The sequence below is a fragment of the Cyprinodon tularosa genome, unplaced genomic scaffold (genome assembly GCF_016077235.1).
Source record: "Cyprinodon tularosa strain WSP-4 unplaced genomic scaffold, ASM1607723v1 ctg1341, whole genome shotgun sequence".
Taxonomy (NCBI): Eukaryota; Metazoa; Chordata; class Actinopteri; order Cyprinodontiformes; family Cyprinodontidae; genus Cyprinodon; species Cyprinodon tularosa.
Genome location: NW_024038160.1, coordinates 1 through 108,909, shown reverse-complemented (window position 1 = coordinate 108,909; position 108,909 = coordinate 1). Strand labels below are relative to the sequence as shown.

At 49.6% G+C, this 108,909-nt stretch overlaps 3 protein-coding genes across 4 annotated transcripts; 1 reads left to right on the top strand and 2 right to left on the bottom strand.

The window, feature by feature from the left end:
• Positions 1-6,576, bottom strand: arsj (arylsulfatase family, member J). Its single transcript, XM_038277776.1, has 3 exons — positions 6,033-6,576; positions 166-1,611; positions 1-76 (listed from the first exon to the last, which is right to left on the bottom strand). The coding sequence occupies exons 1-2, from the start codon at positions 6,335-6,337 to the stop codon at positions 207-209; spliced, it is 1,710 nt and encodes a 569-aa protein (XP_038133704.1). The 5' UTR covers positions 6,338-6,576; the 3' UTR covers positions 1-76; positions 166-206.
• Positions 6,577-15,399: 8,823 nt separating this feature from the next.
• Positions 15,400-33,785, top strand: mad2l1 (MAD2 mitotic arrest deficient-like 1 (yeast)). Its single transcript, XM_038277775.1, has 5 exons — positions 15,400-15,559; positions 16,544-16,690; positions 16,759-16,879; positions 33,295-33,398; positions 33,473-33,785. Exons 1-5 carry the CDS (start codon positions 15,496-15,498, stop codon positions 33,643-33,645), a joined length of 609 nt encoding a protein of 202 aa, XP_038133703.1. The 5' UTR covers positions 15,400-15,495; the 3' UTR covers positions 33,646-33,785.
• A 1,534-nt stretch (positions 33,786-35,319) lies between these two features.
• On the bottom strand, positions 35,320-100,740 carry pde5ab (phosphodiesterase 5A, cGMP-specific, b). Of its 2 annotated transcripts, none has more exons than XM_038277773.1 (22): positions 100,522-100,740; positions 94,291-94,789; positions 92,496-92,669; positions 83,168-83,257; positions 78,952-79,023; positions 75,402-75,491; positions 75,186-75,323; positions 61,814-61,881; positions 52,835-52,943; positions 52,678-52,762; positions 52,208-52,383; positions 49,492-49,551; positions 42,514-42,660; positions 42,310-42,435; positions 40,169-40,263; positions 40,013-40,100; positions 39,821-39,921; positions 38,813-38,890; positions 37,995-38,058; positions 35,802-35,876; positions 35,635-35,718; positions 35,320-35,560 (listed from the first exon to the last, which is right to left on the bottom strand). In XM_038277773.1, the coding sequence occupies exons 1-22, from the start codon at positions 100,602-100,604 to the stop codon at positions 35,441-35,443; spliced, it is 2,622 nt and encodes an 873-aa protein (XP_038133701.1). In that variant the 5' UTR covers positions 100,605-100,740; the 3' UTR covers positions 35,320-35,440. The 2 variants fall into 2 exon arrangements, with proteins under 2 accessions (XP_038133701.1, XP_038133702.1); XM_038277774.1 differs by having other exon boundaries at positions 35,417-35,560; positions 49,501-49,551.
• Between the last annotated feature and the right edge of the window lie 8,169 nt (positions 100,741-108,909).

The window sequence follows — 108,909 nt, the reverse complement described above, 5'->3', positions numbered from 1 at the left end:
AGGTCCAGTTAAGGTCTCCTAGAGTTAGAACATCTTAGAACGTGTCTGGGTAGACCTGAGGTCCAGTTGAGGTCTCCTAGAGTTAGAACATCTTAGAACGTGTCTGGGTAGACCTGAGGTCCAGTTAAGGTCTCCTAGAGTTGGACCGTTTCTGAGGAAAGTCCCGAACCACATTTTTTCCCTGAACAAAGACAGTTTTAGGTGTTTTATCCATGTTCTGCTCTGCGTTTTATCTTCCTCTTCTTGGATTTGTTCTTCCACCATCTTTTAGTCAGATGGTTGGTAAACATGTTATTGTATCCATCCTCCTCCTCCTCCCAGTTCTGCTTCTGGTCCTTGAACCAGGGGCCCCACACTCCTCCATTGTACTGGGGGTTGGAGCGCAGGTCTTTGGCTGGGTAGCGAACCGGCACAGCGGTCTTGTTGAACTGAACGAGTCGCATCAGCATCTTCTTCACAATGTGCGGGAAGCGCTGAGACAGGTCTACTCGCTCGTAAGGATCGGCCGTGATGTTGAACAGCCAGATGGACTTGCCCCTGTCCCAGCGCACCCGCTCATTGTGATGGCGAGTGGTCAACCGCTGGTTGGAGAAGGTCTGTGGAGGCACCCAGTCGCTGTACCCCGGCACCCCCGTCAGCAGCTTCCAGTGACCGACACGGAGCGCAGCCTGGATGGCGGTGTTCCATAACCCGTATCCCGCCTTCCAGGAGCCGTTTTTGGCTTTCGTGTAAATTGGGTCGATGTTGTGTAATATGTCGAGGCGAGGTGAAGGGCGACCTTCGCTAATAGCCTCCCAAACATCGTATCCGTCCAGGTTGAGGTCTTCATCTAAGGTGCCCCCACCGAGGGTAACCAGGGTAGGAAACCAGTCAGTTATGTGGATCAAACCTCGACATTTGGAGCCTTTCTTTACTAGTAGGGGGCTGTGAACAAAACCCACCCCCCTGATGCCTCCCTCCCAGTAAGTGGCTTTACTGCCCCTTAAGGGCCAGTTGCTCCCACCAGCCAATGGCTGGCCCCCGTTGTCTGTGGAGTAAACTATAACTGTGTTGTCATAGTAACCGTAATGTTTCAGGGCTTGAGTGAGGTTGTGAATAGCTTCATCCAGGCAGGAAACCATGGCGGCGTATTTACGCCGATGGGGGTTGGGGATTCCCTTGTAGCGCTCCACGTAGCGAGCAGGAACCTGCAGCGGGGAGTGGACCGCCTGGTAGGCTAAATAAAGAAACAGCGGCTGGCTGTGAGGGTTGTGATTGGCCAAGAGGTTGATGGCCTTTCGAGTGAACATCACAGTGGAGTATAATCCACGGTCCTGTTCCCAGGCAGCCTCCTCTCCCTCGTACAGATCATAGCCACACATGCCGGCGCCTTCACACTTGTAGTGGCTGTAGTAATCCCCGCTTCCAAGCAGGGACCCGAAGAAAGTGTCGAAGCCCCGCTGGGTGGGGAGGCAGCTGCGTTTGTAAAAACCCAAGTGCCACTTCCCCACCATGTGGGTGGAGTAACCCGCCTCTCTGAGTTTCTGGGGCAGGGTGACGTCTTCAACGGGCAGACAGTTGGGCTGGGTGGCTCGAATTATCGAGTGCTGGAGGCCCGTGTGGATCTGATACCTTTAAGAGAAGAAAATAAATCTCATTAGAAAATAAAGATTAATACTGTAAACGTTAAATGTTTCCATGCTTTAAGCAACAGCAGCAATTATTTACACCGTCATTTCTTAGGATCTGTGAACTGATAAAAAGTTCAAATCTCTTTGGTTTTCATTTGACAAACAAGCAATCCACTAAACATGGTGTACTTGAATGCACCACAGAAGCCCCGCCCCTGACGGTCAGAGGCTCTGTGAAGGTGAACTACTCCTCCAGGATTTAGCTCCATCCATTCCCGAACAGGTTACCTGAGGAACAGCATCCCTTCAGCATCATGCTGCCACCTCCATGCTTTAACAAGGGTAGAGTTCTTCTTTTGCTATATTGGCAACATCCTGACATCCTCCCACCAACCGGAAGAACATTTTCTCAGGAGAAACTTCTTGTAGAAACATCTGAAGGTCAGATCTTTGAAAGGCTTGTCTGCTAATCTCAGCAGCTCCTCCAGAGTCACCATGGTTCTCCTTGCTGCCATCTTGCTCGATTTTCTCCTCCTGTCGAGGAGGACTGGACCAGAACCTCCTCCCTGTTGGGTTCCTTGGTCTCCGTGACATTAGGTGGTCTCTGAGGAACCTCTAGAACAGGGGTGTCAAACTGGTTCCAGAAAGGGCCATGTGGCTGCAGGTTTTCTTTCCTACCAAGCAGTAGCACACCAGACTAAACCACAGGACGCTAAACCTCAGGACGCTAAACCACAGGACGCTACACCTCAGGACGCTAAACCTCAGGACGCTAAATCTCAGGACGCTAAACCTCAGGACGCTAAACCTTGGGACCCTAAACAGAAAGCTCCTAACTGTAACGCGAGGCGACTGTCACTAACAGAACATGAGCTGGAACCGTAGCAGCAGCTGTTAGCATACATGCTCTAACAGAGACACAATAGATGCAGCGGTTTCTATAGCAACCATCACAGGGCCGGCTGAACATGTCAGGACAGGCCGCTGTAGGAGGCCATGCAGAGGGAGGAGCGCTGGAGGCTGGTCCATGAGGACGCAGGGTGTTCAGACATGTTTCACATTCCTGGGGGGGGGGGGGTCCAGCAGAAACATTCTGATGCCTATCCTACAGATGGCTTCCTTTGGTCCTCACAGTCTTCACATGATCCTCTAGATGGAGACCAGAGGATCAGAGGTCCAGTTCAAAGCCAGGTCTGGTTCTAGAAGAACCTCTGCTCTGATTGATCCCATATCTGATCATGGAGAGAAGATGGAGCCTTCAGACTGAGCTGGACGGTCCCCTCCAGCTGAACATCTGCAGATGTCTTCTGGGTCCGTCCCTCCAGGAATGTGGCTTTGGTTTCCTTCAGAGATCTGGTTCTGGTGTTACTGCACAGCAGACAGCAGCTGATCTACATCCATAACTCTATGGCTCTGCTGCTGGAAGCGTCTCATCATCATCATCATCACCACCATCATCATCACCATCATCTTCACCAATCATCACCACCATCATCATCACCATCATAATCATCATCATCACCAATCATCATCACCATCACCATCATCACCATCATAATCATCATCATCACCACCAATCATCATCACCATCACCATCATCACCATCATAATCATCATCATCACCAATCATCATCACCATCACCATCATCACCATCATAATCATCATCATCACCAATCATCATCACCATCACCATCATCACCATCATAATCATCATCATCACCAATCATCATCACCATCACCATCATCACCATCATAATCATCATCACCAATCACCATCATAATCGTCATCATCATAACCATCATCATCATCATCACCAATCATCACCATCATCATCATAATCATCATCATAATCGTCATCATCATAACCATCATCATCACCATCACCATCATCACCATCATAATCATCATCATCACCATCATAATCATCATCATCACCAATCATCATCACCATCACCATCATCACCATCATAATCATCATCATCACCAATCATCATCACCATCATCATCATAATCATCATCATAATCGTCATCATCATCACCAATCATCATCACCATCACCATCATCACCATCATAATCATCATCATCACCATCACCATCATAATCATCATCATCACCAATCATCATCACCATCACCATCATCACCATCATAATCATCATCATCACCAATCATCATCACCATCACCATCATCACCATCATAATCATCATCATCACCAATCATCATCACCATCACCATCATCACCATCATAATCGTCATCATCACCAATCACCATCACCATCACCATCATCACCATCATAATCATCATCATCACCAATCATCATCACCATCACCGTCATCACCATCATAATCATCATCATCACCAATCATCATCACCATCATAATCGTCATCATCACCAATCACCATCACCATCATCACCATCATAATCATCATCATCACCAATCATCATCACCATCACCATCATCACCATCATAATCATCATCATCACCAATCATCATCACCATCACCGTCATCACCATCATAATCATCATCATCACCAATCATCATCACCATCACCAATCACCATCATAATCATCATCATCACCAATCATCATCACCATCACCAATCACCATCATAATCGTCATCATCACCAATCATCATCACCATCACCATCATCACCATCATAATCATCATCATCACCAATCATCATCACCAATCACCATCATAATCATCATCATCACCAATCACCATCACCATCACCATCATCACCATCATAATCATCATCATCACCAATCATCATCACCATCACCATCATCACCATCATAATCGTCATCATCACCAATCATCATCACCATCACCATCATCACCATCATAATCGTCATCATCACCAATCACCATCACCATCACCATCATCACCATCATAATCGTCATCATCACCAATCATCATCACCATCACCATCATCACCATCATAATCGTCATCATCACCAATCATCATCACCATCACCATCATCACCATCATAATCGTCATCATCACCAATCATCATCACCATCACCATCATCACCATCATAATCATCATCATCACCATCACCATCATCACCATCATAATCATCATCATCACCATCACCATCATCACCATCATAATCATCATCATCACCAATCATCATCACCATCACCAATCACCATCATAATCATCATCACCAATCATCATCACCATCATAATCGTCATCATCACCAATCACCATCACCATCACCATCATCACCATCATAATCGTCATCATCACCAATCATCATCACCATCACCATCATCATCATCACCAATCATCATCACCATCACCATCATCACCATCATAATCATCATCATCACCAATCATCATCACCAATCACCATCATAATCGTCATCATCACCAATCATCATCACCATCACCATCATCACCATCATAATCATCATCATCACCAATCATCATCACCAATCACCATCATAATCATCATCATCACCAATCACCATCACCATCACCATCATCACCAATCATCATCACCATCACCATCATCACCATCATAATCGTCATCATCACCAATCACCATCACCATCATCACCATCATAATCGTCATCATCACCAATCATCATCACCATCACCATCATCACCATCATAATCGTCATCATCACCAATCATCATCACCATCACCATCATCACCATCATAATCGTCATCATCACCAATCATCATCACCATCATCACCATCATAATCATCATCATCACCAATCATCATCACCATCATCACCATCATAATCATCATCATCACCAATCATCATCACCATCACCATCATCACCATCATAATCATCATCATCACCAATCATCATCACCATCACCATCATCACCATCATAATCATCATCATCACCAATCATCATCACCATCACCATCATCACCATCATAATCATCATCATCACCAATCATCATCACCAATCATCATCACCATCACCAATCATCATCATCATCACCGATCATCATCACCATCACCATCATCACCATCATAATCATCATCATCACCAATCACCATCACCATCATCACCATCATAATCATCATCATCACCAATCATCATCATCATCATCACCATGATCATCATCATCATCATCATCATCATCATCATCATCATCCTCCTCCAGACTCAGAGAGGATCAGCTGGATGCCATCAGCTTCTTTTCCTCAGATAGAGACTTTGAACCTTTCTGAGTGGATAATCTGGTTGATCTAGATCTATAAACTCACCTGAGATGTCATGATGTGGGGCTATAGAAATAACTTGAATAGAATTGAAATCAAACTGTCCTGATCTAATCTGAGACCTGATCTAATCTGAGACCTGATCTTAGACCTGAGCTTAGACCTGATCTTAGACCTGAGACCTGCTCAGGAAGCCGCTGGCCTCCAGGTGTGTCCTACCTGCCGGTCATCAGCTGGCTCCTGGACGGGCTGCACAGCGGCTGAACGTAGTAGTTCTCCAGCTTGACTCCCTGCGCCGCCAGTCGGTCCAGATTCGGGGTTTTGATCTCGGACCCGTGGTAGCCCACATCCCGGAAGCCCTGATCGTCCACCAGGATGAAGACGATGTGCGGCTTGGAGGCAGGCGGCTCGAACTCAGCCCCGCTGTTCAGCTGCGCAGACCTCCAGTTTTCCCAGGACACGTGAACGCCCCACGCCGTAGGACCGGAGAGGAGGAAGAGGAGGAAGAGCCCCGGCAGGAACATGCTTCAGTCCGACCCGAGGCGCATGATCCGCGGCGCTGAGGAGTTGGGTAGCGGTCCTCCTCCAGCCTGGGAGCGGCTGCTCCTCTCAGCTGTTCTCCTGCTCCTCGGTCCAAACTGGGCGTGAAAGACTGAAGGAAGCTGATCCAGAATTCCCAGAACTCCCAGAACTCCCACTCTGCTGCACAGCTAGAGCCTGTATGCGCTCATTGTATGGCAAGCGGTTTGGCTATTTATTTAATACCTGTCAACATGACTGCAGCCTTTTTTCACCACTTTGACTTTAGTCATTGGGCGGAGTTTGACTCCAGGATCTTTTTCCAGGATCCTTTTCCAGGATCCAGGACTATGGAGGGAAATCTGTTCTAATATCATTAAAAGCCATAAACATGTTTCATAAAAGGAAATAAAAAAATGCATATTAAAAAGTGAACTTTTTCAAAATATTTTAGAGTAATTTGTATTTAAGGAGAAAATTATATTTTCACTGATTGTTTTTGTTTGAGGTTATATTGTTCTCTGTTTTAAAGGAATAGTACACCCAAAACATGATTAGCCTTCATTTTCTACTCACCCCCATGCTGAACAACACTCTGGAGTAATTTTTTGATATCTCAAATGCATCTGGAGATCTGGGAGGCTTCTTGCTGTCTGCTGACATTCAAATAATGGAGGTCTATGGTGCCCGAGACAGAAAGGTCCATAAAAGTCCACAAAAAACGTGTCAATATTCCTCCACACTGCTCGTCCAATGTATTCCAAGTGTCCTGAGTGGGTAGCGTCCAGAATTTACTCGAAACGAAGTAATTTAGAATGTTTTTAGAGCATAAACAGTAGTGTATAGGATTTCCTGAAAGCGCGCACACGACGCTACGGAAGCCGGCAGACCAAACCGGATGAAAGTGCGCATTCAGCGTCTGCTCTGCCGATAATGCAAGCGTAGAAGAAGAAACGTGCTGTTTACCTGTGCAAAGAAAGAAACAACGAAAGAAAAATGTCTGAGGACTTCAGTGTTGAGGAAGAGCATGAGTTCTTTGCCGAGCTGAATGCGCACTTTCATCTGGTTTGGTCTGCCGCGGTTTCCGTAGACTCGTGAACGCGCTTTCAGGAAATCCTATACACTACTGTTTATGCTCTAAAAACATTCTAAATGACTTCGTTTCGAGTAAATTCTGGATGCTACCCACTCAGGACACTTGGAATACATTGGACGAGCAGTATGGAGGAATATTGACACGTTTTTTGTGGACTTTTATGGACCTATCTGCCTCGGGCGCCATAGACCTCCATTATTTGAATGTCAGCAGACAGCAAGAAGCCTCCCAGATCTCCAGATGCATTTGAGATATCAAAAAAGTACTCCAGAGTGTTGTTCAGCATGGGGGGGAGTAGAAAATGAAGGCTAATCATGTTTTGGGTGTACTATTCCTTTAATGTATTTGTTGGAGGGGAAGGTTTCCTGCGTTCTCATTGGGCCTCATGCAGCAACAGGTTCATAATGTCCTGAATTAGATTCAACAAACCTTCCTAACTTCACTAGATGATCCTCACAGATCCTCATAAACCAGATGCAGTCCGCCTGTCAGTGCGCTACATAATGACCACCCCCATATAAGGCTGCCACTTCCATCTCACAGTCACTGACTGGTCTTTCTTTGGACCGACCAATGAACCAGAGGCCCCTGGATCCCCGCATGCCAGCTGTAGGGGGAGGGACCCAGAGTTCTGGCATCTAGAATTGTAGAGCTGCAGAATATAGAATGGTGCAGCCTGATAGAATGGATGATTGCTTCTAGGGAACAACAGATGAGGTCCTGGGCAGAGGGTAGCTTTTGATTGGAGAAGAATTCTTTACAAAAAATGAAATTGAAAAGATAGAATGTAAAAAAAAAAACATTTGAAAGAATATAAACTGAAAAATAAAATCGGAAGTAAAATGTACATTTACCCTAAAATATTAGAAATAATAAACTTAAAGTTCCATTTTGAAATAAATGTTATTTTAAAGGCGCCATCTTTGGTTCTCCCAGCATAGATCTAGTAGCATAGATCCTCCCTCCTTTTAACAGTGAGTCTGAGTCCAGATCCTTCAGTCTGTCTTTGCATGCATTATAACAGACCCCCCCCCCTGCTGCTGGGTTTTATGGGCCTGACTGGACACAGACCAGCTGTTTAATGAACATTTCATGCCTAGCAGGCATTTCATTCTGGTTCCAGACCAACAACAACAAAGTTCATCAGAAACAGCTTTTCCAGCATTTCCCTGAACGACTCTCCTTAAATGGAGTCAAAGTCATGATGGTGATCAGGGCTGAAACCCGATCCTGAGATGTTTTATCTGCGTGTTCTTGCTGCTCCTGGCGCCTCCAGACTGGGACAAACATCCCAGCAGGTTCTGCAGAATCTGCTGCTCACTCAGAGACTGAATGCTTTGGATCTGAAGAAGATGAAGTTCTGATCATGTTTGGAGGAACAGACCTGCAGCTGATCCCGGTTCCATCCTCTGACATCATGGCTGGACTTTATTACACCAATCACAAGGTGGGTTTCTGTTGGCTCCGCCCCCTCAGCACCCATCCAGCCATGAAGTCATCTCCATGTGTTCGTTCTGCCCGGTTACTGAATCTGCATAATTTGATCACTGATCAGAACAAACAGAGATGACTTGATGCTCCACATCTTCCACCTCTGTTCACCAAAACAGGTCTGACTAAAGGCCGGCCATGTGGCCCCGACTCCTGCTGCGCCCCTAGTGAAGGGCCCCCCTTAGGGCCTCACGAGGGACACGGTCAGATTCCTTCTCCTGGTCCACAACGCACATATAGACCCGTTGGACAAACTGCCGTCAGCCTTGGAGCTCCCTGCAGAGCCGACCCAGACAGGCCAGAGGGAGAACTGGGATTATCCCGGAGTGCCGGCCTGGGATTGGCCTGCTGGCTGCGTCTCGCTCTCTTTTTTTTATCTTTTTTAAGTCTGCCAGTGGAGCCACTCTGGTCACCCAGCCCACCCTTGCCACCAGGCCACCCAGGCCATCCAGGCTACCAGGCCACCAGGCCACCCAGGCCATCCAGGCTACCAGGCCACCCAGGCCCCCCAGGCCACCCAGGCCCCCCAGGCCACCCTGGCTACCAGGCCACCCTGGCTACCAGGCCACCCTGGCTACCAGGCCACCCTGGCTACCAGGCCACCCTGGCTACCAGGCCATCCTGGCTACCAGGCCATCTAGGCCACCCTGGCTACCAGGCCACCCTGGCTACCAGGCCATCCTGGCTACCAGGCCATCCTGGTTACCAGGCCATCTAGGCCACCCTGGCTACCAGGCCACCCTGGCTACCAGGCCACCCTGGCTACCAGGCCACCCTGGCTACCAGGCCACCCTGGCTACCAGGCCACCCTGGCTACCAGGCCACCCTGGCTACCAGGCCATCCTGGTTACCAGGCCATCCTGGCTACCAGGCCACCCTGGCTACCAGGCCACCCTGGCTACCAGGCCACCCTGGCTACCAGGCCACCCTGGCTACCAGGCCACCCTGGCTACCAGGCCATCCTGGCTACCAGGCCACCCTGGCTACCAGGCCATCCTGGCTACCAGGCCACCCTGGCTACCAGGCCATCCTGGTTACCAGGCCATCTAGGCCATCCTGGCTACCAGGCCACCCTGGCTACCAGGCCACCCTGGCTACCAGGCCACCCTGGCTACCAGGCCACCCTGGCTACCAGGCCATCCTGGCTACCAGGCCATCCTGGTTACCAGGCCATCTAGGCCATCCTGGCTACCAGGCCACCCTGGCTACCAGGCCACCCTGGCTACCAGGCCATCCTGGCTACCAGGCCATCTAGGCCACCCTGGCTACCAGGCCACCCTGGCTACCAGGCCACCCTGGCTACCAGGCCATCCTGGCTACCAGGCCATCCTGGTTACCAGGCCATCTAGGCCACCCTGGCTACCAGGCCACCCTGGCTACCAGGCCATCTAGGCCACCCTGGCTACCAGGCCACCCTGGCTACCAGGCCACCCTGGCTACCAGGCCACCCTGGCTACCAGGCCACCCTGGCTACCAGGCCACCCTGGCTACAAGGCCATCTAGGCCACCCTGGCTACCAGGCCACCCTGGCTACCAGGCCACCCTGGCTACCAGGCCATCCTGGCTACCAGGCCATCCTGGCTACCAGGCCATCTAGGCCATCCTGGTTACCAGGCCATCTAGGCCACCCTGGCTACCAGGCCACCCTGGCTACCAGGCCATCCAGGCTACCAGGCCACCCTGGCTACCAGGCCATCTAGGCCACCCTGGCTACCAGGCCACCCTGGCTACCAGGCCACCCTGGCTACCAGGCCACCCTGGCTACCAGGCCACCCTGGCTACCAGGCCACCCTGGCTACCAGGCCACCCTGGCTACCAGGCCACCCTGGCTACCAGGCCACCCTGGCTACCAGGCCACCCTGGCTACCAGGCCACCCTGGCTACCAGGCCATCCTGGCTACCAGGCCATCCTGGCTACCAGGCCATCTAGGCCATCCTGGTTACCAGGCCACCCTGGCTACCAGGCCATCCAGGCTACCAGGCCCACCAGGCCAATCAAGAACTTCTGCTAAATACCAATGGCTCCGTCATGGCTGCCTCCTGGAGCCCAAACTGTCATGGTGCTCTCTGTGATCTCTTCCTGCTTCAGAAACATTCAGACTGATCAGTTTCTTTGGCATCCATTAGTTGGTCTTGTGGATAAAAGCTCAGCGCTGCGTTCATCTCCCACCACCTGCAGCTGAGATTAAGTTAGGAGGGAAAAGTTAGGAGTTGTCATGATCAGATGGATAAAAACCTCATTGATTATCTTTAACAATAACTGTAGGGTTAATAAGAACTGGTCACCAACTGTCCATTTGACTGTGGACCAATCAGAACGCGGCGGCGGCGGCGGCCAACGGTGGCCTGACTGAGAGCTGACGGATGGCCTACAGGTGAAGGAGCAGAAGGAGCAAACAGAGGAGGTCCACACAGGGCCGCTGGGATATATTTAGCCTCTGCAGGCCTGGAGATGTTTGCAGGGCAGCGCTGGGGACAGATCTGCATGTGTGAACATGTCTGTCAGCCGGGCGGCTCTGAAACAGATCAGCAGTGTTTCTGCTCTGCACACTGAGCCTCTTTCTCCATGCATGAAGGAAGCTGTTCTCTGCTGCAGCTCTGTGCTCAGGATGGGCCCCAGATGGGCCCCAGAGCCAGTCTGACATGATACTGAGCCCCCAACCCCCCTTATGTCTTTATTTAGCGCAGCAGGACTTTGCTTCTAACAATAATAATATTAATACATTTTATTAACCTGTGCTTTTCTGGACACTTAAGGTCACTTTATAGAGAATAAAAATTTAAATACAAAAATAGAAATACAGGAACATAAAAACAGTTATGGGGAGGGACACGGACAGTTTATTTACAAATAAGCAAGCTGGAACAGAAGGGTTTGAGTCCGGTTTGGAATACTGCGGAGGTCAGGGGGGAGTGGGTTCCAGAGCTGGGGAGGCTCTGCTCCCCATGGTGACCAGCAGCTTCGCTCCTCAGAGCTTCCTGCTCATCCTGGAAGTCAGGCTGATATTCGAACAGACGGATGATAACGATGTAGAGGATTCATTTTCCATCTGGCTGAACAGAGACGGCGGATTCAGTCCAGTCATGTTGTTCTGTAAGACGTTAAACTACAGAGACGTAGTAAAATATTGACTTTAGAGTCACAGCAAACCAGGAAGAAGATGTTTTTCTCAATGAGAAGCAGCCAATCAGAAGCCAGGGTCTCCATGAACTGGCCCCGCCCACTGAGTTTGATGAGTGGAAGTTGACAACTTCATAACAATGAGTCTGCTGATCAGAGGCCAATAGAGAGAAATGCATTTTTATATTTAATAGAATTATATCTTCAATAATTGAATTATTTAATGTTACATTTATTTATTTCATCATAGATTTAATGGTGATTTACTTAATTAGTTAATTAATTATCATGGGTATGAGTGTGGTTAGTGTGCACAGTTGAGTTGCTCTGCCACGTATTGCTGAGCTGTCCAGGGTCCACTCTGTCCACAGACTGCTGGAGACAGGAACCACCTGCAGAACGTCTCCATGGGTCCATGTCCTACAGTCTAATGTGGGACTTGGAGCCCCTGACAGACAATGATGTCACAGTTCAGGGTGGATTCCTCTGAAGGTGAACCTCATGATGTTTAGTGTCATGCTGTTGGTGAAGGAAGAAATGGCTGTGGAAAAAAAAGTTATTTGATAAAGAAAATTAGATAAAAATAAACAAAAAAATTAATTAATTGGAATAGGAGAAAGGACAGAGAACGAGGCAGAGACACTGAGACACAAGGATCGAAACACCAAAGAGCAGGAGAGGAACAACAACCACACACCACCTGGGAGAGGGTGCCAGTCAGAGGGTACCAGTCAGGGTAACATGGCCTCCTTGGAGAAGGTACCAGTCAGAGGGTACCAGTCAGGGTAACATGGCCTCCTTGGAGAAGGTACCAGTCAGAGGGTACCAGTCTATGTATTTGTTTTCATCTATGAGCTTGAAATGTCCCCAGATTGGATTTCAGGAATCTGGTCTCCTTAATCCAGAAGCTCCAGAGAAATGATTCCAGAGGCCTGATTTTTAGCTGAGTATTTTATCCAGGAGAGGACTTCCTTGAATATTACTGGGTTTAATGGGAAAGCTGAGGAACCAGTAGGAAAAGGTTTGGAGGAACTGGGCGTGGCTTCCTAAGAGATCAGATCTAGAACAGGTTCCACCCACTTCACTTCACTCACTGTTTTTATACAGGCTCTTCATGGATGAAGGAAAATAATATCTGAAACCTCATTTAGTGAAGGAATCTAAAATGAACTGATGACACGGTGATATATTTCATTAATCTTTATTTACAGCATTGTGAAGGCGACAAATGCTTATCGATGCAGTTCTGGTTCTGACCACCACACCATGTAGAAAGGTTAAAGTTAGGATCATCTCAGCTGTTCATGCTCAGTTTTTCATTATGATGCCACATGAAGGCAGCATGAGACTGAAAGGAATCAGCTGGATTACAGGTGCTGGTCATAAAATTAGAATATCATGAAAAAGTAGATTGATTTCAGTAATTCCATTTAAAAAGTGAAACTTGTATATTATATTCATACATTACATACAAACTCATATATTTCAGATGTTTATTTTGTTTAATTTTGATGATTACAAATGACAACAAATGAAAATCTCAAATTCATCATATCAGAAAATTAGAATATTACTGAAGACCAATAAAAACAAAGGATTTATAGAAATGTTGGCCAACTGAAAAGTATGAACATGAAAAGTATGAGCATGTACAGCACTCAGTATTTAGTTGGGCCTCCTTTGGCCTGTATTACTGCAGCAATGCGGCGTGGCATGGAGTCGATCAGTCTGTGGCACTGCTCAGGTGTTATGATAGCCCAGGTTGCTCTAATAGTGGCTTTTAGCTCTTCTGAATTGTTGGGTCTGGTGTATTGCATCTTCTTCTTCACAATACCCCATAGATTTTCTATGGGGTTAAGGTCAGGAGAGTTTGCTGGCCAATTAAGAACAGGGATACCATGGTCCTTCAACCAGGTACTGGTAGCTTTGGCACTGTGTGCAGGTGCCAAGTCCTGTTGGAAAATGAAATCTGCATCTCCAAAAAGTTGGTCAGCTGCAGGAAGCATGAAGTGCTCTAAAACTTCCTGGTATGTGGCTGCGTTGACCCTGGACCTCAGAAAACACAATGGACCAACACCAGCAGATGACATGGCACCCCAAACCATCACTGACTGTGGAAACTTTACACTGGACTTCAAGCAACGTGGATGAAGTGCCTCTCTTCTTTTCCTCCAGACTCTGGGACCTTGATTTCCAAAGGAAATGCAAAATTTACTTTCATCAGAGAACATGACTTTGGACCACTCACCAGCAGTCCAGTCCTGTTTCTCTTTAGCCCAGGCAAGACGCTTCTGACGCTGTCTGTGGTTCAAGAGTGGCTTGACACAAGGAATGCGACAGCAGAAACCCATGTCTTTCATACGTCTGTGTGTGGTGGTTCTTGAAGCACTCACTCCAGCTGCAGTCCACTCTTTGTGAATCTCCCCCACATTTTTGAAGGGGTTTTGTTTCACAATCCTCTCCAGGGTGCGGTTATCTCTCTTGCTTGTACACTTTTTTCGACCACATCTTTTCCTTCCCTTCGCCTCTCTATTAATGTGCTTGGACACTGAGCTCTGTGAACAGCCAGCCTCTTTAGCGATGACCTTTTGTGTCTTGCCCTCCTTGTGCAAGGTGTCGATGGTCGTCTTTTGGACAACTGTCAAGTCAGCAGTCTTCCCCATGATTGTGTAGCCTATAGAACTAGACTGAAAGACCATTTAAAGGCTTTTGCAGGTGGTTTGAGTTAATTAGCTGATTAGAGTGTGGCACCAGGGGCCATCAATTTTGAACCTTTTCACAATATTCTAATTTTCTGATATGATGAATTTGAGATTTTCATTTGTTGTCATTTGTAATCATCAAAATTAAACAAAATAAACATCTGAAATATATGAGTTTGTATGTAATGTATGAATATAATATACAAGTTTCACTTTTTAAATGGAATTACTGAAATCAATCTACTTTTTCATGATATTCTAATTTTATGACCAGCACCTGTAGATTAAAAACATTCATTACCTCCTGCTGAGAAACAGGCGGAGCAATAAACCCTCATCAGGAGGATCCTCTGCTGGGAGGAAGGAGTCTGCTGAGGCTTCCTGTAGAAATCAATGAGTTATTTATTCTCTGATATCATTAATATTTATTCTCTGATAATTTCATTAATATTGAGTTTATTAAGGACAGATGTGTATTAATAATTATTAGCTCATTGTTTAGGAACCGACTTGTCCAGGGTGGAACCATTGACTGCTGGAGATGGATGTTTAGGAACCAGCGGCTTTCCTTCTCTCAGCCGGTGAAACGCCGCCCTCTAGCGTCAGGGACTAGCAAACACAAGCTGGGCTGAGCGGGGCTTTGCGCATGCGCATGAGCGCAGCTGACATTTTCAAACTGTTCGGCGGGTAGCGGAGCTTCCAGCGCAGAGAGAAGCGGCGGTTCGGTCCAGTAGAGCAGAACCGATCGGAACCATGACCAGCACCCTGAAGGGAATCACTCTGAAAGGCAGCGCGGAGCTGGTGGCCGAGTTTTTCTGTAAGGTTCGGCTTTAGTTCGGCGCTAGCAGCTCGGTTAGCTTCCACAGACCCGCTATGCTAACGGTGCTAAAGCTGCTAACGGTGCTAATGCTGCTAAAGCAGCTGGGCCTGTTCGCTGGGGAGCAGCGGAACCAGGCTGCTCGCTCTCAGAGCTTCGATGGTTTTAAATGTTTGGCAGAAATTTAAATGTTTCAGCGCCCATGTGGAGCACCGCCCGCCCGGGCTACGCTGGTGAGAAAGGCGAGCGCTACTGGAGCAGCTGAACGTTTTCTAAGTCCATGTGGATCAGCCGCTCCTGGGCTGGAGGTTGGACCAGAACCAGTAGAACCAGTCTGGACGTCCTGCTGGGACCAGTGTGCTGTTGGACCGACTGGTTCTGTTCAGAGAACCGGGCCCACAGCATGATGCTGCCATGCGGCTGTGATGATGATGCTGATTAGTGATGGTTTATTAGCGGCTGATGAAGATTTTTCTAAAAATCAATGTTGAGATTATTTCTATTTTGTGTTGCTCTAAGTCTGAGCTTCTAGATGTTTCTCCTCAGCTTCTCATGAGTCCGTCACTTTAATGATTGTCTTTTCTTCTTCTTTAATGTGAGGATCTGCTGCTAGCTGCACAGCGCCCCCTGCTGCAGGAACAGAAAACATCAATTCTTTAATGTTTTTAATGGGAGTGCTGGCCTAGTGGTTCGATCCCCACAGACTGCCACTCTGGGTCCCTGAGCAAGACCCTTAACCCCTCACTGCTCCCAGGGCGCCGCACCATGGCAGCCCACTGCCCCCCAGGGGGAGGGGTTAGATGCAGAGATATTTCTGAAGTTTCAGATCAATAAAGTTCCGTTTCTATTTCTTCTAATGTCTAATTATCACCTTAAAGTACAGAGGAGAAATTTAATGCCGATAAAAACCAGCGCCTCTGGGATCCCGTTACCATGGTGACGTGTGAAGCTGCTCTGACTGATCCAGGTCTGGTTTCTCCGCAGCGTTCGGCATCAACAGCATCCTCTACCAGCGCGGCATCTACCCTCCAGAGACCTTCTCCAGAGCCACGCACTACGACATGATCCTCCAGGTCACCACCGACCCCAAGCTGCAGAACTACCTGGCCGACGTGGTTTCTCAGCTCAAAGGTAGCGCTGTCCTCCAGCCGCCGCGGGGGGCGGGGCTTAGTGGCTGACGCTGTGGTTGTCTGTTCCAGAGTGGCTGTTCCAGTGCACCGTGCAGAAGCTGGTTCTGGTCATCACCTGTCTGGAGACCAACGAGGTTCTGGAGAGATGGCAGTTCGACATCGAGTGCGACAAGTCGGCGGCAGATGGCAGGTCAGCGGCTCTGTTAGCAGCTCTGTTAGCTTCTGTTAGCTGCACGGTTAGCTTCTGTTAGCAGCTCTGTTAGCTGCACGGTTAGCAGCGGCTCTGTTAGCAGCTCTGTTAGCTGCACGGTTAGCGGCTGCTCTGTTAGCTGCACGGTTAGCGGCGGTCAGTAGCTCTGTTAGCTGCACAGTTAGCTGGACGGTTAGCAGCGGAGGTCAGCGGCTCTGTTAGCAGCTATGTTAGCTGGACGGTTAGCAGCTCTGTTAGCTGTGGTCAGCAGCTCTGTTAGCTGCACGGTTAGCAGCGGTCAGCGGTTCTGTTAGCTGCACGGTTAGGAGCGGTCAGCGGCTCTGTTAGCTGCACGGTTAGCAGAGGCTGTTAGCTGCGCGGTTAGCAGCTCTGTTAGCGGCGGTAAGCAGCCCTTTTAGCTGCATGGTTAGCAGCGGTCAGCGGCTCTGTTAGCTGCACGATTAGCGGCTCTGTTAGCGGAACGGTTAGCAGCGGTCAGCGGCTCTGTTAGCGGAACGGTTAGCTGGACGGTTAGCAGCGGAGGTCAGCGGCTCTGTTAGCTGCGTGGTTAGCTGCATGGTTAGCAGCTCTGTTAGCTGCATGGTTAGCAGCGGCTCTGTTAGCAGCTCTGTTGGCTGCACGGTTAGCGGCTGCTCTGTTAGCTGCACAGTTAGCGGCGGTCAGTAGCTCTGTTAGCTGCACAGTTAGCTGGATGGTTAGCAGCGGAGGTCAGCGGCTCTGTTAGCAGCTATGTTAGCTGTACGGTTAGCAGCTCTGTTAGCTGTGGTCAGCAGCTCTGTTTGCTGCACGGTTAGCAGCGGTCAGCGGCTCTGTTAGCTGCACGGTTAGCAGCGGTCAGTGGGTCTGTTAGCTGCACGGTTAGCAGCGGTCAGCGGCTCTGTTAGCTGCGCGGTTAGTGGCGGTCAGCGACTCTGTTAGCTGCACGATTAGCGGCTCTGTTAGCGGAACGGTTAGCAGCGGTCAGCGGCTCTGTTAGCGGAACGGTTAGCAGGGGCTCTGTTAGCAGCTCTGTTAGCTGCACGGTTAGCGGCTGCTCTGTTAGCTGCGCGGTTAGTGGCGGTCAGCGGCTCTGTTAGCTGCACGGTTAGCGGCTGCTCTGTTAGCTGCACGGTTAGCGGCGATCAGCGGCTCTGTTAGCAGCTCTGTTAGCTGTACGGTTAGCAGCTGTGTTAGCTGCACGGTTAGCAGCGGTCAGTGGCTCTGTTAGCTGCGCGGTTAGCGGCGGTCAGCGGCTCTGTTAGCTGCACGATTAGCGGCTCTGTTAGCGGAACGGTTAGCAGCGGTCAGTGGCTCTGTTAGCAGCTCTGTTAGCTGTACGGTTAGCAGCTGTGTTAGCTGCACGGTTAGCAGCGGTCAGTGGCTCTGTTAGCTGCGCGGTTAGCGGCGGTCAGCGGCTCTGTTAGCTGCACGATTAGCGGCTCTGTTAGCGGAACGGTTAGCAGCGGTCAGCGGCTCTGTTAGCGGAACGGTTAGCAGGGGCTCTGTTAGCAGCTCTGTTAGCTGCACGGTTAGCGGCTGCTCTGTTAGCTGCACGGTTAGTAGCGGTCAGCAGCTCTGTTAGCTGCACGGTTAGCGGCGGTCAGTAGCTCTGTTAGCTGCACAGTTAGCTGGACGGTTAGCAGCGGAGGTCAGCGGCTCTGTTAGCAGCTCTGTTAGCTGTACGGTTAGCAGCTCTGTTAGCTGCGCGGTTAGCAGCGGTCAGTGGCTCTGTTAGCTGCGCGGTTAGCAGCGGTCAGTGGCTCTGTTAGCTGCGCGGTTAGCAGCGGTCAGGGCTCTGTTAGCTGCACGGTTAGCAGCGGTCAGGGCTCTGTTAGCTGCGCGGTTAGCAGCGGTCAGTGGCTCTGTTAGCGGAACGGTTAGCAGCGGTCACGGCTCTGTTAGCTGCACGGTTAGCGGCTGCTCTGTTAGCTGCGCGGTTAGCGGCGGTCAGCGGCTCTGTTAGCTGCACGATTAGCGGCTCTGTTAGCGGAACGGTTAGCAGCGGTCAGCGGCTCTGTTAGCGGAACGGTTAGCAGGGGCTCTGTTAGCAGCTCTGTTAGCTGCACGGTTAGCGGCTGCTCTGTTAGCTGCACGGTTAGTAGCGGTCAGCAGCTCTGTTAGCTGCACGGTTAGCGGCGGTCAGTAGCTCTGTTAGCTGCACAGTTAGCTGGACGGTTAGCAGCGGAGGTCAGCGGCTCTGTTAGCAGCTCTGTTAGCTGTACGGTTAGCAGCTCTGTTAGCTGCACGGTTAGCAGCGGTCAGCGGCTCTGATAGCTGCGCGGTTAGTGGCGGTCAGCGGCTCTGTTAGCGGAACGGTTAGCAGGGGCTCTGTTAGCAGCTCTGTTAGCTGCACGGTTAGCAGCGGTCAGTTGCTCTGATAGCTGCGCGGTTAGCAGCGGTCAGCGGCTCTGTTAGCTGCGCGGTTAGTGGAGGTCAGCGGCTCTGTTAGCTGCACGATTAGCGGCTCTGTTAGCGGAACGGTTAGCAGCGGTCAGCGGCTCTGTTAGCGGAACGGTTAGCAGCGGTCAGCGGCTCTGTTAGCTGAACGGTTAGCAGGGGCTCTGTTAGCAGCTCTGTTAGCAGCTCTGTTAGCTGCACAGTTAGTGGCTGCTCTGTTAGCTGCACGGTTAGTAGCGGTCAGCGGCTCTGTTAGCTGCGCGGTTAGCGGCGGTCAGCGGCTCTGTTAGCTGCGCGGTTAGCGGCTCTGTTAGCTGCGCGGTTAGTGGAGGTCAGCGGCTCTGTTAGCTGCACGATTAGCGGCTCTGTTAGCTGCACGATTAGCGGCTCTGTTAGCGGAACGGTTAGCAGCGGTCAGCGGCTCTGTTAGCGGAACGGTTAGCAGGGGCTCTGTTAGCAGCACGGTTAGCGGCTCTGTTAGCGGAACGGTTAGCAGGGGCTCTGTTAGCTGCACGATTAGCGGAACGGTTAGCAGCGGTCAGCGGCTCTGTTAGCGGAACGGTTAGCAGGGGCTCTGTTAGCTGCACGGTTAGCTGGACGGTTAGCAGCGGTCAGCAGCTCTGTTAGCTGCACAGTTAGCTGGACGGTTAGCAGCGGAGGTCAGCAGCTCTGTTAGCAGCTCTGTTAGCTGTACGGTTAGCAGCTCTGTTAGCTGCACGGTTGGCGGCGGTCAGCGGCTCTGTTAGCAGAACGGTTAGCAGCGGTCAGCGGCTCTGTTAGCGGAACGGTTAGCAGGGGCTCTGTTAGCAGCTCTGTTAGCTGCACGGTTAGCGGCGGTCAGGGCTCTGTTAGCTGCGCGGTTAGCAGCGGTCAGGGCTCTGTTAGCTGTGCGGTTAGCAGCGGTCAGTGGCTCTGTTAGCTGCGCGGTTAGCAGCGGTCAGTGGCTCTGTCAGCGGAACGGTTAGCAGCGGTCAGTAGCTCTGTTAGCTGTACAGTTAGCTGGACGGTTAGCAGCGGAGGTCAGCAGCTCTGTTAGCAGCTCTGTTAGCTGTACGGTTAGCAGCTCTGTTAGCTGTACGGTTAGCAGCTCTGTTAGCTGTACGGTTAGCAGCTCTGTTAGCTGCACGGTTAGCGACTGCTCTGTTAGCTGCACGGTTAGTAGCGGTCAGCAGCTCTGTTAGCTGCACGGTTAGCGGCTGCTCTGTTAGCTGCACGGTTAGCGGCGGTCAGTAGCTCTGTTAGCTGCACAGTTAGCTGGACGGTTAGCAGCGGAGGTCAGCGGCTCTGTTAGCAGCTCTGTTAGCTGTACGGTTAGCAGCTCTGTTAGCTGCACGGTTAGCAGCGGTCAGTTGCTCTGATAGCTGCGCGGTTAGCAGCGGTCAGCGGCTCTGTTAGCTGCGCGGTTAGTGGAGGTCAGCGGCTCTGTTAGCTGCACGATTAGCGGCTCTGTTAGCGGAACGGTTAGCAGCGGTCAGCGGCTCTGTTAGCTGCACGATTAGCGGCTCTGTTAGTGGAACGGTTAGCAGCGGTCAGCGGCTCTGTTAGCGGAACGGTTAGCAGGGGCTCTGTTAGCAGCTCTGTTAGCTGCACGGTTAGTGGCTGCTCTGTTAGCTGCACGGTTAGTAGCGGTCAGCAGCTCTGTTAGCTGCGCGGTTAGCGGCGGTCAGCGGCTCTGTTAGCTGCGCGGTTAGCGGCTCTGTTAGCTGCGCGGTTAGTGGAGGTCAGCGGCTCTGTTAGCTGCACGATTAGCGGCTCTGTTAGCTGCACGATTAGCGGCTCTGTTAGCGGAACGGTTAGCAGCGGTCAGCGGCTCTGTTAGCGGAACGGTTAGCAGGGGCTCTGTTAGCTGCACGATTAGCGGCTCTGTTAGCGGAACGGTTAGCAGCGGTCAGCGGCTCTGTTAGCGGAACGGTTAGCAGCGGTCAGCGGCTCTGTTAGCTGAACGGTTAGCAGGGGCTCTGTTAGCAGCTCTGTTAGCAGCTCTGTTAGCTGCACAGTTAGTGGCTGCTCTGTTAGCTGCACGGTTAGTAGCGGTCAGCGGCTCTGTTAGCTGCGCGGTTAGCGGCGGTCAGCGGCTCTGTTAGCTGCGCGGTTAGCGGCTCTGTTAGCTGCGCGGTTAGTGGAGGTCAGCGGCTCTGTTAGCTGCACGATTAGCGGCTCTGTTAGCTGCACGATTAGCGGCTCTGTTAGCGGAACGGTTAGCAGCGGTCAGCGGCTCTGTTAGCGGAACGGTTAGCAGGGGCTCTGTTAGCTGCACGGTTAGCTGGACGGTTAGCAGCGGTCAGCAGCTCTGTTAGCTGCACAGTTAGCTGGACGGTTAGCAGCGGAGGTCAGCAGCTCTGTTAGCAGCTCTGTTAGCTGTACGGTTAGCAGCTCTGTTAGCTGCACGGTTAGCGGCGGTCAGCGGCTCTGTTAGCGGAACGGTTAGCAGCGGTCAGCGGCTCTGTTAGCGGAACGGTTAGCAGGGGCTCTGTTAGCAGCTCTGTTAGCTGCACGGTTAGCGGCGGTCAGGGCTCTGTTAGCTGCGCGGTTAGCAGCGGTCAGGGCTCTGTTAGCTGTGCGGTTAGCAGCGGTCAGTGGCTCTGTTAGCTGCGCGGTTAGCAGCGGTCAGTGGCTCTGTCAGCGGAACGGTTAGCAGCGGTCAGTAGCTCTGTTAGCTGTACAGTTAGCTGGACGGTTAGCAGCGGAGGTCAGCAGCTCTGTTAGCAGCTCTGTTAGCTGTACGGTTAGCAGCTCTGTTAGCTGTACGGTTAGCAGCTCTGTTAGCTGCACGGTTAGCGACTGCTCTGTTAGCTGCACGGTTAGTAGCGGTCAGCAGCTCTGTTAGCTGCACGGTTAGCGGCTGCTCTGTTAGCTGCACGGTTAGCGGCGGTCAGTAGCTCTGTTAGCTGCACAGTTAGCTGGACGGTTAGCAGCGGAGGTCAGCGGCTCTGTTAGCAGCTCTGTTAGCTGTACGGTTAGCAGCTCTGTTAGCTGCACGGTTAGCAGCGGTCAGTTGCTCTGATAGCTGCGCGGTTAGCAGCGGTCAGCGGCTCTGTTAGCTGCGCGGTTAGTGGAGGTCAGCGGCTCTGTTAGCTGCACGATTAGCGGCTCTGTTAGCGGAACGGTTAGCAGCGGTCAGCGGCTCTGTTAGCTGCACGATTAGCGGCTCTGTTAGTGGAACGGTTAGCAGCGGTCAGCGGCTCTGTTAGCGGAACGGTTAGCAGGGGCTCTGTTAGCAGCTCTGTTAGCTGCACGGTTAGTGGCTGCTCTGTTAGCTGCACGGTTAGTAGCGGTCAGCAGCTCTGTTAGCTGCGCGGTTAGCGGCGGTCAGCGGCTCTGTTAGCTGCGCGGTTAGCGGCTCTGTTAGCTGCGCGGTTAGTGGAGGTCAGCGGCTCTGTTAGCTGCACGATTAGCGGCTCTGTTAGCTGCACGATTAGCGGCTCTGTTAGCGGAACGGTTAGCAGGGGCTCTGTTAGCTGCACGATTAGCGGCTCTGTTAGCGGAACGGTTAGCAGCGGTCAGCGGCTCTGTTAGCGGAACGGTTAGCAGGGGCTCTGTTAGCAGCACGGTTAGCGGCTCTGTTAGCGGAACGGTTAGCAGGGGCTCTGTTAGCTGCACGATTAGCGGCTCTGTTAGCGGAACGGTTAGCAGCGGTCAGCGGCTCTGTTAGCGGAACGGTTAGCAGGGGCTCTGTTAGCTGCACGGTTAGCTGGACGGTTAGCAGCGGTCAGCAGCTCTGTTAGCTGCACAGTTAGCTGGACGGTTAGCAGCGGAGGTCAGCAGCTCTGTTAGCAGCTCTGTTAGCTGTACGGTTAGCAGCTCTGTTAGCTGCACGGTTAGCGGCGGTCAGCGGCTCTGTTAGCGGAACGGTTAGCAGCGGTCAGCGGCTCTGTTAGCGGAACGGTTAGCAGGGGCTCTGTTAGCAGCTCTGTTAGCTGCACGGTTAGCGGCGGTCAGGGCTCTGTTAGCTGCGCGGTTAGCAGCGGTCAGGGCTCTGTTAGCTGTGCGGTTAGCAGCGGTCAGTGGCTCTGTTAGCTGCGCGGTTAGCAGCGGTCAGTGGCTCTGTCAGCGGAACGGTTAGCAGCGGTCAGTAGCTCTGTTAGCTGTACAGTTAGCTGGACGGTTAGCAGCGGAGGTCAGCAGCTCTGTTAGCAGCTCTGTTAGCTGTACGGTTAGCAGCTCTGTTAGCTGTACGGTTAGCAGCTCTGTTAGCTGTACGGTTAGCAGCTCTGTTAGCTGTACGGTTAGCAGCTCTGTTAGCTGCACGGTTAGCGGCTGCTCTGTTAGCTGCACGGTTAGTAGCGGTCAGCAGCTCTGTTAGCTGCACGGTTAGCGGCTGCTCTGTTAGCTGCACGGTTAGCGGCGGTCAGTAGCTCTGTTAGCTGCACAGTTAGCTGGACGGTTAGCAGCGGAGGTCAGCGGCTCTGTTAGCAGCTCTGTTAGCTGTACGGTTAGCAGCTCTGTTAGCTGCACGGTTAGCAGCGGTCAGTTGCTCTGATAGCTGCGCGGTTAGCAGCGGTCAGCGGCTCTGTTAGCTGCGCGGTTAGTGGAGGTCAGCGGCTCTGTTAGCTGCACGATTAGCGGCTCTGTTAGCGGAACGGTTAGCAGCGGTCAGCGGCTCTGTTAGCTGCACGATTAGCGGCTCTGTTAGCGGAACGGTTAGTAGCGGTCAGCAGCTCTGTTAGCTGCACGGTTAGCGGCTGCTCTGTTAGCTGCACGGTTAGCGGCGGTCAGTAGCTCTGTTAGCTGCACAGTTAGCTGGACGGTTAGCAGCGGAGGTCAGCGGCTCTGTTAGCAGCTCTGTTAGCTGTACGGTTAGCAGCTCTGTTAGCTGCACGGTTAGCAGCGGTCAGCGGCTCTGTTAGCTGCGCGGTTAGTGGAGGTCAGCGGCTCTGTTAGCTGCACGATTAGCGGCTCTGTTAGCGGAACGGTTAGCAGCGGTCAGCGGCTCTGTTAGCTGCACGATTAGCGGCTCTGTTAGTGGAACGGTTAGCAGCGGTCAGCGGCTCTGTTAGCGGAACGGTTAGCAGGGGCTCTGTTAGCAGCTCTGTTAGCTGCACGGTTAGTGGCTGCTCTGTTAGCTGCACGGTTAGTAGCGGTCAGCAGCTCTGTTAGCTGCGCGGTTAGCGGCGGTCAGCGGCTCTGTTAGCTGCGCGGTTAGCGGCTCTGTTAGCTGCGCGGTTAGTGGAGGGTCAGCGGCTCTGTTAGCTGCACGATTAGCGGCTCTGTTAGCTGCACGATTAGCGGCTCTGTTAGCGGAACGGTTAGCAGGGGCTCTGTTAGCGGAACGGTTAGCAGCGGTCAGCGGCTCTGTTAGCGGAACGGTTAGCAGGGGCTCTGTTAGCAGCACGGTTAGCGGCTCTGTTAGCGGAACGGTTAGCAGGGGCTCTGTTAGCTGCACGATTAGCGGCTCTGTTAGCGGAACGGTTAGCAGCGGTCAGCGGCTCTGTTAGCGGAACGGTTAGCAGGGGCTCTGTTAGCTGCACGGTTAGCTGGACGGTTAGCAGCGGTCAGCAGCTCTGTTAGCTGCACAGTTAGCTGGACGGTTAGCAGCGGAGGTCAGCAGCTCTGTTAGCAGCTCTGTTAGCTGTACGGTTAGCAGCTCTGTTAGCTGCACGGTTAGCGGCGGTCAGCGGCTCTGTTAGCGGAACGGTTAGCAGCGGTCAGCGGCTCTGTTAGCGGAACGGTTAGCAGGGGCTCTGTTAGCAGCTCTGTTAGCTGCACGGTTAGCGGCGGTCAGGGCTCTGTTAGCTGCGCGGTTAGCAGCGGTCAGGGCTCTGTTAGCTGTGCGGTTAGCAGCGGTCAGTGGCTCTGTTAGCTGCGCGGTTAGCAGCGGTCAGTGGCTCTGTCAGCGGAACGGTTAGCAGCGGTCAGTAGCTCTGTTAGCTGTACAGTTAGCTGGACGGTTAGCAGCGGAGGTCAGCAGCTCTGTTAGCAGCTCTGTTAGCTGTACGGTTAGCAGCTCTGTTAGCTGTACGGTTAGCAGCTCTGTTAGCTGTACGGTTAGCAGCTCTGTTAGCTGCACAGTTAGCGGCTGCTCTGTTAGCTGCACGGTTAGTAGCGGTCAGCAGCTCTGTTAGCTGCACGGTTAGCGGCTGCTCTGTTAGCTGCACGGTTAGCGGCGGTCAGTAGCTCTGTTAGCTGCACAGTTAGCTGGACGGTTAGCAGCGGAGGTCAGCGGCTCTGTTAGCAGCTCTGTTAGCTGTACGGTTAGCAGCTCTGTTAGCTGCACGGTTAGCAGCGGTCAGTTGCTCTGATAGCTGCGCGGTTAGCAGCGGTCAGCGGCTCTGTTAGCTGCGCGGTTAGTGGAGGTCAGCGGCTCTGTTAGCTGCACGATTAGCGGCTCTGTTAGCGGAACGGTTAGCAGCGGTCAGCGGCTCTGTTAGCTGCACGATTAGCGGCTCTGTTAGCGGAACGGTTAGCAGCGGTCAGCGGCTCTGTTAGCGGAACGGTTAGCAGGGGCTCTGTTAGCAGCTCTGTTAGCTGCACGGTTAGTGGCTGCTCTGTTAGCTGCACGGTTAGTAGCGGTCAGCAGCTCTGTTAGCTGCGCGGTTAGCGGCGGTCAGCGGCTCTGTTAGCTGCGCGGTTAGCGGCTCTGTTAGCTGCACGGTTAGTGGCTGCTCTGTTAGCTGCACGGTTAGTAGCGGTCAGCAGCTCTGTTAGCTGCGCGGTTAGCGGCGGTCAGCGGCTCTGTTAGCTGCGCGGTCAGCGGCTCTGTTAGCTGCACGATTAGCGGCTCTGTTAGCTGCACGATTAGCGGCTCTGTTAGCGGAACGGTTAGCAGCGGTCAGCGGCTCTGTTAGCGGAACGGTTAGCAGGGGCTCTGTTAGCTGCACGATTAGCGGCTCTGTTAGCGGAACGGTTAGCAGCGGTCAGCGGCTCTGTTAGCGGAACGGTTAGCAGCGGTCAGCGGCTCTGTTAGCTGAACGGTTAGCAGGGGCTCTGTTAGCAGCTCTGTTAGCAGCTCTGTTAGCTGCACAGTTAGTGGCTGCTCTGTTAGCTGCACGGTTAGTAGCGGTCAGCGGCTCTGTTAGCTGCGCGGTTAGCGGCGGTCAGCGGCTCTGTTAGCTGCGCGGTTAGCGGCTCTGTTAGCTGCGCGGTTAGTGGAGGTCAGCGGCTCTGTTAGCTGCACGATTAGCGGCTCTGTTAGCTGCACGATTAGCGGCTCTGTTAGCGGAACGGTTAGCAGCGGTCAGCGGCTCTGTTAGCGGAACGGTTAGCAGGGGCTCTGTTAGCAGCACGGTTAGCGGCTCTGTTAGCGGAACGGTTAGCAGGGGCTCTGTTAGCTGCACGATTAGCGGAACGGTTAGCAGCGGTCAGCGGCTCTGTTAGCGGAACGGTTAGCAGGGGCTCTGTTAGCTGCACGGTTAGCTGGACGGTTAGCAGCGGTCAGCAGCTCTGTTAGCTGCACAGTTAGCTGGACGGTTAGCAGCGGAGGTCAGCAGCTCTGTTAGCAGCTCTGTTAGCTGTACGGTTAGCAGCTCTGTTAGCTGCACGGTTAGCGGCGGTCAGCGGCTCTGTTAGCGGAACGGTTAGCAGCGGTCAGCGGCTCTGTTAGCGGAACGGTTAGCAGGGGCTCTGTTAGCAGCTCTGTTAGCTGCACGGTTAGCGGCGGTCAGGGCTCTGTTAGCTGCGCGGTTAGCAGCGGTCAGGGCTCTGTTAGCTGTGCGGTTAGCAGCGGTCAGTGGCTCTGTTAGCTGCGCGGTTAGCAGCGGTCAGTGGCTCTGTCAGCGGAACGGTTAGCAGCGGTCAGTAGCTCTGTTAGCTGTACAGTTAGCTGGACGGTTAGCAGCGGAGGTCAGCAGCTCTGTTAGCAGCTCTGTTAGCTGTACGGTTAGCAGCTCTGTTAGCTGTACGGTTAGCAGCTCTGTTAGCTGTACGGTTAGCAGCTCTGTTAGCTGCACGGTTAGCGACTGCTCTGTTAGCTGCACGGTTAGTAGCGGTCAGCAGCTCTGTTAGCTGCACGGTTAGCGGCTGCTCTGTTAGCTGCACGGTTAGCGGCGGTCAGTAGCTCTGTTAGCTGCACAGTTAGCTGGACGGTTAGCAGCGGAGGTCAGCGGCTCTGTTAGCAGCTCTGTTAGCTGTACGGTTAGCAGCTCTGTTAGCTGCACGGTTAGCAGCGGTCAGTTGCTCTGATAGCTGCGCGGTTAGCAGCGGTCAGCGGCTCTGTTAGCTGCGCGGTTAGTGGAGGTCAGCGGCTCTGTTAGCTGCACGATTAGCGGCTCTGTTAGCGGAACGGTTAGCAGCGGTCAGCGGCTCTGTTAGCTGCACGATTAGCGGCTCTGTTAGTGGAACGGTTAGCAGCGGTCAGCGGCTCTGTTAGCGGAACGGTTAGCAGGGGCTCTGTTAGCAGCTCTGTTAGCTGCACGGTTAGTGGCTGCTCTGTTAGCTGCACGGTTAGTAGCGGTCAGCAGCTCTGTTAGCTGCGCGGTTAGCGGCGGTCAGCGGCTCTGTTAGCTGCGCGGTTAGCGGCTCTGTTAGCTGCGCGGTTAGTGGAGGTCAGCGGCTCTGTTAGCTGCACGATTAGCGGCTCTGTTAGCTGCACGATTAGCGGCTCTGTTAGCGGAACGGTTAGCAGGGGCTCTGTTAGCTGCACGATTAGCGGCTCTGTTAGCGGAACGGTTAGCAGCGGTCAGCGGCTCTGTTAGCGGAACGGTTAGCAGGGGCTCTGTTAGCAGCACGGTTAGCGGCTCTGTTAGCGGAACGGTTAGCAGGGGCTCTGTTAGCTGCACGATTAGCGGCTCTGTTAGCGGAACGGTTAGCAGCGGTCAGCGGCTCTGTTAGCGGAACGGTTAGCAGGGGCTCTGTTAGCTGCACGGTTAGCTGGACGGTTAGCAGCGGTCAGCAGCTCTGTTAGCTGCACAGTTAGCTGGACGGTTAGCAGCGGAGGTCAGCAGCTCTGTTAGCAGCTCTGTTAGCTGTACGGTTAGCAGCTCTGTTAGCTGCACGGTTTAGCGGCGGTCAGCGGCTCTGTTAGCGGAACGGTTAGCAGCGGTCAGCGGCTCTGTTAGCGGAACGGTTAGCAGGGGCTCTGTTAGCAGCTCTGTTAGCTGCACGGTTAGCGGCGGTCAGGGCTCTGTTAGCTGCGCGGTTAGCAGCGGTCAGGGCTCTGTTAGCTGTGCGGTTAGCAGCGGTCAGTGGCTCTGTTAGCTGCGCGGTTAGCAGCGGTCAGTGGCTCTGTCAGCGGAACGGTTAGCAGCGGTCAGTAGCTCTGTTAGCTGTACAGTTAGCTGGACGGTTAGCAGCGGAGGTCAGCAGCTCTGTTAGCAGCTCTGTTAGCTGTACGGTTAGCAGCTCTGTTAGCTGTACGGTTAGCAGCTCTGTTAGCTGCACGGTTAGCGGCTGCTCTGTTAGCTGCACGGCTAGTAGCGGTCAGCAGCTCTGTTAGCTGCACGGTTAGCGGCTGCTCTGTTAGCTGCACGGTTAGCGGCGGTCAGTAGCTCTGTTAGCTGCACAGTTAGCTGGACGGTTAGCAGCGGAGGTCAGCGGCTCTGTTAGCAGCTCTGTTAGCTGTACGGTTAGCAGCTCTGTTAGCTGCACGGTTAGCAGCGGTCAGTTGCTCTGATAGCTGCGCGGTTAGCAGCGGTCAGCGGCTCTGTTAGCTGCGCGGTTAGTGGAGGTCAGCGGCTCTGTTAGCTGCACGATTAGCGGCTCTGTTAGCGGAACGGTTAGCAGCGGTCAGCGGCTCTGTTAGCTGCACGATTAGCGGCTCTGTTAGCGGAACGGTTAGCAGCGGTCAGCGGCTCTGTTAGCGGAACGGTTAGCAGGGGCTCTGTTAGCAGCTCTGTTAGCTGCACGGTTAGTGGCTGCTCTGTTAGCTGCACGGTTAGTAGCGGTCAGCAGCTCTGTTAGCTGCGCGGTTAGCGGCGGTCAGCGGCTCTGTTAGCTGCGCGGTTAGCGGCTCTGTTAGCTGCGCGGTTAGTGGAGGTCAGCGGCTCTGTTAGCTGCACGATTAGCGGCTCTGTTAGCTGCACGATTAGCGGCTCTGTTAGCGGAACGGTTAGCAGCGGTCAGCGGCTCTGTTAGCGGAACGGTTAGCAGGGGCTCTGTTAGCTGCACGATTAGCGGCTCTGTTAGCGGAACGGTTAGCAGCGGTCAGCGGCTCTGTTAGCGGAACGGTTAGCAGGGGCTCTGTTAGCTGCACGGTTAGCGGCTGCTCTGTTAGCTGCACGGTTAGTAGCGGTCAGCAGCTCTGTTAGCTGCACGGTTAGCGGCTGCTCTGTTAGCTGCACGGTTAGCGGCGGTCAGTAGCTCTGTTAGCTGCACAGTTAGCTGGACGGTTAGCAGCGGAGGTCAGCAGCTCTGTTAGCAGCTCTGTTAGCTGTACAGTTAGCAGCTCTGTTAGCTGCACGGTTAGCGGTGGTCAGCGGCTCTGTTAGCGGAACGGTTAGCAGCGGTCAGCGGCTCTGTTAGCGGAACGGTTAGCAGGGGCTCTGTTAGCAGCTCTGTTAGCTGCACGGTTAGCGGCTGCTCTGTTAGCTGCACGGTTAGTAGCGGTCAGCAGCTCTGTTAGCTGCACGGTTAGCGGCGGTCAGTAGCTCTGTTAGCTGCACAGTTAGCTGGACGGTTAGCAGCGGTCAGCGGCTCTGTTAGCTGCACGATTAGCGGCTCTGTTAGCTGCACGGTTAGCGGCTGCTCTGTTAGCTGCACGGTTAGTAGCGGTCAGCAGCTCTGTTAGCTGCACGGTTAGCGGCGGTCAGTAGCTCTGTTAGCTGCACAGTTAGCTGGACGGTTAGCAGCGGTCAGCGGCTCTGTTAGCTGCACGATTAGCGGCTCTGTTAGCGGAACGGTTAGCAGCGGTCAGCGGCTCTGTTAGCGGAACGGTTAGCAGCGGTCAGCGGCTCTGTTAGCTGCACGATTAGCGGCTCTGTTAGCGGAACGGTTAGCAGCGGTCAGCGGCTCTGTTAGCGGAACGGTTAGCAGGGGCTCTGTTAGCAGCTCTGTTAGCTGCACGGTTAGCGGCTGCTCTGTTAGCTGCACGGTTAGTAGCGGTCAGCTGCTCTGTTAGCTGCACGGTTAGCGGCGGTCAGTAGCTCTGTTAGCTGCACAGTTAGCTGGACGGTTAGCAGCGGAGGTCAGCGGCTCTGTTAGCAGCTCTTTTAGCTGTACGGTTAGCAGCTCTGTTAGCTGCATGGTTAGCAGCGGTCAGTTGCTCTGATAGCTGCGCGGTTAGCGGAGGTCAGCGGCTCTGTTAGCTGCACGATTAGCGGCTCTGTTAGCTGCGCGGTTAGCAGCGGTCAGTGGCTCTGTTAGCTGCGCGGTTAGCAGCGGTCAGTGGCTCTGTTAGCTGCGCGGTTAGCAGCGGTCAGTGGCTCTGTTAGCTGGACGGTTAGCAGCGGAGGTCAGCAGCTCTGTTAGCAGCTCTGTTAGCTGCACGGTTAGCGGCTGCTCTGTTAGCTGCACGGTTAGTAGCGGTCAGCAGCTCTGTTAGCTGCATGGTTAGCAGCGGTCAGTTGCTCTGATAGCTGCGCGGTTAGCGGAGGTCAGCGGCTCTGTTAGCTGCACGATTAGCGGCTCTGTTAGCTGCGCGGTTAGCAGCGGTCAGTGGCTCTGTTAGCTGCGCGGTTAGCAGCGGTCAGTGGCTCTGTTAGCTGCACGGTTAGCGGCTGCTCTGTTAGCTGCGCGGTTAGTAGCGGTCAGCAGCTCTGTTAGCTGCACGGTTAGCGGCTGCTCTGTTAGCTGCACGGTTAGCGGCGGTCAGTAGCTCTGTTAGCTGCACAGTTAGCTGGACGGTTAGCAGCGGAGGTCAGCGGCTCTGTTAGCAGCTCTGTTAGCTGTACGGTTAGCAGCTCTGTTAGCTGCACGATTAGCAGCTCTGTTAGCGGAACGGTTAGCAGCGGTCAGCGGTTCTGTTAGCGGAACGGTTAGCAGGGGCTCTGTTAGCAGCTCTGTTAGCTGCACGGTTAGCGGCTGCTCTGTTAGCTGCACGGTTAGTAGCGGTCAGCAGCTCTGTTAGCTGCACAGTTAGCTGGACGGTTAGCAGCGGAGGTCAGCAGCTCTGTTAGCTGTACGGTTAGCAGCTCTGTTAGCGGCGGTCAGCGGCTCTGTTAGCGGAACGGTTAGCAGCGGTCAGCGGCTCTGTTAGCGGAACGGTTAGCAGGGGCTCTGTTAGCAGCTCTGTTAGCTGCACGGTTAGCGGCTGCTCTGTTAGCTGCACGGTTAGTAGCGGTCAGCAGCTCTGTTAGCTGCACGGTTAGCAGCTGCTCTGTTAGCTGCACGGTTAGCGGCGGTCAGTAGCTCTGTTAGCTGCACAGTTAGCTGGACGGTTAGCAGCGGAGGTCAGCGGCTCTGTTAGCAGCTCTGTTAGCTGTACGGTTAGCAGCTCTGTTAGTTGCACGGTTAGCAGCGGTCAGTTGCTCTGATTGCTGCGCGGTTAGCAGCGGTCAGCGGCTCTGTTAGCTGCGCGGTTAGCGGCGGTCAGCGGCTCTGTTAGCTGCGCGGTTAGCGGCGGTCAGCGGCTCTGTTAGCGGAACGGTTAGCGGCGGTCAGCGGCTCTGTTAGCGGAACGGTTAGCGGCTCTGTTAGCGGAACGGTTAGCAGAGGTCAGTGGCTCTGTCAGCTGCGCGGTTAGCAGCGGTCAGTGGCTCTGTTAGCTGCGCGGTTAGCAGCGGTCAGGGCTCTTTTAGCTGCACGGTTAGCAGCGGTCAGGGCTCTGTTAGCTGCGCGGTTAGCAGCGGTCAGTGGCTCTGTTAGCTGCGCGGTTAGCAGCGGTCAGTGGCTCTGTTAGCTGCGCGGTTAGCAGCGGTCAGGGCTCTGTTAGCGGAACGGTTAGCAGCGGTCAGGGCTCTGTTAGCTGCGCGGTTAGCAGCGGTCAGTGGCTCTGTTAGCGGAACGGTTAGCAGCGGTCACGGCTCTGTTAGCGGAACGGTTAGCAGCGGTCACGGCTCTGTTAGCGGAACGGTTAGCAGCGGTCAGGGCTCTGTTAGCTGCGCGGTTAGCAGCGGTCAGGGCTCTGTTAGCGGAACGGTTAGCAGCGGTCAGTGGCTCTGTTAGCGGAACGGTTAGCAGCGGTCACGGCTCTGTTAGCGGAACGGTTAGCAGCGGTCACGGCTCTGTTAGCGGAACGGTTAGCAGCGGTCAGGGCTCTGTTAGCTGCGCGGTTAGCAGCGGTCAGGGCTCTGTTAGCGGAACGGTTAGCAGCGGTCAGTGGCTCTGTTAGCGGAACGGTTAGCAGCGGTCACGGCTCTGTTAGCGGAACGGTTAGCAGCGGTCACGGCTCTGTTAGCGGAACGGTTAGCGAGCTAAAACCTAAACCTAAAGTTTAATTCCCCGTTAGCTTTAGCAGGGTAATTGTCTCACTCGGCGTTAATTTGCAGCGATCCGCATGCAGGCTGCGTTCAATGAGTCTGACCGGTAACTCGCTCTTAAACGCACTCAGCAATCCTTTGACCATATATGGTGTCTCTTTCCTGCTGAGGTTCAATGTAGACCTTATTCCTAGATGAGTTGTTCCTCCTCAGTACAAACCCTGCGCTCTGCCTCCTGATTGATCTGCTAGCTTGAACCCGCCCCTTTATAGATGCGTGTTCATAGATGAGTTATAGAGCTGATAACCAGCTGGGAGGAATCCAGTAGGAAGCGGTTGGTTCATCATGGCGTCCTTCCTGCAGCGCCTTTCTTTTCATTTTTTATGTTTTTATTCAGCAACAACCTTCAGTTGTAGGAAATAATCGCTTCTTTCCCTGAAGCAGCGGTGAAACCGCGATTTAATCGATTTACATGGAAGTGAACGAGCCGATAACTGAGCGAGGAAAGGAGCCCTGAAAGAGGTGCCCCGCCTGGTGACCTTTGACCTCATGTCCTCCCTCCTCTCAGCCCATTTCCTGTTAAAGCCAATGAAACCAGCCGGCCTTTTAGCCGAGCTAACGCCTGGTGGCTAACGCTAACGAAGCGCCGAGCATCCAGTCCGTCTGCTGGCGGCTGCTCCTCCGTCGGCTCAGAGTGAAAATGTGAATATTTAGATGAAAGGATGAACTGAGTTCAGAACCAGAGGCGGCGTGTGGGCGGGGCTTAATGCTGTGTTTGATGTCTCCCAGTGCTCCCAGGGAGGCGTCCATCAAGATGATTCAGAACGAGATCCGCTCCGTCATCAGACAGATCACGGCCACCATCACCTTCCTGCCGCTGCTGGAGACGCCATGTCAGTTCCTCTTCCTCTGCCCTTCCTCTCAGGAGGAACCGCCTCCTTTCTGACCTCTGACCCCTCCCCTGCAGGTGCATTTGATCTCCTGGTCTACACAGACAAGGACCTGGTGGTTCCAGAGAAGTGGGAGGAGTCCGGTCCTCAGATCATCGACCAATCAGAGGAGGTGCGTCTGCGCTCCTTCACCACCTCCATCCACAAGGTCAACAGCATGGTGGCGTATAAAAGAACCGACTCCGTCTGAGGCCCCGGGGCCCCGGTCCGGAGGCTGAGGCCCCGGGCTTTCCTGTCCTGAAGTTGTTCTCGTGTAAATATTTTTCTGTTTTCATTTCATGTGTAAAACTTTTAAAACCTGTTTTCCAATAAAAGTTGTTTTTATTTGCATCATGTTTTACTGCTTTTTAACACCAGGGGGCAGAAGCGGGTCCAACCAGGACCGGCTGCATGTCCCTAAAGGAAGAAATCAGATCCACAAACAGGAAGTAGAATAAAGTGTTTTTATTCCGTGGTCGTGTTCCTGGGCTCGGTGGTCGCTCGCTAACCGCTAACCCTCAGCTGTGGAGACGCCTGGAAGCAGGCGTTGCTACGGCAACACAGTGATGCCCCGTGCATGGCTGTAGCTCAGGTTAACATAAGATCAAACATTTAGGCTCAGATCAAACTATTTCAAAGAGTTCCTTCCATTTAGGAATTAATTTAACCTTTTTTTATAAACTGGTTTCCTGTCGGTCAGAAGAAGATTTTACATTTGGAGGAACGTCAGGCCGCCATTATTAGGCCGCCGTTACGCCTGCGGTGATGCAGACTATGTAAGTGCTGAGCGCTCCACTGACCCTCCCTAGGTGGTTTAGGACGGTCTTTAAAGGGGCGGAGCCTCCAGAGGGTTAGCGGTCAGGGGCCTCTTTGTCTTTCTGAGGAAATGATCGGCAGGTGGAGAAGAACCCGGACCGGACTCTTTAGAACTGCTGGTTCTGTTCAGGGCAGAACCGTCACACGCATCTTTTTACTAAAACACACAGATTAAAAGTACATTTCCTATCAGAGTGACTTTACAGCATAGAAACTCTAATAAATACATAAAAATAATAAATATTTTAGACGCAGGTGAGAAAGTATCAAAGCCTTGTGCTACAAACAAAGCGTCTAACAAGCAGCGGCGCTAATTAATTAGCTGCTCTGCTTCCTGGGAGGGAGGAACCAACATCTCAGTGCTCTGCTAACAAGCTAAGGCTAACGTGTCCTCCACTTCCTGTGCATGTTTGCTAGCTGCTGGTGGGGACAGGAACCAGAAATGATTTAGTCCTTCACAGCAGAGGAAACCCAGATCCTCCCGGTAGAAGGGACCTGAACCAGAACCATAGAACCAGAACTGTAGCCAAGTCCTGTATGGCTTTAGCTCCAGTTTCAGGGCCACAGGGAGGATCGGGGGCTGCAGGGAGGATAGGGGGCTGCAGGGAGGATCGGGGGCTATAGGGGCCACAGGGAGGATCGGGGGCTGCAGGGAGGATCGGGGGCTATAGGGGCCACAGGGAGGATCAGGGGCCACAGGGAGGATCGGGGGCTATAGGGAGGATCAGGGGCCGCAGGGAGGATAGGGGCCACAGGGAGGATCGGGGGCCACAGGGAGGATCGGGGGCTATAGGGAGGATCAGGGGCCGCAGGGAGGATAGGGGCCACAGGGAGGATCGGGGGCCGCAGGGAGGATCGAGGGCCGCAGGGAGGATAGGGGCCACAGGGAGGATCGGGGCCACAGGGAGGATCCGGGGCCACAGGGAGGATCCGGGGCCACAGGGAGGATCAGGGGCCACAGGGAGGATAGGGGCCACAGGTAGGATAGGGGCCACAGGGAGGATCGGGGGCAGCAGGGAGGATCGGGGGCAGCAGGGAGGATCCGGGGCCACAGGGAGAATCCGGGGCCACAGGGAGGATCCGGGGCCACAGGGAGGATCAGGGGCCACAGGGAGGATAGGGGCCACAGGGAGGATAGGGGCCACAGGGAGGATCGGGGGCAGCAGGGAGGATCGGGGGCCGGCTGGTCTTCAGTCCAGGCCGTTGAGCGGGTCTTTCTCGCGGCCCTCAGCCAGACGCTTCCAGTGCTGCCGGTTGTTCTGGCAGCCCTCCAGCAGAGGGCAGCAGTGCTCCGACAGGCCAGCCAGGGTCTGTGGGACGACAGAGACAGGAAGTGATCGGGTCTGATGGGTCCAGAACTCAGGTAGAACCCGGTCCCAATTACCTCGTATAGCTGGACACAGATGGCATCGATGAAGGAAACCTGCATGCTTGGAATTTTGTCTCTTTTCTCCCGATTCATCAGATCCTGCAGAGAAAACAGACCAACAGCTGATGAGGTTCTGTCCAGAACCAGAACCGGTCCGACCCAGAGCTGTCCGGGGTACCTACGATGGGTTCGATGTTCAGCTCCCGGCGCTCCTTGTCCCCCTGCTCAAAGAACTCCTCGGCCACCAGCTCAGCGATCTGCTGACACAACAGAACCAATCGGGTCAGAACCAAGACACAACTGGACCTAAAGGCTGGAAACCACTGAGGCTTTGGTTCCGATGGTCCGTCACTAACTGAGAAAGGCTGAGCACTAAGTCCTGGTCGGTCTTCTTAGAACTTCAGGTTCTAGTCGGTACCGCTGCCACCTGCTGGGCTCATCCGGACTCAGAGCAGCAGAACCCTGATGCAGAAAGCTCCGATCCTAGCAGTCTGAACCGGACCTCTGGTTCTGAATCGGACCGTTTGGATCAGAGTTCTGATCCTAGCAGTCTGAACCGGATCTCTGGTTCTGAATCGGACCGTTTGGATCAGAGCCACGATCCTAGCAGTCTGAACCGGCTCTCTTTAGGCAAAGCTCCGCCCCTTCGTCCGGCTCTCTTTAGGCAAAGCTCCGCCCCTTCGTCAGGCTCTCTTTAGGCAAAGCTCCGCCCCTTCGTCAGGCTCTCTCAGGCAAAGCTCCACCCCTTCGTCCGGCTCTCTTTAGGCAAAGCTCCGCCCCTTCGTCCGGCTCTCTTTAAGCAAAGCTCCGCCCCTTCGTCAGGCTCTCAGGCAAAGCTCCGCCCCTTCGTCAGGCTCTCTCAGGCAAAGCTCCGCCCCTTCGTCCGGCTCTCTTTAGGCAAAGCTCCGCCCCTTCGTCCGGCTCTCTTTAGGCAAAGCTCCGCCCCTTCGTCCGGCTCTCTTTAGGCAAAGCTCCGCCCCTTCGTCCGGCTCTCTTTAGGCAAAGCTCCGCCCCTTCGTCCGGCTCTCTTTAGGCAAAGCTCCGCCCCTTCGTCAGGCTCTCTCAGGCAAAGCTCCGCCCCTTCGTCCGGCTCTCTTTAGGCAAAGCTCCGCCCCTTCGTCCGGCTCTCTTTAGGCTAAGCTCCGCCCCTTCGTCCGGCTCTCTTTAGGCAAAGCTCCGCCCCTTCGTCCGGCTCTCTTTAGGCAAAGCTCCGCCCCTTCGTCAGGCTCTCTCAGGCAAAGCTCCGCCCCTTCGTCCGGCTCTCTTTAGGCAAAGCTCCGCCCCTTCGTCCGGCTCTCTTTAGGCTAAGCTCCGCCCCTTCGTCCGGCTCTCTTTAGGCTAAGCTCCGCCCCTTCGTCCGGCTCTCTTTAGGCAAAGCTCCGCCCCTTCGTCAGGCTCTCTCAGGCAAAGCTCCGCCCCTTCGTCCGGCTCTCTTTAGGCAAAGCTCCGCCCCTTCGTCCGGCTCTCTTTAGGCTAAGCTCCGCCCCTTCGTCAGGCTCTCTCAGGCAAAGCTCCGCCCCTTCGTCCGGCTCTCTCAGGCAAAGCTCCGCCCCTTCGTCCGGCTCTCTTTAGGCAAAGCTCCGCCCCTTCGTCCGGCTCTCTTTAGGCAAAGCTCCGCCCCTTCGTCCGGCTCTCTTAAGGCAAAGCCCCGCCCCTTCGTCCGGCTCTCTTTAGGCAAAGCTCCGCCCCTTCGTCCGGCTCTCTTTAGGCAAAGCTCCGCCCCTTCGTCCGGCTCTCTTTAGGCTAAGCTCCGCCCCTTCGTCCGGCTCTCTTTAGGCTAAGCTCCGCCCCTTCGTCCGGCTCTCTTAAGGCAAAGCCCCGCCCCTTCGTCTGGCTCTCTTTAGGCTAAGCTCCGCCCCTTCGTCCGGCTCTCTTTAGGCAAAGCTCCGCCCCTTCGTCCGGCTCTCTTAAGGCAAAGCTCCGCCCCTTTAGCAGCCAGGCTGCTCATCTTGTGGATGTTCAGCCCCGTGAATGAAGGCTGCTGTCTGTGTGCAGACGGCGGCTCCTGATCCTGATCCTTGGTGTGTTTAGATCTGTTTTCCTTGGAGACAGAACCTGAGAACGGGCCGCAGCTGTTCTGATTAATGAGCACTCAATTATGGACACACAAAGAACCCGAGCTCCCTCTGAGCCTGCGGCTCCTAATGAGGAGCAGGCTAACGAGGAGCGCTGGGAGATGAAATGGCAGGAGTGCATGAGGAGGCGTCGCCACGGAGACACTATGGAAGCAGCTCAGGTTCTGATGCTGCAGCTGGCGGCCGATTCTACGCAGCTGTCAGAGCCATGATGAGGAGGACAGGTGGGTCCATGGCGGTTCTGAGCGGTCCGACAGAACCCGGCCGACATTATAGCACAGCTACCTAGGGGGGGCTTACCCGTTTTTGCACCGGCCACGGTTTGGTGATGGCAGAGATGTCGCATGCAGTCATCAGCATCGCCCTGGAAGACGAGACAGAAAATAAGTCAATAGAAGTCTAGAATCTAGTCTGAACTTTCTACGCTGAAATCAACAGTTTCACTCCATGCAAGTATTCACACCCCGTTACCTAAACTCTGGTTCTGCTTTCAGCTCCCATCGGTAGAATTATTAGACAGCATGGGATTAATTTCCACTGTTATGCTGATGATACCCAGCTATATCTGTCTATAAATCCAGATGAAGCTAACCCATTACATAGATTACAGGCATGTCTGAAGACATAAAAACCTGGATGACTCTTAACTTTCTGCTTCTGAATGCAGATAAAACAGAAGTTATAGTCTTTGGACCAGAGTCTCTGAAAAAGAAACTGATTAGCCAGTCACTTCATTTGGATGGGATTAAACTGATTTCAGATAATAAAGTAAAAAATCTTGGTGTTGTTTTTGATCAGGACCTGTCATTTAAATCCCAGATCAAAGAGGTTTCTAGAATTTCCTTCTTTCATCTGAGGAACATTGCAAAAATTAGAAATCTCCTGTCCAGGGGTGATGCTGAGAAACTAGTCCATGCATTTGTTACTTCAAGGCTGGACTATTGTAATTCTTTACTATCAGGAAGTCCACAAACTGTAGTTAAAAGCCTTCAGCTGATCCAAGATGCTGCAGCCAGAGTTCTGATGAAAATGAAAAAGAGAGATCATATCTCTCCTATCCTGGCTTCTCTTCATTGGCTTCCTGTTAAATCCAGAATAGAGTTCCTGATGCAGCTCACCTCAGAAGCTCCCTGTGATCTTCATCCTCCCAAACAAACTGGTTGTTCTTGGTGAGCTCAAAGAACTCCTCCCGCCTCCTGACAGCAAACAGGAAAGAAAGAAGAAGTTAGATCCGCTCTGAAACCAACATCAGACAGCTGGTGTCCCTAAGCGGATCTCCTGAGTGGATCATCCATCACAGGATGACGGCCAGAATTCATCTGAGCAGCTTCTCCAGGTTTTATGCTCCATATTTGATCCTCAGTCTTTATTTTCATGTTTTTTATCTTGTTTTTGTCAAACTTTGAAGAACTTCTAGATCATTTCATCATTATTCTACGTCCATTTTCTCTGTCTGGATCACTCGTCTTATTTAGAGAGACGTGTTCAGCTGTGGAGAAACCTGAGTGACCTGTTCCACCTCTTCCTGTTTGTTCAAGTGATTAAAAACGCCGCGCCATCATCATCATCATCATCATCCTGCCTTCATCGTTTGGCGGGAGCATCTTCTGGTTGTTGATCATGTGACTCATTTGAAGAGAACATTTATTTATTATAGTTTTATGAAATACACCAATTTAAATGCAGCTTAAGAACATTTGGCATAAAAAGTTTATTTTTTAACGGGAGATAAGCAGCCAGCAGGGGGCGGTGTGACACGCATGGGGACGCTGTCAGGCGGCCAGCAGGGGGCGGTGTGACACGCATGGGGGCGCTGTCAGGCGGCCAGCAGGGGGCGCTGTCAGGCGGCCAGCAGGGGGCGGTGTGACACGCATGGGGGCGCTGTCAGGCGGCCAGCAGGGGGCGGTGTGACACGCATGGGGGCGCTGTCAGGCGGCCAGCAGGGGGCGGTGTGACACGCATGGGGGCGCTGTCAGGCGGCCAGCAGGGGGCGGTGTGACACGCATGGGGGCGCTGTCAGGCGGCCAGCAGGGGGCGGTGTGACACGCATGGGGGCGCTGTCAGGCGGCCAGCAGGGGGCGGTGTGACACGCATGGGGGCGCTGTCAGGTGCGGGGCGGTACCTACTTCATGTAGAGGGCGAGGTCCGTGGCCAGGATGGCCTTCTCGATCATCTTCAGGGTGCTCCTGTACTCGGCCAGAGAGAGAGCGCTGAGGATCTGGTTCCCCTGGAGAGAAGAAGCCGGGTCAGTGTCCCACCCCGCAGCGTTGCCGTGACAACATCATCTTCTGAGTCTGGATGAGGAGACACGGACTTACCGGACTGGTGAGGATCATGAGGCACTGGTCAAAGTGGTGATGCTCCATGGTGGAGTGGCAGTAGAGCTGAGCCAGAGGGTGCTCGCTCCTAGACATCACATATAGACGTTAGCCTCACTGTAGATCTACCAATCTCAGATAACCCCCCTCCCGTACCTCTGGATGTAGGAGTTGTTGACCCCTCGGTGGTCCAGGTCATGGCAGAGCGTCGCAATCATTAGTGCCAGGATCTCCAGGTCGGTCAGGAAGTCCTGTCCAAAGAGAAGCAGAGATCAGCAGCCATGTTGGACCCGATAACTCATGGGTTCTGGTCTCTGTGAGCTTGCTGAGCTGGACCAAGATCCAAACTTTCTGGTTTTATGACCCAAATCCTCCTGACTGTGGGTTCTGTCTCAGGCCAGCAGTCTGGGATGGAGAAAGCCACCAAAACCTGGAGGATTAGCTGAGCTGTTTGAGGGACACTAAAGCAACCAGCCGGGAACCAGAATGGAACCAAGGCTGGAACCAGCCTAGAACCGAGCCTGGACCAGCATGGAAACAGCCTGGAACCAAGGCTGGAACCAGCCTAGAACACAGCCTGGAACCAGCATGAAACCAGCCTGGAACCAAGCCTGGAACCAGCTTATAACCAGAATGGAACCAAATATGGAACCAGCCTGGAACCGAGCCTGGAACCAGCCTGGAACCGAGCCTGAACCAGCCTGGAACCAAGGCTGTAACCAGCTTGGAACCAAGGCTGTAACCAGCCTGGAACCAGAATGGAACCTAGGCTGGAACCAGAATGGAACCAAGGCTGGAACCAGCCTGAAACCCGAAGGGAACAAGCCTGGAACCATAATGGAACCAGCCTGGAACCCGAAGGGAACCAGCCTGAAACCTGAATGGAACTGAGCCTGGAACCAGCATAGTACCAGAATGGAACCCAAATGGAACCAAGCGTGGAACAAGAATAGAACTGAGACTGGAACCCAAAGGGAACCAGCCTGGAACCATAATGGAACCAAGGCTGTAACCAGCCTGGAACCAGAATGGAACCTAGGCTGGAACCAGAATGGAACCAAGGCTGGAACCAGCCTGAAACCCGAAGGGAACAAGCCTGGAACCATAATGGAACCAGCCGAGACTCAGAATGGAACCCAAATGGAGCCAAGCATGGAACCAGAATTTAACCCAAATGGAACCTGAATGGAACCAGCCTGAACCAGAATGGAAACAGCCTGGAACCAGAATGCAACAGAAATAGAACCAGCCTGGAACCAGAATGGAACCGGCCTGGAACCAACCCTGGAACGAGAATGAAACAAAAATAGAAACAGCCTGGAACCAATATGGAACCAGTCTGGAACCCCAAGAGAACCAGAATGGAACCAAGCCTGGAACCAGAACGGAACCAGCCTGGAACCCGAATGGAACATAAATAGAACCAGTCTGGAACCAGAATGGAACCAAGCCTGGAACCCGAATGGAACAAAAATAGAACCAGTCTGGAACCAGAATGGAACCAAGCCTGGAACCCAAAGAGAACCAGAATGGAACCAAGCCTGGAACCAGAACGGAACCAGCCTGGAACCCGAATGGAACATAAATAGAACCAGTCTGGAACCAGAATGGAACCAAGCCTGGAACCCAAAGAGAACCAGAATGGAACCAAGCCTGGAACCAGAACGGAACCAGCCTGGAACCCGAATGGAACAAAAATAGAACCAGTCTGGAACCAAAATGGAACCAGCCTGGAACCCGAAGGGAACCAGTCTTGCTACCAGCCTTGAACGAGTCTCAGAGCGGAAGGACCATCCCTGACATGACATCAGTGGTGGACCATGGAGCGAGAAGCTGAGGAACGCCATCACAGATCCTTACTGTCATCCCTGCTGCTGCGTCCTCATTTCTGCAGCGGCCGTTAAACAAGAAGCAGAAACTTTTCACAGATGTTAGTCAGCTTACTCCTAAATGATTCCCTGTTCCAGGATCATCTCTTGTTTTGGGTTTAGCTCTGGTTCTGTCACAGAACTGCAGACTTTAGTAAATATTTAAAATTTACCTCCAGATCAGCCTAAAATATTGATTTCTAGCTTCTCAAACGTGAATCTTTAGATCAGATCTTCCACCAGGAAGTTTTAGATGATTTGATGATGAGCTCCTGGGAGGCCTCTTTACCATCACCCGAACCTTCAGACCCGGACTGAACCAGAAGCTCCATTAGCTGTATGGAAACTTTAGAACCTGATAAAGATATTCTATGGTACACCCAAACCCATTATTGGGTTCTGCCGAACAGAACCTGGATCAGATCCTACCTGGAAGCGTCCAGACTTCAGCAAGGCGAACATGCACTGGGCCGTGTTCAGCGCGTGCCTCCAGTTGTGGTAGGCCACATTCTTCCTGTAGTTCTTCCGAACACTCAGAACCCACTGGCACAAGTTCTGCAAAGGGAACCCGGAGGCAGCAGTGGTTCAGAACCCGGTTTGAGACGTGATGGGAGAAGGTCGGGCAGGTCTTACCGTGTACTTCATTTGGAAGTTCTGGATCAGGTTGAGATCGATGAACATGCGGATCGTAGCCAGTGTGGTTTCAGCGTCCGACAGCTCGAAGTCGCTGAAGCTGAAGTCCAGGAGACGCAGTGACTGAGCCGAAGGAACTGTGGCCACCTGGAAACACCAGAGGTTAGATCCCTTCAGGGGGAAATTCAGATCAGCCGGTTCTGCTGCTCTTGCCTCATGGGGACCAACCAGAGTGTCACCTGCAGGGAAGGCCCGTTACCACAGCAACCACAGCAGGAGGGGAAGAAACTTTGGTCTCAGATCTGACAAAAACTCCTGAAACTTCTAAACGTCTCATATAATGAAAATAAGGTGATCCCAATAACCGATGTTCCCACTGATCCCAATAACAGATGTTTCCACTGATCCCAACCACCGATGTTCCCACTGATCCCAGTAACAGATGTTCCCACTGATCCGGACCACCGATGTTCCCACTGATCCCAACAACCGATGTTCCCACTGATCCCAGTAACTGATGTTCCCACTGATCCCAACCACCGATGTTCCCACTGATCCCAATAACCGATGTTCCCACTGATCCCAGTAACCGATGTTCCCACTGATCCTAGTAACCGATGTTCCCACTGATCCCAACCACCGATGTTCCCACTGATCCCAACCCCCGATGTTCCCACTGATCCCAGTAACCGATGTTCCCACTGATCCGGCCCACCGATGTTCCCACTGATCCCAACAACCGATGTTCCCACTGATCCCAGTAACTGATGTTCCCACTGATCCCAGAAACTGATGTTCCCACTGATCCCAACCACCGATGTTCCCACTGATCCCAGAAACTGATGTTCCCACTGATCCCAGTAACCGATGTTCCCACTGATCCCAATAACAGATGTTTCCACTGATCCCAACCACCGATGTTCCCACTGATCCCAGTAACAGATGTTCCCACTGATCCGGACCACCGATGTTCCCACTGATCCCAACAACCGATGTTCCCACTGATCCCAACAACCGATGTTCCCACTGATCCCAGTAACAGATGTTCCCACTGATCCGGACCACCGATGTTCCCACTGATCCCAACAACCGATGTTCCCACTGATCCCAACAACCGATGTTCCCACTGATCCCAACAACCGATGTTCCCACTGATCCCAACAACCGATGTTCCCACTGATCCCAGTAACCGATGTTCCCACTGATCCCAATAACCGATGTTCCCACTGATCCCAACCACCGATGTTCCCACTGATCCCAACCACCGATGTTCCCACTGATCCCAGTAACCGATGTTCCCACTGATCCGGACCACCGATGTTCCCACTGATCCCAACAACCGATGTTCCCACTGATCCCAGTAACTGATGTTCCCACTGATCCCAACCACCGATGTTCCCACTGATCCCAGTAACCGATGTTCCCACTGATCCCAATAACCGATGTTCCCACTGATCCCAACCACCGATGTTCCCACTGATCCCAACCACCGATGTTCCCACTGATCCCAGTAACCGATGTTCCCACTGATCCGGACCACCGATGTTCCCACTGATCCCAACAACCGATGTTCCCACTGATCCCAGTAACTGATGTTCCCACTGATCCCAACCACCGATGTTCCCACTGATCCCAGTAACTGATGTTCCCACTGATCCCAGTAACCGATGTTCCCACTGATCCCAGTAACCGATGTTCCCACTGATCCCAGTAACCAATGTTCCCACTGATCCTAGTAACCGATGTTCCCACTGATCCCAATAACCCATGTTCCCACTGATCCCAGTAACCGATGTTCCCACTGATCCCAATAACCGATGTTCCCACTGATCCCAGTAACCGATGTTCCCACTGATCCCAACCAACGATGTTCACACTGATCCCAGTAACCGATGTTCCCACTGATCCCAATAACCGATGTTCCCACTGATCCCAGTAACCGATGTTCCCACAACCCCTATAACCGATGTTCCCACTGATCCCAGTAACCGATGTTCCAACTGATCCCAACAACCGATGTTCCCACTGATCCCAATAACCGATGTTCCCACTGATCCCAACAACCGATGTTCCCACTGATCCCAGTAACCGATGTTCCCACTGATCCCAATAACCGATGTTCCCACTGATCCCAGTAACCGATGTTCCCACTGATCCCAGTAACCGATGTTCCCACTGATCCCAGTAACCGATGTTCCCACTGATCCCAACAACCGATGTTCCCACTGATCCCAGTAACCGATGTTCCCACTGATCCCAACAACCGATGTTCCCACTGATCCCAGTAACCGATGTTCCCACTGATCCCAACAACCGATGTTCCCACTGATCCCAGTAACCGATGTTCCCACTGATCCCAACAATCGATGTTCCCACTGATCCCAGTAACGATGTTCCCACTGATCCCAGTAACCGATGTTCCCACTGATCCCAATAACCGATGTTCCCACTGATCCCAGTAACCGATGTTCCCACTGATCCCAGTAACCGATGTTCCCACTGATCCCAATAACTGATGTTCCCACTGATCCCAGTAACTGATGTTCCCACTGATCCCAGTAACCGATGTTCCCATTGATCCCAACAACCGATGTTCCCACTGATCCCAACAACCGATGTTCCCACTGATCCCAACAACCGATGTTCCCACTGATCCCAATAACAGATGTTCCCACTGATCCCAATAACAGATGTTCCCACTGATCCCAGTAACTGATGTTCCCACTGATCCCAGTAACCGATGTTCCCACTGATCCCAATAACCGATGTTCCCACTGATCCCAGTAACCGATGTTCCCACTGATCCCAGTAACTGATGTTCCCACTGATCCCAATAACCGATGTTCCCACTGATCCCAGTAACCGATGTTCCCACTGATCCCAATAACGGATGTTCCCACTGATCCCAGTAACCGGTGTTCCCCCTGATCCCAGTAACCGATGTTCCCACTGATCCCAACAACCGATGTTCCCACTGATCCCAGTAACCGATGTTCCCACTGATCCCAGTAACCGATGTTCCCACTGATCCCAGTAACTGATTGTTCCCACTGATCCCAGTAACCGATGTTCCAACTGATCCCAACAACCGATGTTCCCACTGATCCCAATAACCGATGTTCCCACTGATCCCAACAACCGATGTTCCCACTGATCCCAGTAACCGATGTTCCCACTGATCCCAATAACCGATGTTCCCACTGATCCCAGTAACCGATGTTCCCACTGATCCCAGTAACCGATGTTCCCATTGATCCCAACAACCGATGTTCCCACTGATCCCAACAACCGATGTTCCCACTGATCCCAACAACCGATGTTCCCACTGATCCCAACAACCGATGTTCCCACTGATCCCAATAACTGATGTTCCCACTGATCCCAGTAACTGACGTTCCCACTGATCCCAGTAACCGATGTTCCCACTGATCCCAATAACCGATGTTCCCACTGATCCCAGTAACCGATGTTCCCACTGATCCCAGTAACCGATGTTCCCACTGATCCCAATAACCGATGTTCCCACTGATCCCAGTAACCGATGTTCCCACTGATCCCAATAACGGATGTTCCCACTGATCCCAGTAACCGGTGTTCCCACTGATCCCAGTAACCGATGTTCCCACTGATCCCAACAACCGATGTTCCCACTGATCCCAGTAACCGATGTTCCCACTGATCCCAGTAACTGATGTTCCCACTGATCCCAATAACCCATGTTCCCACTGATCCCAGTAACCGATGTTCCCACTGATCCCAGTAACCGATGTTCCCACTGATCCCAGTAACTGATTGTTCCCACTGATCCCAGTAACTGATTGTTCCCACTGATCCCAGTAACCGATGTTCCCACTGATCCCAACAACCGATGTTCCCACTGATCCCAATAACCGATGTTCCCACTGATCCCAGTAACCGATGTTCCCACTGATCCCAGTAACCGATGTTCCCACTGATCCCAATAACCGATGTTCCCACTGATCCCAGTAACCGATGTTCCCACTGATCCCAATAACGGATGTTCCCACTGATCCCAGTAACCGGTGTTCCCACTGATCCCAGTAACCGATGTTCCCACTGATCCCAACAACCAATGTTCCCACTGATCCCAGTAACCGATGTTCCCACTGATCCCAGTAACTGATGTTCCCACTGATCCCAATAACCCATGTTCCCACTGATCCCAGTAACCGATGTTCCCACTGATCCCAATAACCGATGTTCCCACTGATCCCAACCACCGATGTTCCCACTGATCCCAACCACCGATGTTCCCACTGATCCCAGTAACCGATGTTCCCACTGATCCGGACCACCGATGTTCCCACTGATCCCAACAACCGATGTTCCCACTGATCCCAGTAACTGATGTTCCCACTGATCCCAACCACCGATGTTCCCACTGATCCCAGTAACTGATGTTCCCACTGATCCCAGTAACCGATGTTCCCACTGATCCCAGTAACCGATGTTCCCACTGATCCCAGTAACCAATGTTCCCACTGATCCCAGTAACCGATGTTCCCACTGATCCCAGTAACCGATGTTCCCACTGATCCTAGTAACCGATGTTCCCACTGATCCCAATAACCCATGTTCCCACTGATCCCAGTAACCGATGTTCCCACTGATCCCAATAACCGATGTTCCCACTGATCATAATAACCGATGTTCTCACTGATCCCAGTAACCGATGTTCCCACTGATCCCAATAACCGATGTTCCCACTGATCCCAGTAACCGATGTTCCCACTGATCCCAATAACGGATGTTCCCACTGATCCCAGTAACCGGTGTTCCCACTGATCCCAGTAACCGATGTTCCCACTGATCCCAACAACCGATGTTCCCACTGATCCCAGTAACCGATGTTCCCACTGATCCCAGTAACCGATGTTCCCACTGATCCCAGTAACTGATTGTTCCCACTGATCCCAGTAACCGATGTTCCAACTGATCCCAACAACCGATGTTCCCACTGATCCCAATAACCGATGTTCCCACTGATCCCAACAACCGATGTTCCCACTGATCCCAGTAACCGATGTTCCCACTGATCCCAATAACCGATGTTCCCACTGATCCCAGTAACCGATGTTCCCACTGATCCCAGTAACCGATGTTCCCATTGATCCCAACAACCGATGTTCCCACTGATCCCAACAACCGATGTTCCCACTGATCCCAACAACCGATGTTCCCACTGATCCCAACAACCGATGTTCCCACTGATCCCAACAACCGATGTTCCCACTGATCGCAGTAACCGATGTTCCCACTGATCGCAGTAACCGATGTTCCCACTGATCCCAGTAACCGATGTTCCCACTGATCCCAGTAACTGATGTTCCCACTGATCCCAACAACCAATGTTCCCACTGATGCCAGTAACCAATGTTCCCACTGATCCCAGTAACCAATGTTCCCACTGATGCCAGTAACTGATGTTCCCACTGATCCCAGTAACCGATGTTCCCACTGATCCCAATAACCGATGTTCCCACTGATTCCAGTAACCGATGTTCCCACTGATCCCAATAACCGATGTTCCCACTGATCCCAGTAACTGATGTTCCCACTGATCCCAACAACCAATGTTCCCACTGATCCCAGTAACTGATGTTCCCACTGATTCCAGTAACTGATGTTCCCACTGATCCCAGTAACCGATGTTCCCACTGATCCCAGTAACCGATGTTCCCACTGATTTGAGTAACCGATGTTCCCACTGATCCCAGTAACCGATGTTCCCACTGATCCCAATAACCGATGTTCCCACTGATCCCAGTAACTGATGTTCCCACTGATCCCAACAACCAATGTTCCCACTGATGCCAGTAACCAATGTTCCCACTGATCCCAGTAACCAATGTTCCCACTGATCCCAGTAACCAATGTTCCCACTGATGCCAGTAACTGATGTTCCCACTGATCCCAGTAACCGATGTTCCCACTGATCCCAGTAACCGATGTTCCCACTGATCCCAGTAACCGATGTTCCCACTGATCCCAATAACCGATGTTCCCACTGATTCCAGTAACCGATGTTCCCACTGATCCCAGTAACCGATGTTCCCACTGATCCCAGTAACCGATGTTCCCACTGATCCCAGTAACCGATGTTCCCACTGATCCCAGTAACCGATGTTCCCACTGATCCCAATAACCGATGTTCCCACTGATCCCAGTAACTGATGTTCCCACTGATCCCAACAACCAATGTTCCCACTGATCCCAGTAACTGATGTTCCCACTGATTCCAGTAACTGATGTTCCCACTGATCCCAGTAACCGATGTTCCCACTGATCCCAGTAACCGATGTTCCCACTGATCCGAGTAACCGATGTTCCCACTGATCCCAGTAACCGATGTTCCCACTGATCCCAGTAACCGATGTTCCCACTGATCCCAGTAACTGATGTTCCCACTGATCCCAGTAACCGATGTTCCCACTGATCCCAGTAACCGATGTTCCCACTGATCTGAGTAACCGATGTTCCCACTGATCCCAGTAACCGATGTTCCCACTGATCCCAATAACCGATGTTCCCACTGATCCCAGTAACTGATTGTTCCCACTGATCCCAGTAACCGATGTTCCCACTGATCCCAGTAACCGATGTTCCCACTGATCCCAATAACCGATGTTCCCACTGATCCCAGTAACTGATGTTCCAGCAGATCCCAGCAGAGCATAGGAGCAGCTGGGGCAACTCACAGGAAAAAGCATGGAATCAGGATGCTAAGCTAACAGCTAACTAGGTCCTCAGGAGGTGGCAGGTCTGGATGCTCTCATGTGGGCGGAGCCTAGCCACTGAGGAACTGTGTCCTATACTGAGACCAGCGTTAGCAAGGCGTTTAGCTGTGTTTCACTGCGCTGTCCTCAGATTATCAGAGGAAAACTAAGAAAGAAAACTTCCTCAGTGTTTTTCCAGCATGCACAGTTGATTTCATGAGAAGAAGAAAGTGTAATTTACCGCGGTTACCTGGAGTTCCCTGGTTTCCTCCTCAGTGGCGGAGGCGTGGTAGGACAGAACCTGGAACACAGGCAGATAGACGGCAGCTTTACAAGTCTGACTGTAGCTTCCTGATCCACTGCTAAGGATGATGTCGTATCTAACAGCGCATGGAAACAGGCCTTTCAAAGGGATCCATGAAGCTCGTGGGTCAAAGGTCAGGAGGCCCATCTGAGGCCCAGTCAGACAGAGGCTGTGTCTGAACGCCCGCCCTAAGCACTATATATTGGTTACACCATTTTAGACAAGTGTCCGAACATCCAGTGAATGAAAAAGGAGTGGACTTTCCCACAATGCACCTTGAAAAGTAGTGATCATCCATGGTCACTAGACGGGAAGATATCTCCCAGAATGGATCATGGGATTTGCTGTTACAGCGGCCTGCTGTTTTTGCCTACGCTTGTTGCTACCCGACACCGGCGAGAAAAAACAAAGATGGCGCAGGCACCGTGGGGGTAGGCGGAGTCTGGTGACCAACAGGTAGCGGAAAGTAGTGATCATAAGTCAGAACGGTCACTAGAGGGGAACTGGAAGTGAATTAGAAGTGAAACTGAATTAGAGTTTAACCAGAACTAAATTAGAGGTGAACCGAATTAGAGGGGAAATTAATTAGAAGTGAATTAGATTCAAACTTAACTAGAAGTGAAACTGGAACTGAATTAGAGGGGAACTGGATTGGAGGAGAACTGGAACGTAATTATTATTATTATTATTATTTTTTTTTTTTTTTTACAGCATCCTGTCTGGCAATGTGGCAATAAGAATAATTGTCTTGATGCCAAAAGGAGCCCAACAGATTTTACTTTCACAAGTGTAGCAGTATCGCAATTGCCATACTGCTCCACTTGTTTCATGTATATAAATTGCTTTATTATAATTATGCAGGGAGTTTTACAGTTTATATGGACACTGCAATGTAAGTAGAGCAGAAAAACAGAAGAAGAAGAAGGAAAAAGAAAAAAACAGGACAACGTAATTAAATGTGAATTGAAACCAAATTAGAGGGGAACAGGAAGTGAAGTAGAGGGGAACAGGAAGTGAAGTAGAGGGTAACAGGAAGTGAAGTAGAGGGGAACTGGAAGTGAAGTAGAGGTGAACAGGAAGTGAAGTAGAGGGGAACAGGAAGTGAAGTAGAGGGGGAGAGGAAGTGAAGTAGAGGGGGACAGGAAGTGAAGTAGAGGTGAACTGGAAGTGAAGTAGAGGTGAACAGGAAGTGAAGTAGAGGGGGACAGGAAGTGAAGTAGAGGTGAACTGGAAGTGAAGTAGAGGTGAACAGGAAGTGAAGTAGAGGTGAACAGGAAGTGAAGTAGAGGGGAACTGGAAGTGAAATAGAGGGGAACTGAAAGTGAAGTAGAGGTGAACAGGAAGTGAAGTAGAGGTGAACTGGAAGTGAAGTAGAGGGGAACAGGAAGTGAAGTAGAGGGGGACAGGAAGTGAAGTAGAGGGGAACTGGAAGTGAAGTAGAGGGGGACAGGAAGTGAAGTAGAGGTGAACTGGAAGTGAAGTAGAGGTGAACAGGAAGTGAAGTAGAGGTGAACTGGAAGTGAAGTAGAGGGGAACAGGAAGTGAAGTAGAGGGGAACAGGAAGTGAAGTAGAGGGGGAGAGGAAGTGAAGTAGAGGGGGACAGGAAGTGAAGTAGAGGTGAACTGGAAGTGAAGTAGAGGTGAACAGGAAGTGAAGTAGAGGGGGACAGGAAGTGAAGTAGAGGTGAACTGGAAGTGAAGTAGAGGTGAACAGGAAGTGAAGTAGAGGTGAACAGGAAGTGAAGTAGAGGGGAACTGGAAGTGAAATAGAGGGGAACTGGAAGTGAAGTAGAGGTGAACAGGAAGTGAAGTAGAGGTGAACTGGAAGTGAAGTAGAGGGGAACAGGAAGTGAAGTAGAGGGGGACAGGAAGTGAAGTAGAGGGGAACTGGAAGTGAAGTAGAGGGGGACAGGAAGTGAAGTAGAGGTGAACTGGAAGTGAAGTAGAGGTGAACAGGAAGTGAAGTAGAGGTGAACTGGAAGTGAAGTAGAGGGGAACAGGAAGTGAAGTAGAGGGGGACAGGAAGTGAAGTAGAGGGGAACTGGAAGTGAAGTAGAGGGGGACAGGAAGTGAAGTAGAGGTGAACAGGAAGTGAAGTAGAGGTGAACAGGAAGTGAAGTAGAGGTGAACAGGAAGTGAAGTAGAGGGGAACTGGAAGTGAAATAGAGGGGAACTGAAAGTGAAGTAGAGGTGAACAGGAAGTGAAGTAGAGGTGAACTGGAAGTGAAGTAGAGGGGAACAGGAAGTGAAGTAGAGGGGAACAGGAAGTGAAGTAGAGGGGGACAGGAAGTGAAATAGAGGGGAACTGGAAGTGAAGTAGAGGGGAACAGGAAGTGAAGTAGAGGTGAACTGGAGGTGAAGTAGAGGGGAACTGAAAGTGAAGTAGAGGTGAACAGGAAGTGAAGTAGAGGGGGACAGGAAGTGAAGTAGAGGTGAACAGGAAGTGAAGTAGAGGGGGACAGGAAGTGAAGTACAGGTGAACAGGAAGTGAAGTAGAGGTGAACTGGAAGTGAAGTAGAGGGGAACAGGAAGTGAAGTAGAGGTGAACTGGAAGTGAAGTAGAGGGGAACAGGAAGTAACCAGGAAGTGAACTGAACCAGTGACCCATCCTCTGTAACCTGAGCCTTTTCTCCATTTTGTCCTCAAGCCTGACCTCCAGGGTGACGTCCTGCTTAGCCATGGCCCTCTCCACCGTCTCGTACATCTGCGTGTTCTGAATGCCGAGACCACAGAAGATGGCGAAGGCCTCCAAGAACTGCTTGTCGTTTCTGTTGAACGCCTTAATGCTGCTGGAAGTTTCATCTGTTTTGTTCACCAGCTGACACACACCTACAGGACAAAACACACACAAAACCTGAACTGGTTATTTTGGGAGCAGGTGTTCCCCACAGCATGATACTGCCGCTGCTTTGATTCACCATGGACACATGCCAGTTCTGGTCTAAGAGCAGAGCATGTCCTTCCATGTTTGCTGTCCCTGCATGCCTGGTTACAAACCAAGAGGTGAAGCTGGAACGAATTTCTTCAACAAAGCCCAGATTAGTGGAGCTTCCTCTCTACAAACCTCTAAGAACTTCCCAGAACAGCAGCTTTTAAAGTGTGAAACAGCGGCAGGGCTCCTACCTATGACTTTGTCTTTTTTGCCATTCCTGATAGGAGTGCAGAGCAGGCTTCTGATCCGGCCGCTGGGCTGATCGGAGCTTTCACACTGTCAGACATCAGCAGGGATGATTACTCAGGGAGGAGGAAGAGGAAACATGAGGAAGAGAGGAGTACCGACCGTCCATGGGAAGCGCTGGTCCTTGGTGACGTCAGCGATGTTGAGAGTCTGCATGGTGTTTTTGACGTACTGAGCGTACATGTAGTTTATCTGACTGACATCACAGTCTCTGGGGAGGAAACCACAAACAGACTGAGAGTTATAGACCTGATAGGGACAGCTTCAGAAATGTTCAGCTGATCTAAAATACTGCAGCCAGAGATTTAATAAAGCGAATGCTGAGTTCACGCCTAAAGCAGCAGAGGCAGCAGGAGCAGTGAGGCTACATGCAAAGTCAATGGTTGACGCGCGTCAAGGCGCAGCAAAATGTGCCGCAGCGCGTTTTGAGCAGCTGAAGCAGCGCATCAGGAGCGTATGAGCATCTGACGCGCCGCAAACGCAGCTGAGATTAACCACGAGATTAATCCTGACATTTACCCCGAGATTTACCCCGAGATTAACCCTGAGATTAACCCTGAGAATAACCCTGAGATTTACCCTGAGATTTACCCTGAGATTTACCCTGAGATTAACCCTGAGATTTACCCTGAGATTTACCCTGAGATTTACCCTGAGATTTACCCTGAGATTAACCCTGAGATTTACCCCGAGATTAACCCCGAGATTTACCCTGAGATTTACCCTGAGATTTACCCTGAGATTAACCCTGTGATTAACCCTGAGATTTACCCTGAGATTTACCCCGAGATTTACCCCGAGATTTACCCCGAGATTAACCCTGAGATTTACCCTGAGATTAACCCTGTGATTTACCCTGAGATTTACCCTGAGATTTACCCCGAGATTTACCCCGAGATTTACCCCGAGATTAACCCTGAGATTAACCCTGACATTTACCCTGAGATTAACCCTGAGATTAACCCTGAGATTTACCCTGAGATTTACCCTGAGATTAACCCTGAGATTAACCCTGAGATTAACCCTGAGATTTACCCTGAGATTAACCCTGAGATTAACCCTGAAATTAACCCTGAGATTTACCCTGAGATTTACCCTGAGATTAACCCTGAGATTAACCCTGAGATTTACCCTGAGATTAACCCTGAGACTAACCCTGAGTTTAACCCTGAGATTTACCCTGATCTTTACCCTGAGATGTATCCTGAGTTTAACGCTGAGATTAACCCTGAGATTTACCCTGAGATTTACCCTGATCTTTACCCTGAGATGTATCCTGAGTTTAACGCTGAGATTAACCCTGAGATTAACCCTGAGATTTACCCTGAGATTTACCCTGAGATTAACCCTGAGATTAACCCTGAGATTTACCCTGAGATTAACCCTGAGATTTACCGAGATTAACGCTGAGATTAACCCTGAGATTAACCCTGAGATTAACCCTGAGATTAACCCTGAGATTAACCCTGAGATTTACCCTGAGATTAACCCTGAGATTTACCCTGAGATTAACCCTGAGATTAACCCTGAGATTAACCCTGAGATTAACCCTGAGATTTACCCTGAGATTTACCCTGAGATTAACCCTGAGATTAACCCTGAGATGTATCCTGAGTTTAACGCTGAGATTAACCCTGAGTTTAACCCTGAGATTTACCCTGATCTTTACCCTGAGATGTATCCTGAGTTTAACGCTGAGATTAACCCTGAGATTAACCCTGAGATTTACCCTGAGATTTACCCTGAGATTAACCCTGAGATTAACCCTGAGATTTACCCTGAGATTAACCCTGAGATTTACCGAGATTAACGCTGAGATTAACCCTGAGATTAACCCTGAGATTAACCCTGAGATTAACCCTGAGATTAACCCTGACATTTACCCTGAGATTAACCCTGAGATTTACCCTGAGATTAACCCTGAGATTAACCCTGAGATTTACCCTGAGATTAACCCTGAGATTAACCCTGAGATTAACCCTGAGATTAACCCTGAGATTTACCTTGAGATTTACCCTGAGATTAACCCTGAGATGTATCCTGAGTTTAACGCTGAGATTAACCTTAACCCTGACATTTACCCTGAGATTAACCCTGAGATTTACCCTGAGATTAACCCTGAGATTAACCCTGAGATTTACCCTGAGATTAACCCTGAGATTAACCCTGAGATTAACCCTGAGATTAACCCTGAGATTTACCCTGAGATTTACCCTGAGATTAACCCTGAGATGTATCCTGAGTTTAACGCTGAGATTAACCCTGAGTTTAACCCTGAGATTTACCCTGATCTTTACCCTGAGATGTATCCTGAGTTTAACGCTGAGATTAACCTTAACCCTGACCATAGCCTAGAGTTTATTCACATAATACCTTTAAACCCATCCCCTAACATCAAAAATGGGGAAATGCCACATCAGACTTTGGGCAGGGCTGATGATACATTTCATTATTGCCCAGAATCTGAATTCTGAAGCGGGACTGTAGTCAGATGTAAATGTTCAATGTCAGTTTTGGTTAGATATTAGTCTACTAGACACCACAGAAAGTAAAAACCTTCCCCATCACATACATCGTCTAAATTAGTTTCCCTCTTTCTATTCCATGTTAAAAAGTTAAACACTCATTTTACTGGATGTTAATATTGTTCCAGACAGCTGTTAGTCTGCTAATTTAAGCTACAGTAATTTAAAGACCAGGTTGGCAGAGATTTTCAGTTCTAGATGCATAGAAACACATCATCAGCATATTACCTATTTTAATGGTATTTGTTCCTATTTGCATTTTGTGAGTTTTTTAAATTGTAGCCAATAAAGGTTGAATTAAGAAAACAAACTGAGGGGTGGGGGTTGGCGTCCCCATCTAGGGCCTCTTAATAGAGCTGAAGGTAGGTCAACATTCATTTCCTCTAAAGGCAGCAGGCGAGCCGTAAAATATCTGGAGGATTTCCTTTATGCAGAGGAGATGATGGAGTTTATGAACTAAAATCTCCTCAGCTGACTCCTCTGGATGTGGAGGAGCCGTGGCTCTACTCCTGATGATCTTTGGTCCCTGATGACCGAGCTTCTTCAGAGGAGGCTCAGTCCAGCTGCTTGTATCCAGGTGGACTGGGTCCAGATTCCCCGCCCACAGGTGCAGGTAGAACCAGAGTTGACATTCATGTTGTCCTAAAGGTCCATAAGTTCCCTGCGTTTGGTTTGAGCATTCAAAGGTTCAGTGTTAGCTGCTCAGCTAACTGAGCATTTCCTCAGCTGTGCAGAGCTGAAGCCTTTCTGGACGTCCTCCATCATCAGCCTTGGTTAACCCGTCCAGGTGGGACCCATCCATCTTCTCACAGAGAGGATATTCATTATTATTCCTCTTTATTACCTTTTCTATCACTTTAATCTCAGACTGTTGCACTGAACTTCAGGCATTATTTTTGATAACCGGTTCTGTGGAGTTTTTCCTCTCCACTGTCGCTACAAGCATGCTTAGTGTGAGGGATTGCTGAAGAGTCAATGAGTCGATGCAATCAGCTGGTTTTCCTTAGATAGAAACTTTAAATCGATCTGGTTGATCTGGATCTATAGAGTGACCTGAGATGACATGATGTGAATCGGAGCTATAGAAATAAACTGAATAGAAAATCAACTTTGTCTGAAATGATTAAACTGTTTTTTTGATGAATCAGGCATAGTGTGATTACTGTTGCAGGAGGGGGAGTTAATAAGTTTCCCTCTAACATATATTTGCTAATATTTCTCTACCTTCTGCTGCTCTAAATGCTTTTAAATCCGACGTAAAGTGAGAAAAACGAGTCATTAGTTGGTCTCCTCAGGCTCAATCAAAGCCAAGTCTAATTTCCTCACCAGATGTGTTCAGATGGATGTTGTGTACAACAAGTTTATTTAGTTTCTTTGCTCAGCTCTCACTCATTTCCTGTTTCCTCTCCCTCTGTCTCTTATTGAGTTAAATGAGAAAACACACTAACTGCTGCCGTCACTAAAAAGTCCAACTATACATTCAGCTCAGCTCAGTATCCATGGAAACGTCATTGTTGTTCTCCTTTAAATGCTCCCTCTGTGATTCTTGCGAGCTGGATCAACATTGGTTCTGCTTGACTGAGCTTCCTGCTCTGGGGAAACAGATGCTGGGTCACTGGGAAGCTGAGGCCCGCGGTTAAGGCCACTATAAAAAGCGTCCTGTGGTCCAGCTAAAGCTAACATCCTGCAGGACCCCTCCCCTCCAAAGCTGGCCCAGTTGGAGACGTCCAGTTACTCTGGGTTTGCTCCCGCCGAGGCGACAGTCAGCACCAACACTCAGAGGCGTTCAGAGAAGTGATTAGACGAGGAGAAGCTGCTCTAGAAGCCGGCCTCAGGCCGACAGGCTAACAGGAGCTCTGGATTCGGTTCAATTCAGACCCTCCTAAGCTTTTCCCTCTCCTGCTGTTGGAGTAAAACCTGAGAGGATCATCACTGGAGCGGGTTTAAATAGCTGCTGCTTTTAAAGTGATAATTATTGTCAATCCAAATATTTTCATAAACCAAAGTTTTACACAATAAGTCCCAAAAAGAAGATGGCTGCATCTTGAGGAAGATCACTGAGGCCTCAGGAATCCAGGATGTTCAGCCATATTTCATCGATTCATGACGCTCTACATGAGTTCCTTTCTGATTTGGTATTAAATACTGACAGGGTCATCATAGTGGGAGATTTTAACATCCATGCTGACATTGAAGGCGATAGCTTAAGAGCAGCCTTTAATGCTATCTTAGACACTATTGGCTTTGTTCAAAATGTGAATAGTCCCACACATTCTCATCTTCATACTTTGATCTTGTGCTGACATACGGCATAGAATGTGAAGAAATAACAGTATTTCCTCACAACCCTGTCCTCTCTGACCACTTTCTAATAACCTTCAGGATTACTTTAACAGAGTTCTCCTCCCCCAAAAGAAGGTTACATTTTAGTAGATCTTTATCAGATAGTGCAGTTATAAATTTTAAAGAATCTGCTTCACTTTCTCTCTCCTCTGTGTCACTGAGCAGTGCTGCAGAGTGCAAAAGCTTAGCTTATTCCCCTTCACAGGTTGATGATTTTGTTGATGGGGTTGCTAGTTCTCTGCGTATTGCCTTAGACAACGCAGCTCCTTTGAAAATGAAAACCGTTGAAAATAGAAAGCTTGCTCCCTGGTTTAATGCAGAGCTGCGTACTTTGAAGCAAAATGCTAGGAAACTGGAGAGAAAATATCGCGGATTACTGTCATTATTTACTATCAGGAAAACCACAAAACGCAGTTTAATATATATTTATATATATTATAAATATTTACTATAATTTGTTGTCTGTGGTGAAGCGCCTTGTGATTTTATCTCTGAAAGGTTTTCAATTAATAAAAGTTATTATTATTATGATGAGATGAAAAGTGTCTCAGATCACAGAGCTGCCTGTGGAGCCAGTTTTCTGTAAGGAGAGAATCTTGTAAAATCAGTGACTTGATGATCTGGTTGATCTGGATCTACAACCTGAGCTAAGTTTTTATTTGTTGTTATAAATAAACTGAATTGAATTAAAGTGGATGGATCAGAGTGCGCTCGTTTATCAGCGCTGTTTTTCTCTTTGCTTTAGTGACGCCGTCGATGAGATCAGAGCTATAATATTGATCGGAAACAGAATCCATTCAGCCTCTTATTTCTCACTTTACTAATTAAATGTAGAGCTTCAAAAACGTTTCCCTGCTTGCTAACATCACAGCCTTCAGGTAGATCCTTAGAAAGCGTCATTTTTCTCCTCTAAGCTCCAGAACGCAATTTAATTTCTTTCAAATTCTCAGATTTGGTGCAGTTATGTGTCGGCCGGCGGTCACCATCAGGCTTCATCAGATCAAACACCATCAGAGAGCTTCGCTCCTCCGTCTCCTTCACCTTTACATAACAATAACAATTCTAGTCATTTTTTTCTATGCTTCAATTCCTAACATGTCATCTGAGGTCACTCTATAGATCCAGATCAATCAGATCATGTAGTCGGCTCAAAGTTTCTATCTGATGGAAACCAGCTGATTGAGGAGATTAATTACAGAATGATCAGGTAGAGATGTTGGGTCTCATACTAGAACCACTTCTATGAACTAAATTCATCCTGAATTGGTTCCTCAGAGTGATTCCGGATCAAACTCCTCATCCTCCATCTTCCTCCCGTCTCTGATCGTCTCTCAGGTCGGAACTCGTTCTCCTCCAGGAGTCTAGATCCATCAGTCAGCTGCTAGTTTCTCCCTAAATGACCTTAGAAGCACTCATCCATTTTATCGGGCTGCATCATTCTATATTCTGCAGCTCTACAATTCTGGATTCATTCTGCTGCTCAGCTCTCAGTTAGCAGATCCTCCACCTCTAGAGTTCTTCTTCTTTGTCTTCTTTCTGAACAAACAGGAAGTGGCAGCCTTATATGGGGGTGGTCATTATGTGGCGCGCTGTCAGGCGGACTGCATCTGGTTTATGAGGATCTGTGAGGATCATCTAGTGAAGTTAGGAAGGTTTGTTGAATCTGATTCAGGACATGATGAACCTGTTGCTGCATGAGGCCCGTTGACTCTTCAGCAGGTTGTTAGGGAAGCTAGCGCCCCCTGATGGCGTCTAAGCCTCCCAGCTTTTCCTGCAGCAGTTTAATAATTTTTAACTTTAGGCTTAAAATAATCTGTGAAAAAAGACAAAAATCAGGAATAAAAGGTTTGGTAGAATTTTTCAGATTAGATCAGCTCAGAACAGGGAAAAGTCGGCACAGCTGTGGGCTTTCAGTCATCAGCACGCCATGGCTCCAAAAACCGCCCTTAACGAGGTCATTTCCTGCATCCTATCATCAGGTGGATGCTTACCTGTCCAAACCCTGACCTCCTTCCTGCTGCCTCTACGCCTCAGGACCACACACACATTCTGCTTTATCAATCTGGGAAGCACCTGTGCTCATCTCGGGCGCCGCACAGTGGCAGCCCACTGCTCTCCAAGGGGATGGGTTCAATATAGATGTGAGATCAATAAACTTCAATCAATTAACAGATAAGAAGTAATAAGCACACATGACTAGTAATGAATAATCCTAAATAATCCCTGACACTGAGCATGCATGTAGCGACAGTGGAGGAGAAAACCTCCACCAGAACCAGAACCAATCCGTGTTAAAGATGAAACCTGACGAGGGGAGGCAGCCTCAGGTTCATCTCTCTAACACCTGAAGCACACCTGGTGACATCATCAGCTAGCAGAGACCCAAACACTGGGATTGTTCTATGTTTTACAAGCCTGGTAGGACTGACCCCGCACCAGAACAGAATCATCTTTAATAAACCAAATAAATAAAGTCCTTCTGCTCTGATCTATCAGCTCATGATCAGTCTGACATTGAAGGAGTAGCTTACGCCCTCTGTTAGCATCCCCTCTCTTTAGCATCTCTGCTCTGTTAGCATCTCCTCTCTTTTAGCATTTCCTCTCTTAAGCATCTCCTCTCTTTAGCATCTCTGCTCTGTTAGCATCTTCTCTCTGTTAGCATCTCCTCTCTGTAGCATCTCCTCTCTTTAGCATCTCTGCTCTGTTAGCATCCCCTCTCTTTAGCATCTCTGCTCTGTTAGCATCTCCTCTCTTTTAGCATTTCCTCTCTTAAGCATCTCCTCTCTTTAGCATCTCTGCTCTGTTAGCATCTTCTCTCTGTTAGCATCTCCTCTCTGTAGCATCTCCTCTCTTTAGCATCTCTGCTCTGTTAGCATCTTCTCTCTTTTAGCATTTCCTCTCTTTAGCATCTCTGCTCTGTTAGCATCTTCTCTCTTTTAGCATCCCCTCTCTTTAGCATCTCTGCTCTGTTAGCATCTTCTCTCTTTAGCATCTCTGCTCTGTTAGCATCTTCTCTCTTTTAGCATTTCCTCTCTTTAGCATCTCTGCTCTGTTAGCATTTCCTCTCTTTAGCATCTCTGCTCTGTTAGCATCTTCTCTCTTTAGCATCTCTGCTCTGTTAGCATCTTCTCTCTTTTAGCATTTCCTCTCTTTAGCATCTCTGCTCTGTTAGCATTTTCTCTCTTTAGCATCTCTGCTCTGTTAGCATCTTCTCTCTTTAGCATCTCTGCTCTGTTAGCATCTCCTCTCTTTAGCATCTCTGCTCTGTTAGCATCTTCTCTCTTTAGCATCTCTGCTCTGTTAGCAACCCCTCTCTTTAGCATCTCTGCTCTGTTAGCATCTCCTCTCTTTAGCATCTCTGCTCTGTTAGCATCTCCTCTCTTTAGCATCTCCACTCTGTTAGCATCTCCACTCTGTTAGCATCTTCTCTCTTTTAGCATTTCCTCTCTTTAGCATCTCCGCTCTGTTAGCATCTCCTCTCTGTTAGCATCTCCTCTCTGTTAGCATCTACGCTCTGTTAGCATCTCCTCTCTTTAGCATCTCCACTCTGTTAGCATCTCCACTCTGTTAGCATCTTCTCTCTTTTAGCATTTCCTCTCTTTAGCATCTCCGCTCTGTTAGCATTTCCTCTCTGTAGCATCTCCTCTCTTTAGCGTCTCCTCTCCATTAGCATCTCCGGTCTGTTAGCATCTCCTCTCTTTAGCATCTCCACCCTGTTAGCATCTCCACTCTGTTAGCATCTTCTCTCTTTTAGCATTTCCTCTCTTTAGCATCTCCGCTCTGTTAGCATCCACGCTCTGTTAGCATCTCCTCTCTTTAGCATCTCCTCTCTTTAGCATCTCCGCTCTGTTAGCATCTCAACTCTGTTAGCATCTCCTCTCTGTTAGCATCTCCTCTTTTTAGCATCTCCTCTCTGTTAGCATCTCCTCTCTGTTAGCATCTCCTCTCTGTTAGCATCTCAACTCTGTTAGCATCTCCTCTCTGTTAGCATCTCCTCTTTTTAGCATCTCCTCTCTGTTAGCATCTCCTCTCTGTTAGCATCTCCTCTTTTTAGCATCTCCTCTCTGTTAGCATCTCCTCTCTGTTAGCATCTCCTCTCTGTTAGCATCTCCTCTCTTTAGCATCAGCCGTATTCTTCAGAGGTTAAAACATTGTGTTCTTCAGTTTCTGTCTAATTGTCTGGTTCGGTTTTAGGGGTGGGGGGTTCTCTCACCTCTGGGGGGCGTCCAGGACTTTAGCCAGCTCCTCCCGTTCCATGTGAAACACGCTGGAGAAGGAATTCTAGAGGAAAAACAAGAACAGCTTGATTTGGAAAGAATCAGGAGGCATCCTGGGATAACGTGCCTTGCTCAGGGGCACATCAGCATGGACCCTATGGGGACAGTGGCAGAGACAAGGACACTTAACAAACTGCTGGACATTATGGACAATGCCAGCCACCCTGTCTTCACCACTCAGAGGAGCCTGATCAGTGGGAGATTGCTGCGACCTAAATGCAGGAGCAACAGACTGCTGAACCCCCCCCCAAACCAACAACCCCCCCCCCCCCCCCCCTCCTTGGATGCCTGATGCTGCTAAACATGACCTATTGTCACTCATGTGCAACACTCTCTCTCACTGTGCAATAAGCTACTGTGTAGCCTTTCCTAGCTCTATACTGTGATAATCTACAGATATCTTTATGTCTAAAGAAAACATATTCAAGGATTTTTTATGCTCTTTTGTACTATATACACTCCTTTTATAAAGTATTTTTAGCTGGCATCCTGCTTTAACTCTTTGTACTCTATATAAACTACTGGAAGCAGAATTTCTGTGAAGGACTAATTCCAAGGGATTAATAAAGCTGAATCTAAGTTTAAACTGAACTGCATACATTCAGGGTCTGTTTTAGAAAGAGTGGCTTCAGCAAAACAACAGGAGCTAAAGTCAGCAAACACTTTCCTGCTCTTACTGTTGGTGCTTTCAGTCTTACTTCCAGCGGACATGAGCTGCTTTCCTGGAGAAAATGTTAAAATCCACAGATCCGAGGCTCCAATTGAGAAACTACAGACATGAAATAGTGACACCTGAAGGCCAGTTGGTCCCTAATCCGAAGGTAAATGTTTGGAAAGGAAAGGAAAAGAATAGAGAGAAAGCAGGGAGGGGGATAAGAGAGGAGACGGCTTGTCTGGAGAAGCTGAGTTCACGAGAAGGACAAAAGCATACGAGCTGAGGCTGCGTTACCTCGGCGGAGAGACACCTTTACAAAGTCAAACACATGGAGACTATGGCTGGGTGGGAATACTTTTCACATTTCCTCGCATTCCAACCACTGAAGAATCTGTTATAGGTCAGCTCAGACTGCATGGAGGTCTGTGATGAAGGGTTAAAGTAATGCTAGCAGAACGTGGAGCATGTGAACTAGAACCTAAAGTATGCTAGCAGAACGTGGAGCATGTGAACTAGAACCTAAAGTACGCTAGCAGAACGTGGAACATGATAACTAGAACCTAAAGTATGCTAGCAGAACGTGGAGCATGTGAACTAGAACCTAAAGTATGCTAGCAGAACGTGGAGCATGTGAACTAGAACCTAAAGTATGCTAGCAGAACATGTAGCATGTGAACTAGAACCTAAAGTACGCTAGCAGAACGTGGAACATGATAACTAGAACCTAAAGTATGCTAGCAGAACGTGGAGCATGTGAACTAGAACCTAAAGTATGCTAGCAGAACGTGGAGCATGTGAACTAGAACCTAAAGTATGCTAGCAGAACATGTAGCATGTGAACTAGAACCTAAAGTACGCTAGCAGAATGTGGAACATGTTAACTAGAACCTAAAGTATGCTAGCAGAACGTGGAACATGTGAACTAGAACCTAAAGTATGCTAGCAGAACGTGGAACATGTGAACAGAACCATGCTCCACGTTCTGCTAGCAGTACTTTAGGTTCTAGTTCACATGCTCCACGTTCTGCTAGCATACTTTAGGTTATAGTTCACATGCTCCACGTTCTGCTAGCATACTTTAGGTTCTAGTTCACATGCTCCACGTTCTGCTAGCATACTTTAGGTTCTAGTTCACATGCTCCACGTTCTGCTAGCATACTTTAGGTTCTAGTTCACATGCTCCACATTCTGCTAGCGTACTTTAAGTTCTAGTTCACATGCTCCACATTCTGCTAGCGTACTTTAGGTTCTGGTTAACATGCTCCATGTTCTGCTAGCATACTTTAGGTTCTAGTTCACATGCTCCACTTTCTGCTAGCATACTTTAGGTTCTAGTTCACATGCTCCACGTTCTGCTAGCATGCTTTAAGTTCTAGTTCACATGCTACACGTTCTGCTAGCATACTTTAAGTTCTAGTTCACATGCTCCATGTTCTGCTAGCGTACTTTAGGTTCTAGTTCACATGCTCCACTTTCTGCTAGCATATTTTAGGTTGTAGTTCACATGCTCCACGTTCTGCTAGCGTACTTGAGGTTGTAGTTCACATGCTACACGTTCTGCTAGCATACTTTAGGTTCTAGTTCACATGCTCCACGTTCTGCTAGCATGCTTTAAGTTCTAGTTCACATGCTACACGTTCTGCTAGCATACTTTAGGTTCTAGTTCACATGCTCCACGTTCTGCTAGCATACTTTAGGTTCTAGTTAACATGTTCCATGTTCTGCTAGCATACTTTAGGTTCTAGTTAACATGTTCCACGTTCTGCTAACATACTTTAGGTTATAGTTCACATGCTCCACGTTCTGCTAGCATACTTTAGGTTCTAATTCACAGGCTCCACTTTCTGCTAGCATACTTTAGGTTCTAGTTCACAGGCTCCACTTTCTACTAGCATACTTTAGGTTCTAGTTCACATGCTCCACGTTCTGCTAGCATACTTTAGGTTCTAGTTCACATGCTCCACATTCTGCTAGCGTACTTTAAGTTCTAGTTCACATGCTCCACGTTCTGCTAGCGTACTTTAGGTTCTAGTTAACATGCTCCATGTTCTGCTAGCGTACTTTAGGTTCTAGTTCACATGCTCCACTTTCTGCTAGCATACTTTAGGTTCTAGTTCACATGCTCCACGTTCTGCTAGCGTACTTTAGGTTCTAGTTCACATGCTCCACGTTCTGCTAGCATGCTTTAAGTTCTAGTTCACATGCTACACGTTCTGCTAGCATACTTTAAGTTCTAGTTCACATGCTCCATGTTCTGCTAGCGTACTTTAGGTTCTAGTTCACATGCTCCACTTTCTGCTAGCATACTTTAGGTTGTAGTTCACATGCTCCACGTTCTGCTAGCGTACTTGAGGTTGTAGTTCACATGCTACACGTTCTGCTAGCATACTTTAGGATCTAGTTCACATGCTCCACGTTCTGCTAGCATGCTTTAAGTTCTAGTTCACATGCTCCACGTTCTGCTAGCGTACTTTAGGTTCTAGTTAACATGTTCCACGTTCTGCTAGCATACTTTAGGTTCTAGTTAACATGTTCCACGTTCTGCTAGCATACTTTAGGTTCTAGTTCACATGCTCCACGTTCTGCTAGCGTACTTTAGGTTCTAGTTAACATGTTCCACGTTCTGCTTGCGTACTTGAGGTTGTAGTTCACATGCTACACGTTCTGCTAGCATACTTTAGGTTCTAGTTCACATGCTCCACGTTCTGCTAGCGTACTTTAGGTTCTAGTTAACATGTTCCACGTTCTGCTAGCATACTTTAGGTTCTAGTTAACATGTTCCACGTTCTGCTAGCATACTTTAGGTTCTAGTTCACATGCTCCACGTTCTGCTAGCGTACTTTAGGTTCTAGTTAACATGTTCCACGTTCTGCTAGCATACTTTAGGTTCTAGTTAACATGTTCCACGTTCTGCTAGCATACTTTAGGTTCTAGTTCACATGCTCCACGTTCCGCTCACGTACTTGAGGTTGTAGTTCACATGCTCCACGTTCTGCTAGCATACTTTAGGTTCTAGTTCACAGGCTCCACTTTCTGCTAGCATACTTTAGGTTCTAGTTCACAGGCTCCACTTTCTGCTAGCATACTTTAGGTTCTAGTTCACATGCTCCACGTTCTGCTAGCGTACTTGAGGTTGTAGTTCACATGCTACACGTTCTGCTAGCATACTTTAGGTTCTAGTTCACATGCTCCACGTTCTGCTGCAATGCTTTAAGTTCTAGTTCACATGCTACACGTTCTGCTAGCATACTTAAGTTCTAGTTCACATGCTCCACGTTCTGCTAGCATACTTTAGGTTCTAGTTAACATGTTCCACATTCTGCTAGCATACTTTAGGTTCTAGTTAACATGTTCCACGTTCTGCTAGCATACTTTAGGTTATAGTTCACATGCTCCACGTTCTGCTAGCATACTTTAGGTTCTAATTCACAGGCTCCACTTTCTGCTAGCATACTTTAGGTTCTAGTTCACAGGCTCCACTTTCTACTAGCATACTTTAGGTTCTAGTTCACATGCTCCACGTTCTGCTAGCATACTTTAGGTTCTAGTTCACATGCTCCACATTCTGCTAGCGTACTTTAAGTTCTAGTTCACATGCTCCACGTTCTGCTAGCGTACTTTAGGTTCTAGTTAACATGCTCCATGTTCTGCTAGCGTACTTTAGGTTCTAGTTCACATGCTCCACTTTCTGCTAGCATACTTTAGGTTCTAGTTCACATGCTCCACGTTCTGCTAGCGTACTTTAGGTTCTAGTTCACATGCTCCACGTTCTGCTAGCATGCTTTAAGTTCTAGTTCACATGCTACACGTTCTGCTAGCATACTTTAAGTTCTAGTTCACATTCTCCATGTTCTGCTAGCGTACTTTAGGTTCTAGTTCACATGCTCCACTTTCTGCTAGCATACTTTAGGTTGTAGTTCACATGCTCCACGTTCTGCTAGCGTACTTGAGGTTGTAGTTCACATGCTACACGTTCTGCTAGCATACTTTAGGTTCTAGTTCACATGCTCCACGTTCTGCTAGCATGCTTTAAGTTCTAGTTCACATGCTCCACGTTCTGCTAGCGTACTTTAGGTTCTAGTTAACATGTTCCACGTTCTGCTAGCATACTTTAGGTTCTAGTTAACATGTTCCACGTTCTGCTAGCATACTTTAGGTTCTAGTTCACATGCTCCACGTTCTGCTAGCGTACTTTAGGTTCTAGTTAACATGTTCCACGTTCTGCTTGCATACTTGAGGTTGTAGTTCACATGCTACACGTTCTGCTAGCATACTTTAGGTTCTAGTTCACATGCTCCACGTTCTGCTAGCGTACTTTAGGTTCTAGTTAACATGTTCCACGTTCTGCTAGCATACTTTAGGTTCTAGTTAACATGTTCCACGTTCTGCTAGCATACTTTAGGTTCTAGTTCACATGCTCCACGTTCTGCTAGCGTACTTTAGGTTCTAGTTAACATGTTCCACGTTCTGCTAGCATACTTTAGGTTCTAGTTAACATGTTCCACGTTCTGCTAGCATACTTTAGGTTCTAGTTCACATGCTCCACGTTCCGCTCACGTACTTGAGGTTGTAGTTCACATGCTCCACGTTCTGCTAGCATACTTTAGGTTCTAGTTCACAGGCTCCACTTTCTGCTAGCATACTTTAGGTTCTAGTTCACAGGCTCCACTTTCTGCTAGCATACTTTAGGTTCTAGTTCACATGCTCCACGTTCTGCTAGCATACTTTAGGTTCTAGTTCACATGCTCCACGTTCTGCTAGCATACTTTAGGTTCTAGTTCACATGCTCCACGTTCCGCTAGCGTACTTGAGGTTGTAGTTCACATGCTCCACGTTCTGCTAGCGTACTTTAGGTTCTAGTTCACAGGCTCCACTTTCTGCTAGCATACTTTAGGTTCTAGTTCACATGCTCCACGTTCTGCTAGCATACTTTAGGTTCTAGTTCACATGCTCCACGTTCTGCTAGCGTACTTTAGGTTCTAGTTAACATGCACCATGTTCTGCTAGCATACTTTAGGTTCTAGTTCACATGCTCCACCTTCTGCTAGCGTACTTGAGGTTGTAGTTCACATGCTCCACGTTCCGCTAGCGTACTTGAGGTTGTAGTTCACATCCTCCATGTTCTGCTAGCGTACTTTAGGTTCTAGTTCACAGGCTCCACTTTCTGCTAGCATACTTTAGGCTCTAGTTCACATGCTCCACGTTCTGCTAGCATACTTTAGGTTCTAGTTCACATGCTCCACGTTCTGCTAGCATACTTTAGGTTCTAGTTCACATGGTCCACGTTCTGCTAGCGTACTTTAGGTTCTAGTTCACATGCTCCACGTCCTGCTAGCGTACTTTAGGTTCTAGTTCACATGCCCCACGTTCTGCTAGCATACTTTAGGTTCTAGTTCACATGCTCCACGTTCTGCTAGCGTACTTGAGGTTGTAGTTCACATGCTACACGTTCTGCTAGCATACTTTAGGTTCTAGTTCACATGCTCCACGTTCTGCTTGCGTACTTGAGGTTGTAGTTCACATGCTCCACGTTCCGCTCACGTACTTGAGGTTGTAGTTCACATGCTACACGTTCTGCTAGCATACTTTAGGTTCTAGTTAACATGTTCCACGTTCTGCTAGCGTACTTTAGGTTCTAGTTCACATGCTCCACGTTCTGCTAGCGTACTTTAGGTTCTAGTTAACATGTTCCACGTTCTGCTAGCATACTTTAGGTTCTAGTTAACATGTTCCACGTTCTGCTAGCATACTTTAGGTTCTAGTTCACATGCTCCACGTTCCGCTCACGTACTTGAGGTTGTAGTTCACATGCTCCACGTTCTGCTAGCATACTTTAGGTTCTAGTTCACAGGCTCCACTTTCTGCTAGCGTACTTTAGGTTCTAGTTCACAGGCTCCACTTTCTGCTAGCATACTTTAGGTTCTAGTTCACATGCTCCACGTTCTGCTAGCATACTTTAGGTTCTAGTTCACATGCTCCACGTTCTGCTAGCGTACTTTAGGTTCTAGTTCACATGCTCCACGTTCCGCTAGCGTACTTGAGGTTGTAGTTCACATGCTCCACGTTCTGCTAGCGTACTTTAGGTTCTAGTTCACAGGCTCCACTTTCTGCTAGCATACTTTAGGTTCTAGTTCACATGCTCCACGTTCTGCTAGCGTACTTTAGGTTCTAGTTCACATGCTCCACGTTCTGCTAGCGTACTTTAGGTTCTAGTTCACATGCTCCATGTTCTGCTAGCATACTTTAGGTTCTAGTTCACATGCTCCACGTTCTGCTAGCATACTTTAGGTTCTAGTTCACATGCTCCACGTTCTGCTAGCGTACTTTAGGTTCTAGTTCAAATGCTCCACGTTCTGCTAGCATACTTTAGGTTCTAGTTCACATGCTCCACGTTCTGCTAGCGTACTTTAGGTTCTAGTTAACATGTTCCACGTTCTGCTAGCATACTTTAGGTTCTAGTTCACATGCTCCACCTTCTGCTAGCGTACTTGAGGTTGTAGTTCACATGCTCCACGTTCCTCTAGCGTACTTGAGGTTGTAGTTCACATGCTCCACGTTCTGCTAGCGTACTTTAGGTTCTAGTTCACATGCTCCATGTTCTGCTAGCATACTTTAGGTTCTAGTTCACATGCTCCATGTTCTGCTAGCATACTTTAGGTTCTAGTTCACATGCTCCACGTTCTGCTAGCATACTTTAGGTTCTAGTTCACATGCTCCACGTTCTGCTAGCGTACTTTAGGTTCTAGTTCACAGGCTCCACTTTCTGCTAGCATACTTTAGGTTCTAGTTCACATGCTCCACGTTCTGCTAGCATACTTTAGGTTCTAGTTCACATGCTCCACGTTCTGCTAGCGTACTTTAGGTTCTAGTTCACATGCTCCACGTTCCGCTAGCGTACTTGAGGTTCTAGTTCACATGCTCCACGTTCTGCTAGCGTACTTTAGGTTCTAGTTCACAGGCTCCACTTTCTGCTAGCATACTTTAGGTTCTAGTTCACATGCTCCACGTTCTGCTAGCATACTTTAGGTTCTAGTTCACATGCTCCACGTTCTGCTAGCGTACTTTAGGTTCTAGTTCACATGCTCCACGTTCCGCTAGCGTACTTGAGGTTGTAGTTCACATCCTCCACGTTCTGCTAGCGTAGTTTAGGTTCTAGTTCACAGGCTCCACTTTCTGCTAGCATACTTTAGGTTCTAGTTCACATGCTCCACGTTCTGCTAGCATACTTTAGGTTCTAGTTCACATGCTCCACGTTCTGCTAGCGTACTTTAGGTTCTAGTTCACATGCTCCATGTTCTGCTAGCATACTTTAGGTTCTAGTTCACATGCTCCACGTTCTGCTAGCATACTTTAGGTTCTAGTTCACATGCTCCACGTTCTGCTAGCGTACTTTAGGTTCTAGTTCACATGCTCCACGTTCCGCTAGCGTACTTGAGGTTGTAGTTCACATCCTCCACGTTCTGCTAGCGTAGTTTAGGTTCTAGTTCACAGGCTCCACTTTCTGCTAGCATACTTTAGGTTCTAGTTCACATGCTCCACGTTCTGCTAGCATACTTTAGGTTCTAGTTCACATGCTCCACGTTCTGCTAGCGTACTTTAGGTTCTAGTTCAAATGCTCCACGTTCTGCTAGCATACTTTAGGTTCTAGTTCACATGCTCCACGTTCTGCTAGCGTACTTTAGGTTCTAGTTAACATGTTCCACGTTCTGCTAGCATACTTTAGGTTCTAGTTCACATGCTCCACCTTCTGCTAGCGTACTTGAGGTTGTAGTTCACATGCTCCACGTTCCGCTAGCGTACTTGAGGTTGTAGTTCACATGCTCCACGTTCTGCTAGCGTACTTTAGGTTCTAGTTCACATGCTCCATGTTCTGCTAGCATACTTTAGGTTCTAGTTCACATGCTCCATGTTCTGCTAGCATACTTTAGGTTCTAGTTCACATGCTCCACGTTCTGCTAGCATACTTTAGGTTCTAGTTCACATGCTCCACGTTCTGCTAGCGTACTTTAGGTTCTAGTTCACAGGCTCCACTTTCTGCTAGCATACTTTAGGTTCTAGTTCACATGCTCCACGTTCTGCTAGCATACTTTAGGTTCTAGTTCACATGCTCCACGTTCTGCTAGCGTACTTTAGGTTCTAGTTCACATGCTCCACGTTCCGCTAGCGTACTTGAGGTTCTAGTTCACATGCTCCACGTTCTGCTAGCGTACTTTAGGTTCTAGTTCACAGGCTCCACTTTCTGCTAGCATACTTTAGGTTCTAGTTCACATGCTCCACGTTCTGCTAGCATACTTTAGGTTCTAGTTCACATGCTCCACGTTCTGCTAGCGTACTTTAGGTTCTAGTTCACATGCTCCACGTTCCGCTAGCGTACTTGAGGTTGTAGTTCACATCCTCCACGTTCTGCTAGCGTAGTTTAGGTTCTAGTTCACAGGCTCCACTTTCTGCTAGCATACTTTAGGTTCTAGTTCACATGCTCCACGTTCTGCTAGCATACTTTAGGTTCTAGTTCACATGCTCCACGTTCTGCTAGCGTACTTTAGGTTCTAGTTCACATGCTCCATGTTCTGCTAGCATACTTTAGGTTCTAGTTCACATGCTCCACGTTCTGCTAGCATACTTTAGGTTCTAGTTCACATGCTCCACGTTCTGCTAGCGTACTTTAGGTTCTAGTTCACATGCTCCACGTTCCGCTAGCGTACTTGAGGTTGTAGTTCACATCCTCCACGTTCTGCTAGCGTAGTTTAGGTTCTAGTTCACAGGCTCCACTTTCTGCTAGCATACTTTAGGTTCTAGTTCACATGCTCCACGTTCTGCTAGCATACTTTAGGTTCTAGTTCACATGCTCCACGTTCTGCTAGCGTACTTTAGGTTCTAGTTCACATGCTCCATGTTCTGCTAGCATACTTTAGGTTCTAGTTCACATGCTCCACGTTCTGCTAGCATACTTTAGGTTCTAGTTCACATGCTCCACGTTCTGCTAGCGTACTTTAGGTTCTAGTTCACATGCTCCACGTTCTGCTAGCGTACTTTAGGTTCTAGTTCACATGCTCCACGTTCCGCTAGCGTACTTGAGGTTGTAGTTCACATCCTCCACGTTCTGCTAGCGTAGTTTAGGTTCTAGTTCACAGGCTCCACTTTCTGCTAGCATACTTTAGGTTCTAGTTCACATGCTCCACGTTCTGCTAGCATACTTTAGGTTCTAGTTCACATGCTCCACGTTCTGCTAGCGTACTTTAGGTTCTAGTTCACATGCTCCATGTTCTGCTAGCATACTTTAGGTTCTAGTTCACATGCTCCACGTTCTGCTAGCGTACTTTAGGTTCTAGTTCACATGCTCCACGTTCCGCTAGCGTACTTGAGGTTGTAGTTCACATCCTCCACGTTCTGCTAGCGTAGTTTAGGTTCTAGTTCACAGGCTCCACTTTCTGCTAGCATACTTTAGGTTCTAGTTCACATGCTCCACGTTCTGCTAGCATACTTTAGGTTCTAGTTCACATGCTCCACGTTCTGCTAGCGTACTTTAGGTTCTAGTTCACATGCTCCATGTTCTGCTAGCATACTTTAGGTTCTAGTTCACATGCTCCACGTTCTGCTAGCATACTTTAGGTTCTAGTTCACATGCTCCACGTTCCGCTAGCGTACTTGAGGTTGTAGTTCACATCCTCCACGTTCTGCTAGCGTAGTTTAGGTTCTAGTTCACAGGCTCCACTTTCTGCTAGCATACTTTAGGTTCTAGTTCACATGCTCCACGTTCTGCTAGCATACTTTAGGTTCTAGTTCACATGCTCCACGTTCTGCTAGCGTACTTTAGGTTCTAGTTCACATGCTCCATGTTCTGCTAGCATACTTTAGGTTCTAGTTCACATGCTCCACGTTCTGCTAGCATACTTTAGGTTCTAGTTCACATGCTCCACGTTCTGCTAGCGTACTTTAGGTTCTAGTTCACATGCTCCACGTTCCGCTAGCGTACTTGAGGTTGTAGTTCACATCCTCCACGTTCTGCTAGCGTAGTTTAGGTTCTAGTTCACAGGCTCCACTTTCTGCTAGCATACTTTAGGTTCTAGTTCACATGCTCCACGTTCTGCTAGCATACTTTAGGTTCTAGTTCACATGCTCCACGTTCTGCTAGCGTACTTTAGGTTCTAGTTCACATGCTCCATGTTCTGCTAGCATACTTTAGGTTCTAGTTCACATGCTCCACGTTCTGCTAGCATACTTTAGGTTCTAGTTCACATGCTCCACGTTCTGCTAGCGTACTTTAGGTTCTAGTTCACATGCTCCACGTTCTGCTAGCGTACTTTAGGTTCTAGTTCACATGCTCCACGTTCCGCTAGCGTACTTGAGGTTGTAGTTCACATCCTCCACGTTCTGCTAGCGTAGTTTAGGTTCTAGTTCACATGCTCCACGTTCTGCTAGCATACTTTAGGTTCTAGTTCACATGCTCCACGTTCTGCTAGCATACTTTAGGTTCTAGTTCACATGCTCCACGTTCTGCTAGCGTACTTTAGGTTCTAGTTCACATGCTCCATGTTCTGCTAGCATACTTTAGGTTCTAGTTCACATGGTCCACGTTCTGCTAGCGTACTTTAGGTTCTAGTTCACATGCTCCACGTTCCGCTAGCGTACTTGAGGTTGTAGTTCACATCCTCCACGTTCTGCTAGCGTAGTTTAGGTTCTAGTTCACAGGCTCCACTTTCTGCTAGCATACTTTAGGTTCTAGTTCACATGCTCCACGTTCTGCTAGCATACTTTAGGTTCTAGTTCACATGCTCCACGTTCTGCTAGCGTACTTTAGGTTCTAGTTCACATGCTCCATGTTCTGCTAGCATACTTTAGGTTCTAGTTCACATGCTCCACGTTCTGCTAGCATACTTTAGGTTCTAGTTCACATGCTCCACGTTCTGCTAGCGTACTTTAGGTTCTAGTTCACATGCTCCACGTTCTGCTAGCATACATAGCAGAACGTGGAGCATGTGAACTAGAACCTAAAGTACGCTAGCAGAACGTGCAGCATGTGAACTAGAACCTAAAGTACGCTAGCAGAACGTGCAGCATGTGAACTAGAACCTAGAACTAGGTGACAACATCATCACCTAGTTAGCATAATTGGTGATGCCACCATCCAGCCATAGGAGAGAGGAAAATAAACGTTGGTAAGATTGAAAGTGAGTAAAATATTCTAAAATCATTCCAGGAAAAACATTACCCCTAAAAATAACTTGAATTATTCATTACTGCTTTAGCTGAGCCCAAACTGCAGCAGTTCTGTTATCAGCTGTAAGTTTAACCCAGCTAGCAGAGACACGCAGTGAATGAGCTCAATGAGTCACTGAGGCAACAGGCAGCTGAAAAGTCACCAAGTTGGCAACAGCAATCAGCTCTGATAACGTGAAGTGTGAATATCTGAGCAACATACAGAGGAGGCCGTTCCATACGGCTGGTACGGGTCACCTCAAGGTTGTCTGAAACACCAGACATGTCCATCTGCTCCAATCACAAGGCTGCGTTACAAAGAATGAAAATGTGAACCGTCACTCTTCACCAACCTCACTGTCAGTTATTTGGTCAGAGAACATCTAGACAGTGAGGAGAGCATCAGGTTCTACAGCTGTCCTCCCCTTTAGATGCTGGAAGGCCAGGTGACTATCCTCCTTCTCTTTCCAGGGGAGGTACGAGGTCTTTTGGTAAAATGACCAGAGATGACACCAACGAGACCTGAACATGTTTGGATTATTCTGCAGTAAACTGAGCGCTGCGCTGTTAGCGCTAATGAAGCTGTAACTTTGAGCAGCGGAGCTGTAGAAGCAAACAGGAAGGAGGCGGTTCCTGATTGGTCGTTTATTTCAGCTTTATCCTCCAGAACATTAGAACCAGAATCTCCTCCCTGCCGGCCGCCTGGTTCTCTGAGGAACCTCTGAGGTTTGGGTCACCATTAGCAGAACCACATACTTTGACTTAGACTCCATGTTCTGGAGAACATCACCGACGGCTCACGGCTTCCTAACGGCTACCCTGTTGGGAGGGGTGAGGTGAGCATGGACGAATCAGAGCCAGGCTAGCAGCTAGCTACCTGAGCCCATCGGTTGTTCCTCAGACCGGCGCTAACGTGCTGCGGCAGCGGCGCCCCAGGACGTGGGCGGAGCCCTTCCTCTGCTGACCGCCACCACTCAGCAGAGATGGGCAATGTCAACAAGTCATCTCCATGTCATGTATTTAATCTACCCATCAGTTAACCAGGTGAGTCCAACCTGCACAGGTTGATCCACGGTGAGGATTGGACTCACCTGCTTCAGTGGCTGGGTAGAACCAATCCCTGACATGGAGATGACTTGTTGACTCCACATTGCCCATGTCTGCCACTCAGTTCCTGATCCAGCTTCTCATCAGTGAAGTGCTGGAACCAGCTGGACCTCTCGGCCTGGTACAGAGTGACCTTCTGTCCAGCACCACCACCACCATGAGCGAGCGCCTTCAGAACCTCCAGAGAACAGCTGGGATGAATGCCGCCTCCCTCCATCATCTATGATGAGCCCAGTCTCCCTTCAGCCAGAGGAGTCTCTACCTGCCGACAGCAGAATGGACCTGCTGCCTCTCACTCCACAGCAAGGCATCATTTGGACATCAGGTGGATGCTTAGTGTGCGTGCTCACCATGGAGTCTTCGCCAGCGATGAAGACGGTGCAGGCCGCCGCCTGCATGAAGGACAGAATAGTGCCGGCGATCTTCCTGAGTAAAACCTCCAGACTCTGCTGCTCCTCAAAGATCAGGCTGGCCAGGTCCAACAGCACCTGCACTTCCAAACACATCCATCAAAGAAACTCTGAGCTCCACCTCCTCACCTGGAGTCTTTCACTAGCATCACTCACCTGGTTACGTCTGATTTCCAGCTGTGAGGTCTCATACAGCTGAGCGTTATGCAGAACGATGCCTGAAAAGGCCAGATAGACAGAGAAGTCCTGTTGGAGAGGAAATCACCGATGAGTGTTCAGCAACAAGGCAACGATGAGGCACTAACTAAGCATTATTATCTAATTAGGCATTATTAATAAGCTGGTAATTAGCCATGAATAAGGCAGTAATTAATTATGAATAAGGCAGTAACTATGCAGTAATTATGCATTATTAATAAGCTGATAATTAGCCATGAATAAGGCAGTAATTAAGTATGAATAAGGCAGTAACTATGCAGTAATTAGGTATTATAAGTAAGTATTAATAAGGCAGTAATTATGCAATACTTAGGCATTATTAAGGCACTTTTATCTATTTATGCCAAATTATTTAAGCCCAAGTCACACCTGTTGTGCCAAATATCCTTTAACATGTGTTATCTCTCATATCATCTTTAAAGTTTGAAATTATTCACTAATGCCAAATACAATTGTGACAAAGACAAATGTATTAATCAGGAAATATTTATTGACACCATATTTCAAAGAGAATCTAAGCTTGATCATAATGAAACGCTCTAATTGAAAGCAGAGCGGAAGATAAATTCAGAGTGGAGCTGTCCAGAGAAAGCTGCAGTCTTCATGGTCCTGAATCTGACCCAGTTATAACTGAAACCTTTAGAACCAGCCTAACATTGTAAATATTCCCCCAACTAACACATTAGCGGGAACGTGTGCCTGCCGGGGTTTGGTTTCACTGAGCAGAGAGCTGCTCACATGTCCTGCCCAACAGAGAGCGGTGAGCTGGTCTGGTTATTCATGGAAACAATGGTGGAGATGCCCGTTCCCACTGGCAGGTGGTGGAGATGAAGAAGCTGGCTGGCAGTGCTCTGGGAGACAGTCGGGGGTTCTGAATAACAAACAGGCCTAAACTGAGCGAGCGGGAGCTATCTAAATGTTACTTTCACTGTGAGGACAGAGCTCTGCGCTCTGCTCAGGACTTGGGACTCTGATCCAATCATAGTCCTTGAAGTCAGCTCAACCCTGTCTTTTAAAGGCTCTCTGGCTGCATGTGGTGCAGCTGAGTCCAGCGGGAACAGGTCCATGGAGCTCTGTCCCAAAGGGTCAGTTTGCTCATAACACCCAGAATTTTGTCTGCGGGTGATAAAAGCTTTTCATTTCTGCCCTGAGGCTTCCCGTTTAACTTGTCAAATATGTCTGCAGGATAAACCCTCCTGGTGCCTCACTCTCATCTGCAAGTCTGTCCTTATGTGGGATAACTCCTTCCTTTGGAAACTCCTGAAGCTCTTCCTGAAGCTCATAAAGACAGGCTAGAGGTTTTACCTGTGGAACAGATTCTTTCACTCTCCCCGTCATGCATGCCGCGCCTTCTGCTGTAAGACTGACGAGTGTTCTCAGCTACCTTAAATATTTCTTCTCCTGCTGTTTCCATTTCTTAGCAGAATAAAATTTATCTTTGATAGATTCATCATCAGCATATCTGAGGTTTTCCAGAAGTTGGAACGCCCCGTTCTGTCAGTAGTAGTAGTGCGACTTTCCTGCAGTTTGTCTTTCAAATTCTGGCACAACTTCATGAAAAGTGCAATACGGAGTTTGCTTGTTTTTGGAATTTGCCTATTTTATGAAATGAGTGCATAGAAAGTCGTTAAGCCAATAAAAACAATGATGTTTTCCAGTTGTATATCATATTGCAAAAATGTATGTTTGTCACAAAATCATAACACACTTGGACTTGCCTCACGGCACACCGGTTCATCATTTGGAAACCAGCGGTATAGATTATCACCAAGTGCTTCACTGTGAAACGTTCAGTTAAATAAGTCTGACACATTAATTCTCTGGGGCTGCGGTGGGCACAAACAAGCAACCCTTTATTCAATAAGTCAGATTGGGAAGCATCTCCAGATATCCTGTTAGCGGCACAGAGCTTTGCTGAAACATAGAGCTTTGCTGAAACACAGAGCTGTCCTGAAACACAGAGCTCCATCCAACAGACCCACCTGCTGCTTCCTTCAGGGTCACCGCTCCGTCAAACAGACCCACCTTCTGCTTCCCTTAGGGTCACCGCTCCGTCAAACAGACCCTCCTGCTGCTTCTCTTAGGGTCACCGCTCCGTCAAACAGACCCTCCTGCTGCTTCTCTTAGGGTCACCGCTCCGTCAAACAGACCCTCCTGCTTCTTCCCTTAGGGTCACCGCTCCGTCAAACAGACAAACCTGCTGTTTCCCTTAGGGTCACCGCTCTGTCAAACAGACCCACCTGCTGCTTCCCTTAGGGTCACCGCTCCGTCAAACAGACCCTCCTGCTGCTTCCCTTAGGGTCACCGCTCCGTCAAACAGACCCTCCTGCTGCTTCTCTTAGGGTCACCGCTCCGTCAAACAGACCCTCCTGCTGCTTCTCTTAGGGTCACCGCTCCGTCAAACAGACCCTCCTGCTGCTTCTCTTAGGGTCACCGCTCCGTCAAACAGACCCTCCTGCTTCTTCCCTTAGGGTCACCGCTCCGTCAAACAGACAAACCTGCTGTTTCCCTTAGGGTCACCGCTCCGTCAAACAGACCCTCCTGCTTCTTCCCTTAGGGTCACCGCTCCGTCAAACAGACAAACCTGCTGTTTCCCTTAGGGTCACCGCTCTGTCAAACAGACCCACCTGCTGCTTCCCTTAGGGTCACCGCTCCGTCAAACAGACCCTCCTGCTGCTTCCCTTAGGGTCACCGCTCCGTCAAACAGACCCTCCTGCTGCTTCCCTTAGGGTCACCGCTCCGTCAAACAGACCCTCCTGCTGCTTCTCTTAGGGTCACCGCTCCGTCAAACAGACCCACCTTCTGTTTCCCTTAGGGTCACCGCTCGGTCAAACAGACCCTCCTGCTGCTTCCCTTAGGGTCACCGCTCCGTCAAACAGACCCACTTTCTGCTTCCCTTAGGGTCACCGCTCCGTCAAACAGACAAACCTGCTGCTTCCCTTAGGGTCACCGCTCCGTCAAACAGACCCACCTTCTGCTTCCCTTAGGGTCACCGCTCCATCAAACAGACCCACCTTCTGCTTCCCTTAGGGTCACCGCTCCGTCAAACAGACAAACCTGCTGCTTCCCTTAGGGTCACCGCTCCGTCAAACAGACCCACCTTCTGCTTCCCTTAGGGTCACCGCTCCGTCTAACAGATTCCACCTTCTGCTTCCCTTAGGGTCACCGCTCCATCAAACAGACCCACCTTCTGCTTCCTTAGGGTCACCGCTCCGTCAAACAGACCCACCTTCTGCTTCCCTTAGGGTCACCGCTCCGTCAAACAGACCCACCTTCTGCTTCCCTTAGGGTCACCGCTCCATCAAACAGACCCACCTTCTGCTTCCCTTAGGCTCACCGCTCCGTCAAACAGACCCGCCTTCTGCTTCCCTTAGGGTCACCGCTCCGTCAAACAGACCCACCTTCTGCTTCCCTTAGGGTCACCGCTCCATCAAACAGACCCACCTTCTGCTTCCCTTAGGGTCACCGCTCCATCAAACAGACCCACCTTCTCATCCTGTTCGGTGAAGGCTCCATTCTCCCCACATTTCTTGTTGATAGCCTGAGCCACTCCAACGACCTGCAACAGCAATCCAGCAAAGTTCATTTAGATCTGCTCTGATGTTCTCAATGACTGAGCAGCAGCCTGGAAGTTAGTCTATGATAGAGACTGGTTCAATAGCTCTGAAACAGCCCGTAATTTAGAAAACATCAATAAAGACCCTGAACAGAGCACAGGCAGTGCTGTGGGGAGATGACTGACAGTCATAGAGCTAGAGCTCTGACAGTCATAGAGCTGCTCTGACAGTCATAGAGCTGCTATGATAGTCATAGAGCTGCTCTGATAGTCATAGATCTGCTCTGACAGTCATAGAGCTGCTCTGACAGTCATAGAGCTGCTCTGATAGTCATAGAGCTGCTCTGACAGTCATAGAGCTGCTATGACAGTCATAGAGTTAGAGCTCTGAAAGTTATAGAGCTAGAGATTTGACAGTCATAGAGCTGCCCTGACAGTCATAGAGCTGCCCTGACAGTCATAGAGCTGCTCTGACAGTCATAGAGCTGCTATGACAGTCATAGAGCTAGAGCTCTGAAAGTTATAGAGCTAGAGATTTGACAGTCATAGAGCTAGAGCTCTGACAGTCAGAGATCTAAAGATTTGACAGACATAGAGCTGCTCCGACAGTCATAGAGCTGCTCTGACAGTGATAGAGCTGCTATGACAGTCATAGAGCTGCTCTCACAGTCATAGAGCTGCTCTGACAGTCATAGAGCTGGTCTGATAGTCATAGAGCTGCTCTGACAGTCATAGAGCTGCTCTGGCAGTCATAGAGCTGCTCTGATAGTCATAGAGCTGGTCTGATAGTCATAGAGCTGCTCTGACAGTCATAGAGCTACTCTGACAGTCATAGAGCTGCTCTGATAGTCATAGAGCTGGTCTGACAGTCATAGAGCTGCTCTGACAGTCATAGAGCTGGTCTGATAGTCATAGAGCTGCTCTGACAGTCATAGAGCTGGTCTGACAGTCATAGATCTAAAGCTCTGACAGTCATAGAGCTGCTCTGACAGTGATAGAGCTGCTCTGACAGTCATAGAGCTGGTCTGATAGTCATAGAGCTGGTCTGATAGTCATAGAGCTGCTCTGACAGTCATAGAGCTGCTCTGACAGTCATAGAGCTACTCTGACAGTCATAGAGCTGCCTCTGACAGTCATAGAGCTAAAGTCTGACAGTCATAGAGCTGCTCTGACAGTGATAGAGCTGCATCTGACAGTCATAGAGCTGACTCTGACCAGTCATAGATCTAAGCTCTGAGACACGTCATAGAAGCTGCTGCTGACAGTACATAGGAGCTGGCTGCCTGCAGTCATAGAGCTGGTCTGACAGTCATAGAGCTGCTCTGACAGTGATAGAGCTGCTCTGACAGCCATAGAGCTGCTCTGACAGTCATAGAGCTGCTCTGACAGTCATAGAGCTACTCTGACAGTCATAGAGCTGCTCTGACAGTCATAGAGCTGCTCTGACAGTCATAGAGCTAGAGATTTGACAGTCATAGAGCTGCTCTGACAGTCATGGATCTAAAGCTCTGACAGTCATAGAGCTGCTCTGACAGTCATAGAGCTGCTCTGACAGTCATAGATCTAAAGGTCTGACAGTCATAGAGCTGCTCTGACAGTCATAGAGCTAGAGATTTGACAGTCATAGAGCTACTCTGACAGTCATAGAGCTGCTCTGACAGTCATAGAGCTAGAGATTTGACAGTCATAGAGCTACTCTGACAGTCATAGAGCTGCTCTGACAGTCATAGAGCTGCTCTGACAGTCATAGAGCTGCTCTGAAAGTTATAGAGCTAGAGATTTGACAGTCATAGAGCTGCTCTGACAGTCATGGATCTAAAGCTCTGACAGTCATAGAGCTGCTCTGACAGTCATAGAGCTGCTCTGACAGTCATAGAGCTGCTCTGACAGTCATAGATCTAAAGCTCTGACAGTCATAGAGCTGCTCTGACAGTCATAGAGCTAGAGATTTGACAGTCATAGAGCTGCTCTGACAGTCATAGAGCTGCTCTGACAGTCATAGAGCTGCTCTGACAGTCATAGAGCTGCTCTGACAGTCATAGAGCTAGAGATTTGACAGTCATAGAGCTGCTCTGACAGTCATAGATCTAAAGCTCTGACAGTCATAGAGCTGCTCTGACAGTCATAGAGCTGCTCTGACAGTCATAGAGCTGCTCTGACAGTCATAAATCTAAAGCTCTGACAGTCATAGAGCTGCTCTGACAGTCATAGAGCTAGAGATTTGACAGTCATAGAGCTGCTCTGACAGTCATAGATCTAAAGCTCTGACAGTCATAGAGCTGCTCTGACAGTCATAGAGCTGCTCTGACAGTCATAGAGCTGCTCTGACAGTCATAGATCTAAAGCTCTGACAGTCATAGAGCTGCTCTGACAGTCATAGAGCTGCTCTGGCAGTCATAGAGCTGCTCTGACAGTCATAGATCTAAAGCTCTGACAGTCATAGAGCTGCTCTGACAGACATAGAGCTGCTCTGACAGTCATAGAGCTGCTCTGACAGTCATAGAGCTAAAGCTCTGAAAGTTATAGAGCTGCTCTGACAGTGATAGAGCTGCTATGACAGTCATAGAGCTGCTATGACAGTCATAGAGCTGCTCTGACAGTCATAGAGGTAGAGATTTGACAGTCATAGAGCTGCTTTGACAGTCATGGATCTAAAGCTCTGACAGTCATAGAGCTGCTCTGACAGTCGTAGAGCTGCTCTGACAGTCATAGAGCTAGAGATTTGACAGTCATAGAACTGCTCTGACAGTCATAGAGCTGCTCTGACAGTCATAGAGCTGCTCTGACAGTCATAGATCTAAAGCTCTGACAGTCATAGAGCTGCTCTGACAGTCATAGAGCTGCTCTGACAGTCATAGAGCTGCTCTGACAGTCATAGATCTAAAGCTCTGACAGTCATAGAGCTGCTCTGACAGTCATAGAGCTAGAGATTTGACAGTCATAGAGCTGCTCTGACAGTCATAGAGCTGCTCTGACAGTCATAGAGCTGCTCTGACAGTCATAGAGCTAGAGATTTGACAGTCATAGAGCTGCTCTGACAGTCATAGATCTAAAGCTCTGACAGTCATAGAGCTGCTCTGACAGTCATAGAGCTGCTCTGACAGTCATAGAGCTGCTCTGACAGTCATAAATCTAAAGCTCTGACAGTCATAGAGCTGCTCTGACAGTCATAGAGCTAGAGATTTGACAGTCATAGAGCTGCTCTGACAGTCATAGATCTAAAGCTCTGACAGTCATAGAGCTGCTCTGACAGTCATAGAGCTGCTCTGACAGTCATAGAGCTGCTCTGACAGTCATAGATCTAAAGCTCTGACAGTCATAGAGCTGCTCTGACAGTCATAGAGCTGCTCTGGCAGTCATAGAGCTGCTCTGACAGTCATAGATCTAAAGCCCTGACAGTCATAGAGCTGCTCTGACAGACATAGAGCTGCTCTGACAGTCATAGAGCTGCTCTGACAGTCATAGAGCTAAAGCTCTGAAAGTTATAGAGCTGCTCTGACAGTGATAGAGCTGCTATGACAGTCATAGAGCTGCTATGACAGTCATAGAGCTGCTCTGACAGTCATAGAGGTAGAGATTTGACAGTCATAGAGCTGCTTTGACAGTCATGGATCTAAAGCTCTGACAGTCATAGAGCTGCTCTGACAGTCGTAGAGCTGCTCTGACAGTCATAGAGCTAGAGATTTGACAGTCATAGAACTGCTCTGACAGTCATAGAGCTGCTCTGACAGTCATAGAGCTGCTCTGACAGTCATAGATCTAAAGCTCTGACAGTCATAGAGCTGCTCTGACAGTAATAGAGCTAGAGATTTGACAGTCATAGAGCTGCTCTGACAGTCATAGCTCTAAAGCTCTGACAGTCATAGAGCTGCTCTGACAGTCATAGATCTAAAGCTCTGACAGTCATAGAGCTGCTCTGACAGTCATAGAGCTGCTCTGGCAGTCATAGAGGTGCTCTGACAGTCATAGATCTAAAGCTCTGACAGTCATAGAGCTGCTCTGACAGTCATAGAGCTAGAGCTCTGACAGTTATAGAGCTGCTCTGATAGTCATAGATCTAGAGCTCTGACAGTCATAGAGCTGCTCTGACAGTCATAGATCTAAAGCTCTGTCAGTCTTAGAGCTGCGCCGTGTAGACTCAGCTCACCTCTCCTCGGTGGTTCTTGATGGGGAGACAGAGGATGCTGTGAGTTTTGTAGCCGGTGATCAGGTCCACCTCAGCGTTGAATCTTGGATCCTGGGGAGGCAAAAGTTTCAGACATTAAACCAGATATAAGGCCTGCATCAGCTAGCTTCATCCAGCGCCTCCACGGGCCGGGTTCTACAGAACCAGACGTCAGCTAGCTTCATCCAGCGCCTCCACGGGCCGGGTTCTACAGAACCAGACGTCAGCTAGCTTCATCCAGCGCCTCCACGGGCCGGGTTCTACAGAACCAGACGTCAGCTAGCTTCATCCTGCGCCTCCCCAGGCCGGGTTCTACAGAACCAGACGTCAGCTAGCTTCATCCAGCGCCTCCACAGGCCGGGTTCTACAGAACCAGACGTCAGCTAGCTTCATCCAGTGCCTCCACAGGCCGGGTTCTACAGAACCAGACGTCAGCTAGCTTCATCCAGCGCCTCAAAGGGCCGGGTTCTACAGAACCAGACGTCAGCTAGCTTCATCCAGCGCCTCCACAGGCCGGGTTCTACAGAACCAGACGTCAGCTAGCTTCATCCTGCGCCTCCCCAGGCCGGGTTCTACAGAACCAGACGTCAGCTAGCTTCATCCAGCGCCTCAACGGGCCGGGTTCTACAGAACCAGACGTCAGCTAGCTTCATCCTGCGCCTCCACAGGCCGGGTTCTACAGAACCAGACGTCAGCTAGCTTCATCCTGCGCCTCCCCAGGCCGGGTTCTACAGAACCAGACGTCAGCTAGCTTTACCCAGCGCCTCCACAGGCCGGGTTCTACAGAACCAGACGTCAGCTAGCTTTACCCAGCGCCACCACGGGCCGGGTTCTACAGAACCAGACGTCAGCTAGCTTTACCCAGCGCCTCCACAGGCCGGGTTCTACAGAACCAGACGTCAGCTAGCTTCATCCAGCGCCTCCACGGGCCGGGTTCTACAGAACCAGACGTCAGCTAGCTTCATCCAGCGCCTCCACGGGCCGGGTTCTACAGAACCAGACGTCAGCTAGCTTCATCCAGCGCCTCTGCAGTCCGGATCTACAGAACTATATGTCAGCTAGCTTCATCCAGCGCCTTCACGGGCAGGGTTCTACAAAACCAGACGTCAGCTAGCTTCATCCAGCGCCTCTGCAGTCCGGATCTACAGAACTATATGTCAGCTAGCTTCATCCAGCGCCTTCACGGGCAGGGTTCTACAGAACCAGACGTCAGCTAGCTTCATCCAGCGCCTCAACGGGCCAGGTTCTACAGAACCAGATGTCAGCTAGCTTCATCCAGCGCCTTCACTGGCAGGGTTCTACAGAACCAGAGTCAGCTAGCTTTACCCAGGCCTCCACAGGCCGGGTTCTACAGAACCAGACGTCAGCTAGCTTCATCCAGCGCCTCCACAGGCCGGGTTCTACAGAACCAGACGTCAGCTAGCTTTACCCAGGCCTCCACAGGCCGGGTTCTACAGAACCAGACGTCAGCTAGCTTCATCCAGCACCTCCACAGGCCGGGTTCTACAGAACCAGACGTCAGCTAGCTTTACCCAGGCCTCCACAGGCCGGGTTCTACAGAACCAGACGTCAGCTAGCTTCATCCAGCGCCTCCACAGGCCGGGTTCTACAGAACCAGACGTCAGCTAGCTTCATCCAGCGCCTCCACAGGCCGGGTTCTACAGAACCAGACGTCAGCTAGCTTTACCCAGGCCTCCACAGGCCGGGTTCTACAGAACCAGACGTCAGCTAGCTTCATCCAGCGCCTCCACAGGCCGGGTTCTACAGAACCAGACGTCAGCTAGCTTTACCCAGGCCTCCACAGGCCGGGTTCTACAGAACCAGACGTCAGCTAGCTTCATCCAGCGCCTCCACAGGCCGGGTTCTACAGAACCAGACGTCAGCTAGCTTTACCCAGGCCTCCACAGGCCGGGTTCTACAGAACTAGATGTCAGCTAGCTTCATCCAGCGCCTCTGCAGTCCGGTTCTACAGAACTATATGTCAGCTAGCTTCATCCAGCGCCTCCACAGGCCGGGTTCTACAGAACCAGACGTCAGCTAGCTTCATCCAGCGCCTCCACAGGCCGGGTTCTACAGAACCAGACGTCAGCTAGCTTTACCCAGGCCTCCACAGGCCGGGTTCTACAGAACCAGACGTCAGCTAGCTTCATCCAGCGCCTCCACAGGCCGGGTTCTACAGAACCAGACGTCAGCTAGCTTCATCCAGCGCCTCTGCAGTCCGGTTCTACAGAACTATATGTCAGCTAGCTTCATCCAGCGCCTTCACGGGCAGGGTTCTACATAACCAGACGTCAGCTAGCTTCATCCAGCGCCTCTGCAGTCCGGTTCTACAGAACTATATGTCAGTTAGCTTCATCCAGCGCCTTCACGGGCAGGGTTCTACAGAACCAGACGTCAGCTAGCTTTACCCAGGCCTCCACAGGCCGGGTTCTACAGAACCAGACGTCAGCTAGCTTCATCCAGCGCCTCCACAGGCCGGGTTCTACAGAACCAGACGTCAGCTAGATTTACCCAGGCCTCCACAGGCCGGGTTCTACAGAACCAGACGTCAGCTAGCTTCATCCTGCGCCTCCACAGGCCGGGTTCTACAGAACCAGACGTCAGCTAGCTTCATCCTGCGCCTCCCCAGGCCGGGTTCTACAGAACCAGACGTCAGCTAGCTTCATCCAGCGCCTCAACGGGCCGGGTTCTACAGAACCAGACGTCAGCTAGCTTTACCCAGCGCCTCCACAGGCCGGGTTCTACAGAACCAGACGTCAGCTAGCTTTACCTAGCGCCTCCACGGGCCGGGTTCTACAGAACCAGACGTCAGCTAGCTTCATCCAGCGCCTCCACGGGCCGGGTTCTACAGAACCAGACGTCAGCTAGCTTCATCCAGCGCCTCCACGGGCCGGGTTCTACAGAACCAGACGTCAGCTAGCTTCATCCAGCGCCTCCACAGGCCGGGTTCTACAGAACCAGACGTCAGCTAGCTTCATCCAGCGCCTCCACAGGCCGGGTTCTACAGAACCAGACGTCAGCTAGCTTCATCCAGCGCCTCCACAGGCCGGGTTCTACAGAACCAGACGTCAGCTAGCTTCATCCAGCGCCTCTGCAGTCCGGATCTACAGAACTATATGTCAGCTAGCTTCATCCAGCGCCTTCACGGGCAGGGTTCTACAAAACCAGACGTCAGCTAGCTTCATCCAGCGCCTCTGCAGTCCGGATCTACAGAACTATATGTCAGCTAGCTTCATCCAGCGCCTTCACGGGCAGGGTTCTACAGAACCAGACGTCAGCTAGCTTCATCCAGCGCCTCAACGGGCCGGGTTCTACAGAACCAGATGTCAGCTAGCTTCATCCAGCGCCTTCACTGGCAGGGTTCTACAGAACCAGACGTCAGCTAGCTTTACCCAGGCCTCCACAGGCCGGGTTCTACAGAACCAGACGTCAGCTAGCTTCATCCAGCGCCTCCACAGGCCGGGTTCTACAGAACCAGACGTCAGCTAGCTTTACCCAGGCCTCCACAGGCCGGGTTCTACAGAACCAGACGTCAGCTAGCTTCATCCAGCACCTCCACAGGCCGGGTTCTACAGAACCAGACGTCAGCTAGCTTTACCCAGGCCTCCACAGGCCGGGTTCTACAGAACCAGACGTCAGCTAGCTTCATCCTGCGCCTCCACAGGCCGGGTTCTACAGAACCAGACGTCAGCTAGCTTCATCCAGCGCCTCCACAGGCCGGGTTCTACAGAACCAGACGTCAGCTAGCTTCATCCAGCGCCTCCACAGGCCAGGTTCTACAGAACCAGACGTCAGCTAGCTTCATCCAGCGCCTCCACAGGCCGGGTTCTACAGAACCAGACGTCAGCTAGCTTTACCCAGGCCTCCACAGGCCGGGTTCTACAGAACCAGACGTCAGCTAGCTTCATCCTGCGCCTCCACAGGCCGGGTTCTACAGAACCAGACGTCAGCTAGCTTCATCCAGCGCCTCAACGGGCCGGGTTCTACAGAACCAGACGTCAGCTAGCTTTACCCAGCGCCTCCACAGGCCGGGTTCTACAGAACCAGACGTCAGCTAGCTTTACCTAGCGCCTCCACGGGCCGGGTTCTACAGAACCAGACGTCAGCTAGCTTCATCCAGCGCCTCCACGGGCCGGGTTCTACAGAACCAGACGTCAGCTAGCTTCATCCAGCGCCTCCACGGGCCGGGTTCTACAGAACCAGACGTCAGCTAGCTTCATCCAGCGCCTCCACAGGCCGGGTTCTACAGAACCAGACGTCAGCTAGCTTCGTCCAGCGCCTCCACAGGCCGGGTTCTACAGAACCAGATGTCAGCTAGCTTCATCCAGCGCCTCCACGGGCAGGGTTCTACAAAACCAGACGTCAGCTAGCTTCATCCAGCGCCTCTGCAGTCCGGATCTACAGAACTATATGTCAGCTAGCTTCATCCAGCGCCTTCACGGGCAGGGTTCTACAGAACCAGACGTCAGCTAGCTTCATCCAGCGCCTCAACGGGCCGGGTTCTACAGAACCAGATGTCAGCTAGCTTCATCCAGCGCCTTCACTGGCAGGGTTCTACAGAACCAGACGTCAGCTAGCTTTACCCAGGCCTCCACAGGCCGGGTTCTACAGAACCAGACGTCAGCTAGCTTCATCCAGCGCCTCCACAGGCCGGGTTCTACAGAACCAGACGTCAGCTAGCTTTACCCAGGCCTCCACAGGCCGGGTTCTACAGAACCAGACGTCAGCTAGCTTCATCCAGCACCTCCACAGGCCGGGTTCTACAGAACCAGACGTCAGCTAGCTTTACCCAGGCCTCCACAGGCCGGATTCTACAGAACCAGACGTCAGCTAGCTTCATCCTGCGCCTCCACAGGCCGGGTTCTACAGAACCAGACGTCAGCTAGCTTCATCCAGCGCCTCCACAGGCCGGGTTCTACAGAACCAGACGTCAGCTAGCTTCATCCAGCGCCTCCACAGGCCGGGTTCTACAGAACCAGACGTCAGCTAGCTTCATCCAGCGCCTCCACAGGCCGGGTTCTACAGAACCAGACGTCAGCTAGCTTTACCCAGGCCTCCACAGGCCGGGTTCTACAGAACCAGACGTCAGCTAGCTTCATCCTGCGCCTCCACAGGCCGGGTTCTACAGAACCAGACGTCAGCTAGCTTCATCCAGCGCCTCAACGGGCCGGGTTCTACAGAACCAGACGTCAGCTAGCTTTACCCAGCGCCTCCACAGGCCGGGTTCTACAGAACCAGACGTCAGCTAGCTTTACCCAGGCCTCCACAGGCCGGGTTCTACAGAACCAGACGTCAGCTAGCTTCATCCAGCGCCTCCACAGGCCGGGTTCTACAGAACCAGACGTCAGCTAGCTTCATCCAGCGCCTCCCCAGGCCGGGTTCTACAGAACCAGACGTCAGCTAGCTTTACCCCGGCCTCCACAGGCCGGGTTCTACAGAACCAGACGTCAGCTAGCTTCATCCAGCGCCTCCACAGGCCGGGTTCTACAGAACCAGACGTCAGCTAGCTTCATCCAGCGCCTCCACAGGCCGGGTTCTACAGAACCAGACGTCAGCTAGCTTTACCCAGGCCTCCACAGGCCGGGTTCTACAGAACCAGACGTCAGCTAGCTTCATCCAGCGCCTCTTCAGTCCGGTTCTACAGAACTATATGTCAGCTAGCTTCATCCAGCGCCTTCACGGGCAGGGTTCTACAGAACCAGACGTCAGCTAGCTTCATCCAGCGCCTCCACAGGCCGGGTTCTACAGAACTATATGTCAGTTAGCTTCATCCAGCGCCTTCACGGGCAGGGTTCTACAGAACCAGACGTCAGCTAGCTTCATCCAGCGCCTTCACGGGCCGGGTTCTACAGAACCAGACGTCAGCTAGCTTCATCCAGCGCCTCTGCAGTCCGGTTCTACAGAACTATATGTCAGCTAGCTTCATCCAGCGCCTCCACAGGCCGGGTTCTACAGAACCAGACGTCAGCTAGCTTCATCCAGCGCCTCTGCAGTCCGGTTCTACAGAACCAGACGTCAGCTAGCTTCATCCAGCGCCTCTGCAGTCCGGTTCTACAGAACCAGACGTCAGCTAGCTTCATCCAGCGCCTCCCCAGGCCGGGTTCTACAGAACCAGACGTCAGCTAGCTTTACCCCGGCCTCCACAGGCCGGGTTCTACAGAACCAGACGTCAGCTAGCTTCATCCAGCGCCTCCACAGGCCGGGTTCTACAGAACCAGACGTCAGCTAGCTTCATCCAGCGCCTCCACAGGCCGGGTTCTACAGAACCAGACGTCAGCTAGCTTTACCCAGGCCTCCACAGGCCGGGTTCTACAGAACCAGACGTCAGCTAGCTTCATCCAGCGCCTCCACAGGCCGGGTTCTACAGAACCAGACGTCAGCTAGCTTCATCCAGCGCCTTCACGGGCCGGGTTCTACAGAACCAGACGTCAGCTAGCTTCATCCAGCGCCTCTGCAGTCCGGTTCTACAGAACTATATGTCAGCTAGCTTCATCCAGCGCCTCCACAGGCCGGGTTCTACAGAACCAGACGTCAGCTAGCTTCATCCAGCGCCTCTGCAGTCCGGTTCTACAGAACTATATGTCAGCTAGCTTCATCCAGCGCCTTCACGGGCCGGGTTCTACAGAACCAGACGTCAGCTAGCTTCATCCAGCGCCTCCACAGGCCGGGTTCTACAGAACCAGACGTCAGCTAGCTTCATCCAGCGCCTTCACGGGCCGGGTTCTATAGAACCAGACATCAGCTAGCTTCATCCAGCGCCTTCACGGGCAGGGTTCTACAGAACCAGACGTCAGCTAGCTTCATCCAGCGCCTCCACAGGCCGGGTTCTACAGAACCAGACATAAGCTAGCTTCATCCAGCGCCTCTGCAGTCCGGTTCTACAGAACTATATGTCAGCTAGCTTCATCCAGCGCCTTCACAGGCAGGGTTCTACAAAACGGGGCGGTGTTCGGTGCCCGGCCCTACTTCGGGATGGCCGGCTGCCGGAGGAGCCCGCGGACTCGTCTCCGCGGCTCCCCAGGGCGCCGGCATGGCAGTGGCTGGGGGGCTTCTTGGGGGCTGTCTCTCCTCCTCCCTTGGTGGGGTCTGATTTCCGGGGCTGGCCCCTCCTTGGTGCCTTCGCTCTTGGGGTCCCTTTGGGCGACTGGGGCTTTGGGTCTCCCGGCGCTGGACTCAGTGCTCTGGGGGGTGTGCCTCTTCAGCTCTCCACAACCACTATTGAGCATTTTTTCTATGGATAAACTTTACATGCACAAGTTCACCCTCACAATCAACTACAGGTGCTAGGCTTCAGGTACTTAGAGATTCACTTCCAAACAGAAACCCCACATTCATATCTTCAGGTAACACAGAGTACATGTCAGACTTAATAATATTACTTTAGCGATAGTTTCAAGGTGTTGCTTTATTGTATGTCTCGTACCATGTCTTTCGGTTGTGCTGTTCTATTTTCATCTCGTTACAGGTGATGAAGCAGACTGAAAATGTTTTGTCATTGTCTCCTTTCTCTTCTTTCTTTCATCTTTTCTTTCTTTTTTCCTTTTCTTCTTCTGTTTTTCTGCTCTACTTACATTGCAGTGTCCATATAAACTGTAAAACTCCCTGCATAATTATAATAAAGCAATTTATATGCATGAAACAAGTGGAGCAGTATGGCGATAGCCGTACTGCTCCACTTGTGAAAGTAAAATCTGTTGGGCTCCTTTTGGCATCAAGACAATTATTCTTATTGCCACATTGCCAGACAGGACACTGTAAAAAAAAAAAAAAAGAACCAGACGTCAGCTAGCTTCATCCAGCGCCTCCATGAGCTGCACTCAGCCTCCATTTCCATAAAACAGCGGCCTTCAGCAACACAAGGTCCACTCCTTTGCAAACCAAATCCTGCTCATTTGTTTAGCATTAAGAGACAAAGCTCTGGGCCCAGATGGAGCTCACTGCTCGCTGTGGTTCTATCTGAGTAAAACGAGCCGGTCCAGCCTGTTCTGACACTTTAAAATGTGTCTGGCTATCAGTCCATAATCAACGCTGGTAAAAGGGGTACAGGTACTGGGACTCCCGGCCGTGGCTCTGAAGGACACAGTGTTGCGGGTACGATTCCGGGGAAGCAGGGTTTTCAGGAGTTTTACTGAAATGAGCCCAGATCCAACTGATGGCTTCTAGCCAAGGAAATGTTCCTTTTACAACTAAACATTTTTGTGTAGAAATACATAGGCTGATTCAAAGCTGAATAAAATCCTTTCCTATTATTATATCTATACTAAAATGTCTTCTATACGTCAACAGAAACAAACGTGAGGATCTGGGAACATAGCAGTTATTGAGCTGGTCTTCTTATGACTCTGGGGGAAATGAACTGGAAATAAATCCCTGCACAGATGTTTTCAGGTAAACCGGGCAGCACATTCTTCCTCACTTAACAACCTGAACTTCAGATGGTGGATAAGACTCTGTCTAGATGGATTCATCCAGACATCAACTTCATCCATCTCTCCAAGGTGAGTGTTCCTGGTTTTAACCAGGCCACCGTTCTGGATAAGATCTGCTGATAAAGGAAGGAAGGCGTACTGAGAGTGCAGCCTGAGGAGAAGCAGCAGTCACACCACAGTGACTGCCTGAAGGCTTCCTCTGATGACTGCATGAAGGAAGAATGATGGCTTCAATTACTGAGCTTTGAAATAGTGGAGGACATGAAAACAAGACTGGAACTGCTCTGTAAGCAGCTCAATACAAGAAGAACATCAAATCATTATGTGGTTTCAATATGCATGTAGAAATTCATTCAAGCACAGTTTGCTAAAACCATCTGACAGGCACAGGAAGAGTGGATGCTATCAGAGATCCGGCTGCCTGCTGGAAAACATCTTCTGAAACACTCCATCTCCTGAACTCACACACAATCCTGAAACTGAATGTCCATGAGTACACATCTGGACCCAGATCAGAGAACGGCTGTGACAGCAAACTCATTTAGATCAAACTCATTTACAGAATTCTGCTGCTTGTTCAGTTTAACACAGTTTGCTCAACATGGTGCCGTAACCTTTACGGTTAGCCTTACCAAAGGCTAATTAGCAAAAGCTTTTCAGAGTAGATATAAGGGTAGGTGTCAGGGTAGACTTTAGGGTAGACGTCAGGGTAAATGTTAGGGTAGGTGTTAGGGTAGATGTCAGGCTAGACGTCACGGTAGATGTCAGGGTAGATGTCACATTTAGGCATAAATGCAGCGAAAACAATTAAAGTGAATCAACCATAAACTCTGCAGCCATTGGCTAGAGATTGCTAAGAAACGACACATTAAAGTCCTCACCTCATATGCATTCTTGATATTGAGCGGTTGTCCTGTGGAGGCTACGTGTCCAACTATCCCCTTGTTCCACTCGAGTCGGATGCAGCTACTGGACGATTCCTCCAATGTGGATCCCTCAGCAACGTCAAACAGCCGGCTGACCAAGAACTTCCTGTTGGAACTATCTTCACCCACCTGCAAGAACAGTAGAAGTTAAATAAAGACACGAGGGGAAGAAATACACCGTACAGTTATGCTCACTTTATGCACAACAGTTTTAGTTACTGACCCTTTTGCTCGAGCAGAAAACCTTGTAAAAGGGTCTTAATATGTTCTTTGAAGAGTATTCTGGGGCAACATTGGTGTAGGGTGCAGAAGGGTGCAACCAGAGGTTTGAACCCTAGCTTTGTATGTCCCAGCCGTCTACCCGCCTGGCACACTGATGGTGGTCAGAGGCCCCGTGGTGCCTGGCAGCCTCAGTCAGTGTGTCCCAGAGCAGCTGTGGCTACGATGTAGCTCACCACCATCCATGGAGGAATGAAAAAGAGGACAGAACGCAGCTGTTTCTTGAGCTGTTCTACGATACGAAGCAAGCTGCTGTGATGGAACCAAAGGGCTAAAGTTTCTGCCTCTCCACGAGGGGGTCCGGCTTTGTTTCCTCCCTCAGCTGAAGGGAGCTCCTCTAATTTAGTTGAATATTAGTTCATCACTCTTACATCCACCAACTTTATCACGTTTTCTTTAGCATTCAGCCTAAATGAAAACCACAAACTTAAAGAATGTTTGTGGGGATTCGTCCTGAGGAGCTAAACAGAGCATCTCTGATGACACTGGAATCATGTCTGGCAGAAGGTCCAGCTGGACTTCTTCTGGAATCTGTACTGGCTGTAAACATCTACAGAAAGGTTTGGATGGATCAACTGTTACCTCAGAGTCACAGCTAGGATCCAGTGAGGACTTTGACTAGGCCTTTCTTACACAATGTGTAGCTATGGCTGCATATGATCAGTGTCCACAGCATGATGCCTCCTCCACCATGTTTTTACTGTGGGTTTTCAGGCATATTATTTTTTGGTCTTATCTGAGCAGAAACCTTTGTCTGTATTTCTAGCTGGATCCTGGATGTTCTCCTGCAGCTTTAAGGGCATTAGTGGCGAGCAAAGCTAATTGATCTTCTGTCAGCAGATACCACCTGAGCTGAGGTACGTCTACAAGGGGTTGAGGTGATGGTTGGTTCTGGGAGACGGTTCTAGAATCAAACCCAGCTAAAAATGGTCCATTTAGCTCTAATCATAGAAGGATGAATATCTCATGTTTTCACCTCATTTCTAATTAGCAAAGGAAAATAAACATAGTAAACATGTTAAAACAAAGTCTAAGCCAATTTCTACCAAAATGTCAATAGTGGTCATTTCTACACTATCATCTTCCTCCTCACCCCCTCAGAAATGTTTACCACGTAACTCGAATGCTGAAATAAATGATTGAGTGAATATCCTTGGATGTGCTGATTTTTTTAACAGTTCCCTGAATATGTTTCGGGAAGTTTGGACCAGCCTCAGTGAGGTGAACCCTGGGATGTTGTTATCAGAAGGCATCGTGGATAAAATCCCATGAATCATCCTTAATCGTTCCCATACATCCATTTCTAGAGCTCAGATCCTAACCAGTGGGTCTATATCAGCACAACGTCTCTTCTTTGAAATCAATAAACAGGAATGTTGTAACCGATGCATAAATATTGTAGGAAGTATTTGAACATACGTTGAATCTGACCTGCATTAACATCCTTTCCCTACAGCTGAGAGGTTCCTACCAGAAAGAGGGAGTATCGATCCGCAGCAATCAGCTCGTTGATATGCAGGAAGATCTTATGGCAAAGCGCCGTCACGTCCAGATGACTTGATACTTCCTTCACCAGCTCCAGCAGCCTGGTGCAGCGGTCCCCCGCCCGACCTCCACTGCCCCCACTGTCCTCCATCACTGAACCACACAGAGGGACGGGCTCCCGCTCCGAGTCGCTCAGGAATGTCAGGGACCCCTCCGAGTCTTTAACCACGATGGGTCTTAATGGCCGGTCAAACTCAGAGGCTGAGATTTTACGGGTCGGGGTACCAGGAGCCGGGCTTGGGACGGTGGCTGGGGAGGGGCAGCGGGTGTCCATGAGGGTGAGTGTTGAAGGGAGGATGGGGGAGTTAGAAGATGGGCAAAGATCCAAGGAGGACTGGTGGCTTCGCTGCTGTGGAGAGTTTTCCTTGGACACAGACGGCTGGATGGTGTGGACACGCTCAGCAAACCAGGCGTTCACCATCTCCCTGTCAACACAGAACAAACCAGATTACACTGCCGCCTGGGACACTTAGGACAGAGAGGAGGGGAGCAGAACCATCCAGGGACAGCCTGAAATAAAGTCTCATTTTAACATCTTTCCTAAGGAGCTTCAGAATCCAGGTTACACTGAGCTTAGGAGACGTCTGACTGAAAGGAGATCTTAGCAAGAGACACCATGGCGATGGATACTGTCCCTTTGACACAGAACTTCTAGGATGAACAGACTGGTTTCAGAATCATCCCAGGATGCCCACCATCACAGGCCTTCAGAAGAACATTTTGCAAAACTCTGAGATATCAACATTCTTCTTAACCTAATTATGGGCATACTTGGTTGTTGTTTTTTTAAGGTTTCCAATGTGGTGACGGCCCATTGACGAAACTTCTATTGCAGTCGGAGACTCCCCCTCCCATAAACGATGGACTGAAGACCGTCCTCCATTCCTGTCCCAAAGTTTAAAGTCCCTTTAATAAAAAACAGGACCAGTTTCTGGGGAACTTCCCTCCAATTCAAGGGAGTAAAGTTTATTTATGCAGCACCTCTTCCAAAAAAAACCCATAAAGTGCCTCACAAAGAAAGCCTAGACATTAAAATATTATTACACACAAAGAGCTGCCTTTTAAATGAGTTTAACCATTCACAGAGCACGCTTTACCAGATTTATTAGATATCACACACCGGAGGGAATCAGAAACAGCTCCCCGGGCTACCTGAACTAGCTAAGAAAGCATCATCATAAAAGAGCTGACTGATGGAGAGCTAGGAGATAAAATATAAGAAGAGGTCCTTGGATTATTTGAAAGAAAAGCAAAGCACAAAGAGTACATTGCAAAATAAAAGACATTTAGTCACAACATAGCAACGTCAGATCTGGTGAATATGAACAATCTAAGAAAAATCCACTGTGAACCTCTTAGCTACCCACAATGTTAGCCTCTCCTCAGTGTTGGCTACCTTTAATGTTAGCTTCCCTCAATGTTAGCCAGTGATGGGTTAGGGTTATGACATGTTTAGCCGCATGTCGTCATTCAACCGCTGGTTGTCTAGGTGGTGTCCTGAAAACAACGTGGGCTACATTAATAATTGGCAATCCTTTTGGGGAAAGCCTGGTCTGATTCGGAGAGACGGCATCCTTCCCACTTTGGATGGTGCAGCTCTTCTTTCTAGGAATCTGGCCACATTTATTAGTCCTCCAAAACCCTGACCCCCCAGGGTGCAGACCAAATGGGGGGTGGCTAACATTAGCCCCCCCCTATTTTAGCTACCCCAATGTTAGCCAGCCCCACTGTTAGCCACCCCAATGTTAGCCACCCCCATTGTTAGCCACCCCCATGTTAGTCACCCCCCCACTGTTAGCCACCCCCATGTTAGTCACCCCCTATGTTAGCCACCCCCACTGTTCAGCCATGGGGATCATCCAACAGAAAAGTATAGTCTACCTCAAAACCAGTATAAAGGCTTTTATCTGTTAAAGAACGTTCCCAGTATTGGGTCCTAAAGGAAATGGCAGAAACCTCTGAAGGACTCCATCCTCTATGATAAGACACACTTTAAAGAATATACCGGCAATAACATACCAGCAATCAGTAGTTATTGGCTGCAAAGAGCACAGCCTGTTACCTGGAAAAGCAGAGAGTCTGTTTGTACTTTTAATTCCAATAAACTGCCTCTGGGAAATCTTTATTCTGACTAGAAACTAAGAGGCTTTCTCAGAATATCCTGGATTGTTGAGGTAAGAATGAAAGAACCTGATAAAAAATGAATTTACAGGAAATGAGGCAGATTTTCACTTTTGTTATTGAGCTAAAGTTGAATAAACCTGGAACCAGGTCCATGCCATGCAAGGTGTACTGACCCGTTCAAACTGGTACTTTTGATATAGGTAACTGCAAAGCTTAAGAGGAACGTTATAGCAATAAAAAGGCCTGGAATCTCTTCAGAAATGGTTGCTATGATGTTCTACACCTCAAAATGTAAGCGACAAGCATCACGGTGAACTCTACCACAGTCAACTGTTCTTTAAAAGCAGGACAATGGAGTCATATAGACTTTAATAGTCACACAATGGTGCTCAGAGCGAACCTTTGCGACAGTAAGTACTCCACTGGCTGGAGGTTAATGTTTAAACCCACAGCAGAAAGCCTTGCAGGAATGGAAACCAGTCCACCCACATGGTTGGTCCCACCCTGAGGGGCTTTTTCCACCATTTTCACACTATAAACCTGAGAAGTTTAACCATCACACCTGAAAGGCCATTTTCTACTTCATGTTGGTTCATTTAGAACCAAATCGGTCCATCATTAGCAGCCCTAACCCAATGGGTCACAACTAAAACACTGGACACTTGGTGAGAACACTGACTGTAATAGCAGTCTAAATCCTCTGGGGGGGTGTAACGCCGGCGTTAGGAGGACTGGAAGCTGTTGCTGAGTCAAAGTTAGTTTCTTAGATGATTTTGGGGCTAATTTTTCTTTGCATCCTGGACACAGAGAACAGGAGCAGTAACAAAGTGGCTCTTCCTGTAACATTTCCACCTTCTGCCTCGGGTTGATCATCCTGGATGTGGAAATGTTGGAAATCTTGATGATATTTCCCAGAAGGCCACATTCCCAGAGGAAACACACCGACAACAGTCGGTAACCATCATGCCATCCCACCTAATGGGGTCTGATGGATCAGGGGGTCTAACCTAGTCTGGAAAAATATGTCACTGCTGTATAAGAGGACCCTTTGTAAAGCAAGAGCAGCATACTTCTCCTCATTAATAGAGGAGAATAAGAATAATCCTAGATTTCTTTTTAATCCAGTTGCCAAACTCACCCAGAGCCATAGCTCTGTTGAACCGTCCATTCCACCTGCTCTTAGCAGCAATGATTTTATGGGATTCTTTATAAATAAGATTGATCTTATTAAAAATAAGATCATTAGCACTCCTCTATCCACGATTGGTTTGTCGCTGGAGGGGGGGGCAGCATCTGAGGTAGTCATGGAATCTGAACCGGTTTAGACTGCTTTGATCCAGTTGAACTTTCTGAGTTAGCAAAATTATTGTCTTCATCTAAGCCTTCAACTTGGATGTTAGATCCAGTTCCAACCAGGTTATTTAAGGAGGTATTCCCTTTGATCTCCTCCTCCATTCTAGATGTGATTAATCTATCTCTGTTACAGGGATATGTACCTAAAGCTTTTAAGGTTGCTGGAATTAAACCTCTGCTTAAGAAACCGTCTCTTGACCCAGATGACTTGGTCAATTATAGACCTATATCCAATCTTCCTTTCTTATCTAAAATTCTTGAGAAAGTAGTTGCCAAACAAGTGTGCGATCACTTCCGCCATAATGAACTTTTTGAAGAGTTTCAGTCTGGCTTTAGAGCTCATCATAGCACTGAAACAGCTCTGGTGAAAGTCACTAATGATATTCTCATGGCCTCAGATAATGGGCTTGTATCTGTGCTCGTCCTGTTGGATCTTAGTGCTGCATTTGATCCAGTTGACCATAATATTCTTTTAGAAAGACTTGAATATTTTGTTGGAATTAAAGGAACAGCACTAGACTGGTTTAAATCTGATCTATCTGATCGAATTCAGTTTGTTCATGTTAATGATAGATCTTCCTCATGCTCAAAGGTTACCTGTGGAGTACCACAGGGATCAGTGCTAGGACCAATTCTCTTTACTTTATACATGCTCCCAATCGGTAGAATTATTAGACAGCATGGGATTAATTTCCACTGTTATGCTGATGATACCCAGCTATATCTGTCTATAAATCCAGATGAAGCTAACCCATTACATAGATTACAGGCATGTCTTGAAGACATAAAAACCTGGATGACTCTTAACTTTCTGCTCCTGAATGCAGACAAAACAGAAGTTATAGTCTTTGGACCAGAGTCTCTGAAAAAGAAGCTGATTAGCCAGTCACTTCATTTGGATGGGATTAAACTGATTTCAGATAATAAAGTAAAAAATCTTGGTGTTATTTTTGATCAGGACCTGTCATTTAAATCCCAGATCAAAGATGTTTCTAGAATTTCCTTCTTTCATCTGAGGAATATTGCAGAAATGAGCAATCTCCTGTCCAGGGGTGATGCTGAGAAACTAGTCCATGCATTTGTTACTTCAAGGCTGGACTATTGTAATTCTTTACTATCAGGAAGTCCACAAACTGTAGTTAAAAGCCTTCAGCTGATCCAAAATGCTGCAGCCAGAGTTCTGATGAAAATGAAAAAGAGAGATCATATCTCTCCTATCCTGGCTTCTCTTCATTGGCTTCCTGTTAAATCCAGAATAGAATTTAAAATCCTCCTTCTCACATATAAAGCCTTAAATGGCCAAGCTCCATCTGATATCAGAGATCTGATTGTTCCTGATGTTCCTAACAGAGCACTTCGCTCTCAGTCTGCAGGTTTACTAGTGGTTCCTAGAATTTCTAAAAGTAGAATGGGAGGCAGATCTTTTAGTTCTCAGGCTCCTCTCCTGTGGAACCAACTACCAGTTTTAGTCCGTGAGGCAGACACCCTGTCTACTTTTAAGGCTAGGCTTAAAACTTTCATTTTTGATAAAGCTTCTAGTTAGAGTGGCTCAGGTTATCCTGATCTATCTCTATAGTTCTGCTGCTATAGGCTTAGACTGCTGGAGGACATAGGGACCCCTTTTTCATCATTCTGCTTCATTCTATCTCTATTCTCCCACTCTGCAGAATCTGTTAGTTCAATCTCTAACCTTCTGCTCTCTCTGCTTTTTCTCATAGTAGCTTCATCTGGTCTGTTCCTGTTTGGCTGTGACTCCATCCTGGAGAGAAATATCAGCTGTGCTGCTGCCATCAACACCTTTGTTTCTAGATGTTGGAGCTTGGCCTGTTTTCCAGTGTAGTCCTGTTTCTCTGACTGTGACTAACTGGATGTGCTCTCTTCATCCTCTGACATGGGAGCTGGTTGACAGTTGCCTTTTGTATCTATGCTTCTTTTTCTATGTCTGCTTCTGTCTCCTTGAACCCCAGTGGGCCTCAGCAGATGGCCACTCACACTGAGCCTGGTTCTGCTGGAGGTTTCTTCCTGTTCAAAGGGAGTTTTTCCTCTCCACTGTCGCTACAAGCATGCTTAGTGTGAGGGATTGCTGAAGAGTCAATGAGTCGATGCAATCAGCTGGTTTTCCTTAGATAGAAAACTTTGAATCAATCTGACTGGATGATCTGGTTGATCTGGAAAGTGACCTGAGGTGTTGTGAATTGGTGCTATAGAAATAAACTGAATAGAATTAATTGAATTGAATTAATGGTTCTGGGGGTCTTATCATGTTCAAGGCAGCGTATGACATATTGATCCCCCCCAGAAACCCACTAATATGCAGCCTGAAGCCTACCTGAGATGGTTCCCAGCATCAGGTGGGACTTATCTCAGCTGGGAACCATCTCAGGAGGCTGATGTGTTCCCAGTCCAGGCAGAGGGTGTGTTTGCTGAAGGGCTCCAGCAGCTGGAGATCAGTCCTTCCTTTATGGGATTAATTAGCAGTGAATCCAACAGTCAGCAAGTAGGAACAATAAGAAGCAGGCAGTAAAAGTTAATGATTAGGAAGCAGCATGCTGCACCTGAACGCATCAGGCTCCCAGTGCTCCCAGTAAGCAAACACCAGAGTAAACTGGACGGACTCTGATTGGCTCATAAGCAACACATCAACCCCACGAACCCACGCGGTCCGGTCCGGTCCGGTTACCTTGACGCCTTCCGGACAAAGTAGGAGCGGCTGAAGTCCCGGTGGTCATCCAGCCAGGCTTCCATCCTCTGGCTCTCCTCCATGGCTCAGTCTCTCCTTCCGGCTGACATCTGCGCCGCGAGCGCCTGGGATCAAAGTGCCGACCGATTCCAGCGGCGCGAGCGCAGAGCTCCTGGTGGACCGGTCTGCCGCTGCGCGCGGACTGCAAGTAATGGGACAGCGCGCGGCGCTTCCTACCAGCTGCAGTCAGTGTGGGAGGGGGCGGGGTGGGGGGCTGAGAGGGGGCCGGTCCAAGCAGCAGCTGAGAACTGGACCTCTCAGCAGGTCCAGTTCTCAGCTGGACCTGCATGGAGGTTTTCAGCGACTCTAAGAGGGACTGAGGAAAAAATGGGTAAAAATGAAGAGAAGATGGAAGATCTGTCTGTTCCTCCAGAGCAGCACAGCCAGAAAATGTTTCTAAGGGTGTCCAGGCTGTAAACAACAGGCAGTAACCAACAGGCTGTAACCAACAGGCAGTAACCAACAGGCTGTAACCAACAGGCAGTAACCAACAGGCTGTAACCAACAGGCTGTAACCAACAGGCTGTAACCAACAGACTGTAACCAACAGGCTGTAAACAACAGGCAGTAACCAACAGGCAGTAACCAACAGGCTGTAACCAACAGGCAGTAACCAACAGGCTGTAACCAACAGGCTGTAAACAACAGGCAGTAACCAACAGGCTGTAACCAACAGGTAGTAACCAACAGGCTGTAACCAACAGACTGTAACCAACAGGCTGTAACCAACAGGCTGTAACCAACAGGCTGTAACCAACAGACTGTAACCAACAGACTGTAACCAACAGGCTGTAACCAACAGGCTGTAACCAACAGACTGTAACCAACAGGCTGTAACCAACAGACTGTAACCAACAGGCTGTAACCAACAGGCTGTAACCAACAGGCTGTAACCAACAGACTGTAACCAACAGACTGTAACCAACAGGCAGTAACCAACAGGCTGTAACCAACAGACTGTAACCAACAGGCTGTAACCAACAGGCTGTAACCAACAGACTGTAACCAACAGACTGTAACCAACAGGCTGTAACCAACAGGCAGTAACCAACAGACTGTAACCAACAGGCTGTAACCAACAGGCAGTAACCAACAGACTGTAACCAACAGGCAGTAACCAACAGGCTGTAACCAACAGACTGTAACCAACAGGCTGTAACCAACAGGCAGTAACCAACAGGCTGTAACCAACAGACTGTAACCAACAGGCTGTAACCAACAGGCTGTAACCAACAGACTGTAACCAACAGGCAGTAACCAACAGGCTGTAACCAACAGGCTGTAACCAACAGGCTGTAACCAACAGACTGTAACCAACAGGCTGTAACCAACAGGCAGTAACCAACAGGCTGTAACCAACAGACTGTAACCAACAGGCTGTAACCAACAGGCTGTAACCAATAGACTGTAACCAACAGGCAGTAACCAACAGGCTGTAACCAACAGGCTGTAACCAACAGGCAGTAACCAACAGACTGTAACCAACAGGCTGTAACCAACAGGCAGTAACCAACAGACTGTAACCAACAGGCAGTAACCAACAGGCTGTAACCAACAGACTGTAACCAACAGGCTGTAACCAACAGGCAGTAACCAACAGGCTTTAACCAACAGACTGTAACCAACAGGCTGTAACCAACAGGCTGTAACCAACAGACTGTAACCAACAGGCAGTAACCAACAGGCTGTAACCAACAGGCTGTAACCAACAGGCTGTAACCAACAGGCTGTAACCAATAGGCAGTAACCAACAGACTGTAACCAACAGGCAGTAACCAACAGGCAGTAACCAACAGGCTGTAACCAACAGACTGTAACCAACAGGCAGTAACCAACAGGCTGTAACCAACAGGCAGTAACCAACAGGCTGTAACCAACAGACTGTAACCAACAGGCTGTAACCAACAGGCAGTAACCAACAGGCTGTAACCAACAGACTGTAACCAACAGGCTGTAACCAACAGGCAGTAACCAACAGGCTGTAACCAACAGACTGTAACCAACAGGCTGTGACCAACAGGCTGTAACCAACAGACTGTAACCAACAGGCAGTAACCAACAGGCTGTAACCAACAGGCTGTAACCAACAGGCTGTAACCAACAGGCAGTAACCAACAGACTGTAACCAACAGGCTGTAACCAACAGGCAGTAACCAACAGGCTGTAACCAACAGACTGTAACCAACAGGCAGTAACCAACAGACTGTAACCAACAGACTGTAACCAACAGGCTGTAACCAACAGACTGTGACCAACAGACTGTAATCAACAGGCTGTAACCAACAGGCAGTAACCAACAGGCTGTAACCAACAGACTGTAACCAACAGACTGTAACCAACAGGCAGTAACCAACAGGCTGTAACCAACAGGCAGTAACCAACAGGCAGTAACCAACAGGCAGTAACCAACAGACTTTAACCAACAGGCTGTAACCAACAGACTGTAACCAACAAGCAGTAACCAACAGACTGTAACGAACAGGCTGTAACCAACAGACTGTAACCAACAGGCAGTAACCAACAGACTGTAACCAGCAGGCTGTAACCAACAGGCAGTAACCAACAGGCTGTAACCAACAGGCAGTAACCAACAGACTGTAACCAACAGACTGTAACCAACAGGCAGTAACCAACAGGCTGTAACCAACAGGCAGTAACCAACAGGCAGTAACCAACAGGCAGTAACCAACAGACTTTAACCAACAGGCTGTAACCAACATACTGTAACCAACAAGCAGTAACCAACAGACTGTAACGAACAGGCTGTAACCAACAGACTGTAACCAACAGGCAGTAACCAACAGACTGTAACCAGCAGGCTGTAACCAACAGGCAGTAACCAACAGGCTGTAACCAACAGGCAGTAACCAACAGACTGTAACCAACAGACTGTAACCAACAGGTAGTAACCAACAGGCTGTAACCAACAGGCAGTAACCAACAGACTGTAACCAACAGACTGTAACCAACAGGCAGTAACCAACAGGCTGTAACCAACAGGCTGTAACCAACAGGCAGTAACCAACAGACTGTAACCAACAGGCAGTAACCAACAGACTGTAACCAACAGGCAGTAATCAATAGGCTGTAACCAACTGGCTGTAACCAACAGGCTGTAACCAACAGACTGTAACCAACAGGCTGTAACCAACAGGCAGTAACCAACAGGCTGTAACCAACAGGCTGTAACCAACAGGCTGTAACCAACAGACAGTAACCAACAGACTGTAACCAACAGGCTGTAACCAACAGGCTGTAACCAACAGGCAGTAACCAACAGGCTGTAACCAACAGGCAGTAACCAACAGACTGTAACCAACAGACTGTAACCAACAGACTGTAACCAACAGACTGTAACCAACAGGCTGTAACCAACAGGCTGTAACCAACAGGCAGTAACCAACAGACTGTAACCAACAGACTGTAACCAACAGGCTGTAACCAACAGGCTGTAACCAACAGGCTGTAACCAACAGACTGTAACCAACAGGCTGTAACCAACAGGCTGTAACCAACAGGCTGTAACCAACAGGCTGTAACCAACAGGCTGTAACCAACAGACTGTAACCAACAGACTGTAACCAACAGGCTGTAACCAACAGGCTGTAACCAACAGGCTGTAACCAACAGACTGTAACCAACAGGCTGTAACCAACAGGCAGTAACCAACAGGCTGTAACCAACAGACTGTAACCAACAGGCTGTAACCAACAGGCAGTAACCAACAGACTGTAACCAACAGACTGTAACCAACAGGCTGTAACCAACAGGCTGTAACCAACAGGCAGTAACCAACAGGCTGTAACCAACAGGCTGTAACCAACAGGCAGTAACCAACAGGCTGTAGCCAACAGGCTGTAACCAACAAGCTGTAACCAACAGACTGTAACCAACAGGCAGTAACCAACAGGCTGTAACCAACAGGCTGTAACCAACAGACTGTAACCAACAGGCAGTAACCAACAGGCTGTAACCGACAGGCAGTAACCAACAGGCAGTAACCAACAGACTGTAACCAACAGGCAGTAACCAACAGGCTGTAACCAACAGGCTGTAACCAACAGACTGTAACCAACAGGCTGTAACCAACAGACTGTAACCAACAGACTGTAACCAACAGGCAGTAACCAATAGGCTGTAGCCAACAGACTGTAACCAACAGGCTGTAACCAACAGACTGTAACCAACAGGCTGTAACCAACAGGCAGTAACCAACAGGCTGTAACCAACAGGCAGTAACCAACAGGCTATAACCAACAGACTGTAACCAACAGGCTGTAACCAACAGACTGTAACCAACAGGCAGTAACCAACAGGCAGTAATCAACAGACTGTAACCAACAGGCTGTAACCAACAGGCTGTAACCAACAGACTGTAACCAACAGGCTGTAACCAACAGGCTGTAACCAACAGACTGTAACCAACAGGCAGTAACCAATAGGCTGTAGCCAACAGACTGTAACCAACAGGCTGTAACCAACAGACTGTAACCAACAGGCTGTAACCAACAGGCAGTAACCAACAGGCTGTAACCAACAGGCAGTAACCAACAGGCTGTAACCAACAGGCTGTAACCAACAGGCTGTAACCAACAGACTGTAACCAACAGACTGTAACCAACAGGCTGTAACTAACAGGCTGTAACTAACAGGCAGTAACCAACAGGCTGTAACCAACAGGCTGTAACCAACAGGCTGTAACCAACAGACTGTAACCAACAGGCAGTAACCAATAGGCAGTAACCAACAGACTGTAACCAACAGGCTGTAACCAACAGGCTGTAACCAACAGGCAGTAACCAACAGGCAGTAACCAACAGGCTGTAACCAACAGGCTGTAACCAACAGACTGTAACCAACAGGCAGTAACCAACAGGCAGTAACACCGAGGGGCTGGAAGCGGATCAGAACCAGAACCTCATGGTCGGTCTATTCTGTTCCAACAGGAAACTGAAGGAGCCAAACATCCATGTTTTCTAAATAAAGACTAACTCTACTTTCCTGCAGCCTTTGCTGACAAACAGACGCAGATATTTAAACATCCGTAATTTAAAAGGTTTAGAGGAAAAAATTCTTTCAGGTTTGAGTTCTGGGCGAACATCTTTCCCATCGTCATTACTTACCTGCTTTATCAATAAACATTCTGCATAAAACTCATATTTACATCAGTTGATTATTTACTAAAATATTTATTTATCTATAATTTCATTGAAGACTCTTAGATGACTTGCAGAGACGCATCATTTTCTCTTTACCCCATAAAACACAAAATCTATTTCTGAAAAGAGGAATTCTGTATTTATCATCTTTAATGTTAGTTTATTGATGAGCAAAATTAACCGCAGTGTTTTTGTTGGCAACTAATTATTAATATATGAAAAATTAAAATGTTTTGCCAACATCTGCATTAGAGGGAAATAAACAGTAGAAGTGGCCACGGGGTGGCCAGTGATTGGCTAAGGGTTGCCATGGCCACCCCTGGCCCCCCATCTAGCTCCGCCCCTGCTTCAGAGGCTGCAGGTGGAGAACATCCAGGATCCAAACCGGTTCTACTGAAGTTAAAAGAACCAAGCCTGCTCCAAGCTGACGGACTGGTTAAATGTTTATTAAAACATATTGAATGAACATATCCTATTAAAACAAAGAAACCCAAAATATTAATATCGATATTATTAATTAACTTTTATTATATTAGTAAACTTATTAATATAAATACATAAATGAAAGTGCAAGCGTTATAAACTGAAAATGCGTAACCATGCTGCTCCGGTCACTGCTTTCTAACAGTAAAATAAAAATCTCTGTCATGGTTCTTATCTGCATTCAACTGAAAAATATGAATGAATGAAATAAAATACATCAATCTATGGCAGACAGAAACACTTAATTCAAAGAAAATCACGTCTTGTACAAAGAAATGTAAAAATGTTGTGATTAATCATGGCAGCGAATCCAGAATTCAGCCAGAGGTTCTTTAAAAAAGGAATCGAACAGCAGAGCAATACCAAAAACAAGAAGAAGAAGACTACAGGTGTCAGCAGAGGCTGACTGAAGCCAAAACAAAAGGAGCCTGGAGGAGGGGGGGGGGGGGGGGGGGGGGGGGGGGGGGGGGGGGGGGGGGGGGGGGGGGGGAGCTCCTGCAGGTGCTGCTGAGGGAGGGGCAGGTGGGAGCCACAGAATAGCAGCAGGTGAACAGATCGGGGCAGAGGGCCTCGCCTGGACGTAGCGCTCTGTCTCCATCAGATTATCGTGCAGATCCCACCTGCCCCCCCCCAAGCAGGGCCTCCATCACCTGCAGGAGCTCCGCCCCTCCCTCCATCCAGGCTCCTTCTATCTTGGCTTCAGTCAGCCTCTGCTAATGCCTGTTATTAGACTCCGCCTCCTCAGATAACCGACTTCATCCCAGCTTGGATTGTTAAAGAGGGAATTTAAACAAAAGAAAAACACAATCATGTTTTCCCCTGGGAATGTAGTGTTGGTGCAACACATCCCAACAACACTACATTCCCCACAATGCAACGGTAGCCTGCAGAGTGATAGCAGAGTGAACAAGCGGCCATGATGTGGGTCGGTTCTAATGGTTAGTAAATATCATCCAGGGGGCGTGGATAAACATTTCATACAGGTTGTTCTACTCCAGCTGTAGAGGCTTGAAAGCCAACTACCAATTCAGTAAATCAGGTGGTGTGCATCTCTGTAATGAGAAGGGGCGTGGCCTAATGACATCAACACCCTATATAAGGTGTGCTTAATTATTAGGCAACTTCCTTTCCTTTGGCAAAATGGGTCAGAAAAGAGATTTGACAGACTCTGAAAAGTCAAAAATTGTCAGATGTCTTTCGGGGGGGCAGCCTTTGAAGCGGGATCATCGTACAATCAAGCGGTTCATGGCAAATCGCCAACAGGGGCGCAAGAAGCTTGTTGAAAAAGAAGATGCAAAATGCCTCCCCATGAATAGAGAAGGATGAAGCGTGAAGCTGCCAGGAAGCCATCAGCCACCAGTTGTTCCATATTTCAGAGCTGCAACATGTCTGGAGCGCCGAGAAGCACAAGGTGCTCAATCCTCAGGGACCTGGCCCAGGTAAGGAAAGCTGAAAAAAGGCCACCTTTGAACAAGACGCACGAGACAAAACGTCAAGATTGGGCCAAGAAATCTCTGCAGCCTGATTCTTCCAAGGTGTTTGGGTCTGATGGAATGAGAGAGAGTCTAGATGGTCCAGATGGATGGATGGGCACCAGGCTGGATCAGGAAAGGGCAGCAAGTTTCTTATCCACTCAGACGCCAGCAAGGTGGAGGTGGGGTAATGCTATGGGCTGCTATCATCAAAGATGAGCTTGTGGGACCTTTTCAGGTTGATGATGGAGTCCAGATCAACTCCTAGACCTGCTGCCAGTTTCTGGAAGACACCTTCTTCAAACAGCGGAACAAGAAGAAGTCGCCATCATTCCAGAAAAAGCTGATATTCCTGCAGGACGATGCTCCGTCACACGCATCAGAATACACCACAGCTTCCTGCATTTAACGTCTACTTCCTGCATTTAAGGTCTGCTTCCTGCATTTAATGTCTGCTTCCTGCATTTAACGTCTACTTCCTGCATTTAACGTCTGCTTCCTGCATTTAATGTCTGCTTCCTGCATTTAACGTCTGCTTCCTGCATTTAACATCTGCTTCCTGCATTTAACGTCTGCTTCCTGCATTTAACGTCTGCTTCCTGCATTTAACGTCTACTTCCTGCATTTAACGTCTGCTTCCTGCATTTAACGTCTACTTCCTGCATTTAACGTCTGCTTCCTGCATTTAACGTCTACTTCCTGCATTTAACATCTGCTTCCTGCATTTAACGTCTACTTCCTGCATTTAACGTCTGCTTCCTGCATTTAACGTCTACTTCCTGCATTTAACGTCTGCTTCCTGCATTTAACGTCTACTTCCTGCATTTAACGTCTGCTTCCTGCATTTAACGTCTGCTTCCTGCATTTAACGTCTACTTCCTGCATTTAATGTCTGCTTCCTGCATTTAACGTCTACTTCCTGCATTTAACGTCTACTTCCTGCATTTAACATCTGCTTCCTGCATTTAACGTCTACTTCCTGCATATAACGTCTGCTTCCTGCATTTAACGTCTGCTTCCTGCATATAACGTCTGCTTCCTGCATATAACGTCTACTTCCTGCATTTAACGTCTACTTCCTGCATTTAACGTCTACTTCCTGCATTTAACGTCTGCTTCCTGCATTTAACATCTGCTTTCCTGCATTAAAAGTCTGCTTCCTGCAATTTAAACCGCTTGCTTCCTGCATTTAACATCTGCTTCTGCATATAACT

Excerpts from the sequence above, each read along its gene's own strand:
- pde5ab (XM_038277773.1), bottom strand. The coding sequence starts at position 100,604 with ATGGAGGAGAGCCAGAGGATGGAAGCCTGGCTGGATGACCACCGGGAC. Across the intron at positions 75,492-78,951 it reads TCACCGAACAGGATGAGAAG|GACTTCTCTGTCTATCTGGC; the intron begins GTGGGTCTGTTT and ends CCTCTCCAACAG. Across the intron at positions 42,436-42,513 it reads ACTTCCAAATGAAGTACACG|AACTTGTGCCAGTGGGTTCT; the intron begins GTAAGACCTGCC and ends TTCCCTTTGCAG.
- mad2l1 (XM_038277775.1), top strand. The coding sequence starts at position 15,496 with ATGACCAGCACCCTGAAGGGAATCACTCTGAAAGGCAGCGCGGAGCTG. Across the intron at positions 15,560-16,543 it reads GCTGGTGGCCGAGTTTTTCT|CGTTCGGCATCAACAGCATC; the intron begins GTAAGGTTCGGC and ends GTTTCTCCGCAG. Across the intron at positions 16,880-33,294 it reads AAGTCGGCGGCAGATGGCAG|TGCTCCCAGGGAGGCGTCCA; the intron begins GTCAGCGGCTCT and ends GATGTCTCCCAG.
- arsj (XM_038277776.1), bottom strand. The coding sequence starts at position 6,337 with ATGTTCCTGCCGGGGCTCTTCCTCCTCTTCCTCCTCTCCGGTCCTACG. Across the intron at positions 1,612-6,032 it reads AGCCAGCTGATGACCGGCAG|GTATCAGATCCACACGGGCC; the intron begins GTAGGACACACC and ends CTTCTCTTAAAG.